The sequence below is a fragment of the Argiope bruennichi genome, chromosome X1 (genome assembly GCF_947563725.1).
Source record: "Argiope bruennichi chromosome X1, qqArgBrue1.1, whole genome shotgun sequence".
NCBI lineage: Eukaryota > Metazoa > Arthropoda > Arachnida > Araneae > Araneidae > Argiope > Argiope bruennichi.
Window position 1 is genome coordinate 97,042,308 of NC_079162.1, and position 134,775 is coordinate 97,177,082.

The 134,775-nt window shown below is 29.8% G+C and overlaps 1 protein-coding gene across 3 annotated transcripts; it reads right to left on the minus strand.

Moving 5' to 3' along the window:
• Positions 1-4,567: 4,567 nt before the first annotated feature.
• On the minus strand, positions 4,568-83,999 carry LOC129958376 (potassium channel subfamily K member 1-like). Of its 3 annotated transcripts, none has more exons than XM_056070829.1 (4): positions 83,306-83,999; positions 45,049-45,615; positions 15,419-15,639; positions 4,568-10,326 (listed from the first exon to the last, which is right to left on the minus strand). In XM_056070829.1, exons 2-4 carry the CDS (start codon positions 45,566-45,568, stop codon positions 9,574-9,576), a joined length of 1,494 nt encoding a protein of 497 aa, XP_055926804.1. In that variant the 5' UTR covers positions 45,569-45,615; positions 83,306-83,999; the 3' UTR covers positions 4,568-9,573. The 3 variants fall into 3 exon arrangements, with proteins under 3 accessions (XP_055926804.1, XP_055926806.1, XP_055926805.1); XM_056070831.1 differs by lacking the exon at positions 83,306-83,999 and adding an exon at positions 55,142-55,467; XM_056070830.1 differs by lacking the exon at positions 83,306-83,999 and adding an exon at positions 55,120-55,467.
• Between the last annotated feature and the right edge of the window lie 50,776 nt (positions 84,000-134,775).

Genomic DNA, 134,775 nt, shown 5'->3' on the forward strand with positions numbered 1-134,775 from the left:
AAATGGAGTGCCCGTTTTCGTGCAGGCCGTGAGAGTTTGGTTAAGACCAGGCCAGGCAAACGTAGTCATCACGGCCGATCTCATCGACAAGGTGGACGACCTAGTGAGAAGTGATCGGCGTGTCACATTGTGAATGTTAACGGTGAAGGTGGATGTCAGCGTTGGAACAGTGTGGACATTTGTTCACGACAGGTTGCGTTATCGGAAAGTGTGCGCGTAGTGGATTCCGAAGCAGCTGAAAGACCACCACAAGGAACTGCATATGGGGTTAGCACTTCAACATCTCTTTCGGTATCATGAAGATCCCGCTTTCCTGGAGCGGATCGTCGCAGGTGATGGGAGCTGGTGCTATCACTATGAGCCAGAGACAGAGCGGGGCAGCATGTAGTGGAAGCATACGCCGCCCCTCCCCCTAAAAAGTTCAAAGCCGTGGCGTCAACAGGCAAGGTGTTGCTCATCGTCTTTTTCGACATCCAATATCCGCTACTTGTTGAATTCCTGGAGCACAGAAGAACCATTAACTCTGATGTGTATTGTGAGACACTCCCAAGACTACGCTAGACTAGGTCCATCAAGAACAAAAGACAGGGGCTACTCACCGAGGGCGTGGTTCTGCTTCATGATAACACGCGTATCCAGGGTCACACACTTGGAAGTGGCCAAGTTCAAGTGGGAACAACTCGACCATCCGCCCTACATCTCGGACATGTCGCTCTGCGATTTTCATGTGTTTTGGTCCCCTGAAAAATCACCTGAAAGGGAAGCACTTTAACTCGGACGGTGGACTCAAGGACACTGTGAAAGACTGGGTCTCGTCATGGCCACAGGAATTCTGGGAACAAGGAATCCTTCGGCACGTTAATCAATGGGATCGTTGTGCTCTGGCCTGTGGTGTATACTTTGAATAAAGTCTTCATTTATACCCACAGTGTCGTTTCGTACCTTTTCATTTGAACGCCCCTTGTATTTCATGGTTCATCGGAAAAATAACAAATGGCTATGTGACTGACTAATGAATCTTACTGAAATATCCATGAATACAACATTTTCCAACATCCTGATATTTTAAGAAATTTACTACAGATGAATACGGTCTTGCTGCATCATTAACTTATATCTTCGTGTAGCATTGGAGCAAATAGCTCTTTTATAAGAAAAACTTCAACAGTACAACTACAAAAACTATTTGTTTTCTAATAAGATGCTATATGAATCGGAGAACGTCACTTGAACTTAGAATATTTCAAATGAAATGCAGCACGTATTCATTTTATTTTTTTAATGAAATTTCTTGACTAAATACGAAGTAATATAACCAGTAGCCTTTCATAAGGGATTAAGTGATTAACCGGATGATCAATTTTTCAAAAAGACGGGGTTTAACTTGAAAACAAAATTAACTGTTTTCTGATAATCAAAAAGTCAGATTTCAAAAACTTTGAAACAGTGTTCAATGTTCAAACAATTCATGCTACTTCTTAATTAAAAGTAGTATAAAGGTTATAAGTGTACAGGTTATAAGTTTTTTTTTTCTTTTGTGTCGCTTCATTCTTTTCCTTAATTTTTTAAGTGCCGTCAGAATTGTACGGTTGACTCATTTCAACATATCGTCAAAACTATAAACTTATTTAAGGTCTACATTTTATCATATCTGCCAATTTTCCAAGTTAGATTTAGAATTTTCAATGGCATTTTCGGGCTATATGATCCATTCCGGAACATTATTTTCAGTTCTTCCCAGCAAAAAATTCTGTAATTAAAACAGAATATACATTTTGTTCTGATTCGAAAAGTTGGCAAATTTTTTATGTCTTTAAAGGCATCTTTTAAAATTCAATTTAGATTATGACTGCCCTATGGACAATGTAAGTACATGAAGCTTTTCTGTTGGATGTCTTACATCAATTTCCAATTTCCTTTCACACCATTGTATGTCTTACTTATTATTGCTGTTACCATCGTTACTCGCGACATTTCGTTAATTCCAAACCTTACTAGTGTTGTTGCTTCGTAATTTGATAATAATAGCCAGTATACTTCGTATACGAGAAAGTAATAGCCGGTTTATTTCGATACGAAAAAAATAGATACGTTTTTTTCTACTTTATCGAGAAGTTCGGGAATTTGGGGCACTTTCCTGGTTGTCCTGTTTGTAGTTACTGTCCTTATCAGACTACCTGCTAACTAAGAACTTTAAAGAATATAATTTTTTACTGCCCGCAGCCGTTCCATATATTATAAATAAATATCTGCTAGAGTATATATATTAGATTCCATCAATTTTACTTTGGTAGAGAGAAGATTATTCAAACCAGTTAATTTTTAATCTTGCATACAATCAATGCAAAGGATTTTTATTTTTTTCATTCAATATTTGAGGGATAAAAATTGCTCGTTGCTGATATATGGTGGTTTTGAAAATGACTGAATTGAACGCCTTTGATTTTTGTTAAAGGCTAAGGAAACGTATAAGGTTTTCATCACTAATAAATTATGTCTATATCTGTATCATCTGAATTTAAAAGGCACTAAAGAGATATGATCTGGAATTGTTTAATTTTAAGATTTATTTCATGATCCGTGGGAATTTTTTTTGAATCATTAAGCTATCGGGGTTTATAAATACTTTTTATCAGTTTTAGATTAATTTGTAGTATAAAAAATGTCAATGTATGAACAAGTAGTCAAGATATGAACTACTTGTTCATACCTAGCATTCATTTTATTTACAGAATTTTTAAAGTGGGGGTGGGGAAGAAACTGCACTTTTGTAATAAGAAATGCTTTTTCAAACTAACATTTATAATAAAGCTTCATTTGTCATTGGAGAATAAATGTTCTTTTTTATTCAGCATCACAAAATACATAACCAAGAAAAATTGTACACATAGTAACACAAATATAATACAAAATTTGTACATAGTGCTAGCTGTTCTTAAAATTCTAATGAATGAATAATAGAACACAATTAACTAGAAATTTTTTTAAATACTCAGAAGTTTTGAACGCTTGTAATACTAATTTTTTTTTTTGTGTGTGTATCTGTTTTTAGATATCCATTGAAGAATGTTTATGAATGAATGTTGATTTATTCATTCGTGTTCAAAATATTTAATATTAATCTAGTTTAATATTCATTGGATATGATTTTATTTGATCAATTCTCTTGTTTTCTGTAAGTACGCTGGCAGACAAAAGAGCTTTATTGCTAAAACTTTCAAGAAAGTAAATAAATATCTTAATCAGATTTCTTATGCATAACTACTTTATATAATTCGAATTAATTACTTAAAATGTTAAAGAAAGTTAGATAGGCCCACGAAATACAAATTTTTGTATGAGAAGAAGCTTGTCTTTGAATTTATTTTGGATGAAGAAATGACAAAATTTGCTTGCAAATTAATGTTTAGAATTTTTCTTAGAAAGTTTTGTTTGCAAACTTCGATTAACTTCAGGAAATAAGGCTTTCTTAGTTAATAGCTGTGTAAGTAATGTTTAATAATTTTTTTCTGATATACTTTAAATGGTTTCAAATTTTAAAAGCATTGATTCAGCCTCAAAGTAAAGCGATTGTATCCTTGACCAAATTAAAAAAAAAAAGAAGCAGTTTTGATCAAGATTTTGTTTTCTTTTCTTTTGGCATATGAGGTACAATTTACATTATCTATTTTAACCGCGACTTCCCCCATTAAATTTTGAAGTTTAAATCACCAATATCAATTATATATTTTTTCGTATTCCTTATATATTGTCCCTTTTATTATCTTATTTCAACAAATAGTTTTTCCAGTCCCCCCTTCCCCCACACTTTTAGTACTTGCGCTTTCGTTTATGTTATTTATTATCCTTACTGTGTGATGAGAATTACTGGTTTTATCTGGTTCTCAATGGTCATTTGAGCTTCATTGATTTTAATGCATATGTGCGCATTTAAAATCTAACACGAAGATATTTAAAGTTTAGTTCGAATTTAAATCCTTTGTTTACTTACTATAGAGGATTTTGCTCTGAATGAATTGAATTATTTATTTATTCATATGTTAAAATAATAACGAAAGTTGTGGACGTCTATTGAAACTATATGCAAAAGAAAAGGGGAAAAAGAAAGAGAACGATTAAAATTTATAATTTTATAAGTCATGTCTTTGCTTAAATGTGTTTCAGAGTCAGGAACGTAAATAACTTCTGAGAATTTTGTTCAGTAAAATATCAAAAAGTTAAATGTAACATGAAAATTTGCCACAATAATGTATTAAAATAGCAAACAAATATTATTAAATGATTTTTTTTCAAAGTAAAAATCACCTAAAATATGTAATCAAAGAAATAATTTATATAAGAAAATAAATGAGAATTAAAAAAAAATTATTTTCATCAGTATATTGATAATTTGTAATTAAGCGCAACAAGTGTTATAGAAACACAAATGATTCATAATTGACAATCACCCTCACTTTTGAATATAATAAGGAGTATTTATAAGTACATAGGGAATTTTCATGTATCACATATTTAGTGCATACCTAAAAAGAAAAACCATCGAAATAAATTTAAGAGTACATCAGAATCCATTTCATTTATGGTTGAGTGTAATTTATGATTGAATATCTTTTTAATTACACAACTTATTTTTCCACATTAAAAAATGTTTTTTAAAGAGAAAATGGCGCCAGACAAGATTTTGTTGGATAGTTTATATAAAGCTCAGTATAAAGCTTTTCCACCATCATCCAGTGCAAAAATCAGGTTAATATTTATTAATTTCGATAAAGAAAGGCAAATATTAAAAATGAGAAATTTAGTATAATTCATGTTTTAAAAAATTCAGCCATGTATTCATAAAAAAAAAATATGCATTCCAAAAATTCTTTGCAAATGCATCATTATTTTTTTTTACTCCACTTTTCTTTACATCGATGTATTTAAGGAACGCATTAGTCTTAATATTTTTCAAAGAAATGATTGAATTGAAAAGAAACAATTAAGGTATTATTATACATGATTATTGAAAAAGAAGGAGCATGTTTAAAATATTTATTTCTCATGAACGGTAGTAGTTAGAAACAAATGCGATACATCACTGGAAAGTTCAAAGTTTAATTTTTTGCATTTGGATAATACCGGTAAAAGATGCGCTGCTGTTTGCTTGTTACAATGAAACAATCATTGTAAAATGGCGATGCCTCAGAAAAAGGCGCTTTGTGTACTGCATTATACAGAGTGAATCCGTTGTTACATTGCAGCTTGCATTTCGTTGTGAATTCAAGAAAGAGCTACTTAGTCATAAACAAATTTATAGTTGGTGCTATATATTCGTGGAAGACGGTTGCATATGCAAAGGGAAAAGTACAGGTTGAGGGTATTCTAAATGCTTTCAAGAGTGACAATAGGAAATTCACAAGTAGATGTTTTCAATGAAAGCTGTATAGTGTGCTTGAAACATATGTCTGCTTCTTTTCAAGATTAGAAAATTAAGTTGTTGCAACAGTGAGTTCAATAAGACGGAATAAATTATTTCACGCCACGTGTAGAAAGAATTGGATTTCAGATGCTACGTTTCTGAGTAACAATGGAAATCATGTTGAATGCAAAGAATAAAATTTTGGACTTTTTTTGTATCTGATCGTATCGTATGTGCCTCTGTCTATTGTCATTTATTAGATATAATTTTTTTAATTTGCTTCTTTTTGAGTAATTCTGTATAACTTCATCATCTAGTCTTACAAAAAAAAAGCATATAATTATTTCTTTGATATAAGAAAAAAAGTGGATAAAAATATGAATTTTTTTAATTGTTTCATCTCCAAAATATAAATTTATATTCAAATTATATTACTAAAATAGTATTATAAAATGTGTTTAATAAAATGAATATTCGAAGAGCTTAGAGAAAAAAAAAAGTACATTTTAATGACATTTCTCAAAACGATATTCTAATTAAATATCTTTAAAATATTCCAGATGTCTTAATTTTTGAAGAAATTAAATAAAAACTGATGATAAACATTGCGGTTGAATATTAAAAGACAGCAGGGTATGCATTTTATGTTTTGAGCTCTTTTTAGGTAGTTAAAAGTCAATTTTAGTTCAGAAAAACAAAATTCTTATGAAAAATCAGCGCATGCGCATAAAATTTCTAAGAATTAACATTTGACTGGAATTACAAAATCATACAGTTTTGTTCCGAATAAATTTATATAGGAAAATAAGGAAACAGCAATAGAAAAATTAAAATTGAAGACGTCTGGAATATTTTGAAATTTTTATAAATTATATATCATTTTGTATTTAAAAAAAATTATATATCACGTTTTAACGAGTTTTTTTAAAGATATCTGACGTATTTATATTTTAAACATATGCATAAAAAATTCATAACCCTTAGTGAATAATTCACAGTAGTGCATAGTAGAGTCAACGTCCCCTTAACAGCAATTTAATTCTGAATTTTAGCAGGTAATTTAAAACTTTAGAGTCTGTTTAGTAAGGATATATAAAGTTTCTAGTTCTAGAAAAAAGATTTTTTTAAAGTTTTCATTTTTTTTTGTAATTAAAGTAGTGAAATTTGAATACTTCTGTTGTAACAAAGTGATTTAGTTAGAAAGACACTTCAGAACATCCCAATAGTTTTTACATCAATTTGATTTTTTCAAGTGTAATATAATGTTAGACATCAAAAACTTCTTTAGAGTAATACATTCATCTCTGCATGGAAGTTCTTTAATCATCAGGCTTTTGGAATATGTAATAGTTTAAGCCTCCACGGTTAATAGAATATCTATCAAAATGTAATTATAAAGAGTTACTACTGACTAGAATCAGCGATAGCGGAACTGAATGATGATAGAAAGGCTATCTAGTTGCATTTGATGCAAATTTTTCCTAAAAAATCTATAGTGTGCAGGAAACAATATAACTTCACGATCCCTTTATGAAGAGCCTTTTATATGAACTGTGATTTTTTCCTAATAGTAAAATGCATAATTCATGTTTTTACTTGCTTTTATGTAAGGAAAATTACAATTTTTGAACAAGCTTAGTGTGAACTAAAACATTAATCAATAAGGTCATTCCTGCGTTGGTGATCATCTATGAATATCTTTCAGACAATTTGGCATAGCCAAAAATTTACTTATAATAAATGATTTGTAGTTGTGCAAGGGCAATTTTTAAATGTTCTTTAGTCACAGAAGTGATTGAAATGTACTTTAAGAAGAGGAAAAATATCTCGAAGCATAATAAAATGGTAATTCATTTAATCGAGTATCTAAGTTAAATAACAAGAAAGCAAAAGGATTTTTCTTCCTTATTTAAAATAATTCCTTTCTTAAGATAATGAATATTCACAGCACAACTGAGCTATCCGTGATAATTACATATTATACACTTTTTGTCAATGTAGTATATAGTTAAATATTTAATAAAATGCATTTTCTGCTAGTGTTCTGTTAGCAAAAGGAAGTTTTTCCACGAAATAATCAAATAATATTTTTCCCTAACCAAGTCGTTTAAAAAGGAGAAAGAGAAATTTCACCTGAAGCCAACTCAAATATAGATATGAGAAGATGACGAATAAGAGAATATGTTCTCTCTTCCTTGGAGGTTACAAAAATGGTGGCGATTGTGTTGGACATTTCCGATATCTCTTATGGGAGAGGTTGGAGCATGGGCAAGTGATTTCCATTTGTAACTGATTGTATCCGTGCTTTTATCCTGACTACCTGATCATTCAGTCACTCTACATGTCGAAGGTGGCTGGGAATTGATCATTCAGTCACTCTACATGTCGAAGGTGGCTGGGAATTGATCATTCAGTCACTATTTTTTTTTTTTCTTTTTTTTTTGACAATGAAAGTTAAAGTATTTCAATAAGAGTCATTTGAAAATAAAGACTCCGAGTTATGCCTTTCAGCGATGTTCGTTATAACGAGATCGAGAAATCAAAATACACATAAATAGGATGGATGAAGTGTAATTAATTCAACAGATTTATATTATTTCGTCTAAAAATTGTCATCAGGCGTCACTTGGCAGCATTATTGCAGTCAATTATATTTTAAAAACGTAACTTAATTTTATCGATATAAATGCAGTCTAACTTGCCTTAAGTTTTATATAACAACTCTTAAATTTTAAGGTTTATTAATAGCCAGTATTCTAAGCAAACAGAAGCAAATATTAGTAAACTTATTCTGTAATCCAGATATATTGATTTAATGTAAAATCTAGACTAGGCACTTTAAAATTTCTTATAAAACATTTCTGCGTTAATTAGCACTTTTTATTTTGATGTTTTACATTTTTTTAACACAGAGGTTTGCAATACTTTGACAAAATGTATTTTAACTACCTTTGATTTAAATATATTTCTGTAAAGCTAACTGACACGAAACTTTTCAAAAATAATTTTATTTCTTAAGTATAATTATTGAACTTCGATTTAAAAATGCAGTGTTGTTTAAAAATATTTACTTTAATAACATTTTTTAAGTTATAAAAAAAACACATGTTAATTGTTTTTATATTTCTAGGACATACTTTAGTTAATAAGATCGACGAAGTTTGAATACTTGCATTAACAATAGTTATTAATCGGACAGAAAGGTAGAAACATTTGGGCTATACTTTAGCATATATGTATTTTTCACAGTGTAAGTGCAAAAATTTAAATAAATTACTTGCCACGTTGTGCATTTATAAAAAGATATATAGGCACTGAATAAGACCAAAATATGGCATTTGCAGTTGTGTAAATTGTCATAAAAACAGTTGTGTCTAAAAACTAAGACCGGCATAAACAGACTTTTGATACAAAACATGCAACTTCAGCAAAAACGGCATTATAGCGGCAGAAATGTACAAAATAAAGGAATCAAATTAAAAATAAAGCTTTTCGTACAAAATTTAAACATTCCGCTGTTTTCATGGAACACATATAATGTAGCGAAAAAGACAAACATTTCAACAGTCTCATTTCATCCACATGCGGTACGTAAATATTGACAAATGTGATGGCATATCAAAGTTTGAGTTGATTAGCATCACGATTAGATTATCACAGTCATAAGGCATAATGTCTCTACTTCGTCAGAACTGTACTAGCAATAACTTTTCAGTGCCTTAACAAATAAAACTCTTCAATGCTATTTTAATTGTTTTTTGCATTACAATGAACAAACAAATCTGAAGGTAAAAGATTGCTCAAGATGCTAGTCTAAAAACATTTGTCCTGTGAACATAGACTAAATTGTTTCCTCCTCTATCTTATTTTTATTATATTTAATATCTGTCAGATTTCTTCATAGCTGCATTAAAGTAGACAGCTGTTACAATAACATGCGTTATAAATCAACTATAAATAATGTTGCAAATCTTCTGTCTTAGTTGCAGATAAGTACTTTGTGTTTTCTCTAATGCTACGGCAGATCTGACATATTTCATGTGAAGAAGCTTCTTGAGGAACGTAATATGGACGTAACGTTTCGACACCAGATTTATATCTACTATTAACATAAAATATTTTAAAACCAAAAAAAGCAACGAATTTTCGTTTCTCCCTCTGGAATCGGAGGATCAGTTAACTGTCTCAACCTTTACTCCGTTTTCTTTTGTGTGAGTGACAACAGTGTCTATTTTATCCAGATCTCTCTCCTCACTTTTTGGAGGGGAAGACTGCGCCGATTTTGAGCCTCTTCGAGATTTAACTGAACTTCCCCTTCTCCGACTATCCGGGGTATCAGATTTTTCACTTAAAATGTCCTCTTCCATCAATATATTGGCGTCAAGTCCTATTGTCGTTCCAATACGAAGTTTTGCCATTTCAAAGGTAGCAGATAATTTTTCTTGAACGACATTAATGCACATAGATGTAAGAGCTAGACCAAAAAGTAAATATATAAAGGTTGCCATCATGTACATCTGGTGCTTAGGGACATAATCTCCGAAACCTATGGTACTCATGGATATGAAGACGAAATAAAAAGATTCAAAAAAAGTCCAAGGCTCCCAGAGAGTGAATATAAAAGCTCCCATCATCATGTAAGTAAGCAGAAGAAGAATTGCTAATGAAACAGGCAAATTGAATTCGTCATCAACGTCTTCATCGGTTGGTTGGATAACCAAATCTTTCACTTCTTTTTCACCTACTTCTTTTTCTTCCGTTTTCTTCTTTTCGCCCTTCTTCGGTGACTTTTCACTCGATTTGCTTTCATTGTCCGAAAGTTTACCTCCGTCAGATTCAATGTCTTTTTCTGGAGGAGGCTCTTCAATTTTCTTTGCTCGTCCTTGATACGGATATGGCATTTTATTCCAAGCCACAGACATATACTGTAAGAAAAAAAATCATATTTATATTAATTTTGCTTACGAAATTAAGTTTATAGCATATGTATAAGACACGGGAAATTTATTTTGATATAAGAATCATTTAATTTATGTTTGAGAACAAAATTTCGTTGCTTTAATTTTTCCCATTTCTAAAATGTAACAATTTTAGATAGCCATATGTTAAATGCGTACATGGTAGAGCTTGAAAATTCTGTATTACTAAAAATATAGACAGAATAATTAGAGAAAAAAATTGCTTTAATTCTGAGCACTGGTATGGAAAATGCATCTCTCCCTATTTTTTTTTTCCAGCAAAATCTATTAAAGATAACTTTTTCCCATTGAAAATTTATATAACTTAGAATCTAAATTTTATAATTTCTAGAGAATGTATTATTTTTTTATTTGTTTCCAAGTAAAATAATTGCTGAGAAAACAAACATTAGACCCGTTAAGGAAATTGAAAATAATGATAAACTGAAAATCTAAACAGGAGGAAACCCTAAATAACCAGGATACTCTATTCTAGTTGTGCTTATAACTAAAAGGGATAAAACTATGAATAGGGTTTCATTGAAATTTTCGTTCATGAATTTTTACTAGTATTTCTGGAAATGCTTCATATAAACTAGAAAATAGTATATGCAGAATAAAGTTCAAGTTACGTTTCTTTTTTACGTTTTTCATTGTTTAAGACTTTTTTTTAAAAGTAATTTATGTTAATTTATATACGATATAGTATTTTTGTATCATAAGAAAAACATTGCTTTTCTTTCCGTATTATTAATACAGGCATATGTAAATTTACATTTCACATATGCTTATTTCTTATTTTCGAAAAATGAAGCCTTTCTAGATAGACCGTCTTCATTTTTAACATAATGATATTTTTTGAAATAAGGTTAATAATTAAAATCTTCCGAGTGATTATAGTTCTGAATCCAAAATTAGCTTCAACTTAAATTCTCTGTCAACTTTTATCAACAGTATTTCCGTTAATATGAAAAGTGGTGAGAGATGGGCGATTAAATTTTGCAGACAGTCATTCAAACTGGTCAATTATCTGGTAGGCTAAGAGTACCCATCTCTGCCGAATCTTCTTACATTCCTTATTTGCCTTACAAATTCGTGATATTTATATCGATTTGGTAAATTTTGGTATTTGATGTTTACAACTTTCCAAAAAGTAAAGTAAAATATAATTTTATTAAAAGCATGTAACATCATTTTATACCTCAATGTGGAACTCAAAGCAATCTTGTTTTTCAATATTTTTTTCCCAATGGCAATTAAATAAATTATGTATTTTGTGTTTTATTCTCTTTAATATATTCATAAATATTTATTTTTAAAAGGATTAATATAAGTGAAGTGTACCGTTTTAATAGAGTTTCAAATATTTCGATTTCGGATTGAATAGAAATGAAGGATAAATATTCATATTCCCAACAAGCTTTGAAAATCAGATCTGTGCAAAATACTATTACGTTAAGAAATGTTCGGGAATTATTTTTTACTGAAGAATGAGTACAGAGAGAAACTGTTTATTTGGTATTTCCTACGAAATAATAATCCTGTACGACTATACATCTTTATTATCGTTCATACAAAGTTGCAAATGTGGATTACAAACCTCTTTCTGCCACAATTTCCGTTGCCTTCATGACTACTCGGAACGTGAGGATCCCTAAAGGAACAAGCACCTAAAGCAAATTCATAATCCTAGGAAAGTCACATGGGGAAGAGATCAAGAGAGTGAACTTGTTATAAAAATTACAGAGTGTGATATTTTGACAAGAAATTTGCAATCTCGGTCATCAATACAACAAATCTCAGCAACGGTTTTGCCACAGGCAATTTCCAGAATTTGTTTGACAATGGAATTTGCTCAGCTGTTCCTGAACCGAAGGCATTCAAACTCTAGTTTGACTCATTATTGTTTCATCACCATTTGAAAATCGCCATTTGGGAGAAAGATTATCATAGCAATACATCACCATTTGGGAGAAAGATTATCATAGCAATACATCACCATTTGGGAGAAAGATTATCATAGCAATACATCACCATTTGGGAGAAAGATTATCATAGCAATACGCAAAATTTGAGGAGTTTGAGCACTCGAATGTTTTTCGAAATTCAACATCTTCTGCTAGCGGCGGGAAGGTTTAAATTCATGTACTCACACGCTTCAAACTTCGCAAAGACAATTCTGACAAGTCAGCCTAATGAGACATATCGTTTGTTTAGTGGAAAATGACATAATTAATTACTATTTGGAAAATATTTAAAAAGTTCCGAAACTTTTTGAATGTGGTACGGTTTATTGAAATCCTTGAGGAAGGAGCAGTATTCCTATGCGATTAAATAATCGACGACGACGTTCTTCTTATTATCAAGTTATTGTTTCTAGAATTTGTGAAAAGATTTATATATGTCAGGTAAAGGGCTTTAAAATCTTTGAAATCAGAAAAAAAGATGTGCAAACTAATCTGCTATGAGACCCTACTTTGTTAAAATGGAAGTTTATCTTACTTTCTGGTCTCGGTTAATGTAAAATCGTGTCTCAAGTTTCCATATTATTATTGATACTGCTATAATATTACACAAATTAGCGTCTCAGTTCTTTACAAAATGACTTGGGTTTATTAGCAAGCGATGAATATAAATTGGGATTATCTCTTAATTTTTTTTTACAAGAAAAAAGATATTAGTCGATATTGGAAGTTTGTGCTTATAAATAAAATTGTACAGTGACAACAGCAGCATACTTAATGTTTCAAATGCAACATACTTAAGCAAAATATACCATAAAATATATCGGCATTTTGAACGAGTTCAGCAGTTTCAGACTTCACGTAGTTTCTCAGATACAAAGTAAAATAAAATATTTTGGAATGGTAAAAAAAAAAAAAAAAAAAAAAAAAGGGTATTAAATGACAAAAATAAAAACCTGAAGGGAACACAAAAATTACCAAGCAGGATTAAAACTCCACTTTTGAAATGACAATAGAAGAATTACAAAAGAAATCTATGGAAGATTTTATGAATGCAGAAACAAATACAGAAAGACATCAAAATAGTAAAATGTCAATTTGGAGAACTTATATGAATATAATCTTTTTTGTATTATATATATCATTCCTATAATTTTTAATAAACCAGAGGTACAATTAATTTAAGTGTGGATGGCTCATACTGACCCTCAAATAGTTCCTGACGTATTACAGAACAGAAAACGATATTTTTGTGATCTAACATTTTCTGTGAGAAGTGGATTACTCTTGAAACAAGGTTGCAATGGCGTAAATTTGTTGTCTGTCCAAATCTGTCATCCGTCGATTAGATTTTGGAAACGAAAGGAACTTTAGGAACGAAGTGTTGGTCTTTAAACTGATCTGTGCGGAAAACAGTCACTGGTAATATCGTGAAGAATGGTTATTTAGTCTTTTAAAAAGCCTTCTTAATTTCCTTGCTTTGGTCTTTAAAACCTATCCGTCGCAGAATTAGATCTTCAGAACTTTTGAAAAGTGATATATTTTTTATGTTACTGAGAAACAGATACTTTTCTTTCGTTCTTAAAAAATGTATTTTAGATTATTTCAACTTTTTACCTTTATTTCTTAAACTAGGCTAAGATAATTCTTTACAGCCCTATTATATTGGAGATTCATAAGTTTTTACGACACGGTTTTGAAGCATTAAATATTTCTAAATTGAAATTCTAAAAACATTAAATTGCTTTGTATATTTCAAATAATTGACATATTCAGTATAAGAGAAAAACTGACTACATGAAACTGAATACTATTTGACAGAATTATTTCTGTGGTGTAGAAAAATATTATGAACAAAGAGCATAATGTTTAGATCTAAAATCGTTTTCTGATTTAAGTGAGGTCATTTGAAAGCTGCAACAGCGATTCCTTGCCACTAAGTCGCAAGATATACTTGTAAAGTTGTTTTACACTCGACTTTCTCACATATTTCTTGAATATAGCGCTTTTAAATCTGAACTCCATCGCATAGTGAAGATAAATGAGCATGTATTTTGGCACTGTCCTCTTCCAATTGAACGATGGGCCAAAATTTGACACATTTCAATGTGGAGTAAAAGTCCCATAATAAAATTCATATCAATAATCAATTTTAAATTATTAACATGAATTAGCATTTTTAACTTTAAAACGCAAAACACTGTCCAGTGCTGCATTGTAAAATTATCGCATTCACATATAAATAATCAGACTGACAGCTCAACAATCTGAGGGTGAAGCGAGTCCAAATTTTGATAAATGTCTACAGTATTGACGATGAAGCCGAATGACAAATTTGTTGCACGATCAGACTACCTGATGACATATTTCATCTATAATTTCGTAGAAATTTACAGTTATAGAGAAAAGATGAAATACCAAGTTTCATCTTCGTTGCTCATTACGTTTTTGAATTGTTGTGGCCAAGGTATGACTCTAAATAGATTTATTCCGACTTGATATGTTCTAAAACGTGCAGTTTCGTCGAAACCTCGAGATCGAATTCGTTGACAATTACAATATTTTTGCTTTGTACAGTTCGTAAACGAGGAATAAAAATGTTGAACTGAATGAAAGTGAATATTAATACAATATTTAATCTTAGCCTTTTAATCGCGTAATTAACTTATATTCAACTCGTTTGGCATTGAAATATTTCCTCATAACTGTTTAGCAGGTTTAGTAGTAAAGAAAATGTAGTTTTAAGAACGTTAAATTAAATATGAACATTTAAAATTTAATAATTCCGTCTTCTGCTTAGAAAATGTTGTCTTGATGTCGTTCTTTTGATCGTTATGATTATTTTTCACAATAAAATTGAATATTTTATAGAAATGGTGTTTCGTATTGTAATGCGCACACTAAATTCATGCACCGAAATCAGACTTTAAAACATTTGCCTTACAAATTTTCGTTTCAAGATAAATAATTCCAGTAAGAATTAAGATGAAGATTTCTTTTTCAATTGCAATAATAATAACAAATATTGAGTTTGTAATATTATAATTATTATATTATTTCAGTGAAAATCTAAAACACATTGTAAGCTAGCTTACTTGAATTGGAACAGCTGTTGCTCTCCTGCCTATTTTTCTTGCTTTTCGGAACTTCCCGGTGCGGCAAAACAGTTTGATATAAAAAAACACTGCCTTGATCCATCGGGTGAAAAGTTTACCTAGATCAGCCAGGACCATAAGAAGAAATGGAATACCAATGAAAGCATAGACGATTGTTATTGCCTGTCCCGCTACAGTAGCCGGAGCAATGTGTCCATAACCTAAAAGAAAATGGTTTGATCAGCTCAATTCTAGAGAAAGGGGGATATTTTTTTAAAAAATTCTTCGAAAATTTATAAACTCATATATTGTTTATTACAGAGGCTGTAGTAAAATCCTTCATAACACGCACTAAATTAACCGCCAGTATAGAAATAGTGATTCTTTAGAACATATAAACCAAAATCCGAAGACAATGAAATTAAAAAAAAAATAATGGATTAGAGGAGAGGAGGTATAATTTTGAGTCTATTTCGCCTCATTCATATTCTTTTTGATGACGGTGAAATATTTTTAAGATGTAAAGAGTGTGCCAAAATTAACGGAAGATTTGAATTTGCTACCATTCGTGCAGTTAAGTGTTGGCAACTCTATAAAAATACCATTTGACAGTTGATAACTTTGGGTTAAAAATGGAGCGTTATACGATAGAATAACGTGTTAACGCAATATCTGAATTAAATAAAAAACATCGTTTTCTTTAAATTGCTATATTTTTATTGAATCGTATAGTACACAGGATGGGGTTATGCATGGAATAACACATAGTGCAAATAGCCTCCATGGCTTTGCTGGCCCATACGCAATCTTTTGTAGAAATATTCCATGGCCATTTTGTTTAAATGTGGCTGAATTTCGTGGATGCAGCATTGAATTTCCTCTTTCAATGCATGTGCGCTTTGTGGGATTGTTGGCATACACCTTTGATTTCAAATAACCCAATAAAAAGACATCCAATGGTATTAAATCACACGATCTAGGGAATTAATTCTCAAATCTTCGAACTGTGACCGTCAGACTTTCATTATTTTTGAAATGTTGTTCAACAATGAAAACATTATTCTATCATGTAACGCTCCATTTTTACTAACTATCAGCTGTCAAATGGTTCTTTTTTTAAATAGGGTTGCCAACACTTTACTGCATGAATGGTGGCAAATTCAAATCTTGCGTTAATTTTGGGACATCCTTTATTAAAAAAGGAAATAGATGATGAGGAGAGAAATGAAAGCAGGAAAGTTGTGTGAAAGGAAGCAGACGAAGGGACGTAGCTTTTCATAAAATTTGTCGCGTGATTTCCATCTGTGTTAATAAATGATGCCATGAAGCTTTACTTTGTACTCAATGGACTTTTAAAATGTTGTTTAATTTTGCTTTCTGAAATCTAAAACTATGTGTATGAATTTTAAATAATCTGTACGATATTCGATATATATAGTTTTGGATAGATATATCGAAAAACGTATGCTACATATGACAACACAAATATGAAAAGGAAATTTCCAGAAGCACATATTCAGTTACTCAGAAAAATTCATCCGGCATCGATGAGATCCCATTGTTGTCATCTAAGAGATTTTACGATATTAGGCTTTTGGACAAAAACTATGCATGAGAGAAAAGTTTGATAAATTATTTATTAATTAATCCACAACATTTTGATTAATTATCTATAAATTATTCATTGATGATGCAGCTTTGAAAAAAATGAGATTAGACCGTAGAAGAAGGAACTATTCAATTTTGCTCACTGTTTTATTCGGTAAAAAGCAAATGCAAAGGCACATGTTGTGCATGTGAATTTTTTCTAGGATAAGTTGTTTTCGGTAAGAAGCATGCCTTGACCTAAGCGAAAGCAGGGTTGCAATTTTATGGCAATATCAAATGAATTTAGATTCGTGCATGAAATATTAATTTATTAAAGCTTGAGATATTTTTTTAAGTTTGCCACAGTTATTTTGAAATGTTTTTCTGTTTCTCTTTCCTTTTGAAAAAATTTTCTAACAAGAGGTTTGTACGAAAGTTATTACTTATCTGTTAATTTATAGTATCCCGTCGATTTGTCCATTAGATTATGGAATGATTATGTTTTTATTTCTTATCGGCAGGAATATGAAGCACACAAGGTATTACGCTTATGAAAGGTCACGCAATACTGTAATTCTATCCATTTCTAGAAAATTAATCTTTCAGATGGAGCACTTCCAGTGAATTTCTTAAAGACAAGAGATAACATGCTTCAGCATTACAATCTCATTTGATTCAAAAATGATATCAGAATTACTTCGTTGATTAAGTTTTTTCAGTTGATAACATTTACTTGCTTCATGACAGATTCGTAGAATTTCAGTTTATAGATCCAAGCTTTGTTATGATTTATGCTGTTATTGAAGTTCTACAATTGAAAAGATATACCTATCGTTCATTCAGTTATAAAAATTATAACTGCCAGTTCTTCAATTTTTTTTGAAAATTACACCAATCAAGACACTAACTTCTTCAAAAATTCTAAATGATTGCTCGGAAAAGAATGATAAAATGTCTAATTTAATTTAAATACTCAACCCTCTAGCATTTTATCTAATTCACACTCGACTGGCTAAATTGCACCTACTTTCCAATGATTTTAGGAGAATATTGTTGTCATCAAAATATCTTTTGCGTTGCTTGAATGCAATTATTTTTTGGAGATATATAACATCTTTTGTAGTAATAGGAAGTATCCCTTTAATTTTAGGATTCACCAATTCATTTAATAAAATTTGTCTTTTTCTTTTGTGATTCCTTCCTCTCACTCCGACCAAAAGAAGAAAGGACGGAAAAAGCATGATTTTTTTGCTGTTTCACTATATATATTTTTAAATTTCATTTCTGTGTTGTTTCATCATGTATCCGTATGACGAAGCTTCTCGCAGCTTCCTACATACTGAGAATTATATTTACTTAAGGTACGTAACTACGTTTTGGATGAATTTTTTGAAAAGCGTTCGAAAATAGTTATATTTTTAAATATTTGGAGAAAAAAGATTGAAAAAAACATCTATGAAATCAAAATATAATTGTTAAGTGGCAAATATTTAAAAAAAAAATTGAGAAAAAGGGCTTTTTTGGACTAAAAAGTGGTACAAAACAAAAATCTTCTAGTTTAGAGGTTAATCAAATTATTTGCTTAAACCTCTACAGAAAGCTTAAGAAATATATTATCTAGTTCGTGAACTAAAAGATAAGCTGTATTTCTATCCATTCTTTAAATATTGGGGTTTAACCGATAAATACGAAATTTACAACTTTTTTTCCCATTGTGAGGTACTAAAAACAACTATAAAATATTTCTAAATAATTAGATTACTTATTCTCTAATTCAGCAACTGCAGAACATGTTGAAAAATTATTACACCAAATTTGAACAAAAACTTTGCATTAGATTTTAATTTATGAAGCTTTTCGTAAGAAAATTTTGCCATATTCTATATTTAAGAAAATAGTATTTAAGGACGCAAAATACCATTAAAACGTATGTAAATGCGAATATAAAAATCAGTGTAACTTCCCAAAAAATAGACTTAGAAACAAAGTTCTAATGTTTTTATCAAAAAACCTGTTTAAATATTAAGAATATTTAATAAAAAAATTCATAATTTCGCAAAAAAATCGACATTTTAATGTAGATACCTACTTTAAAAAATTGCATAAATTAAGAAGAACCAGATTTAATCATATAATTGAAAAGTTTTGTAAGTTGATTTTCGAAATTTGAATTTATGAGTCACAAAAGATAGGCTAGAGGGCAGAGCATAACGCCGTAACATGGAGACAGAAGATTTTTTCCCCCTCTAAAAGACAAAACATTTTCAAAATTTGATGCAGTATTTTCTTGATCATTATCCAAGTCATAAAAACAGTTTTTCTTTAAACACAAATTGTTCATTAATGACTTGAAAAAGTTTTTTTAGAGAAACATTCAGTTTTATTTGCATTCCGAAAACAGAAAACTAGAATAACACGTGTCAATAAAGCTTGTTGACATGTGATGATTGAAAAAAAAAATTCTACCCACGTTGCAATTCAATTACAGCTGGAGACTATTTTTGATTCCACCTGATTATATCTTAACACGATTCTGAGTCTACCAAATGTTAATGTGAAGATAATTATGTCAAACTACTTAGAAGTGCTGATTAAGTCTCAATGAAAATATTTTTGGCAGTTCTACCAGTCAAGTGATAAAAATGTACATAGTAGATGACAAAGATAATTCGCTTTCTTTCATCAAGTATGTTTTTAACAATTTTTTTTTCACTCCAAAAGCATTTCGACATTTTAGAAAAACACACCGATTTAGCTTTTTAAATAAGACTTGAACATTAAAAACACTCATTGATAACATTTTTATATACGAATGAGATGCATTTAGCGTATACCTTTGTATATTAAGCCAGTTTTAGCGAAAATATCAAGGCAAAAATTAATTTTAATTTTTTTTTTGCTGTGAGATTTTTTATAAGATTTTGAAGAGTATTAATTAGGAAAGGGAAAATTAACGTTATTTCAAATACTTTTTAATATTAAGTAACGAGCAGATCGAAGTATTAACTTATTCTTCCATGGTTCTACTAATATTGTCCTATGCCATCTCCATATTGTTTTTATCTGTTGCAACAGAGAAGAAAGGTAATTAATATTTACCCGACTTCCTACTATTAACAATGCAAATAGCTATTTATAAAAAGGTATTATGCCATTTTTAATTGAATTTCTCTAACTAGATATCATTTCTTATTTAAGTTTGTCATTTTTTTATTTTATTTTTTTATGATATGGCGATTTACAGGAACAAACGAAACTAAACGTAGATCTCCCCATAATCAAAGTTTCGATGGAAGAATATCTTATTTCTTTTTTAAAATAGTTCTGAATTAATTATGTTTCGTTTTTTCAAACAATTCCGTGCTCAGATGGCAAAACGTTACCATTCACTTTTCCTTTGACAGACTTTTTCGTTTTCCAGAGTCTGTTCATTAATGTTTCGAAGGTGCAATGTCGCAATTTACACTGGTAACGCTTTAGCTCATAAAATAACTTAATTGATTTTTCTTGACATCTCGAATCTTAAAATTGTTAAAAGTTTTAAATTGATAAATTTTTATCAAATAGAATTGACTTGTAACATTTTCCCGTATGTTTACGAATTAGTTATTCTCTTTTGCTAATTAACTAAACATGGGTATGTATTCCAAGTGTTATTGTTTATAAAGGGTGGTTTAGAATTTATATGCAAACTAAGAAATGTCGGATTATACTACAAAAAATATTTTTTTATGTACAGGAATGTATAAAAAAGCATATTATAATAATTACTCAAAACTGCATCCAACAATATGTGATACATGCGGAAAACGTTTGTGAAGCTTTTGCGCATATATTTTCGGATGGTTTCGTTTAGGACTTCATTCCTCAAATATTCGTTAGGGCTGCATATTTGCAAAAAATATCTGGTATCTTTAAAACTATGCCAAACATGTGTTGCTATTATTGGTGATATACATTTCAAGAATGCTGTGGGCAAACATGTCGCGCTTCCGCTCGTTTCTACTTCTTGTGTTTGGATTTGAAGAGGTTAGTTGCATCCTTAAATTCATGTACAAAAAAATGTTTGTTGCGACATTCTTCAAAGTTTTACTTACAGATTTGAATCATTTTGGATATTAATAGTTGCCTTTCTAACTGTAAAATATCAATAAATTTCATTACTTCAACCGAAATCTCTTTGTAAATTTTATTTACAGATAATATTTTTAGAATAAAAATGTAAAGATTTATATCGATATTTTGACTGTGATGATTCATTCCTACACCAAAATTTTAAAACGAATTGCTATTCAGTCTTTTTATAGCATGTGCGGAGCATTTGTCTTAAATCTCTTTAGAAAGGAATTCCAGGATTTCCGTCACGTTGAATTGTTTGGGATATTTGCATACCGTGTGAAACCAGTTACTTGACTAGAAGCCAGGACAAACAAATCTTTCCCACTGATTAATTGGTTCTCATCGAAATTAGTAGGCGCATATGTTAGTGATAAAATTGATTTGTACTACAGATTCTCTTTGTCTCAATTGGCTTTGGAGAGACATTTTAAGATTTCTTTCACGCATATTTGGTAGAGTTATTTACATGCCATGTGAAATTAGTTATTTGATAAAAAGCCAGGATAAAATAATTCTGACTCACTAATTCATTTGTTTAGCTTCAAGATTAGCATAATATAAATGGTTTGGCTTTCCAGTGAATTTAATTCTGTCTAGTATTTCTCTGCATCATGAGTTTTATTTTAATCAGGACACAAAAAGATTTCTGCGAGCTATTTAAACAGGACAACAGCTTTTATTAACAAAATATATAATTAAAAATTGATTTTTCGAATTCATGAGAGGAAATGTATTTGTGCATTGTGTACGAATTGTTTTATGCTCAGTTTTATAGATAACAGAAATTCGTTTAAGAATTTTTTTCTGAAATTAAAAAAAAAATGTATTAGAAAATTTTAATTTGGATACATTTAAAACACTTTACAGTAGATTCTTTATTCAGTTTTCAATAATTGAGGACACTGAAATTAGTCATAGCTGATATTAATTAAAAATTGTTTTTACTTGAAATTACCAGTTTTTACAATTTTGTTTCCTAATTTTGGTTATTTGAAAGATGAAGTCCAAGATATTTAAGAACGGTTGTACTTACCGTCATTGAACTTAGTGGAGATATTATTTAAAATAACGAGGGACTCCACCAAAAACTAGCCTTTTGAGTTCGGTTCCATATTATTATATTATTAAAGGGTAAATTAATAAAGTAGTTTCCCTTTTTTTCTTTAGGTGAATGTAAAAAAAAGTAATGAAAGGTGTTTATTTTGGCGTCTTTTGAGGCTTATTATCGATATTCATCATACGTAAACCTGCTTATTGATATTTGTACAATTGAACATACGGCCATTTTCCTTCTTGAGGTAAATCCAAGATAAAATGTCATCATCACTATGGATGGCATTTTGTTTTAATTACTACTACTAAATAATATCAGTCCAACAGAGTGTTAATTGATTTTTTAATTTTTTGGTATTTTATTGGAGATAAAATGAAATAATAATCACGCCTTTCCATTTTTGGAATTAATTGTTTCCCTATAATTAACCTTTAATTTCTACACCAGAGAAGGGTAAGCTATGGCCCATGGGCCAGGTACGGCCTGCTTAGAGGTTCTATCCAGCCCACTGCAGAATTTAATATAGTATAGAAACATTTATAGCTTCTAAAGATGCTATATTTAAAGCAAGGTATAGTTTTAGAAGTCCAGTCACAGCTCCGCTCATTACATTAGTGTCAATGAATTTTAAAAATATTTTTTGAATTCTTATTTACCCATTATTATAAATTATACTGGAAGCAAACCAATTTTTTTTCCTGTTTTGGACTCCACCTTAAATAGCTCGTTTATTCCTCAAGTGGATAAGTCATATCACGATTTGGTTTGGTTTAGGCACAAAAGCCATTTTTGGTCATGCTGTGCCAAACACAAGATTTCAGGATACTCATTCTGCACTATGTCAAGAATGTCTTTTTTTTTCTTTGCTGTGCGGAAAAGTACGACTAAAGGAAACATTGAGCTGGATTCTACCCATGCGAATTACCATTATGAAATTATTAGAAGAGTAAAAATCTGGTGAATGCTTTTTTTTTCTCTCTCCAAACTAGCTCTAATCTAGACGCTATCTATTTTCATATTCAAAGGCATGAAAAATACTGAAATATACTATAACATGAATCATATGTTTTGATTTGAGTGTCATTTTAATTAAACTAATTAACATTTTATCGCCTATTACATTATATACAAATAATAAATTATCATTTTTATATTCCCATTAATTTATATCAGATACATCATTTTAACATTAATGGCGCCTGAAGCATGATATTTTTACTCCTCAGTTGTCATCAGGAGCTTAACAAGAGTAATTGGTGCCCATGGTATAATATCTTTTCGATCTTCATCTATTTTAGTTAAAAAAATGATTAGCGTACATTCATGTTTGTCACCAAGGTGCGTCTCTCGAGATTGACGATTAGTATCTATATCACCCCCCCCCCCCTCACTCCTACTTCTTCATGACACGAGTGATTAAAGTACTAAAGAATAAATGCATGTAAGAAAGAAAATGAAGGTTCTATTTGATTCATGTACGGTTTGTAGCTCCAAACGGAAATCAATAAAATTCTAGAGAGGAGAACAGAGACAAAAATTTATTATATAAATGAATTGGTTTTATTAATGAATACACATTCATGGATAAACGTATCCACTATTACTATTGTACCCTCAGGAGCGAAATTTGTGGAAGCATCGACATATAAAGTCTATCCATTATTTCAAAAATACTTTTCAAGCTATTATAAATTTAGCATGTTGCAATTTTTTAGTGTTCATAACTCGTGCGTAAGTTCTCAAAAATATACTAATTACCTGGATATTAAGATCTTTCATCTTCAAAACAAGATGACTAAATATTTTGGTTTTTAAAAAGATATTTTATGTTTTATAGTTTGAAAGATTAGAGTGAAAGGAATTCAGGAAAGGAAAAAAACATTTTTTTCAAACTTTTCATAAATGCTTATCGGCTTATGAAATGAATATATATATTTCATATTTTTTATTCTTTTCAAATAAATGAAAACAGTTGTTTATAAATTAATAAAATTATTAATTAATTTCCAGCTTTTTTTTATTAAAAGGGTTTCGTATAGCATATCAAAAGTGTGATCCATGACCAATGTATCCATTCATAAAATTGTCAAGATTTAACTTTTCTTTTCCCTCGTTAAATTTTACAAATTTAAATTAATTGACGCTTAAAAAATCCACATTTAATCAAAAAAAATATTGTTCGGCAAATTTCTCAAAATGAGTCTTGTATGATAGTTCAACGGTTGTTATATTCTTCAAATATATTTGCATAAGATGCTTGTCTCTGAAAGTATTCCCCTCACTAAAACTTACAAATTTTATATTATCTAAAATTATCCCTTCCCATAAAGTAGTTTAAAGAGCAAAAAAAAAAAAAAAAAAAAAAAAAAAAAAAAAAAAAAAACCCAGTTCCAACAACAGATTAAAATTTGGCTTTCGTCACAGCGCTTTCTCCTGCGATTCTTCGAATATATATACGCGATAAGAGGTTTGTCTAGCCTTGCTCATCTACAGTTACCATTTCCCTTCGATTCTATTCCAGCGTTTCCCCAAATCCCATTTTTTCCCCTTGGAGACGAAATTGGCACATGGACCCAAGTGGCCCCTTCTGACTGCAAGCTCAGCAGAGTGCGCAAAACGTACGCTTTACTGTTCCTTTAAATTTCTTTTGCATTTCGTAGAAATATGAAAATCATGCCAAATTCAAATATAGAAATGGGACAAACAATGTTTTGAATCGAAAAAAACAATCTTCATTTGTTATAGAAAATTAAGTTCATTTCGAGTTCGTAGTTAAAAGAAGTTTAAAAGTAAAATGGATTTTTTTTCCCTCTGACATTTGGCATCTTTCCTTTGTTACTGACTTCTTATTTCGGGATAAATTTATCTCTTGTAATTAATTGCTTTGTGAACTGACCCTGTGGAAATGTCTATAAGTCTAAATTTTACAAATCACTTATTTCTACTTGCATTGAGGAACAATTCTAATCTTGGGAAAAAGTTTCATATGCAAAAGTTGGAATATTTCCAAATTTAGCAATCAAATTGTCAGCCTAATGTCGCATAAAACTATCTGAGAAAGCTTTCCTTGATGTTATGTTGAAGAAATATTTTTAGGATTTAGGAAGTAATTCCATTGAACGTTGCTTCCATACTGTGGAAAGATGATTTTTTTTTAACAACGTGATATAAAATGTGAATATTGCGTTTAAAAATCTAACCAAAAATGAGCAAAAATGCATTCCTAAAAACCTTCCTAAAAATTTACATATGCTGATCTGGTAGATTTCACAAATATTCGATAGGAGAATACAGATTACTATCACATCTCTACTAATAATAAAAATGGATGTGTGTGTCTCTCTGCTGTGTATGTGTGTGTGTGTGTGGGGGGGGGGTTGGAGCTCTATACACCGAACAGTTTGATCTAGAGTTACTAAACTTGGCACATATTTATTTTGGAGGATGGAAATATGCAACTACGAGCGATTTTTTCAAAATTTTATTTAAAAAATTAAACGAAATTTTACGCTTTCTCGCGATAATTTTCGGAAATATTACAGCAAAAAATAATTTTTCATCTTAAAATTCAAAAAATATCTTTTCAATTGTCCCAATTTTTTGCTGCTGAATTTTTCTATTTTTAGTTCATTTAAAGACAATTTAAGCTTTTATACTTCATTGTTGAAGCTAAAAACAAATCATTTTTATTGTTGCTACTAATATTTCATTCTGGCTTTTTTCTCCATTGTTTTGATAAAAATGAACATAATTTTTGAAATTTTGTTGCATTTACACTTAAGGTTTAGTTTGAGAATCAAGCAACAGCGAAAATGTTTTGAAGTGCGCCCATTTTTAAACACTATTTCTCTTTACGCGATGTAATTGGACGAACAAAGATACAGACAGAAAATTACAGAAATGCATAGCACAATGAGCAGAATGAGCATTACTATTAACTGACTACTCCAACCCACTCGTAGTCACACGGATAAAATTGAATCACCGGATCACAGTGATAGCAACATTGGAGGGAACTGTGGTTGAATCCTAAGAGCCATTACCGGCCATGGCACAACCCTTCCCCAGGAAAGTGTGTCTGATCATGGATGGGAGGTAGCAAACCCCCAGTTCTTTCTACACCCACCAAGGAAGTGAGAACCAACCTCCATACCGGAAGCTTCTCATCCTCATTTTTGAGATGCCTCCCGTGGGAGAAACAGAATGATATAAGGATTATAAAATAGTACAACCATAAAATAGTATATTACAGTATTATATTTCTTTCAAAATTTAAAGTTTAAAAATATTTGGCTAAAGAAGTATTAAGACCAAGTTATACAAAATATTTATTTTAAATTTTTAGCAACCATGAATTTCACCGAACCAAATAGTTGCCAAAGATGTCTAATCTTACATAAATAAGACTGCAAATTTTTATGTGCCGGCGTCCTGGCATAGGGGTAGCGCGTCTTCCCCGTGATTTGGGCGTCCTGGGTTCGAGTCCCGGTTTGGGCATGGTTGTTCTTCCGTTGTTCTATCTGCGAGATGTGTGAATGTGCCCTCTTGTAAAAAGGGGTTGTGCAAGCGAATGAGTGATGCGTGAGTAGAAAAGTCGTACTCTTGGCCCTAGTTGGCGTTACTATAAAAACAAGAGACGCTCCCCCAACCGGCTTAAAACACTGTCTTTGTAACAGCGGGCTTGTCCATGGCAAGTGCCATAAGAAACAACTTTTTTTTTGTGATTTTATGTAGGTAATTTTGCATCATTAATTTATCAGTTCCTCGTCATAACTGTAAAATAAAACATAAAATACGAAGTATTTGCATTTGATTCATTGAGTGAACAGTCAAACCAGGATCTAACATTCGATATTATATCTATGGACTATATATTATACTATATATAGTCGATATAGACTATATTTCGATATTATATCTAAATGCTGACATACAAAAAATTTAGTTTATCTTGATATATTTGGGAATTAATACATTTACGAAAATAATTACATAAGATTTTCCAGACATTTTACTTTTACACAGGACAGACACATCAATATAATTATTTACAATATAATAACATCTTTATGTACTATGTCATGTACGTCAACTATACATGAAAGAAAAAAGACATCGATGACAATTCTAAGAAACATATAGAGCTGTGTTAAATCTTATTATTGAATATATATCATTTTATATGAGACAAAATAAAAATTTCGATAATTTTAGATTTTTAAATATGTCTTAAAAATAAGACTGCTGTACATTTTCAAATATTATTCGAAAAATTTATAAAAATTTCAAAATAAGAAAATCCTTACATTTGCCAGAATTTTGATTTAGAAATTAAATTACATTGAATATTTTTGATAATTTATGTTTAGAATTTAATTATGGTAATTTAAGTCGCATTTAGAATTTTATGCACAAATGAATATCTTAATTACTTTCAAATTAGTCAAGGTTTGTTTCATTCTTAACCTTTTTAAATAATTATTAAATTTCATAACATCCATTAATTAATCTATATTATGGCAATCTTTTAAATTTGACACACATTTCCTTTCGAATAATTTCTAAAATCTTATGTTTCCAGAAATAAAATCATTAATCAGAGCAGGCACATCAAGCACACGAGGATGTTTCTTTCGACAGATGATTCAGAAATTGGCTTTATTTCTCCTAGTTAGTGGTATAGTGGAAAACGGAAGTTTATTAGGTATTCCTGTCAGTAACTTATTTACAAAACTTAGAGTCATTGTAAATTCATCAGGTCTTTACAAAGCGCAACGTAATTTATCACTCTACAAACTTTCTTCCATTGTTCCAGTGCTGACTAGCAATGAATTTAACATCACTACAGCGACAACCACTTTAGTACTGTCACTGTAATAATGCTTATTATATCCTTAACACTGGTGCTTACGTATTCCAGCAGATGTATGGAATTACGTAGATGAATCTTGTTTTTACTATATTTATTTCACAATTTCTTTAGCCGTTCTAGGTCTAGCCCTTTCATTATATAAAGTTTTACTTTATATAAAGGTAATGAGTTTTTTTAAAATAATTTCTTTTTCCCATTTTACCACTTAATCATTAATTATTTCAAGTAGTGTCCGAAATTTACAAGAAACATAAGACAAAAGTACCAGCTTGAGGGACAGTGATAATCGTGCAATGTTGAGTTCTACGGGTTTTTTTTTCATTTCTATAACATTATGAGTCAAAGATTTTACTAAAAGTTGCAAGCATTTATATGCATCGAACCAAGATCTGTGGCATAAACGTAGGAATGGAAATGCTGATTTCTAAATTTAATTTATACCATTAATTGTAATGTTGTGTGTACCAATCATTAATCACATTGGCATTATGCTTTCTCTTTTAATTAATTAGAGGAAACTTAGACCTATTACTTAATTAGAGGAAACTTAGACCTATTACTTAATTAGAGGAAACTTAGACCTATTACTTAATTAGAGGAAACTTAGACCTATTACTTAATTGGAGGAAACTTAGACCTATTACTTAATTGGAGGAAACTTAGACCTATTACTTAATTGGAGGAAACTGTTTTAGAAATATACCATCTCTTTCATTCAGTCACGATTCTATAGAACACCTTAGAATTTACGGATTAGCAGCCATTTTGTATTGGATAGTAACACTTATAAACATTTTTAGATTATAAATTTAAAAATACGGTTATCTGATGCACAGATAGCGTTCGGACATTAAAGTTTAGGAAATAAAATTATTTCTCAAATAAGAGAGTTACGGCAAGAGTGTCATCCAAGGAAAATTTACGAGCAGAAGTTGATATATCGTTATTAATATCAAAATATAGAGTAATTTCCACTTGAAATATGATTAATGAATTATATCATCGCTATTAAATCAAAATGTCCAATATCAAAAATCACATGCAACAAAATATACAAAATGTTGATGCAAAAGCTGGGACCACTAACGAGATGTCATTTTCTGGTGACATACAGCAACAATTCATTTACAAGAACTTAACAGCAGATAAAATTCCTTAGTAAATTCAACTTGGGATATTTTGAGATAATAGTAGTGGTACTTAAAGAAGATAATGAGTACACGAATATGTTAGATTTTGAAGAGATCAACAATGATTACATTAACACTACAAATATATTATTTGAGGGGTTTTTTTTGCTATTGAAGATTTTGAAATAACCTTTAGCAAATATAAAAAAGACTGTTTTTCAAGAAATATGGTTAATCCATTAACAATCAGCAAAAGATAGTAAGCCTAGGTTTATTACTAAAATAATATGAAACACTTTTCTGGTAAATGTGGGATTTTTGCATTTTTTGACTGAATTATAGAACATTATTGCTTATGAATTCTGAGCATTTACCTTTACTTTTGTGAATGGAATTTTACTACTCTGAAAGAATATTCATAATTATTAATAATATCCGTTTTTCTCATCTTTTCATTTATACACTTATTTCATTCTTCGATTTAAAGAAATATTCCAACCAAGGGTTTCTATAACACGAAAATTTCTGAATATCTGAAAAAGAATTAAAGGTGATTCCTTCTAGTCCGAAGGATGATAACCTGGCTTGGTTTTAGGTTTGATTTCATCAGCCGTTATATTTTGCGTGTAACGATTTTTATACAACTCAATGTACAGAGAAAAAAATGGTAGACTAAAGTACTGTTAATGCTAATTAAAGTGAAATCGGAAATTCTGCTTTAAAGTTATCCAGAGAAAGCAATTGTTATTTTATTATAATTTAAAAAAGCTAACAAAAGGGATATTTGATCAACAATAAAATTAGTTTGGTTTTTCATTCAAATAAAAAGTAATAATGCGTTTGAAGTACTAAATTAATGAAAAACCGAACGGAAATAAAACTGGTATCACTTATTCATTTTGAATGTTCAAGTGTTATTAACACGATTTTTGTGCGATAATATAGCTTCGGGAAAAGCGATTAACTTTTTTTTGGAGTGCATTTAATGTTCTGGATATGTGAAGGTAGCAAATTTTATGGAATTAATTTATTTTATATTATTCATGATATATACTCCTACAAGATACTGAGATATCATAATACAATTAGTACTAAAACAAATTCAACAAATGCATGATGTTCTGATACATCAGATGTGCTCAAAGAGTTAAATAAAATATTGAAAATTCCTTCTTTTGTGAAGAATTTCTGATCAAGAAGTATGTACCTAATTTGGTAGTTCTATTCCAATAGCCTCTCATAATGCGTTTTGAACAATTTTTGCATTACGCGATTTGCAGAGTTATGAACCTAAAAGCATTGCCATGTTTAAATGTATGCAATGTTTCCAAGTAAACTTAATTAGTCGCATAAATTCGGATACATAAAAATTACTTTTATCTCTTTCCTACAATGGGATTCTCGAGAAATAAACTTATGGGTTAGATTGATAATGCCTCAGAAAAAAATCGCCTTTCTGAACAGAATGCTCTTCTTCCTTTGGGCGCGCATTAATTCTGGCAATGTTTTCGTTATTAGAATACGCTTGAAAAGATTGGAACTAATAATGTTTCTGAGAGTTGCAATTTATAAAGAAAAGGATCTATTTAAATGACGTCTAGGAAGACGAAAGACGACAAGGACTGATAAAGTGGGTGACATTAAGGCTGACAGTTTTTTATTGAAAGGAAAAATAAAAAGGACTGTGTTCTCAACTGTTTTGTGTTTCAGTAATGATTAATATTCTAATGACATTTGATAAAAAAGGAACATCTCTCTCACACACACACAAAAAAAAAAAAAATACCAAGAATAATGGATTCTGGACGATTTAAATGGGGCTAACAGCTTTTGACTACCAGCTTGCTGGCCTAGATTGACTTTTTAGGCTGTTAAATGATTCATATAGAATACATATATACATTTAAAAAAATTCATTTTGTTGCTTGATACGACTTAAAAAATTGAATTGAATCAGTTTCATTCAAATTAAAAAATGTATATATTACGAAATCAAGGAGGAAGTGGAAATCCTACTACAGAGTTAATAATTGAGAAAAATACATATCTGAATGTTTTGATGGATAAGTTTCTTTATATTTAATTAAATTGAATTAAAAATATTTAAAATTAAGGGGGGAATTGTACGGAACTGAAATTGATAAAACTCAAAAATTATCTTAATGATAAGATAATACAAAGGGCCTTTTTATAAGATATTTGTTTCAGAGGATATAAATATTAATTTCCGTAATTAAATCACAGTGATAATCCATCGGATCATTTTTAAGTCTACTTTTTATCTCGATTAAGCTGTCTGTTTGAAATCTGTTTCCTGATTTCTTTTATATCGTCTTTCCTCTGGTTGAACATATCTTTTTGTAACACGCTGAACCTTCTGCAGAAAATTTCTAGTCATATTTTGCACCTCCATTAGTTATTTAAGCGAAGCGTTGAATTCCTTGTAATCGTGAAAACGTTCAACAAAGCAATCTGAAATTCGTACGTTGGTTTGTTTACATTTGTCTACTGCTATTCGACAAAAACAGCGAGTTCTGTGTTACGTACATTAGCATTTTATATATACTGATGTAAAAATTACGACATTTTAATTTACAAAATGTTATTTGGAATCTGTTTCGTTAAAACATTGTTAAATTAAAGAAACTATTTCTCTTGGAAAAGAGAATTAAAAAAAATTGTCTCTTGAGCCAATCAAATAAAGCTTTGTTTAAAATATAAAGATGAACTTCTAAATAAACTGCAATGACAGAGAATTTTCTTGTCACCGTTATCTGATAAGTTAAAATTTTCTCTTATAAAAACAAATTTATATTTGATGAGAATTTACTTTAATACCATTTTAATCGATTTTCAATCTAAACAAACAGGATTTTTTGAATTTATGTTATATGCAATAAAATGAATAGCAATAATAAGAGTAAAACTGATGGATTTATGAATTTATTTTAACCCAATCAATAGGCATCTTAAGGAATCGCCATCCATTGATTGGCTGATATTCCACGAAGCAACCACTGAAATAGTCAAAAATAATGATATTCAAAATTCACAAAATATTCATGTCAAGAATATTTTACTAACTATGACAAATAGAGCCGAGATTCTGTATAAAAATTTAAATTTCGTGACTTTCTTAGCAGTCTGTTTCTGACTCAAACAAAATATAATTATTTACGATATTTAGAGTATTTTCTTGACTAAAAGTAAATTTGTATTTGGGAAAATTTAAAAATTAGCTATTGGGTCACCATTAGAGCGAATACTATATACTTAACTGAGGTTCTGTTTCTTGAGTGATACACGATACATTTCAAGTCATAACGATGTATTTATGATGTAAAGTTTCAAATATTCGGAAGTTTCTTTTCCATTTATTAGTTTTTTTAATGTTCGTTTATTAGTTTAATAATTTAATAAATATTTCTCTCCGTCTTATATATAAATTGACAAAAATTGAAATGTCTAAGAAGAAAACACATTGAAAAACCGCTTGCAAAAGGGATGTTCAAGAATTCAAATAAAATTTAACAATCATGGATATTTCAGAAATTCGACACATAATGAAGCTTTTCTTTGAACACACATTTATTTCATTTTTAAATAGAGAAATCTTAAGTGTTACGTGAACATAAAGCATATTGCGCTGAGTAATATGGATTACAAGAAAATCATCACATATTCTTGTCTTCTTGGAAAGAATCTCTTCACATTATAACGCGATTTTTTCCAGTTTCTTTTAAAACAATTGAAAATATTTATTTTTATCTCCACAAAATTAATTGCTTTTACTGTCTAATCAAAGAATGCATTCTGTTTTTCGAATTCTTTTATATTTCAATTGGTGTGCAAACAAAGATAATATTAGGTGTTAAAATGTAGCCACTTAATTTTTGAAATTTAAATTGCCGTCAATGTCTTCATAACAATTTTCAGATTCCAAAATTCTTTAATTTGATTCATTAATAAGATTTGAATGAAAAAAATTTCGTTTCTGGATTAGCGTAATTGCTATTTTTAAAAGTTAATTCTTGCTTTCAAATTCATTCACGGCCCATAAAGTGTAACTGATCATTTGAAGAAAGATATACAGTCATATCTTTTAACCGATTTTTGTTTTTGCGATCATTTACAACGCGTGATTGCTATTACGATTAAAGATAAAGATGCTACAATTTCTCATATAATCTATTAATAAAATAAATTCCCTCTTGAAGATTTTAAGAGAAAACAGAATATTTGATGCAGAATTTCAAATTCAAATATGTAATAAGGAATAAAATCAAATTTTTAGTGCATTTTATGCAAAACTCTGCCGTTATATTGTTGGAAATTAGAACTTCGCTATTACAAAATAAACTAATTCGAATGCAATTATAATGATTTTTTGGCGTAATATCAAATTTAAAAAGATGTTTCTGGTTGTCTATAAGATATTAATTTAATTGTATTAAAATTAAATAATTGTGAGCAAAAAATATATTTATATAGCTGATACAAACATCATAAATGCTCTCTACATAGTTTTGTTAAAGTGATATGGTCTGTTTCCTGCAATAATATGATTGGACAGTTATTGACTCTTTGATCTTACTTTTTCAATCGATTTTTTTTTAAATTTATCCGTGGGAGAATTGGAAAAAAAATGTTGATAATGTTCCGTCGTAATTAGTAAAGTGATGCTATTTCATACTGAAAGTCAAAAGCAGACATATTTTCAATTTAGTAAGCATTTTAGAATAATATTTTATTCTTTTGAGAAGTGGGTATCCTTAACTTTCATGGTATTAGACAAGCTTTAGAAATTTTTAAAGAACGGATACGTTCTTGTATTTGTTGTATTTATTTGAAAAAAAAAAAAAGATAAATGCGCTTTTAAGATTGTTAACTCTGGGTCAAATGTCAAGTAATATTTCATGATGTATGTATTACGGTAACGGTAAAAGATAAATCTTTGATCACTATAAATACCAAAATTTTGTAAGCTACTGAAGTAAAATGGTTGAACATCCTTAGCCAAGAGTTCTGCAGTTCTTACTAATTAAATGCAGCCAAAATTACATTTTTTCACTCCATTTACCATAACTGAATGGTATATTTTAGGAAGAAGTTAATTTTGGGGATGAGAGGTTGCTGAATAATTAAGCTGATTCTCGCTTTTCTGAAGGGTATAGTAATAAGAGTACGGATTTGTTGAATGCATTGGCGATGACAGAACAGACTTCCTTTGAAAGGAACTGGTGCATGCGCCAGGAATTGCCTCTTTTTCTTTTTTCTTTTTTTTTGCTAACTATAGTATTAGTGTATTATCTCGCAATTTTGTGATTCAGGACACGTATGCCTAGGAAAGGCAGAAGGCGGAGAAAGTTATCATCTGTGGTTACTTATTTATTAAATCCTTCCTCCCCCTGAAAACCCGGTATAACTCAATATGAGGAAAACTGGTTATGTACATGAAAAACGTTTCATACACATAGAAAGTTTTTTTCCAAAGGCAATTTATGAATTTAAATTTTAATGTGTACTGATGCGCTTATTTAATTAACTCAGAGCTTTGAATTGCATGCAGTCAAATCAAGCCATATGATCATTTTCTAAAGTAGGTAATAGTGTATTTCTTATTAAGTATTTCTGCATCTTTTACAACACAATTAAACATCTAAAATACATATCAATCAGTATGAAATAAACTACTTTTTCGTGCCTTTTTTTGTGGGAGAGACGAAGAAATCGCCTTTTAAATTTTGTTCTTTACTTGTAATCTTATTTCATCTATAAAGAAGTACTGCATTATAAATAGGCAATCAGTTCATTTGGGTTGATTTTTTTCTAAGCTTTTTAAGCGAAAGGCAGTTATTGTTGCCCCCACCATATGTCCATTATGGGGATAGATACTAAAATACGGAGCATCATTCAAACTCTGTAACTATGAGGATAACGTTCAGAAGATAGAGCTATTTATAAATTAGACAGGATTTTAGAGACAGGTTCAGTCATCAATAGGCGCACGAAACTGCTAAAAATAGATCTGGCAAACATTTTGAATTCCTAGCAATTCTTTGTCTGCTTCAATTGCTTTGATGTTCTTGTTTACCTTTCGTTTTTCCGCTGTTTAGATTCCTTTACAATTTTTTTCAGGACTTTCAGATAAAATAAAAAACATTTATATTGGCGAAATAAGGTAGATTGAATAGTGCCATTAATTATAACATTACGAAAAAGTAATCTTCAAAGTAAACTGTGAATTCGTTTTAGGTGTAACAGCCAAAGAAAACTTAAGTCATTTTTTACGTCCTGAGGAGATTCGTACCAGTAGAAAGATATGCATTACTTATTATAATGAATAAATTTATAAACTGCTTTAAAATTCCACTGTATTTCTTAAATAAACATCAATGAAAAATAACCTAAATTCTGAAAGAAAAAAAGAATTCTTTGCGAGTATAAAAGTTTCTCGATTGAACAGACGTGTATCTAATTCTCTAAAAACTTTATTTTTAGAGCTAGATACAAGTTATTTTTATGTGTCTTTGAATTTCAGTGTAAGCTTTGCAACGCATAGCAGAAATATTTTCTAATATTTTTTTTATGCAGTTTGTGCTGTCATCTTTTGGCTATAATTGTTTGATGGTGTAGATAGAACTTGATAAATTAGTTGAAAATCACCTAAAGAAAATTTGAGCGTTGGTATTTTTATTTTGTAATTAGATATGATGCAGAGTAAATTTAAACAATACTTCTGATTTAAAAACAATCTTAAATGTATAATGAAAAGGATAAAAGATTGATATCATTCGCCACTTTACAAGACAAATCTGAGCCATTTTATGTATAGAAAAGTTCTTTTTTAGCAGAAAAAAGGGATGGAGACGACAGGGAGAATCAACAAAAATTTAGTTATCTTCTGTTTATGGAGCGCCTATCATCACCAAACTGAAATATTGACATTACGAAGTTTTGGCGGCAACATTCATCATCAAGATTCGATGGTCTGTCTCTTGACCTCTGACAGTTTCTATCTGGGAATCCAGTACTGGAAAAGCACCATTAATTATTCATATTCAATGGCTGTCCTGAGCGACTATTGAGATTTAAGGTCGCATTTATTTTACATTGGAGAATGATTCCATATTATATTTCAAATGATGAAAAATTAAAATGTACAGAATGGGATCTAAAATTTAAACTTGTAAAACTGGAAATACTTAAGTGTCGTGAGTGGGGTGAAGAAATTATATGGACAAAGAATAAGGAATGGTTTGGAATGTCTATGCATAAAAGTAGGTCCAACCTATCAAGACGGATTTCACATGATTCGTGTTGCGCAAAAGATTTATCCGAGAAGCCGCAATACATTATTTTCCCAAGATAATGCAAAATCACAAATAAGCTATAATATTGACCCAGTATTTAGAACATAGATTATTCAGAGTGTTTAATATAATACAATATGATAAGAAAATGTTATAAAATCAAAGGTTGAAAGACATAAAATAGGAGAAAAGGTTTTCAAAGGGAATTCCACATAATGAAATCACTTGGTGTGATGCACAACAAACATGAAATTAACTAATACAATCAAAACACAAAACTAATAAATAAATATCGCAGAAAAACATAAGACCAACCGACAGTTGTCGAAAGAGGGAGAATTATTGGAAAATATGGCTTGATTTCTATTCAAAACTTTTTTTCGTCTGCAAAAAAATCCCTCATCATCATCTTTGTAGAAAGAATTGCTTTGAGATCCCAAGGGTACATACACATGTAAAGAAGAAAATATTAGATGAATATTAAAAGCAAACAAGGAGAATCATAATAGTGTGTACTTGGAAAATTTCAATGAGATACTTCTTTAAAGATGATTTTCTGAATAATATTTACTTCGAATATTAAAGTCAGAAGGAAGCAACAGTAAATTTATATAATTCCGTAATTCATATATGATCCCTATCTGAGACCGAAATTCTTAGTTTAAGAAGTTCTGGATTAAGATAAAGTGTTTGTCATGCCACCAAGCACTTTTTGTATTAAATGAAATGCTAACATAATGGCAGAATAAACATTGATTTTTGTAAATTCTGAAAATTTATATAATTTCTTGCTGGTCTCACCATAGGTTTAAAATCTATTTTTATGCAATAAAGTATTCAAAAAGGCTTACTGTTAAACTGCTGTAATTAAAAAGATACTTCATAGTTGACTTCTGATTTAGGCTGTATTTGCACATTAAAATATAATAAACGCCACTCGTGAGGTAACTCATACGGGGCACATTTGTTTAACTGGACTTATTTATAAATAGGTCTCAATTTTAACAGTGATCTTGAAACAGTTTACTTAGTAAGCATATTAAATCGGAGTAGTCGCAAATTATATCCAAGATGTCATGAAACGCTTAGACAAGGACATAAAAAAAACCCCAACATTCGCGAAAAGGTAGAAAGTGATTCTACCGCCTGCTTAAAGGTGCATCTCAAAATAATCAATCATCCTTTGAACATATCCTAGAATCTAATAAGAGTTTCAGGGGCTTCCAGTTTCTGGAAAACATTTACCAATTCTGAATTACCGATTCGCTAGATGTTTCAATCGGCACAAACATTCTACGCCAATACAACACGATATCCTTTCGTACCAAAAGAAAGACGAGCTTTTATTACGGCATTTCGGTCAGTCATATTCGATATGAAATACTATGGTGGGGTAAACTCTGAAAGGTTTAGGTTTACGAAACTGGCACATAGCGTTATATATATTTCACAGTGAGTACATGTGTTCCAGGGTCAGAGTACATAAGGCTCTTTGTTCCTTTAAAGGTGTTGATATCTTGCTTAGATTAGGCAATCGTGTTTCTGAATTGGCCTAAAAATTTTTTATGTCATTCTGATCACTGTTTTGCTTACTGTGGTCTATATTTTAGAATACAGAGAGTATGGCATTTTTATAAAATTACATCGACTTTTGCATTTTCTTTTATTTCTTTGAATTTAGATGTTTTTGAGTATTCAGTAAGATTTGAAAAATTCTTTTGTTCTATTTTTCATTTTGTGATGGATGATTTGCTTGATTGTGGGTTTGCTTGCGATTTTGTATCAACATTGTAAAAAGAATGCAATCAGTATGTACTAACATTGTTTTAGACTTGCATTTTGCTGTGTGTGCCAACACTCTTTGCTATAGAAAACGAATTACCAGGGTATTCACGTATTTTTCTAAGTACTATCATCCTGAGCTGTTCACTAATTATAGAATCGCTCCAAAGAAAATATCCCATCACTGACCACTCTTTTTCGTTGTTGAATCCTACTAACCAAAATAAGTGAACACGTATTTAAAATTCGTTTCAGCCGTAATTTATTAGTGACATTCTTACTTTTCATTTCATTACCATATTCAAATTTTAGAAAATTATAAAGGATGTATGAATTCTAGCATTTGTTATATTTATTTGCAAAAAGTGAAAAATGCTCTTTCAGGAAAGATAACAGCGGATCAAATGTCTCTTGACATTGCAATAAGGTATGCGTTACAATAGCGATAATGCTCAAATCTGTAAAGACCATATGCAAGATCAATTTTCTATTGGGATCTTGTAAGCTTTTAAAATAATATACCCAAAGATCCTTAGCCGAGTTTTGTCAATTCTTGCAAATCATATGCAACTAAAATATTAAATTTCTTTTAAAGTATTTACCACAACTGTGTGCTACATAAGCGGCTAAACTATCAATGGCTTTTGCGCTTTTTGATGTGCAGCGAATCTGATTTCCCCTCTAGGGCACATTTAGAAGCATTAGAGCTAATTGTTTACCGTTTCTGAAGGCAAAATATAAATGATTATGATAAAGTTTAAAAACAAGCCAGAATCACATAGAATATATGACCAGAAACGTCACTTGAATGAGCTAGACGGTACACGAAGCGGAGAAATGTATCTTAAACTTGTTTAGTACATTCGGCATGTCGAGTCTCACAATAATTGTTCGAGGGTTTTATTATTTGCATTAATAGCAAGCACTCTTCATTGCGCTTGGTTTGAGAAGCGTATCAAAAGTGGTGTTTGGTTTACAATTCTTCCACGTTGGCTTCTATTGCTGTCACCTACTACATACACAAGATTCATGTCCACAATCGCAATGTTAGTAAAATTTTGTAGTTCTAAAATCAGATGGAGTTTTATATCACTAGCGTTAAAATCTAACTACAGCACAGACGAACTGTGTCCTTCAGCTCATCCATTTGGCATTTCCGGCTATACTTTTATCTGTAGTAAAGACTCATTTTTGTATTACTTCCCCCTCTAAGAGTTTGAATTTTTGTTTAATCTGTATAATTTTCAAAATATGAACTTTACTACACTTAAAATGACCACAAGTAACTTTGGATGTTCCCAGACAGCTAACAGAAATCATGCCTTAATGTTTCACTGCAATTAATAAGACGATTTCAGTAATTAAATAAAGGATCATAGCATTTTAAGTAGCTATATTAGGCTTATTTTTTGCACATTCAAAACTACAGGTGAATACGCAGGCTGTATCTATTAGTTTAAATCAATATTAGATTATTTTCCAATTTCACTTTAATTTGAGAACATTTAACCAAGGCTTTATTTAATGACCTTTATTCTACATACAAGATGAGCATGCACGATCTTCAGTTTCATTACTTTAATCTGTAACGAAATTCAGACTAAAATGTTCAACGTTTCCCCGTTTCTGAATTGATTTTTTGGGAACCGAGTAAGCAGAATAAAGGAAATAAGAAATAAAATTAAAAAAAAAAACAGCAAAAGAGAAAATTAAAATTAAGCTTTTTAATTAAATATGTCTTGAAAAATTGTTTTGTACTTTTTCTTTACTATACCAGCAAAAAAAAAAAAGTTTTGCAAGCTATTTAGATGAATATCGAAAATTAAAAGCTTGAAACGGTAAAGAAGATGAAATTTATTAAATATACTTAATACAAACTAAACTCACTAATATACAAACAAATTTACATGATTGGCAGAATTCCCTCCAAAACTGGTTCGTTCGTTGTATTTCCATATAATCTAAATCAGAATTTTATAGCATTCTAGAAACAACTCAAAATGCTTAGTTTGCAGTTCTTGGAAAAAAAATGCAGGAAAATCATTTTTTAATGCTAAAGGAAACTGATTATTTCCTAAGAGCTTTAAAGCGATTTTAACGAATATAAGCAAAAGATTAAATGTTTATTAAGATAATTGAGGTGTTTTACACTGAAAAATTAATTTTTACAACTTTTGCATCAGAAAATAGGAATTTAACCAATTTAGAAAATATATAATATGTATATGTTTGAAAACCCGGTAATTAACTAATTAACTTTTGAAGATAAACATCAGTCTTTATGATGAAAATATATGTTCTGCATTTTTCTCAAAACAGGTTTTCTATTTAAAAAAAATTAGGTATCCATATATAAAATTTATTTCATTGCATAGTTGTGAAATTTTATACTATTATATTTATAAGCATTATGTACTTGTGAACCCGATTTTTTATTTCTAGGCAGTCATATTTTTGCTATTTATATTGAAATATATAATTTATTTTTCATATTTTCAAGTTCCATGATATTGAAGACTTTATTTTCCTTTTTTTTTTAAGCATTTTAAAATGAAAATAAGCTGTCTGTATTTGTTGAGCCTTTATTCACAAATCCATGCTAAATTTGGAATGATTTTCTTCATTCTAAAATTGGCATTTTTATTTTTTCTGAGCTTACCGATTTGCGACCATGCAATTTAAATTAAGGCATCACACATTTTCGCTATTTGCAAATTCTTTAAGATAATTTTATGCTCTTTTAAATAAAGTAAACATAAAATTTTTCCTCTAAAATATATAGTACATTTTACATCAAATATAACTTAAACGGAAAAAATGCCTTTTATTTGTAAATGAAATTTCGCGAGTATTTATCGATAATTCGAGAACGTCTCACTTTCCTTAAATATCATTGATTAATTCAGCAATACAAATTGAATAAAATACATCACTTTCTCCATAACATAAAAATTTGTTTTTCAAGAAATTTCTGTATTTTTCTTAATAAAATTTCATGCTGCAATTAAAGATAACTATCATATATAACATTTTTGAGTCTATTTATGCTTAATATAACCCGATAATGTTGAACATTTCGTAACGTTTGTTTACAAATGATCAATGTAAAATATATAAATTCTGACTTCTTTTGCAGGATCATGCATCATAATAGTGAAGCTTATTTGTTTAAGGTAAAAAGGATGTCTCATAAATGTTAAAAATGATAAAAATTAATTATTTTTTTTAATTGAAAATTTTATTTTTTTCCCTTTATAAATTTGAAATAGGTTTTTCATATAATATTTTTGATTGTGATTCTTTAAAGAAATTTGAAAAACTTATTGGAACTTCAGTTATCTTGCATTTAAATAAAAAAATTTCCAAGAATTCATGCACCCGTGTTCAGTGTTAATTGTTTAATTTATCGACTTTTCTTAACATTTCAAGTATGTTAATTGTATTGAACATCGTTTTGAAAAGGGATGAAATATTAATATTACTGAAAGAAAATTCTTATAATATTGAAGATAGAAGCAATATTTCAGGGAAGATAAATTTTCATGATAATGAGCATAACAAACTTACATCTCATTTAAAATAGTGGCGTATTTCAGGAAAGAAAATTTTCTAATTAGACTGAACATTGGGAGAGACGCAATATTTCAAAGAAAAAATAACTTTTCATGATATAAAGAATAACAATGGATCTACGTCTGTTTTTCAACATACTGATATATCTATTCATACAAGTAGGCGTCACCGAAAGAAACACAAATAACTCTGTGCTCTTGATATAAATTTAACCTTTTCCACTTACTATTTTCAGCCAAAATAGTGATGTATGTCGCCAACATAGACAAAATAACCTTCCCATTGACTTTATTTAACTCCATTTTAGCGATGAATCGGAACACAATTGCAGCAAAGAATTATTTTAAGGGGTCTCAAGGAGAAATTCACCATTTTTCGTTTTTGTTTTCTTAAAAAGTACTTTTAATTGATGTTTCAGCTAAAATGGTTGTCAAAGTTGCTTAGGCCTAGAAATAGTTGCTTCATTAATCACATATAACTGCTTTGAAATAAAAATTCTCAATAAAAGCATTGACCTTCATACGACAGCAGCGAAATGTGTAAGTTCAAAGTGCAATACGCTAACTGTTTATTTTCATTTCTTCCATTGCTTAAATGCTTCTGTTAAGCCAGTTACGAAGATGATTGCCACTTGTTACGATATCAGTTATAAATAAACAATAGAAATATATTTTTAATAATAAAACCTGCAATATGATTAGTATTTATTGGCAAAAATATAGTCGTTCTTTTAATAATTACAAGCAATGATATTTTTGAATGCCGACAAAGAAAGTTAATATAAAATTTATATTAATTTAAATTTGAAAGTAACAATAAAAGCTGCTAAAACAAGTAAAGGTATAAACGTTTTTCATTTCTGCGGGAAATATTGGGTTTGGGAGACGTTTCTTTATGTATTTATATTTTATTATTAGTCTTAATCGTCCTTCACTGTTGTTTTTGCCCAGAACAAATTTCAATTGGACCCAACCCAAAGTTCGTACTTAAAATAATAATTAAATTAAACGTGACGGATATGAAGTTTCAATGACGTCAGATTTCATTTCCTCAAGAGCTTCGTAAGAATTAGTCAAGATTTCATTATGTAAATGAACTTTCACGCAGAAAGTATTCAGAGCTTACTTAAATCGATTACAGACAGTCATACTCACCCAGGAACAGTTTTTTAAATCTTAATTTAACTTACCATAATATGGTTAAAAATTCACGTTCTGTATGAATAGGCATTTTTAGATATCTTGCAATACGGAGAACTAATCTACGTAGGAGCTTAATGCAAATACATTTGGCATGCTACACGATTTGCTATAAAGTTTGTTCTTACAAAGTACAACATTTTAAGCAAGTTATAGGGAGACTTTTTTATATATTAAAGTGTAAGCCATTGATCATGGGTAAAGTATCGCCTTTCTAACTTTGCTCCTCATTTTTGACATTTACAAATAATTAGTTAATTATTTGTTAAAAAGTTGTGATGATTGACCATGATTTAAAAGCTTTGATTCATTCTGCATACCCTTGAATACTTTTTATTATAAATGTAGCAAAAAAATAAAGAACTTTTTGTTGCTTTATATATATGAGTAAGGATTAATGTCAATAGGTATAAAAAGGTAGTGTAGCCTCTTTAATACTTTTTAGCTATCAGTACATCATTTTTCCTTTGTCACTAATCACTATAACGTTAAAAAGTCTTACAGCATAAGAGGTATTCGGCAATTCTTCGCCGCCATTTTTCTCGCATAATTGAATTAAGGACGAGCTCTTAAGTTTAGAGAATTCGGGATCCTTCCACTTTTGTTAGAGTAGTTAGTGACTAATTTACGGATTAACTAGTGAAATTCACGTTATGAAACAAATAGAAATTGAGGGTATTCTGTGATTGTTCTTTTATATACACTGTAGATGCGAAGAAAAAAAATGAAGAAATCGTTTCATTCTATTTTTGAAATGCATTAAAAAGACTAAAATAATAAAGAATATTTTCGTATGTCACATGGCAGTGGAGGAAAAAAACTTTTAAAGATATAAAATATGTTCACAATGGTTTAATTAGATTTAAAAAATGCTTAGACATACTGGGTTTAAATGAATGATCGCTGTCGCAACAATTATACAAGAATTGAGGATGGAGTCCCAAGAGTCATAATCATCCACGAACAAACTTCTCCTGTAGGAAGTACGCAAAGTAATCAGAATGGAGGTAATCCTGTCCTTAACTAGTATATCCAAAAAAAAAAAAATGAAGCCGCTTACTTTTCCGGTAATTTCTCATCCACGTACTAATTGTGCCCCAATCAGGGCAGGGGAAGCATTCAAATGTAACAGAATTTGTTCGGAAAATCAAAATGTGAGAATTTTTTTGTAAGTTTCTTAAGAAAGGTAGGGAAACCAAGGAAAACTATTGCAATAGAGTGCCATTTCAGTTTGTCTATTATAATTTAATCTAAAATAATTCAGAATAGCAATTAATTAAAATTGCATTTTATCATTGTATGTACTGTGATAAAAATGCAAAAAGAAAAAATATGTATCTATAGTTATTTGAAAAGGGCTATTGTAATAAAATTGCTATTATAAAGAACAGTTCACTTATTTAGAAGCTAGAATTCTTTTTAAAATTTATATTTAAGAATTTATTAATATTGCCAGACATTATAAGCATAGTACTAAAATGATTATAAAAATTCAGTTAAAAAATTGAATAGTAAATAGTTCTTAAAAACGCCAAGTGCCATATTTAGCAGTAATAATAATAATAATTATTATTATTGCTTTTTAATCTTATGAACAATTATATTTGTTTTCTCAAATTGACGAGCCGGTGGAAAAGGAATGAAAATTGAATTTCATTTCATTAATTCATTATTAAATTCTGAAAATGTTAAAATTGTGCATTGAGAATATATATAAAAATAAAATTTCAGAGCTCTGGTATATAAGGAAGCGACTGAAAATTCAATCACAAAATTCCATCTTTACAAACATGAAACGATTCAAATTAAAGAAGAGAGTCTGAACATACCTGCACCATTATTTTATGTGTCTGAAGTAAGTAGTTTTTCGCATCTTGAAGTGCGATTCAATTATACGTTGTTTTGGAACGGTACTTTGAATGACATACAAAAGCAACAGCTTTTACTGTATTTTGCCCTTTCGGATAGCATATATATAGAATCGAAAGGTTGAACACTTACCTATGGTAGTAAATATTGTCCCAGCATAAAACAGTGAGCCCCAGAAAGTCCACACTAGCTTTTCTGAATCATCTGGAGCTTTACTGAGCTCATGTTCTTGCAACTGAAGTTCATATGTATAAAGCCTCTCATAAGCCTTTTCTAACCAAGCTGCATCACTGAGATTACGATACTGCAATAAGTTTTGAGCAATAAGCTCTCTCATACGAATTATACTTTGCTTTTCACGTATTTCTAAAGGTGCTTCCACCCACTGGAAAAGCAAGGCACCAATTGCTGCGTATATCATTAAAAAGATTAGTAGAAGCACATGAGTAAACCACCTTTCCGAAAACGCTTTGATTTTTTCAACAACGCGCACACCAAATGTTCTTGTTCGATCTTGAAGGTTAATAATGTGCATAGGATTGATGACAATGTATTGAGGTTTCGCCCCCGCAGCAGACCAATCCATTGGGCCTGCAGCATAAGATGGGGGCCTCAACAGAGCTGGAATCTCTTCTCTGATAGGTGAAGACATCTTGTGCGGTTTTAGCTTAGTGAGAATCCATGATTAAAATAGAAACCCTGGAAAGAAAAGTCACCATTACTCATTTGTATACCTATGTACATACATATATACATTTTTCTTAAGTATATGAATGATTTGGTTGAATAAATATCCTTTGCATATTAGGTTTATGAATACTGACATAACAAACCACATTATCCATAAGGATTCGAAAACGTTATAAGTTTTTCAAGATTTGATAGGGATGTAAAATTTAATTTATTAAGTACTAAATGGGTTACTAAATGAGTAAACCCAGAGGTGCTTGGGATGAATTTTTCATATTTCTTACTAATGAAAAACTTACGGTTTGATTAATTGTCGCAACAATTTCCTTATAATCCTGTTTATACTAAGAAATACTATACAGAAGTAAGAATCTACTGAATATTTGACGGAATTCTAAGGCGTCCGTAAGCAAACACATTTTAAACAACTTATCTATAATATAAAATCTAATTTTATATATAAAATCAAGGTGTACACATTTATTTTTATTACATGAACTTTAGCAGAATTCTTTTAAATCCAATGAAAAATGTTACGAAAAATATTTTAATCCTTTCTAGGGCCGTGGGAAGTATGCTTCCCACCAAATTTATCAACCTTTGTATGAAATTATGTAGGTTGGCATAAGTCCTGACAAATTCTTTTAGTAAGACAAAAACTTAGATGCTTCAGTTCTTTATCTCAGACAAACTGATGTGTCTTGATTTGTTACTTAATTATTAATTAACCAAATTAATTAATTAATCAAATTAAATTTATCTAATAAGCTAGATGAATCCCTTTTCTTATTCTAATTTCAAGCCTAAAAATATTTTAACATAATATGACTAGAAAAAAATGGCCCTTTAAGGGGTTAAATGATAAAACAGAAATATTAAAAAATAAAGGTTGAGTAGTTCTAAGTCTCACCATTGCTTCGTAACGGTGTATCTACACATTTTCGTACTTCAGAATCGTCTGTATATATTCAATTATTTATTAAATTTATATAAATTAATAAAAAATTGAAGAAGAATTGCACTGAAATGAAATTGGTATCATTAAGAAGGTAAATTTTAAACATTAAAATGGTATGAAAATTTCTGAGGGAAAATTTATTCTGAAATTATAGTGCGAGAATAGTAACATTTCAATTAATTTCTAATTAACTGAATATTTAACTAAGTTTTAAAATCTCATAACTTGACAATATCCTTTTTCTTGCTTTAAATAATAAGTTTGTAAAGTTTAGCTCAATTCAGCCCAGTAGTTGAAGAGGAGGTGTGGAACGTACATACATAGGGTTAGAGAAGGTAATTCGGAACAGTACAGTGACTACCGGGGTGAAGTCTTAACTAGTTGGAAAATATGTGACTTCTTTAAAGCATTTTTGAGAACACGATAAACACTCGCCCGCATTTTTGAATGAAATTTTCTAACTTTCGTTTACCTTAGTTACCATATTCGAAAAAATGAAGCCAAAGATTTTCTAAATTTCGTTCTTCATTCCTTACATATATTATTTGCTAGGTAAGTTGCTATGTATTTTTTTGATCTGTAAAATATAAAATTATTAGTAAGATCTAATTTTTCTTTTTAAATTTCCTTCTGAGAAACAGGATAGGGTTCTGAATTACCCCTGATGATTTTCTTCGTGGTGTCATCAGGATCAATGTAATATAAACCTATATTTTTCATGCATTTTAAATAATTTGTTATATTATAGGAAATGATATTAAATCTAGAGGCACGGTAGTGGAATCTGAAGATGACGATTTTAACTTTTTTCAACAAAAATAGAAAGTTGTAGAAATCGAGAAATTAATATTTCGTATCATCTGTGGTTGATTTTTCTACAAATATCTATATCGATTATATTGAAGGTATCAGAAGGAAAGATTATTATTGCTTCGTCTCAGGGATGGATGGAGTTGATAGCGATCAGCTGAATATGACAAGTTTGAAGAATTCAAATTCTATTAAATCAAGATTTATTTGGGTGGGTAATGATATTTTAAGATTATTGAGAATTAAAGTTATACTACTAGATCTTATTGCTGAGTAGTTTTTTTCAGGCAGTGTAAAGGTCAGAGAAAAATTAGTTGAACTGGAGGCTGAACGTTCTACTTGAAATGAGAGCTTTATTTTTTACTGTTAAATTGAACTATAGTCCTTATTAATTTGAAAGTAAGTTTCTGAATCTTATATATTTACTTCTCATGTCTTATAATATTCAACTATTTGCGTGTTTATCAAGATTCATTTTCTGACAAAATTGAGGATAGAATGAGTAGGAATTACTCTGAGGTATTAAATAGTTATGATTCTACTCTACTAAGATATTACATAATTATGGCAGTTTGTATGCATATTCTCTGAAATAAAATATATATTTTATTAAAAAACAACTCAAAAGGTAGTGCTTTGGAGTAGTTGTATGCGGATGGTTGGATGAGGCAATAAGCAATAGTTTCTTATCCAGTCAAATGAAGTCCAGTCAAAATCAGCATGTTACTGCGATCAGAAGGCAAAATGTGTATTCCCAACTACCCCGAATTTTCTAGGGTGATTGGGAACTTACTGGAGTAATTATGAACATTGCCTTTTTAAAGACTGGTTCATTAAATTAATTAAAAAAACCATTATTTAATGAGCCCTCAGAATATGATCATACATTTGCTTATTTTTCTTCTCATAAGAACAATTTAAATTGAAGAAACTGACAACTTCTGTAAAATTCGTTTCCTGTTACCCTAAATGACCCTACATAACTACAATAATTTTTATTTATATTAAGATGAAAAGTACAAAGAACAATCTTCACTTTACACATCTAAAGATTCTAGTAAAAAGGAAATAATTGCTTGTAGATGAAATGTTACTTACAATGAACATAAATTAAAATTCTTTTGTCTCATATAGCCGTAAATAAAAGTATCCTACATAAAAACTGAAGAGTTATTTTCACTAATGAATAGTAACCATTGTATCCAAGAAGAGTTTTGGTTATTTCAATTTAGTTAGATTAACTCCCAATTTGAAGCAACACCAGAGAGCCATTTTTTGGATGAATCTCATTTTGAACCAGAGTCAGATAACCAGAAGGATATCTGAGCCTGATATGCCCCTCCTTTCAAACTTCCTTTTCATACCAATGGAAAGACATTAGACCCTTGAAGTCAGATTTAATGTGTACATTTATAGCGGATCTTTGGTAGAATCGTATTTCGAACCTAGAAACCTCTCGTTCCAAAGTCAAGATCTTAACATCACGCCATTACTACCACTTATAAGGGTTATTGTGGGTCTTAGTTTCACTTCAAAAACAGGTCGAACATCACAGATTTAGTACCACTGCTTTATGCTGATGTTGGGGATATTTCAAGTATTATTGAAGTCCTATAAGACATTTCCATATCATTTTCAACTCATTTTATTGAAGACTAATTTAAAGAGTGTTATTCGCTGAATATAATGCGAAAATATTTTAAACAATTGCTGCTTTTGTTTCCTCAGGCATGATTACACATTAAAAATAATTTAATGAATTAAATATTATTTTCATTATTATTTACTTTGAATACATTACATTAATTTACTTACATTAATATGAAAATTTGCACCAAATATATATATTTTTTTCAATAATGATTAGAGATATTTAACAAGCTCGCTGAAACGACTTATGTCTGTGAATCAGATCATCTGTCTAATTAGATGACCTCTTCTTTGCTATCTGAACTGGTAAGTAGGGTAATGGGCATCTAATTAGACAGTAAATATGAACTAATTAGATAGTATTTGTAAATTACAGGAGAGTCACCCGACAGCCAACGAGTTAAAATATATTATGAAGACGGTCTAATACGCGTTAATACGACAAATGAGAAATATCTTGCTGCTAGTTCTGGCTAGATTGTTCGTCTTTCCTCTGGAGGTAGGTTCTACCATGTCTTCACAGTACATCTCAAATGAGTGAGTTTGTCGTTCAATTGTCACCAATTATTCCCCATGGTGAGGCTTGATAGTGTTCCCATTTATGCATACATATTAAAAAGCTTTAGTTACGTTAAGAAGGCACCCATAATATTTTTTAAAAATATCGTCCAATTTCATAGAAAATGACATATATACACCAAGTATCAATTAATAAATTGTTAAAAGTTATTTTTTGAAACGCATTTTTATAAGTTACTAAACATTAGAAGTACTTTAATTATTGTCTGCTCTTTAGTCTAGCATCATATATTCTCGATTTCACTATTAGGCGATTCCAATAGTATATAATCAAAATTTAATTTAATTAACAATTAAATTATATTAAAACTCTTCAAATCACTGCAAATATTACAGTGGTGCATTTTCAGCGAGAACTCGCAGATGTAAAAAATTTCACAACTTTAGCTCCTTAGGAAGGGAGTCGAAAAGAAACGAAGTGAAAAACTATTTAAGAAGCTTCATTTTGCCAAACATGAAACTAGGTAATAAGATTTAGATAAAGTTAATTAAAAGTATATAAAAAATAAATTATATAGCAAGGAGATTGATTTCTGCTTGTGAGAAAGAAAATCCTTGACTGTTTTATTTCGTGATAATTCCAAATAAAATATCTCATCGTGTAGTTTAGCAATTTTGTTGATGGGCGAGCAAGCTAAGAGAGGAAAATTTCAAGTTCGATCGGAAACATTATTAGTTCAATAGTTTAAGTATAAAAGATTACTTGAAAATAATTTTCAGCTATAAAATCGAATGTCGTAATAAGCAGTTGCACTCCAAAACAAGTAATAATAAGGAAGTCCATAATGTTTGAAAACCCACCTGCGTGATAATATTATATTATTTTAATCTAATTTTGTCATGAATCCTTATCAAACGGCCATAAAAGGCGTTTCCAGCTCCTGGGAAAAATATCACATGTTTCTTTGTTCTACTATAAATAAGGAACTTTGTATTTTTCCACAATAAACCCAAATTTGACCAAAAACCAACGAGTCGACAGGAAGTGTGAACTCAACAACTAAGATTAACTGAGATCTTTTGTTGTCATCTTATCATTTAAATTATTTTGTGGAAACAGCTCATCATCAAAGAGAAATTTTTCTCTTCCGATTGATATTCTTAATTCCATCAATTAAAAATATCAACATGGAGTCACCAAACTACACCAAATCGAAATCATATCTTCGGTGTGAAATGATAGCCATTGCTTTACGGATTTATGGAATCCATACGCTGAGAAATAATTCAAAAATGTATGGCATCCTCTCCACTCTACATTTGGCTTTCATTCATTTGGTACGGATTTGTCTAACTATCATGTATATGAACTTGTATCAAGATAAGGCCTTGTCCCGAAAGTCTTTGTTAGGATATGCTTTTGCTGTTTTAGGCCCTTTAGCCATCCATTACAGTGTAAAATGGAAGAAGTGTTTTTTACAAAAAGTATTTTCTCGTTATAAAAGTTTGAGGAATTTTCAAAATAACAATGCAAGAAATAAAATAAAGAGCAATTAATTTCATTATGATAAGCATCGTGCTGATATTTTTGGCTTCAGCTGTAACCATATCTAATAATCAAAAATCTGTACGCTACTTCGGTTTTTTCGTTCATATTGATAATCCATATGTTGATATTCCACTTCGCATTTTTATCATTTATCTACTTTTCTTCTATCATTATTTATTTCCTTGCTTTATAGCAGTAGTAATCGGCGTTATTTATTACGAATTCAGCGAATACCTTTCGAAATTTTACGAAAGTTTAAAAGCTCAAAACCCGCTAAATGACGGATTTCAAATTTTGCCACAGATGACCACACATTCAAAGCTTTTTACAGTAGCAAATGACCTGCAAGAGGCTATGGCAATAATTTCCTGCTTTATTTTGTGCACACAGATATCTAAATTGTTATGGACACTTTCTATGTACTTTCTAATGAGCAAGGATTATATATTCTTTCAAACAAGAAATGATACTCTGATATAGCTATGGTTGCCATCAACGTTATGATATTAATTCTGGTGCCCTTTTTGATCATCGGAATAATTATGAGTGCCTGGAGAATATGCGAGAAGTATCAAAACGTACATACAGGTCTGCCTTTGCAGAAGCGAATAAGTACAATCCAGTTACTCATCACTTTTTCATTGTGAAGCTGGAGAAACCATTTCCTCATTTCATGGTTGCTGATTGCTTTGAATTTACACCGAAATTGATTTTTGGAATCTGGGTATCGCTTTTCACTTATATTGTACTAATATTAAGTACAACAAGATAAATATTATGTGTTTATTCTCAAGTAACACTGGAAGATATTGTTGTAATTTTTCACCTTCTCACGGCTATGGAAAAATTGTATTGCACTAAAATTTGTTTACAAATAAATAAAATGCCGATACTTTGTATGATGACATATACAAAGTTTTGAATAAACTCTTCAGAATTGATATGAATTAATAATAGAAATCACCGCTCAAGCACAAAGTGACCAGTACGGTTGAATGCACTATCACAAGACTTTAGAAATACATATTTCAAAGCACAGTATGCGATTTAAAATGAATGTGTTAGTCAATTTAAGATGAATATGCTACTCATTACTATGTGCAAAGTTTAAAAAAAAAAAAACTCTTCAAAACTGATATGTATTAGCAATAGAAACCACCATACAAGCATAAAGTGACAAGTACTATTGTATGAACCATCGCATTTTTAGAAGTGCTCATATATTTCAAAGTACATTATGCGATTTAAGATGAATGTGCAACTCATTACTATATGCAAAGCTTTTTTAAAACTTTACAATGCCAGAATAAAGGTATTGTTTAATCTCTCACTTAACGTTGTCGTTGTAGGAAATAGTTTATTGTCCTGCTAGAATAAGTTAAAATTACCAGTGTCGATTTTTCAGGTTCAAATAAACCGAATCTTAAAGATTCTATGTATACCTCTTGGATATTTATGTTCGATGACAGAAGGTTAGGTGAAACTGACATTTGACTTTCTGTGCAGTACTGTATACTTTTAAAGACATTTAATATTTGTATATTTTCCTTTTTTAGCTTTTCATGATTTTGCTCTGTATTGGTGTCCTTTATGATATATTAACGTGTTTAGTAAGCATAATTTACTCATATTTTTTGAGTTAAGATAATCAATTTCAGGATATGACACTATGGGATAATGATTTCTGTTTAGGTAAAAAGATACATTCTCATTTCCTCAAACAGTTGAGAAAGTCGACTGGCATTGCAAAAATCATTGATTTTTGACGTTGACTAAATTTTTTTGTCAAGTTTCACTCCTATCATCATAATAAGATGCAGGAAATTACTCCAAATATACATTAAAGAAGAATGGTGAATCCATCGGGAAAATCAATCAATCAATCTAACACAGCGATATTCAACATTTTAATGTTTGGATTTAAGATTTTTACCGATTAATCTCACCACACTTCTAAAGATTTTTTTTTATTTCGTCTAATTTCAAATAGATTCTGGATTAATTTATAGCAAAATACTACTTGTGTTTTATACTTTTGTAATAAATTCCATTTTAGCAGTCCTTTTTGAAATAAGCTTATTGTAACTAATTTTTACTATCTTAGTCAGTAATCTTTCTTCGATAAGCTTTATTAGTCTCATCCAATGATTAAATTTGAGACTGTTTACTTATTGCATTCCAAATTAATAGCATTAAATATCTTTGAAGGTCTCCTAAAATAAATCATTAAACATTTTTTTTTTACTGATCTCTTGTGTTATTTATAGATAAAAAAATATGCGGAATCAAATTTTTTAGATAAAATTAAGTTATTTCTAGGACATTACCAGTTTAGGAGCATTGAGCGCTCCAGTGAACATCAAACTGAATAATTTAATGGTATGGCATTTTGTGACTATAAAATTGAAAGTATAATTTGGAACGCAAATGATAAAAAATTGTTTGTTCTGTTTGTTTTCGAAGAGATTGTCGAAGCTTATATAAAAAATGTGACTGATTCAGTAATTCAATAACAAATTTCAGTAGTTGAAAGCACAGTTACAAGTATTATTTATTCGTAAAGGAATTATATTTTTACTAACAGAATGTATTTCACTTAATTTAGTGCCAATAATTACTTTTTGGGAAATTTTCTGTGGTTTCCTTCTTGAAACCTTTTCATGATTTCGTTATCCTTTAGATAATTACTTTTCTAAATAACGATAGAACTAGTCCTGAACGCTTTCCAATAGTAAATTGTCACACTTGAGAAGTTCAACCTCACAATATTTAGTGTGTTGTGTTACTTGAAAATCAAAATCAATCTATTCAAATATTGATAATCAATTACATCTTTGATGAATACTGAAAATAAGCCTTAAAAAAGATAACATAAATTTTAATGATTCTTTTTTTTTTTTTTTTTTTTTTTTACTTTGATATCCGAAAAAAGAGGAAATTGCTTCTTCGCTTTCATTTTGAGTAGTTCGAGCTAGGCTCCTCCGACCAAATGCTCCTTTCAATGAATATCTACTTTAGCTTCCCCTACATAATTTTCAACTTTCCAACGAATTTTGCCTTAAATTTTTTTGTAAATATATATATTATTCAGTATATTGATCTTTTCTAATTTTTAAATAATAATAATAAGAGTAATAAATATTCACGCTACTTTTCTCAATATTGTGATGAATTTCATGTTTTTATAATATACTTTTGAAAGGAATCGATTATAATAGAATGTAATGATAATAATTTCAGAGAATCCAAGAAACAATCACCTTTACATATTTTTATTTCATTGTTTACCATTGATTTGTTCTTTAGTTTCGATACATTAAGCGCTTGAGAATTCTCATAACAGTTGCACTCATTCACATTTAAACGGAAAGTCAAGATCGTTTGATTCTGATGCAGCATTGGAGTTTTTGCCAAGATTTGATTCATTAAGTGAAAGTAAATAAACGTATCTATTGTACTATGCCATTGTGGCTGAATCTTGTTTTTTGATTCCATTAAAGAATTGTAAGTTTTCAAAAATATCAATTAATAAGTTATAAATATTAATGTCAAAACTGACATAAAAAACTATTTTTTATAAAAAATTAATCATTATTTTTTAAAATTAAATGATTTTTAAATTAAATTAAATGAAATTTATAATTAAAATTTTCATAAATTTCAATCAACTCTGAAAACAATAAAATATATGGAATGCATTTTCAATTGTTTTGATTTTATGATTCTAAAGTTTGCTAAATTTTAAAAATTCATAAACTGAATTAAGGAACAAAGTGTGTTACTAACTAGTGTTATATATTTTCAAAAATTGTGCCACATATTTTCCAAGAGGTATGAGCATCCTAGATTGACAGTTGTTGATATAGATTAAAGAATCACTTATTTATTATTTTTTGTAGTTATTGTTTAATTTATCAATACTAAAGTATGATAATATAGATGTTTTCAGACTGCAAATGTATGAAAAATTACTATGTAGAATGCTTCTTTGAAATAAAGATATAAATGTCAGAAATATAGTACTTACTTTGTTTGATATCAATACTTACGACTATCTTCCTTCATACCAAGCCATAAAACAATCACAATTTTTTTTATAAAGGTATTCATTCGCACTACTTATTTACTACACACAAAATGTCACTTTTTTCTGTCACACTAAAATTCTTCACATTTTACAACACAGAAACAGAAGGTCCCATGTCAAAAAGAAAGGCAACTTAATTATTGCAATATTACAATTGACGAGTTCAAGAGAACGCGAAACGTAAGTATATCATTCCTTTCTTCAAAATATGGAAGAAAACACACTCAATTTTCATATACAAAAATATGAGCCTAAATGTTCCTCTGTTATGGTTGTCTGCATGATGTTTCTTCAGGAGTTTTTTTTCTGTGTGTGCCTGATTCTAACTATTTTGAATACGACGATTGGCTCCAGTTAGTCTTTATTAATTTAGAACAACTGCTGTCAGCTGGCGTCACTAAGACTTTACTTCAGAAGTACCTGGGGATACATTTTGGAAATAAGCCATGGCTTAAACACTGCTAAATATAAGGTGGATACACTAGCAGTTGACACTGGCAACTTTAAATTTGAAAAATGAGGTTTGATTTAACTGAAAGATTTCCAAGGCGTATCATTCAATTAGCTCAAATGATAGTTATTCGTGGAACAAAATTTCACCCAAAACCTTTGTGGAAACTATAGAGTTTTCTAAAATCCTATGCGCAGTTAAACTAAATCTATACATTTGGATATAAGAAATTCGATTGCTCGACGCTGATATTGATGGCTCTCACAAGAAACTGATTCAGGTATAAACTAAACACTCCCAGATTCGGAAGAGCTCAAGGAAATATTTCAAAAAAATTATTGCCTCTCCCTCAATATATAAAAAAAAATGAAAAAGAATTCGACAATATTCCTTTTTCTGATATATTAGCACATTTTGTTTAAATATTAAGTCTTTTTGATAGGTCATGAAATAAGAAATCCACTTGTTGACAGAAAAATAATTTCTAGGTTAAACAATGAGTTGTAAAACATTTCAAGAACTTAATGTTCTTTCTTTAATAAATTAAAAAAAAACAGGAATAAAAAGTTAACAAAATTTAGTATATCAGACATAATTGGACATTTTAGTTAATATTCTTTACGAATTTAGTATTCAAATTAGTTATTATTCTTACAAATTTAGTATTCTTTACAAATTCAGAAACGAGAACTATTAGAAAGAAAGCAACTAGTTGGTCAAATGTGCGAAACAATACTAAAAACCTAATATATTGTAAATATCTTAGTTTAAGGTATTAATTAATTTATTTAAAACTTTTGAATTCATTTACCTGATCATTAGACATTAGTTACCGATTTTTAAAATTTTTGAAATGATCAACATCAGCTGTGTTTAACAGAATCTAAATTATTTGCTAGCAGTTCATTTAGACATTTTTCTGTAGACTGGAAAAAACTGCTCATTATGAAAGAATTAATGTACATTCTCTACAGGGAAAGTGGTACTATTGTTTGAAATCTCAAATAAAAATATCGTTGTTACGCAAAAGGGGGCGAAATTTTTAAATTCGTACCGACAAAACTTTACTTATTCTCGCTTTAATTTATTTTATCCCAAGTTGCAAAAGTGTAAGTTCTGTAGAAATATCTTTCTTTTGTTTTCCTTTATCAGAGTTTATTATTTATTGGAAAGGTGCCGTATTTGGATGACCTAATTTTTTTGATAAACAATTATATGGAAGTAATTTGAGTAAAAAAAAAGTAGAAATTCTTAAAATTCATTCAAAAATTTAATTTATTTTTTAGAAAATACACTCTAAAATAGAAAACGATATCTAAATAAAGTTGGGTCTTCCATGCAATACAATAATATTAAGTTTTATCCTTGAGGATGTAATATATATTTTGCTATTTATTTTAAAACATCATAGGAGCTATTAGTCTTTTGATAAAGTATTTAATTGGTCATATTCCAAATGTCTCAATTTAGACGATGGTTTAAACACGGATTTATATATTAATGATGAAATATGCATTTAGAATCATTTAGATTTATATGAGATGATATACCCTGCGTTGCTTGGGATTAAAATCCTTTCATGCATAACATTTTTAATGTATAATCTATTTTTGCATAAAATATTATGATATTCAAAACCCTTTTCACGACAAATGTATTGAAATAAAAGAGAAATTCAAAGAAAATGGTGGTAGATTAATTCAAAGTCCTAACTTTTCCCAGGAAAAATTTACCTATAAATTTTCTTATTTAAAAATAGTCTGAATTAAATTTTTAAAAAATTAATAACTGAACGAACAGTTGCTCAAAAAGGAAATAAGTATCGTTGAAAAGGTAATTTTTTTTTAAGGTGATGTAAATTTTTTCTGAATTATTTCTTCTGAAGTTTCTGAGGAAAGAAGATAAAATATTGGTTAATTTCTCATAACCTAAAACCGCTACTGTCATAGGTCATCAGCTCCGTTTATTCACTAGAGTTTTACTTTTCTTGCCTCCATTTTAATAATTGACTTACGCCTGTTTTTCGGTATTTTTCAATTACTAATTTATAACCAATGAAAACCTGGTAAAAAGATGTTTTGAAATATAACAAAAATTTTAGAAACAACAACGTTTGAGTAGTTCAAGGTTTTGTTTATTTCAATGTATTTAAATTTTTTAAATGGTAATAACAATTAAGGGAAACATTGGGCAGAAATGAAAATGTTATCATTGTAATTGCAAAAATTTTGAATTTTAAGATGGTGTAAAAATATTTCTCTTATTTCATACGTAAAATCACTGTAAAAAAAAGAAATTTTGTTTAATTTCTATTTAATTGAATACTTCATTAATTTTTGAAATTTCAAAAGTTTACAATACTCTTTCTCTTATCGAAAATAATAAGTGTGTAAAATTTGATTTAATTCGGATAATTTATTTAGGAGATGTGGAACATACATACATACATACATAGCCACAGTGGCTTATATTTAGATTACTATTGTTCTAATGCAATTTTAATTGTGTCTAAGTTATTAAGAATTTAATTTAGGATTATGCCTACCATATACACTTTTTTTTCAGAGTTGTAAAGGAAATGAAAAGTTAAAATTTTCTAATTAATGAAGTGAAAAATAAACATTTCATATTTATCTTCAAACTCGTAATCAAATTGATGTTTTCAGTTGATAGAATTCAAATAAGCAGCACCTCTCGAAGAATCGTAATAAAGAATAAAAGATATACTTTACGAAATTCTTCTTCGACACGAAAAGATTCTTCTTTTAGTGAAAATTAAAATAACGACTTTTTCATGCACTTAAAAAGATTGATATCGAGTTAAAAACATTATTTGTTTTCTTGGCTGATGCTATGTCAGGCCGTTGGCAGTTTGGATTTTGTTTACGGAAAATCAGACGTCGAATCTCTTACGTCTTCTCTTTCATGACGTCGAGACCCAGTTTTTACTGTATATATGGAGCTGATGAATGTTAAACCTGGTCATCCAGGTGAGGCGGTGTGAAAACTTGAAATTTGTGTTTGTTGCTTGCTCCTGTCTCATTTTAACCTTCATAGCAAAAAGATGCTCATTTGCATCACTTCATTTTTTTTCAAATTTATTTTTGAATTATCAAATAATTAGTACAGTAAATAACTGGCTCATTACACTTTTGATCTAAAATAGTTTAGTTCTTTAATAAAGAAATTTAAAGGGAGCAATTGTAATTTTTCAATCAATTTAGTTAAAAATTTAAGTTGCAATATAAAATTGATTTGACAGTTATTTTTCATATATTATTTCAGATTCAATTTCATAGATTTATTTCAGTTATTTACATAGATTTATTCTACTATATTTAAAAATAAAATATATCATGTAAGATAGGATTAAAATTATAAATATATGTTACATTGAGTATGGAGGTTTCGAATTATCTTCAAAAATTAAAGACACCCGATAGATTCTAATACACTTGGTATTTTAATTCTAAGTAAGGATCGCGGTGATCTGATGATTAGGTATCGGCTTTCGGACTGGAGTTTCACTTTTCAAAACCCGATTTCATCGAGGAATTGTCGGCTAAATGGATTTGGTGCATGATAAATCTATGGGGGTCAAATGTACTAAATCTGGTGTGCCGTGGAAGATTGGGGAGTACCTTAACAGCTTATGTGTCTTCCTCTTCATCTGACTATTGTTTAAAATAACGAAATCCGATTCAAATATCCTCGGTGTTAGTTCAAAATAGGATTTAAATATAATTAATCTGAGCTAAACCTATTTTTTAATTAAATTACAGTCTGACGAATTTTATTTCAAAACATAAATGATATAAATGTTAATGTTGTAAGTTATTTTAAGGATAAAAATTCGATATCCAAATTTAGAACTTATTTTGATATCTTTAGCTTTCTTTATATTGAATCTTTAGCTTTAGGTATAATTCCACAAAAGAGGGAGATATTTGATGCATTGTAATGCACTCGATCTTACAATTTTTCTTTTAGAATACAATTTCATACATATTGTTTAAAAACATAGGCTATATACATGAAATAGCTGTATGTTATTTTAAGGATGGAAATTCAAAACTACCTTTTCAGAGCTCTTACACAATATCCTTCTTTGATTTCATATTTCATCATCATTTCCCACAAAATGCTCTTGAAGCTTTCATCATTGTTCTATTGTTTTCCATGCGTTAAAAATAAATGAGATTATCTAAACAAAAATTGAGATAAAAAGACGAATTTCAAGTTCCTGAATTGATTTACAGAACATCTGTAAGCGTTAGCTATACTTAAACTCTGACTCCTTCAAGAAACATTTTTAGCTCGAACGAACCCAGAATAATTGGTACTAAAAATATAGACGTAGAGTACCATCTGTTAAAATTATCGGCATGCGTCAAAACCAGTGATTTTGTCAGAAATGAACTCAGACTAGAGAATCTTCGTTTTCCGAAATACTCCCTAAAATATAACCTCCTTGTAGCAAACTCACGAAAATGACTATCTATTCAATTATTTCGGTTTGCTTTAATTATGAAATTGAATATTTCAAGAATTAAACAAACAATGAAATTTTCACAGTGATCAGTTTGTCTTGCAATCTTATGAAAATAGAAAATAAGCATATCGTACAATTAATTTTGTACCTTTAAAAATAACCACATACATGATAAATATGCATCCTCAAAATTTAAATAAGAATATCATCTAATCTCCTATTAAATATTCAATAACAATTCAACCGGAAAGAGTTTTTCATTTATTCAAAATTAAAATAAATGGAAAATATATGCTTCGCATTTAATATTTAATGAAGTTATGATGCTTCTAAAGTCGAGTTTCCGAATGTATTGTTTTCTTATCTTAAAAAAAAATATGAACTAAGAATAAAGACTTTTTTTTTTCACAAATACTTTCCAAAATACAATATCTTTGTATTATACTCACTATTATTACCGATTAAATTATTTCAGTTTTATTTCAACTGCCAAAGTGAAAATTTCACAACAATGAACAAAATGAAACAATAAAAGTTACAAAGTTATCAGTTTTAGACTTGCAATACATATGAAAATAGAAAATAATCATATTTTGCTGAAACTATACTTCTGAAAATCATTACATATGTGCTGTATATTTATCCTCATAAAATAGATAGAATATCACATGATTTTCTAGAAAATATTCAATACATATTAAAAAGGAAAGCTTTACTATTTATTTTAAACCAAAATAAATGGAAAATATATGATTTACATTTAATTTTTAATGAAATCGTGTTATTTTCAAAGTTGGGTTTTTGAAAATATTGCTCCCTTATCTTAAACAGCAATGCAATATGGGTAAGAAACCTTTATTTTTAAAAGTTTTCCCAAAATTCAATCTCTTTGTAATAAATTCATTAAAATTACAATCGATTAAATTATTTTCAGTTTTACTTTAATTATGAAATTGAGTACTTCTAAACTTTGAAAGAAATGAAGCTTCTAAAATATACAGTTTCAATTTTGCAATACTAACCACTAGAAAATCGTCACATTATACTAAAAGTATCATACTTCTGAAAATCATCACGTGTGCAATACTTAATTATCTTCATAAATTAGATATGAATGTCATGTCAACGCCTTGGAAACACTGCTGATACTGATTAAAACGTAAAGCTTTATTAGCTATTCTAAACCAAAATAAATGGAGAGTGTATGTTTTCCGTTACATTTTTAATGAAATCATGGCGCTTTCAAACGCAAATTAACGAAGATATAGTTCTCTAATCTTCCTTTGCGTGACGCCCAGAATTAATGGAGAGAGAACATAAATGACTTTCATATGAGAATAAAAAAATTATATTGGTCATAATGTTTTAACGAAATAATTGTTTTAACTCCCAACGATAAACTAATGAGCTATTTCATTATTAAGGACAATTAAACCTCTCATAACAAAGAAATAAATTCAGACGCACTGAAATATCATATGCTTTTTGTGCTGAAAACATTTTTATAGTAAAATATTCTGCACTTGCATTTTATTCATCATTTTCTACCGCTGCATGAAATGTTTGTATTTCGATTAAATTATTTTCGATTTTGCAATCGATTAAATTATTTTCAGTTTTACTTTAATTATGAAATTGAGTACTTCTAAACTTTGAAAGAAATGAAGCTTCTAAAATATACAGTTTCAATTTTGCAATACTAACCACTAGAAAATCGTCACATTATACTAAAAGTATCATACTTCTGAAAATCATCACGTGTGCAATACTTAATTATCTTCATAAATTAGATATGAATGTCATGTCAACGCCTTGGAAACACTGCTGATACTGATTAAAACGTAAAGCTTTATTAGCTATTCTAAACCAAAATAAATGGAGAGTGTATGTTTTCCGTTACATTTTTAATGAAATCATGGCGCTTTCAAACGCAAATTAACGAAGATATAGTTCTCTAATCTTCCTTTGCGTGACGCCCAGAATTAATGGAGAGAGAACATAAATGACTTTCATATGAGAATAAAAAAATTATATTGGTCATAATGTTTTAACGAAATAATTGTTTTAACTCCCAACGATAAACTAATGAGCTATTTCATTATTAAGGACAATTAAACCTCTCATAACAAAGAAATAAATTCAGACGCACTGAAATATCATATGCTTTTTGTGCTGAAAACATTTTTATAGTAAAATATTCTGCACTTGCATTTTATTCATCATTTTCTACAGCTACATGAAATGTTTGTATTTCGTTTCTAAATTATTCACGGAAATAATTATAATGAAACCTCAGATACGCAGGACTTCCAAACATTTTGTGCCTGCAATTAGTAGAAATGTTTTATCCTTGATTTATTCGAATAGTTATAAAAGACGGCGAGTTTTGTACTTAGAATGACGAAAAGGCAAATATGCATTTTAGATTCCCCCCCCCTTTGATTGTTCAATTGAATTTTGGTGTCAAAACCATTTTCTAACTTGTATTTTTGCGCTATTGTGCGTACATGTACACGACAGACGATCGACAAGTGGATTGATTGGGTCTAAAATTTGAAACATGACTACAATTCTGTTAATAAAACCATATGTCCAATTTCACTCATTTACCTGGAGTCTTTCTTCCTTCAACATATGTCATATTCAAACGGATGCACAAGCATACAGGTGATTGGTGGATTTGATAGACATCTTTAACATAGGTATAAGAACCGCATGCCAAATTTCACACGTTTAGTTCGTTCCATTTTTGAGTTATCGTATTCACAGGCAGATAGATACATTTACAAAAATGTTTTTACTAGAGGGAGATCTGTTGAGATCTGAGGGAGGGGGATACATTAGAATTTCGACATCGTATTTTTTGATGATTATAATTCTTTGTATAATTTGTACACGAGAGAGTAAAAAAAATAATGTACAATATTTTAGTCATGAAGAAATAAATTGTCTTTCGGAATATAGACAGTTATTTATCAATACGAAACGTTTAACTGATGGCGATTTGTGGAAACTTGGATACTTAATCATCAGCATAAGCACCAAAAAAATGCTGGTTGGTGAAGGATAAAATTCTAAAAGTTAATCTATTTATGTATCAGTAATTCTTGAAAAATAGTTAATAAATTACTTTTGGACTGTTAATTGTTTATCGTTTTGTCATAAAGCAATTCGCCAAATTATTGCCTGGACAATGTCCCAACGTGGATGATAATATATTTAAATTTAGAAATTTTCATCGTAAATAACAGTGTTTAGCTAATTTAGAGAACAAACCTGAATAACATTCAATCACTTATTAAAAGAATATGAAAAATTTTATAGAGAATTTATCACCTTTCGTGATGAAGAAATTAAATAAACCGATGAAAGGATTTTATTCGATTGAAATGGCGCATCATAATTCTTCTGAATATTGCCAAAACAGGATGTGGACAAATAAATTGTTTTCTATTTGATCGGGATAGAAAGGAACCGGCAAAAAAATTATTCCACGGTTGAAAGATTTTGAAATCTGATCTGCCAGTAAAAATTTTATAACAAATATTATTTAACAGATAAGAAACGAATCATTATTCTTATGAAGAACTGAGTTCTATGTATTGGAGAAGTGTTGAGCCATTCTAAGTCAAACACTTTAGTTTCTTCAGTGAAGAATGAATGCTATGAGAGTCGGGAAATCTATGCGTTTCAGGCTGTTAAAATAGCATAAGTGCAAGGCATTTGTCTTCACTTTGAAAGATCCAAGCTTCTACTCCCATAGAAGTGGGTTTTTTTATTGCAATCCTCCACTTTTAGTGTGACTCTTAAAAGCATCTTGGCTTTTAAAACCTTAATATTTTATTTTATTTTATGTCTTAAAGCTTTAATATTTTATTTTATTTAAGGTGGGTTTTTTCAAATGGATTAGCGTTAGTTTAATTATAAACGTATGTTTAAATAATTTGTTATTAGATTACCCACAAGGGAGTCGGAAAAACGGAAAAGCATTTAGTGTTTTAAATGTTGTATCTAGATATATATGTAATGATATTTTAAAATCTAATTTAAAACTTAATTAATTTCCTAATTTTTATCTTAATTTAACCCAAATTAACTTCATTCTAAAATGTTCTCTTATTTCCTGCTCCAGTTCCCCTTTTTATTTAATTACTTTCAACACGCGCTCTATAAAAATGCTTACTTTTGCATTTTCTCAATCTCCGAGGGGATAAAAATCTTTAATACTTTCAACATTCTTTTAAAGATACCTAAATTTTCCTATCCTAAATCGACACGTGTCAAAGAAATCCCTATAAAAATCTCATTGTAAAAATCATTGAGGGTAAAATTTTGTTCTCTTTTGTTCTTGTGTCGCTATGTAGACTGACGTATTTCTTACCACTTATTCTTGTACATAAATTATGCCTTCTGGAATGGAATGAATCAAAGTTAAAAATTCAAAAGTATCTTCTCTTCGGCCATGCAACTTCTAAAGTATGTTTACATATATACGTTCACTTCTAAAGTTTCATTAAATAAGGAGCATAATTCTGTGAAAATATTTTTATTTCGGTAGAGGTTGATAATAGTAATAAAAGAAAATAATATATTTCTAAATTTAGAAGAATTTATCACAAATTTAAATGGAGACATTCACTTTAGAAATGCGCATTCAGTTCAAACAGTCGATGTTTACAACAATTGACTTTATAGATAAGGGAAAGAAAAACGATTCATAGATTCCGATTCCAAGATTTTTGCTTTAAGTCATAGGTGCTATCAGTTGATAAAAAATTAAAGTATTTTTGATGCGACTATGAAAAGAAAGATTTCTGCAAACAACACTGGGAAGTTAAAAGTTCTAGTCTCTTTGCAGGCCTGAAAGCGACCAAAATTTGAAAATTTATCTTTAAAAATCAAGTTTAAGACTCTTGGTTTTCTTTTTTATCATTACCGTGATAATATTACACAGTTTATAGATATACACAGTTTATAATATTACGCAGTTTTTTTGATGAATTGCATTTTTTAGTTGAAAACAAGCTACGAAAATTTCATATTTTTCCTTCAATGCAATGTGTTTCACTCACAAGAAGAAGAAGAAGAAGAAAAGAAAAAAAAGAGGAAAATTGTAGTTAGTGCACTGATTGCTCATTTGTTTATTTAGTAGTATTCCTGACTATTTTTATTATTTGTTTATTTTGACTGCGGAGAAAATGATGAATCTGGATCATTTCCTGGAGCAACAAAACGGGTTGTTGGCGACAATTCAATCTGTTCTAGGAATCTAAAAAAATTCAACACAAATTTCCAAGTTTTCGTGTCATCTGAATAAGGTTTTAATCATCTAATATAAAGAAAAGCAAGATGGGGGGAAGTAAGTCTCTAATATTTCAGTTTCATAATCGTTTCTAAAAAAGTTTTCGTCATTTTATAGAGCATTATTATACTTTAAAAATCATAGGAAACTTCATGAGATTAGGGAAAAGATTATTCCTTCGTAACTGTTCTTATATTTCTAAATTTGTTCGCCCCTTTTCGCTAAGAAATTGTTTATAATTAGTTTAAAAAAATACATATCTTAAAAATTTAAAATTTGAATAGATGTTGGCGCTAGAGGGTGACTTCCTCGATAATTTACGGGTTAACTTGCTACCTTTAAAAAAATTTCCAAAGTGCTTAAAAGAAAAGCGAAAATTCTAGTACATTAAAATAAAATACTCTTATGAAAAGTAAAATATTACTGTTAATGAAATAAAAAAGTACTATTAAAAATTTAGGTTGTTACACAAGGATATTCTAAACGACGAGTTCTATTAAATAATGCATAATATGAACTAAAAGAACAAATTTGAAAGCGAAATTACAACAGCTAAACATTAATTGTTGATTTTTATTATCGGATAAGAAAACTACAAAGAGAATATCAAGAAATCAAAATCAGTAAATTGTGAAAAAGGTGACGATAGTGAAATAGTTCAGAAATTTTCTTTTGAATTTAATTACATCTTATGATGTTTAGTTCGCTGTTCAAAATATCTTTCTTTCTTTTCGTTTTTTTCTTCTTTTTTTGTACATATAGTTTGCATGATTACATTTTCAATACATAAAAACTGCCTGAATACTTCGAAGCCTGGCAATTTGGTGACTTTTTCTTGTGGCACAGATGGTCAGAAAAGAAGGCTAACTATTACAGCTATGATTTTTTGTACATTGTAGGCCATGCACTCATTCCAGCAGACCATTTTCGACTTAATATAACTTTTGCTGATGATTTTCTTGTACCACTTTACAATTTTCAGGTTAGTCAAAAAGAAATGAAACCCCAATGTGACACGACCGTATCGACATTCTATCTGAAATTTACTAAAGAGTAAGTATACTATGTGTAAAAGAAAAGAATGAAACTGAATAAATGAAAGAATGCTTACTTTTTATTTTGTTTTAGTTCATTTATTTATTTATTAAGCTATTTTTGTTACGATAAAATCCTTTTTCTTGTAATGGGAGTTTACTGAACTTAGCATTTTGCTTTTGGAAAATTTTGAATGTTTTTAAATTCATATAAAATGTAGTTCACTCTTATGCATTCAAGTTAGACGTCAATTATAAGTAAAATGAAAAAAAAGAGAATATTTTTATTTAAATTTATGTGTAAAATGTTTCAAAGAAAACTATTAATTTATTATTAAGTAACGTAGCAGATAACAACAAGTCGAAAATGCTTGTTTAAATGAAATAAAAGATTATAATAAATACATTTGGTTTATCTTAAAATCTCCAATTCTATTTTTTTCATCGTATGTTACATGAGGATGAATATTTAATCTAATTAAACACAAATATTAGCATATTTGTCATAGTTTTTCAATTGCAGAGTGAAATTAATTTTTTTATATAGTGAGTAAAAACTAATCACATGAAAAGTAATCTGTAGCAAATGTTTTTTTTAATATTTTATGGTCAATAAAAATGTCAATGCAAAATTTCTATTTCCATTTGAGAAATTTCCTTTCCAAAGGATTTTTATCAAGATATTTCAAGGGAATAAGAATTAATTTTTCTTTCAGTTTCCATACGTTTTTGAATAATTAAAACACGTTTATCATTCTCTTAAAGAAATGAATGAAACCATCAATAAAAGTAGTGTTTGAGGATGCTAATACAATTAAAAACTAAGTAGTATAGTAAGAGATACTGATTGATTATATTAGATTTAAGTATGAATGAATGAAGTAAAAGTAATCAATAGTAAGAGATACTGATTGATTATATTAGATTTAAGTACAATTTTGAAACGACAAAAGAGCCATTTGGAAAGGAGGATATTGTAATTTTAGGCCGTAACTACATTTAAGGGACGATATTATAGCCAGAGCATTCTTTTATAAACATCTAAATCAGGATGCTGGGGGTAAGTCTGGCCCACTCTAAACTTAAACCCCAGCTCCCGATACTTATTGGAAATGGATCTCAAATTCACAGCTTTCTGATTTCAAAACCGAAACTAGTTCATCATGTTCTTATATCCAATAATAATAGAGATGCTGTTTAAATTAAAGCTTAGCCTCTATTACGTAGATAAAGGATTTTTATTTATTCTTTATCAAAAACTATAACACCTTAATCGACGATTAAAACTATTTTTACAATACTCAAAAAATCAAAAATTGAACCTCACCCGAAAAGTAAATTTAAATAATTTTTTTTCAAAAAATTATCGATCCTTTATCTGTAATATTTTTCATTGAAAAAAAGACATAATGCTATGAAATTCGATATCGTTTTATTATAACTAATAATATGGATACTAACACTACAGAATTTTGTTTGAAAACATATTCAAGTTATAAAATACAAACTATAAGTAAAAATAAGATAATTTACACAAAAACAAAAAACGCACCCAAGTGCATATTTGATGATATTTTATAGAATTTCTTTTTTCTGAAATTACTTAATTCAACTGTTTTTATGTTAGAAGTTTGTATGTATGTTACAGAAAAGGAATCTTATGACTTATAAGGAAGGAATACTTATTAGCCATAAGATTTTAATATAATACAAAATCTTGAAAACACCGAAAGTATGAGTGTTGAGATATTATGAGACAATATAATTATTCTTTTCTTATTGTTCTACCGAAATTAAAAGAGCATTCTAGTATAAATGCGATTGTATTTTTTAGTCTCTTTGAAGCTGAGTAGTATCATTAATTAAAGACTACTTTTTTTATCGAAGCTGGAATTATTTGCTATCAGAAGCATATAAATTCTATGCTTTTGTATGTGATATTTATTTTACCAAACAAATTCATCGGAAAAGCATATACTACAATAATATAAAAACATTTTCAATTGGAAAACATATGATACAATAATACAAAATTGTATCCGAAGTCACTCAAAAAATATTTTTATAATTTAAAAAAATGGAATTCTTTAGAATTCAAAAATGCGATAAATAAAGAAATGCTCATGCAATGAATAGGCAACGTAGTTCTACTAATACTATTAATACTGTCTTAATACTATTAATTGAAGAAATTATTAATTTGGAAAAATGTTATTATTATAAGTAATTAATGATTGCTTAGTGAAATATTTGGAATGTGTCATCAGGACAAAAATGAAGTCAAAATATCAGGCTCTACATTCGCAAAAAGAAGAAGAAGAAGAAGAAAACGGTAAAGTATGAGTTAAAGAAATAAATAAGGATAAAACAAAGATGACAAAACGATAAAGCATTTATTATTATCCCCCAGTCTTGTCCATTAGTTCCTTTTAATCTGATTAGCTAACAATCTTTCTTCACTAATATAATACATAATAATCCATTTAAAATAAGAGTAATGATTTAGGAAAATGTTTATTTGTGGATTCTGACAATCCTTAGTTCTTTTGAATTCTATTTTTTTATTGTTGAAAAGTAATTTAATTGTCTAGAAAAGAATGGCATTCAGTTTGGATAAAATCATCCTTACAACTAATGATTTTACAAATGTATATAGAAAATTACTTTTTGATGAATATAAAGTTAACACTTGCTTTTTTCCAACAATGATACAAAATTGGAAATAAGGATTCTTTTTTGAAGATATGAATATTCTCATTATGTATCGATTCATCGTAAATTCCTTTAAAACTTAAATAAAAGCGTACTTAATAATTAAATTGCTATAAATTTTAATTTCTGGCAAATTATTGCTATAATGAAGATGTTTATCCACTTTTATAGTTTATTAGTAAAGTTGCTTTAATATTTTGAAACATGATTATCATTAAATTAACACTTTCATTCTTATTTTAGAAATTTTTTTCAATTCTAGTATTAAAACATATTTAAGTAATAAATAACTCATTACTTGTTTATATCATGGGAAGTTTTACTCAATCCTCCACTTGATGAATTTCAATTTGTTAAAAAATAAAAAGTGTCCACATGGGAAATATATGTTCTTTCGAATAATAAAATAACTTAAAGCGCTCCGTTATTGAAATCTACTCCAATAATAGAAAGAGATTAGAGAAGTTATACAATTTAAGTCCCATTGGGGACATTAATACCATAATTTAGAAATGGACATTTAATTCCATGACAAGACCATCATTAACAGGCCATATTTCGACAGGTCGATGATTTGTAAAACCCCGGGAAATTTCTTTGGTACTTTTGAATCAAATTAAATTATTAAGCGTACTACTTTTTTTTTATCTTTAATGTAATAAAGTTATTTTATGAAATATATCTTTTCAGGAAGCAAACAATAATGTTTTACAAGTCATCTATTAAAATAGTGTGCAAAATATAGTCTTGTAATAATGTATAAATGTTACACAAGAAGTACTTTACAGTTCTGTAAACTGTCCCAAGTTTCTCAGAGGAGTCTGAAGTTTTGTGAGTGGTAGTCATTTTTCCCATTGCACTCTTCGAAAGTAAGAAATTGCTCAGAACTTAACGAAAGTCTATGACTTCCATAAGAACTCAATTCTAAATATTCATCTAAAAGTTTTGAACAAAAAATTGGAACAAGATAGGGCCGCGTAGTGTAATAGGAAGATTACGAATACTTTGAAATATGATCTTTTCCCCATTTTCTAAATGCCAGTGACCAAAAATAATTTCGAAATCTTTCAGATTAAACTGATTACTTCAATTTAATTTGGACGAATAAGGTTTAATTTTGAAGTTACTCGGGCATTATTTTGAGAAGTTACTTAGGATTTTGAGTCGTATTTAGATAATTAGGATGACACCTGAATCAATACTCGATCTCTGAACTTCCACACCATTCCAACAAAATGATGTTGTATGGCCCTTGATTCCAGGTTTAATGTAGATCAAGTCCATATACACGATGGATCTTTCATGGATTCAATTATAATTTGGAATCATTCTATTCGTAAAATGAGATCATTTATTTATCCACAGCGGTCCCTATTGCTCCTCAATTCATCAAATGTGTGTAATAAAAAAATAATTTTCGTTTGTTTTTATTTAATGTTTAATTTGTACATTTTGTATTCTTTTGTAACTTAAGGACAGAAAGAAATTTCCAGCCAAAAGTGTGAGAAAGAAAGGGTGATTTTTTCGACGGAAAAGTAATTGAATAAATTTAAAACTTGTAAGAATTCTCATCAGTAAAACAGATAAAAATTTAGAATTGAACTTCTTAAATTTCATGTCCCAGCTTATAATATAGGACAGTGGGGTTTCAGAAATTCTGAAAACAGGTGCTTTTGTCAAATTTTTTAGTATTAGTGACCAAAATTAATCTTGAAATATTTTTAATTAAGACATTTCATTAAAATTTATCAGAAAATTGTAATAAAAAATTCTTTCGCTTGACTTTATTAAAAACTTCGTTTACATGTATTGCATTGAATTTTTTGTGATAGGTTAAAAAAAATTTTTTTTTTAATGTCAAAAATAGAAGGCGTGGCTTTTTTTTTTTTTTTTTTTTTTGGCAGATAGGAATGGGGAAAATACTAAAATTTAAAAATACTTCATTCAGAGCAATACAGATAAAAATTAAAGTCTGGGTTTATATACTGCATTTTTCGTTTCTACCTTTTATTTTTTATTTGATTACACTTTGTTTCCAAGTTAGTTCCAAAAAATATATATAAATTAATATATACGATTTAGTATATTTTTCATATTTTGTGCAGTGTATAATCATATGTACATAAATGCACACGATATGAAATGAGCTATTGCCACAATATGAAATAAAAAAAATTTTAAAGTAACAAATACTATTCAATTTATGTTTCGTTTTCTATTCCACAAGAATGCATATAAGGTAATCGTTTATACTTGTCCCTACTCTTTTACTTGAATATAAGATGAAGACAAAGAGCATATTTATTTCAATTTCTTCGTTTTAATGCTAAGTTATAGTTATTTTGGGAAGACATTTAAAATGGTACCTAATTTTCTAAACTTTCCCACCACACTAATGGGAGAAAGAGAGAGAACTAAAGTTCATTTGCAAGACATCCATTTGCCTAATCCTTAAACGGGAAAATTAAATAATTCTTAAATATGCCTGAGCGACAATATAGTTTAGTAAATGAAAAAAAATATATTAAGTATTTCATTGGAACTCTTTTCATAGAATAGTGATCAATAGTTTCTTTTCTGAAAGTAAATCTACTATTTTAATAACCTAGATTCTATTTCTAGTGTCTGTTGATATTTCACAAATTTACATCATTTCACTTATTCCGTATAAACAGAAAAAAATTAGCGTCATTAGAAGTAGTTTTGTTCTTTTACTTGGCTATAAGTTTTTCATCATTTATATAAATGAAAAACTCTGGCTGTCTTAAATTCATTGCTGCCATTTTAATACACAGGTTTCAGAAAAGGCTGTACAACTTTCTCGGTTCATTTACAAGAAAAATTCATCTTATGATTGTATATTTTCGTCTTGTAAGCATTTATTTCAAGATACATTATGATCACTTAATTCATTAAGCTGGTAGAACATTTGTTTTAAGTTCTTATGAATGACTGAATACTATTTTTATACAAATGTTTTTAACAAATTTTTCTCTAATGTAAATGCAAGTGAAATGAATCATTGATTTTGTTTGCTTGATGGTTTTAAATCTTTTTAATGATTATTTAGATGCATTTTTCTCTATTTCCACAATCTTCATTGAAAGAGTTTTACTTATTATCATTGACGGTAGAACACATATTTGTAATATTTTTGGATTAACGAAAAAGCCTTCCCCACTATTCTACCTTCACACTTGAGATTTGTATATTATTTTTAGTTGTAGACGGTTGAGAAAAGTGGGAAACAGCTGCGTCACGGAGGCTCATTGGTCTTTTATGTCATCATTTCTTGATACATTTTCACTGCAGAACTTTTTATATTCCTTGAATATTCTTCCTATTGTCGGCTGCTGAATCCTCATTAGTTATTTACGACTCCGGACGGTTCTCGTTCTTTTGTATTTGAGACTCAAGTTTCATTATTCTTTCCTATCTTTCACAGCCACTAAATTTAGTTAAACTTCACATATATTGCAGTAAAATTAAGTATTTTAAATAAGTTATATTGAAATACTTTATTTTTACTTATATGTACACTTTGTTCTCGTATTATATGACAAATCAAGCATACTTTAAACTTATTAATTCCTTGCAGCACAAGATGTATTACAATATTATAATACATTCATGATGTTGAAAGACATTAAGAATGTTAAATGATGTTAATCTCTTACAGTTATTTTTATTTAATTTCGCATCTCTTCCAATGAGGTTTGAAAAATCAATGTTATGTTAATGTTCATGTTAAAATATTTCTTCTTTATTACTTTCATGTACTTTTAGCCCTCGAATTAATCAATAGATTAGATGTCCTCTAGGGATATCAATATAATATGTAATCATTATATAATATGTAATCAAATACCATTATTCTATCTTTAACAAATCTTATTCAATAAGAATCAACGTTTGTACGATACAATTAATAAAATGCACGCGAGCTCGTTCCTTGATTCATGGTGGCAAATGTAGCGTCCTGGCAACGTCGCTTGTACAAGACAATTTTCTTTTAAAACTGCAGTGTAGTGACCCCAAAACTAATTTCATGTCGTCGTGCACTGTGTCTGCATATACCCCCTCCCCTTGCCACCTTTTTCTGTTTTATTGATTTTGCCAAGGTCACCTTCATGGTATTTGCATTGAAGAAGTCTAACTCATGTCGAAAAAGATATCTATATTTCTTTTTTGCAAAATTCTATTTTTAAATTTAATGTTTATAGCTGTTAAGATGTTGAAAATAAATTCAGAAATATTTGACACAGAAGTAGTAATTTAAAGCTAAAATAGAATAGATAATCTGTAGAGGAATCTTGTATAATAATTCCTCTAACTGCCATAATTTTTATAAGCCCATTAAATATAATATTAATTCTACCTTTCGCATACAGTGACGTGCTTCACATAGCAGAATTTTCGATATTAAAACTTTTGATTACGACAAAGTAGCAACTAATTTAAAAGACTAAAATCATCGCTGATCAATGTCAAATATCCTTGATAATCTTAAAAAAAAAGGAAATAATAATCAGTGCCCAAAATAGGTTGTGTCATCTGATTAGGAGGCTAAATAATTTGCAAATCAAAAGGATAATACTGCCAAAATTTTGTTTGAAAAAAATGGTATCCCATTTTTAAGAAATCATAGAAATGAAAAGAAGTTTGCTCATTTACTGTGCTCAAACCGATAAAATAAAATATGACAAACTGGAAGGAATTACATGATTCATGTAGTAAAAATAGATGTATTTAGTAAGACACAAGGTGATGCTGACCCACTTCTAGCTCAGATACATACAATAATCCAAAGTGAAATTCATCTAAAACGCTTGCAGCTATTGTGATGATAAATAAGCAGCCAAATATCTTTTAATAAATAGAAAAATCAGACTGCTTTCTTGGAAAGTCGCGACGTCTCAACAGAAGAGAAAGAAAGATAAAAAAGAGACGCATTGGCAATTTGCCTAGCAAAGGAAATGTGTCGTAAACACAAAGGAGATCAAAAGACTGATATTGGTATGTGCCCGGGTTGTTGGCTTGCGGGAAAACAGATGCAGATAGCGTTGAAGGACCGACAACACAACAGGTCATGAAATTTTATTGAACCAATGGTGTTTTGATTATACCACGTGGACTACCAAAGAGAAGTCAGGTCTCAAATCAGAATTCCCTTTAGCCGAGTTCTGCTGAGAGTGGAAAGTTTTTCAGGAAACTCTCAGGACAACTCTGACACATCTGAGTTTTCTGTTTAATAGACTATAACTAAGAACATCTCACTTTCAGTGAAAACAACCGATTTTTACATTATTAATGAAATCATGCTAGTTGCGGTTAATTATTTTTATATACGCTTATTTTGCGCCCTGTTTGTTGTTTGTTTTAATTTTTCAGATAATGAAAATTTAAACTATCAAAATGGATAATGGAAAATTTCAGCTAAATCTAAAGAAATAAAATTCTTGAGTTGTTGAAAGTTAATTGAAAAACAGTGCTCATTGCTGTAGTTACGTGTTCTTTAAATGCATTAAAATCATTTACAAATTTTAGAAGTTTCTGATTTTAATATGCTCTATATTCTAGAGTTTTTTCAAAGTTATTATGCTAGATACCATCTCGTGAGCAGTCTATAAATGCTGCCTAAACAGGCTTTCATATTTTAAAATCATTCATCTATACATGAGGTCTGAAAAAACATCATTGGAAACTTAAAATAAATTACATGATACAAAAACTTCGATACTAAATTTTTTTAAGTAACCAAAAAATAATTTCAACTTGTCTGCAATCTACACTCGAGATTTACACAACAATACTCATTAGTTCAAAAACAAATGCCTATGTGTTCATATAGAAATTAAGTTATAATTAAAAAAATCAACGGAGTTTTGCAGTTTCAGATAAAATTGCAGAATTGTTTTAATACACTTTCCTCCTATCCATTATCATAAATTCACCGCTCGGGATAACATTGCGATATACCTCGGATATATTTTGAAGCCCCCTGAAATTTGAAGCACGAGACGAACGCCTCTAACAGGTGCGAAAATTCACTATTGACAGCGACTCTTTATAATCTGATTATATATCCAAATTTCAATACTTAATGTTTACATTACTTTTTTACTTCCAAATATAAACAGTTGCATCTCCGATGCAGCTTTTTGAAAACCCAATTGTTCATTTCGAGTTTCGGATAATTTTAACCCCCCCCCACACACACACACTTAAAAATGATATACAGTTTTTTTTATATTGATTTTTCAACTTTTATTATCGCTGATTATTAATTAAAGATAATAATTAATTGAGATTTATCTGATAATTAATTAGAGCCGAAGATACTTTTGAATTTTCTCTTCACGAAATTCATTTTCTTTTTACGAAATTCGTGAATTTTCTTTTTATGAAACTTATTTGGTTGGAATTAAGTGAAAAATATATACGATATGGGAACATTGGAGGCGCTTGGCGATATTAATTTCTAAACCAAACCAACTTACTATTTTAGCAAAATATCCTAAGGTAGTAAACTATTTTGAATTTTATGGAGATATTCAAAAGATAGTACTTAAACCAACCCCTCCTTTCTTGAAATATCCCACTGTACTCTTCAGAATTATTCAGAGAATTCTTCAGAAAGTTAGCACCATAGATAAAATTGAGATAACTTAGCGGTCGCCATAACTCTGCAAAATATTACCAAGAAGGTCTCTGTTTTTGTAAAAGAAATCGTAGTCATTTGCTCATTCTTAATTTTAGGAGAGAAGAACAAAATAAACGCCTGTAATCTTATAGAGAGACAATTTAAAATTTATAAAAAAAGTACAAAGCTCTGGATTACATCACGATTTACGACCCACTTTGTACAATCTACAAATTAAGTTTCGATTTCATTTTATCACATACCGTTCATTTTTATTCTAATATCATTTTACGGCGTTTTCTTTAATTTAATTGCTGATATTTAAGTGTTGCACATAATTAAATGATTGCTCATGAATATCTAATTCAAAACTTTTCAAAAATAATTACGTCAAGCTCAAAACGCCCTTTAAAACTGCACATCGGAATTCTGAGGCAATATGTCATTTCTCTAGGGATATGCAACAAACTGCCGGTGAAATAATTCTACAGGGACCTTCAGAAATCCACCTTTAATTACAGTTTCTCATTATTCTTGTAATAAATGAACTCATGGCTCAATGAGATAATAGTAGGCGTTTTCTGAAAATTATTCAGTGAATATCAGAATGATTTATGAATAGCATGAAGGCACTCACAATCACCCATTATACCATATCTAGGGTGCTACAAGTCAGTTTTCTAAACACCCAATAGAGAAAATAATTGCCCACTTATCTCAAAATTTTTAGGGAAATATACTGAAACAACAGGGAGGAAATTCGTAAAGTAAAATATTTAATGGGTCGCGTTTTTATTTTATTTTTTATATGGAATCGATGCAAAATGGAGCGCGTGACAGTAGAAGATAATGGTAATTTTACAGATAATCTGAAATCTTACAATATTCTGTAATGTTATTTCAAATTAAGGCAACCTAAATTATAACAAATGGTGGCTAATTGTTCCTAAAATTATATTTTCCTCACTATCAGATCAAATGTTATAATACTAACATTTTTTCAATAATAATATATGTTATGAAGGTCGTAACATTTTGGTGCAAATAACACCTACTATGTCTGAATATAAATGTTAATGTAAATCCATGAAAATTGAAAATAATGGTAATTTTACAGATAATCTGAAACTTTAGAATAGTCTATTATATTATTTCAGATTAAGGCAACACAAATTGTAACAAGCGGTGGCTAATTATTCATAAAATTATATTTTTATCATCATCAGATAAATTGTTATAATACTAACATTTTGTTCCATAATGATACATGATATGAGGATCGTAATGTGCTGTTGTTGCAAAAAATATATTTTCTATATAACAGTAAATGAAGCAAATAAAAAAAATGTCTGAATATAATTTTAATATAAATAAAAACTAATGCGTACATGCTTCTCTTCTCTGCATAAGTGATTAGGCCAAATTCATTCAAAATAAGATAAGGAATATTGCCAACTTTTTAAAGAGTAGAAATTAATTAAATATTAAATTAATTAGAAATCAACCACTATTTTGCCATTTTCCACAATAACTACAGAACAAATTATTCCACGAGAAATGTAATTTGTTAAAATATTTTTTATTGTTGAAAAACAAAAATGCAAATTACTGCCACAACACAAAAGCCGACATTTGAAGATTTATAACAAGAACAACAATTGATTTAGTTTAGTTCTTCATTAATATAAAAATATAAAAATAACCATCGAATTAAATTGACTCAAAGCGTTCATTAAATCATTTTTAGATACTAATATTTGTTAATAGAGTTTGAATGCTCATATAATAAATACTAATAACTTAAAAAGACGATTAGCTATTGGCGGTTATAAAAATAGTTTGGTTCATTAAATATTCTCATTTTATTTAATAAAGGTTTCAGACGATAAAACGATTTTGTTTATTATAATATTTAATATAAAAGTAGAAGATTTTAGATTTAAAATATTAAGCATGAAAGCATTTAAAACCCAAAAAACTCAAGTATATCAGCCAGTCATATATAAAAATATCGGAAATAGGCTTCAAAGGAATGTAAAAAATACATTATTGGACTGCATTATTTAGTAACTAATAATAAGCTGATTTGATAAATTCTTTAAAAAAAGCAGGCTGAAATGGGATTATTAAATTTAATTAATTAGTGAAAATCTTCTGCAGAAAAAAAGATAGAACTATGGTAACTGGTTAGATACTTAAATGTCATATTATACAATTGCGATTTAACATTGACAAATATTAATTCTCCTTGATTTATTTTTTACCTTAAGAGCAAATACGCATACGCAAGCTATACGCATTAATTTGAAATTTAAATCTAAATACATAGGTACGAAACAAAAACTTTTTCAACACCGAGAAACAGAAGTAGATCCTCTGAGAAAGCAATCGGCACATGCAGAGAGGGGAAAAAGGAGGGATGTGGGTTGACATACGGCGAAGTGACAGTTCGGCGGGCTAGCTCAAAGCGTCTATTTTTGCCTTAGTCAATTTTCATTCACTTTCTGTACGAATTCTGGGTCACTCGAAACATTTGAAAATTATTTTTGCATATTGAGTTTTCAGTACTCATGTAGTAGAAGCGAATTTATTGATTCAAAATCACAAGATACTTTATAGAAAACGGGAATATTTTTCCTAAGCAAATTTGCTGCAAAAGATTTAAAACAGTTAACTTATCTTTGTTGATTTCAGAATTATCAATAAAAACTTATCTGATGAATTACTTACTTTTCAAGAATGATGAATCATTTATTTTATGAAAATAAAGCAAAAAATGGTACAAATGACAAGCAAATGGGTTCTTATTGATAATGCATGATATTTTTCATTTGGTATGTTTACTTAGAATTTTTAAAATTTATTTTTCACTAAGTAGAGTTTAGTCTGTGTACAGTTATCTTTTCTAGTTTCTAATATTGTTATGTTGAAATTTATAAGCCTTAGTACAATGGATCATCCTCAAATGATATAGAGGAGAAAACAATGGAAGTTAGATATTTCAGAAATATTAAGGTAATCAGAATTAATTCAACTTATTAAGGTAACTCTCAGAGGAAAACCAGGAAATTTGAAAGGAAAACGGTTATGCGATTTCCCTGATTTTTGCATTTATTCAAGAAATTTTACAGATAATGCCCGTAGATTTGAGAACAGTTGTTTAATAGTAATAAAATAAAGTTTTGTTAAAAATAGTTTCTCCAAATATTTTAATGATATTTTTAAAGATATCGTATATGTAAAGAATGAAATAAATTCCATTGTATACGTTATGTTATCGAATGAATCCTTTAAATTCGAATATTGAATCCTTTTTTATGAAGAATGTCTCTTCATATATAATTCATTTCTAGTTGAGTGCAATAAGTCACATACGGAAAAACACTTTTCAAAATTTTGTAAAAGTATTTTATACTATTTATCGTCTATATTATGTCAAAAATCAAAAATCACCCAGAATAAAATATATGAAATTTTGATGTAACAGCTCTGACTACTATCGAAATAGCATTTTGGAACAACATACAATAATCACATATCATATATTATTATTTATCGGCAGATGTAGTCAGCCTATAATAGTGTTTTTAATCAATAAAACGTCCTGGTAAATTCGGCATATGATATTTTGATATAATAGTGGCATTACATCGTGTGGTGAATTTTACAATTTGATAATCAGCAAAATAGTCGCATTAGTGAATTAAATAACAGAATAGTCGCATTAGTAGATTAGTACAACTACAACATAGCAGCAGTTGTAGATGATATCTAGGCACAAAAATGAATGTATTATTTCGCATTTTTTAAATTATGAAGGGAAAAAAAGGTTTATTTGAGTCTTTCTCGAAACAGTTTATTTGTAATTATTTAGCTTTAATATTCACTTCGCAATTTATATGTGCATAAATAAGTAGCGTTGAAGAATTTGGAAGTAAGAATTTAAATAATAAATTATTATGCTTATTTTTTGCTGAATCTGTAACATGAGGGTAAATTTATTTATTGTTTAGAAGCCTTTTTTAAACCGGCATAAGTTTAATGGTAAAAGGGAATTCTAATTCATTAATAAAAGACTATATAAGAAATCGAAAACATTATGTTTACATTTTTGCATGTTTATCCACTATCTGAAGCCAAACAACATTCATATTTTAAAATCAAAACAAGAGTCCTACTTCCCGAAAATTTAAATAAAATATTCTTTTTTCTAATGCTGGAAAAATAAGTGGCCAATAAAATAGCAAAAAAAAATCACAATAAAATGATAATAGGTTTTAAAAATGAATAAAAAGGAACAAAAACTGATTAAAAATAATATTTAAACTGGCAATAATTGATGGTGAAAAATAATATGCAAATAGCAAAATTTATAACGCTAATTAAATTTAAAAATTGTTTTTTGTTTGATAATGTTTAATAGCACAAAAGTCAAATTTGATTATGTGTCATCAAACCTGTGAACTAAAAGAAATGTTAGTAGGAAAACATAGAATGCATTTAACGTTTATATTCAAATAATATAATAAAAGTACTTTAAGGCTTTTATATTAGAAATAAACACATTTAAATTTATTAAAAATAAAAAAATAATTAAAAAAACACCTTGATTTTTTCTGTATAATTCTTATAATTATCATTAAATCTAAAATGAATTTTGAAATACGTTTATATATATTTACATGAGTAATAATAACTTTTTTTAATTCTAATATTTCAGAGATCCTTGTGTAGTCCTTTGAAAAGTAATTTTTCGAACTTAGTTACCATTCTTAATAAGGTTTAAAATGAAACCCTGATCTACCAAACCTCAAATTTTTATATTGATATTGTTGATGATAAAGTAGTAATCAAATCGCGCATTGCAGAAATGCATTCTTCCCTAAAAGAATTGAAAATTTATTAGACAGTTATATCCTTATACAGGCTTTAATATAATTTTTTATACTTTACTATTACAGGCTTAATTATATAATTCTTTTTTATACAATCTCTTATAAATGCTTTATTATATATTTCTTTATTATATATTTCTTTATTATATATTTCTTTATTATGCAATCTCTTATAAATGCTTTATTATATATTTCCTTATTATGCAATCTCTTATAAATGCTTTATTATATATTTCTGAGTTTATTTAAGTGCATAAAATTTATATTCTTCAGTTATTTACTAAGTAGCGTTACTAAGACATTCGTCATGTAAAATATATTTGCTAAACCCTTCATCATAACTTTTATTTATTGCTACTCTAAAAGTCAAAACAAAATATAGTATTTCTGGTTAGGAGTGTTAAATTTTATTTAAATCTTCTTAAGTGGATTTTTCAAGGAAAAAAGAAGATTTTCATCGTTTAAAACCTATTTGTCAAACTCTCTAAAATAACATTTATTTATTTATTTAAGTAACTCAGTTTGTTACACTAATCTAAGCAAAACATAGAATTTTGTGGTTAAAACTGTTGAATTTTATTTATTTTGTCTTATCTTTTCAAATGAAAAATGAATTCATCATTTAAAATATATTTGTCAAACCTTTCATCGTAATTTTTATTTACTTATTTTTATAAGCTACTTGTCACTAAAAATCTTCTAATACAAAACAACTTTCATGCATTAAAGTGTCGGTAACAATACTAGTTTTTTATGAATGCACCACATTGAGTCAAAATTACATTATTCATTTTGTCCTTATAAAACAGGGATTTTTAAAGTGGTTCAGTATATCCCATACACTTTTTCATCCAAATTCTCAAATCACATAAATAGCTGCTTATTATTGATTATTCTTACTCAATTATTGATTTTTGAGCAGTTTTCCTATTCCATAAGCCCTGAAATGATGCTTGGAATTTATTTTTCATCCTCAACTCGTAATCGTTTTATTCATATATTTTATTTCAAGAACCATGTTTTATAACAGTGCTCATTTGAAGTGCTTAAAAACACTCGCTTTTATAACTACACAATTTCAACTCGCTTAAAAACACGTTGCTTAAAAACACTCGCCTTTATAACTATACAATTTTTGAAGGAAAAAAAAGATGCGAATCAAATCATTGATATTGAATATCTCGGTCAAAGAAAAAAATTTTTTTTTTCATTTCCAAAATAAACATTTCTACTAAAGAAAGCATAAAGCAGTGGAATGTAATATTAATCTTTCTTAATCCATCATTTGTCTATATTAAGAGCCAATAATCCTAGTTTTTTTTGGAAATTACAAATATTGTTTTAAAAAAGCATATACAAAAAGGCTGGAATAGCAATCTAAAACACGATATAATTTTTCAGAACTATCAATGCATCTTACATACAAACAGAGAGCGCATGAATGATTAAGAATATTTTTTAAAACAAACAAGTAAATATGACAATTGAATGCATAGAAAAAATATACGATTCATAGTAATTAATTTAAAAAGTAAGTGAATTAAAAGTATATAATAAGTAAGTAATATATAATAATATATATAAGTAAGTAAGTAATAAGTAAAAGTATATATAAGTAAGTAATTTAAAAGAATATCGGATTTTATTTACTTAACAAATGTTAATTACTATCATTTATATTTATTCTGTAATTATTCAAAGGATTTAACATGGCTTTAGAATCATTTTTACACAAAATACCATAGAAAAGCAATGAATGAGTTTATAAATAACAGAAGAAACAAAAGCAATGGTATAATTTATAGACTGCAATATACAGAAATGCAAGCATTTTCTTTAAAAAAAAAAAAGAGTATTTGTTCTTAAAAATAAAAAATAAAATTTTAAAATAAGCATATGTGCTTACATGCTCATAACTAAGCGGGAAATCCTCATTTGTATTATATTTTGTTATTCTTGATTAAAACCAAATTATTGCATCAGCTGATATGATTTGTTTTCATAATTTTTGAATTCAGTTCGGTCTGATAACAAATTAATCGTAGTACTCAACAATGACAATGATTCGTGGCTCTTATAAGCATATATGTAAACAAAACTTCAACAGAAATAATACACTCAATTTTTTTACAAACCAAAGAAAACGACGTGAAAAAAAGCACTCTTCTCTTGAAAATGTCTTTAAAAAATGTTCATCATAACTGGTGTCAATTTATATAAAATACTATATGATTTGCAAAAACTTGTTTACAAGTTTTGTTGTCAACAACACAGACAATTTTAAAGATTTTTTCCATTCACAAATGTAAACAAATATTTTCTTTTTAAAAAATATAATTTTTTAAGTAATCAAATTCATTCAAATATAAAAAAGGAGAATTTTTCTTCTCCATGGAATGCATATACGCAGCATTCATCGTAAATGTCAATAAAATATTGCGTAATTCAGCATTTTTTGGATTATTCAATATAATAAAGATATCTATCTCTCTTATTTAAAATTTTGTTACAAATATTTGTATGAAAAAATCACTCTAGTATGAATAGTTCATAAAAAAAGGGTGTTATAAAAAATGAATAAAGCAATTCGGACTTACTTAAAATGCGAAAGGGGCGAAAGGACTCGGGAGCGGCATGTGGAGTCCTAACTCATCAGCTGGTAGCGCAGCACTACAGAAAACCACGTGTTTTTAAGCGGAAGGATGTGAGTTGAACACTGAAGGATCTACAAGTTTTCAACATTGTTCAGAGAACAACAACAGTCTGTTGATGCTGAAAGATAGTTTTGGGAGTGAACTTTACTGTCCGTAGTTAGAGTACTAACTAACATTTTTGAATCGGATCCAACGGAGTATTGATCAGACTGCAGTCATTTCTCGTAGGTAGCTTTCAACGTCGGTGGAAATGAGAAAAGCGTTAAATTTCCTGGAAAGTACTATAATAGGGGCATGAGTAGCATTCATCCATTGCATCTGGTTAACAAAATAATCTTCCTCTTTTCTAGCTCTAGAAAACGACTCGTGTTGGCAGCTTGCCCCTACCTCTGAATGATATATCTTTTTTCCCGACGGGGTTATTTCTACTTTCTGAGCGGTTGATGACATTTTCTGCAGACAATTTTAGCCTAGGACGATTTCGGGTTACTTGTGACTGAGTGCAATTCTCACGGGAACAACAACACTTCGAGAAAGTGTCGAATCAAAGCAAAGAGATAGGGCTACAAACTCCCAAACAAATTGAGTAAGTGTATTATTCTTCGTCTTTAAAAAAGGGCTGCTTTTCAACGAGTTATTAAGTCTGTCAGCATCGCGTAAACCACTGACTGTCAGAACTCATCTCCAAGTGATGTCATTCAGCTCAATTAAGTCTTTAAGGTCTTTTCATTTTTTGGTACAAAACTGTGAAAAGATCACGAATTTTTAACTACTAGCACAAATGAGTTTATTTTTTTAAATGAAAATTTTTAATGTTGATATACAAAAATATTTCCTTAATTTAATTAAATTATTCTATAAATTTTATGAGCACCCAATAAGCTGAATATAAGACAATTCAGTCGAGGTTTTTTTATGTTGTCTTTATTTGTTTATATTTTTAGTTTTACAGTCAGATATGATGCAGTTTAAGAGTTTTAATAAGTTACACTCTTTACATCATTTAATAAATTTCGTTACAGTTCAGAATAACCATTCGTTTTTAATCAGAGAACATTTTTATCGCTTTTATGCCCTTACAGATCATACTAACATAAAAAAATGGTAATAAAATTATTGAAATAATACATGATTCTCATGCAGTGGGAAATGCTGGTCTGTACTCTTCTTACGTACCTGCAGGTAACGGTTGGAAGTTTCCTCTTCAGTTGTTTTATCCAATCCGATTGAAGCAATGGATGAATGTATTGGTAGGAAGTTCGCGTAGGCAATGGTTTATCTAACCACGTACAACTGTCAAATAGTACTAGAGAAGAAGGGGAGGGGAGGGAAGTCACAAATGGCTGCGCAGTATCTCAAATAACGCATGATATCAGAGGAAGACAAGAAATTTATTTTTTATGTTGCAAAACTTTAAATTAAAGAAATGGATTCATCCTTCTTACAAGAAAAATATCAGTATTTGGAACCATCTTGCACATCATACTAGTTTTCAAGTAAGGGCTTCTCAATACACACTTTCATTTAACTTGATTTGTTTTATATTTTTAAAGATATGACTCTGCAATTGATTTTCCACTTAATAAATTGAATTGAAATCTTGTACATTTGTGCATTCTCGGTAACAATATTCTTTTTAAATATTCTTAGAACTTATTGACCAAGTTAATCGATCAATTTAATTAAATGTTTATTCCACGCACATGGTGTCACTTGGTACTGAATTTCAGAAAAAAAAAATCATTTCAAAGGTCCATAAAATTTATAGAAGGGAATTATAAATAAAATTTAAAAATAGAAAATAATTAAAATTAAGCATTTCTACTTTTAGTATAATAATAAAATTTTCGTTTCAAAAATTGTTTTTACTAAATTGATGTATTTTACGAAAAGTTTTCTTTGATCTTTAGATAGAAATAACGGTACCATTAGCTTTATTCTTATAGAAATCGCATACCATAAAGTAAAAAGTTTTTATTCATGTAGTTAATATACACATATTTTTATAATTCAATGCAAATTATCACTAGTCAATTGTCCTTTTGAACATTCTAAAATAGAATTTTTCTTTTTACATTTATTGTTAAAAAGGAGCTTTTAACAAATAATTTTAGGAAAAATATAGCATTTTATCACATTTTCTTGTTAAATTCTAATTCCAATATTTCAGCAAAATTAGATTTTAATTTCAAAATTCGTTACAATTTCAAGTTCAGAAAACATTTAACTGGTATTACAAAAACTTTTAAACTTTACATTTATTTTATATTTAACAGGGCTTCTTAATTTTATTGTGTTAGAAGTGAAATCATCCACTCATCCATGAATACCTAATATTACTTTAGTTCAGATAACCTTGGCTGGGACTACTTGTGGCTCGTATAATATATAGTTTTACGTGTCATTTTTTTTTCAATAATAACTGTAGAAAGTTAAAAAAATTATACGTAATTAATAAAATAAAGAAGTTATAGATGACAGTCTTGAATAGAAGCATTTGAAGTATGAGGATGGGAAGTCAGCAGCCTACAATTGGATTACCTATTCTCGAGAGGCATATTAATAGACAGGCACAGATAACAATCCTTATATTCTATGATTGATCATAATACCATGAAACTGGCCTACTACAGAACGCGTATAATAATGGACTCTATTTTGATCTTGGCACAAAGCCCAATTAAATATTACAAAGTGGCTTGTCATTAGAATTTACCTCTGAGATTTAGAACCAAAAAGGATTTTTAAAAGTTTCATAAACTGATTTCGATTAGTTTTTAAGTGGTTGTGGTCACTAAGTCGTTGTCCTTTTAAGTTGTTGCATTCGAATGCCCAAGAATATACAGACTGATAGATGGTTAATCCCTTATCGGATTTAATGCAAAATTTGATGTAGATCTATTATTTTGATGATAAAGCCATATTCTAAATTCTATCGCCAAACTTCCCATTAAACGAATTTCCCAGAAAGTTTGATCTACAGTTTTGTGAAAAGGCTGAATATCAAATTTTATCTTTATAGCCACTTATATTTTGGAGCTATCGTGTTCATATAGACAGATATAATACCAAAAAGGTGGTTTTCGGATTCTAGAAAGTCTGAAATGTTTCGACGTCGAATTTTTTGTGGATTATAATATTTTCTCTTTGTATACTTCATACACAAGAAAATAAAAATCAAAGATTGGGAAAATTGCCCCAAACCAAACAATTGTTAAATTCTGTATAAGCTAACTCGCTTTTAAAAAGAGTAAGACCTCTTACTTTTCCCATTGCGAAACGAGTTATTAAAAAATCTTTAGATTAATAAATATACTCATAAATTCCCCCAACTCTAGACAAGGATTAGAAGAAATCCGAACAGAAACTGGATCCTCTGATGGCACAAGGACAATATCTGGTGATCCGTTACTGCAATAATCGATTCCAAAATTTGTATTAATCCAAAACAATTTGCAAAAAAGAAAAAAAAAAGCCGTCATGGAGAATCAATTAGCTCAATGTGTGTGAATCAATTAACTCAATGAATGTGCTTTTAGTTCTATAAATGAACAAAATCTTTCAATTAACCAGAGATTGATGATGACATTCATGGATTTGACTTACAAAATGAAAATTTGCTAACAGATATAATGAGCTTTCTCTTTGCAAAATATAATCATAGAAAATAAATAAATATATTTACAATATTCTTTTAAATACTGACATGTATGCTATTATTATTTTAAAATTCTACGAATAGCTGTAATTTCCTTATATCTGAATTTAATAGATTTCATTTCTATTTAGTAATTCATACTATGTATCATATTCTGATATGTTATGGCTTCACTATTTTCCCATAAATGGTCTACATCTTTATTAAAATATTTATTCTACCTTTTCTTAATAGTGCTTTTTGTGATACAGAGATCTGATTTGAATTGGAACATATATTTTTTTGAATTCAGCTTTCATAAATTTATTACTCTTCCGTTTTTTGTAAAACTGTTATTGTAGTTGTTAAAGATGTTTTTTATTTTAATGAGTAATCATATTTTAGAGAAAACTAAATAAGTTTCAAAGTGAACTACGGCTTGATGAAATGAAAGCTGATTGGTTAAGAGAAGAATTGTGTCTTCCCGTTGGTGTGGTGTAGAAGTTTTGGGTTGGGTGCTAGCTCAATTGTTGTCCTCTTCAACCGTTAGAGGCTCAAAATTACTTCCCAAAATAGAAAATTCTTTGTTTTTAAATTGCAATAAAGTTACATAAAATCTGATGATTTTCGTGATTACTGCCATTTAGAAAGTCTTTTACTGTTTAAACATGTAGATAAAACATACTTTGCTGCAATCGAATTTACTGAAAAGAAGTTTTCAGCTAAGCACAACACAAGTGTGGTGTAATTCCTACTAAAAACTTTGTAGTAAACCATTTAAATATCAAAAGTAGAAATAATGAAGAAATCATTGGACACAATTTCATGGATGCTTCTCATGTGATGCGAAAAATTGTATACTTAAGCTGTTAAATAAAAGAAAAGAAAAAAAAATTAACTTAAAATTTTTTATTTCATTAGCAAACTATTTAATAATTTATTTTGCTTAGTATTGTTTATCTACAACATAATATGAGGTTTCCCTTTGCATATATTTCATTCTCCTGGAATTAATCTTAATTTCCTTAATTCGCGCAACCATAGATACATTTATTCCTCACAACAAAGGTTAAAACAGAAATCAAATAACAAAAATCGGGGGCATATTTTCAAATGTAATAATAAAATTTTAAAAAAATGTATTTTATGAAACATTATTAAAATAAGCCGTAGTCTTCTAAAATTAGTTTAGTTCAATAAAATTAGCATTCATTTTCGAAGGTATACGACAGCCATTTTGCGACAGGCCTCATATTTTTAAACAGTGATTAGACGCGAATTACACTTGATTCAGCACTCTACTCTCAAGCTTCCATTCTGCATCAACATGACGATACTTGATCCTCCTTGGCATACATAAAGTGCACCAATTTCATGTACAGAGTGGATCTATGGTGATATTTTAAACCCAAAGCCGAGACCTTACAATAAAGTCACTGTTCCAATTTCTAAAATATTCATAAAGGAAATTCCTTCTTTATTAACTATTATTACTCACTTCTGGTTTCCATATAATGTAGCTGGTGGTGAAGAAATTATTTTTTTCGCAAAGACAGCTTCATATAATTTATCACTTAATTTAATTAAATATATTTTTTAGAAAAAGTTTCATATTATTATTGGCACTTATTTTTAAGCCGTCATTTCTGTGCCCAGATGGCAATTGTTTTAAATCCAATTTCTCAAAAAAAAAAAAAAAAATGCATTCAGGAGTTTTTAATAAATCTTTCAGATATCGTCAAGATATTGTAGTTAACATTATTAACGTGTTTGTTTTCTTAAAGCAACTTAAAATGATTGATATCTTGCTATGAAGCAAAATTTTAAAGCAGTAAGATATTGTCTTATAAATGTGACTTATAAGATTTTGCCATCTTTGAAAAAGTCAGGATTCTTTATGTTATAAAATTAATGCCGTTGTATTAAAATTCCCTTTTTCGATTTGATATATTAGGTATAATGTTTTGAATTTACAAAAGAATTATGCGATTCTATTTTCGTTATTTTCAATCTGTCAGAAACCGGAAACGTCATCAGAACTAATACCACTCACTCCAAACTTTTACATCCCAGTAATACGACATCATTTGATTACCCAACATCGAAAGCAACACTAAAATCAACACTACAGACTCCCAAACTTTTGGACCCCAGCTATATGAAGCTTATTTTTAGCGCCATGCTTCGAATTAACAAGAGGATTTTTAGGAACTATATTTATAACTTTAAATCTATCAGAAATTCAAAACGACATCATATCCAATATCACTCACTCTAGATTTTCGCATCCCCCCTAAATGAAAATATTTGACTTGAAAGCTGATTCAATCCATGAAGAAGGCATATCTACGGAAAAGCAGGACTAGAAGTCAGAAACGTCCATTCATGACACCAAATCGTTGCCATTGCTATCACAGCCTTATGCTTGTTTTCATTAAAGAAATGTCCGAATCAGATGTCACATGTTTCTTTAAAATCGGAAGTGTTCTTCAAACGATTTTCTCATTTACTTCCATATTAAAAACTGGCAGGTAAACAGTTCTCCATTTGACAGAATTATTCAAAAATTTGATATGGCTTCGGTGGCCTGGTAGTAAGGTCTCGGCTTCGGAACCGCAGGGTTTCGGGTTCGAGACCCGATTCCACCGAAGAACCGCCATGTAAGCGGGTCTGGTGAACGTTAAACGCCCTGGCCAAACGTTTTCCCGCTGGTGTGGAGAGGAAGGTGCCAGCTCTGGTGTCGTCGTCATCAGATCGCGGTTCAAAATTACGAGGTACGTCGCAAAATAGCCCTAGTGTTGCTTTTAAACTGGACGTTAATATAACTAATCTAATCAAAATCAAAAATTTGATCCAAATTTACAACGTATGCCAAATTTCATTTATCGCGATATTTACATTTTCCAGTTATAATGGTTACAATTAATGAAAGAATATGTAGACAATTTCTCCATAGATGAATTTGGACCAAAATTTGATAACGATCGAAACTTTGATGTACGACTACATGAAAATTTTAAGATTGTGGTTTCAAATGATCAAGTTCATATACGCATGAATAGACAAACAGAATTGTCAATTCTTAGATATATTTGGTACAAAATCACATATAATCTTGTAATCTTGGTGGAAAGACTGCATGTCCATTTTCAGCCATGTAGGGAATTGTTTCCTTTCTTTTATATCTTACCGCTATTGAGCTCACGCACTGCATCAGAATTTTCCTTTTGACGGCTTTAGTTTAAAAAATTAATTTTATGTACAATTTTATTACAAAGACGAATGGCAGAGGTAATAATTCTACACACTTTTCAGTTATTGTGCTAACGTACGCGTAGATAGATAAACATACATAATTTCAAATATATATATATATATATATATATATATATATATATATATATTTGATGATTACAATACTTTTTGTGTATAAGAAATTAAAATGGAGAAAGAATATTCTAATTGAAAAAAAGAAAAATGATCCAAAACTGTAATTCTATTATTAATTTTTCTATGGATTTCAAAAAAGCATTGAAGAATAAATCTTAATGCAGTTTAATATATCGAGTCAGATTGTGATTTGAGTATGACACTTGTATTATTCGATTTGTTTCTATTTTTATTAAATTAAATAGGTATATTTCGATCTTTTCATTCTGACTGTAAATTTCCCCTGACAAACTAATACAATGGGATACAAAAGTAATAACAAGCAAGGTAAATATCACAAAGTAACTCCAGTCTATATATTAATCGATCATAGCGTTTTATAATTTTTAAAACCCTTTTGACCAACTAATAGTGATTGTTACCTTTATATTTAAAACTCTCTGTGAGAGCATTATGAAAAAAATCAAATCTGTGAAGGTTAATAATAAATCAATTTCGTCAATCCATTTTATTTTGATAAATCTGTCATCGTCAAACTCGAATAATAACTATCATCCATCATTCCCCTCTGCTTTCTTTAAAAATGTATTCACAGCTAAAATTATCAACATGACACATCGTTCTTCGACTTTTATCAACTAAATCCTTTATACTGTGCGTACTTAGAGTAAATTTGTAGAATAAATATTTATGTATATGCCATTTATGAAACACAGCCAAAAATAAATATTGCACATCAAATCTAGAGGAGAAATCTTAGCTTAAATTTCTGAATGATAAGATTTGTATTTTCCTTAAGTATACTTGGTTGTTACGATGAAGACTTGTTTTTCAACTTTGTTTTCTGATTTATTGCAAGATAACTTAAGTTATTTAGTTATGCATAATATTTTCCTGTTCCATGCGTTTAACATACAAGGTATTTTTTTTTACTTAATTTATTAATCAAAGAAATTTTGCTAAACATTCTAATTAGATTTTTTAAAATTTTACACATATTATAATAAAAGGTATATTTATTAGGAGAATTCATAAATATTGAATTGAACAATGAGAAATTGGTACAAAACATAACTTGTGTCAATTGTTACTGTTCAATATTTTAGTTTATTAAATAATTTTATTTATAAAAATTCGTTAACCCTTCATATCCTGAGTACTAATTTGCAAATAATTTATTAAATTTTATTTTTGTATAACAGATAAGATTTGAAGCAGGAAAGAAAAATATTAATTAATTAAAATAATGCAATCATAAATTGTAAAAGGTTATTCCTATTTTTAGCTACTATCTTCTGTCAGAACGACACTTCTAGTATTCAGCAAAAAAAAAAAAAAAGTGTCATATTACAATGACATGTAATTAAATTGGTACTTTTAAATACTGCCGGGGTATAAAGGGTTAATAATTTATGTTTGAAATAATATTATTGAATAAATTAGTTTTAATTAAATTATTTTCATATAAGCAAAACCAAATAAATATTTTCAATATAGCTGCTTAATGTATTGAGTTAATAAAAATGTTCAATTAATTGACGTTGAATATTTCTCATAATGGATGAGAATACACTTTTTTCCTATTTATATTTTTGCATATTAAGACTAAATGCTGACTTCTTTTAAAGTTAGTGGGCAGTTAAATCTTTTTTTTTAAGTCTGGGAAGAAAGTAGTTCCAAACAATCTACCCTGTGGATGTTGAAACTTAAAAAAAGAACTTCAGCCCAAACTCTCCTCATAACGAAATTATTGCTCAAAAATATCTCCCAATGACTCTCAAGCTTCTTAGATTATTCGAACTCGGAATCTTCCCAAAAGTGATCGATAATTCTGATAGTGCAATAAAAAGTCATTAGATGTCAAATTGGATGAAGGTGAGTTTCTTCAATCGAAATAATACCATTTTTCTAATCAATATTTCAAGCGAAAAATAGATTGTTTCGGGTTTTTTTTAACCTTTTATCTCTTCTGTTGCTTATATATTCAGAATGTTTCAAGAAGCTGATTTAGTAATGGAAGTTCTTTGATTTCTCTTAACTCAATATAGATTTCAGGATTTAGAACGCCCTAGAATAAATATGATAATGTTAGTATTGATATTTAAAAAAGAATTCAGATGTCACTCTTAACTTGAAACAGACAGTATTGAAGACTTAGTTTTGATCTTTCTAGTATTGAATTTAAACTTTCAGATAAGAATTTACTGAAGACAGTTTTGAAATATTGGACGTAAAGCAGCGAGCTGTCTTCCTTAAACTTTAAATTGTACAAAAAAAAGGGGGGTTAAATCAAGGACAAGACTTTTTATAGCTTCAAAACAGGGAATGCACCTACTTTGGAATATAACCAATAATTATAATAAAAAAAAACAATTAATTGTTGTGAAGAAACTCCTTAAACTCACTAAAAGAAACTGATTGAACTAAAAACAGAGGAAGTCATATCTACTGTTTATTCTCGGATTCTGAAATCCTCCGCATTTTTGCGCATGCGTCAGGAGGATTTATTTCATCAAAAAAGGGGTGAAAAGAAAGATGAAAGAAAAAATATTTATATTTAGTATTAGAGAGGAACTCACACTATTGGTAGAATTAGAAATCGTAATAACCACTCATCTTTCTAATCACCACCCCTTTAAGAAGTGTAAGCGTCGAGTAGTGGTAGTCTCGAGATCTTGAAATGAACTGTAATTCTGAAAGGTGTGGTTAAAATGATTCATTATGTATACATATCAGGTATAATTTAGTTTAATAAGATTACAATCCGTTCTTAAGTTAAACAACAACTATTATGAAAAGGATTTCGTATTTCTTAATTGTGACCAAAGGACAAAGAAACACCGGAGCCGATTCACGTCTCCAAACTTTAACACTGCACCAATAGCAGGTCGTTTCATACCAGTGAATGGCCCTTAGTGCACCAACCCACGTTCATGGTAGATATTTTGTGCAGAAAGAATTCGAAGCCGAGTTCCTCCGGTAACGCGTTCAGATCACCATGGATTCGCTTAAACGGGTAGAATCAAATTAGTCTTTTGTACAAGATGTTAAATTTTTTTGAAAAAGTAAGCATTAAATACCCTGTTTGGTTCGAAAATTAAATGGCATATGAAGTTATGTAAAAGGCTCTGAATGTACGATGTCTGTGATATGAATCGGCCACTGGGCCACTGTTCAATTCACATCTCAAATATATATAAAAATTCCAAGATTCTGTACCTCATTTCAATAGCTTTTTTTTGAAGATTTTATGAAAACAAAGTAGTCATCCTATAATTACATAACAATGCAAATGAATCAAAAAGCAGAATGGCTCCGGCAACGGCGAATAATTATAACAGTCATTAAAAGTAATATAAGACGTGCAACATACGTTAAAAACAAAAGTAAATATACGAGATTATATAAATGTCTTACAAGTGTTAGATGTAAGTCTTTAGGCAAGCATCCAGGTTGTGATTCACACTACCTACTACTTTTAATCTCTAGCGTAATAGTCTCCAGATCCGAAACAATACTACACTTTTATTCATTCATGCTGTTTTGTAAATGAACATTGTCACAAAAGAAAACAATTGAACTGAGGTACAGAACGGTTTCAATTCTGAAAGACCTCATGTCATACATAAAAATTAAAATGGGACCACATAAATTACAAAATTGGGCCGCTTGACTCTCTTGATTTATTAAAATGTGTCGCCCAAATTTTTAGAAATTTAATGCTAGAGGCCTAAAAACATTAAAATGCTATCATACATAAATAGAATTATTTTAAACAAATACTTTGAATATGACAGATCAGGGGATATCTACATATATGATACATGTATCACCAATAGTATATTGCATTATTTTTGATTAGGCAATTTTTGAAAGCATTAGGATACCGTGCTAAATAATACTGAAATTCAAGAAAGTGATAAGTTTTTCCGTCATTTCATGTCACAGATATTTCATGAATTAATTAATAAAAGATCATTTGTGCAGTTTGGTTGAAAAGATATGAAAGTGAGTGTATTTCTAATAAAGTTTTAAATGCTTTACAATAAATCATATCTTTGCAAAATTGTATTTTCACTCTTAGTATTTATTAAAAATTAGTACAAGATATGGTTGCAGTTTAAACTTGATTTACACTCGAAATAAATTTTAATTCTGGATAATAAGAAATCGCCAGAAATAACATTTTAAGCAAATCGGTTCAAAATTACCGGAGATATACAAGAAAAAAAAGGCTGTTTTCAATATATGTAAAAGTAGCAAATAGATCACTCTAATAATACTTTTATTTAATCAAATTTTCCTTTCAATCGTTAATATGGTAAATTTGATAAAATAATTGGGTTTTTTGGGGGTTTTTTATGATTACCGTTATTACCAAAATTAAATAAAAATTTTAAATCCATCCTTTTATTTGTGCATTTAATTGCAGATAAAGAACAGTATTTCCGATGTATATTGTTGAAAACAATAGTATTAATTATGCATTTTAGTTAAAACAATAGTATTAATTAGTAGTTTTTCAATTAGTATTAATAAAACTAGCATAAATTTAAAGTTTTTGGAGCAATCAGTTGCTTATTTTTTAAAAAGTCAGATGTTTATTTTCTGAAACATTCCTTTAGAACTGAAACATTAATAACATTATGCTATTGATTTGCATATTGCAATTTCCATCGAAGAATACTTTAAATCATTTTTGGAATATTTTTGCAATTTATCTCAATTTACCAATGTAGACACCGATCAAATTTTGAGCTAAATCCAACAAAGGGTTGACCGTCTGTTGATTTGTATTTTCAGAAGAAACATGTAAATGCGAGTAGTGAAAATCGCAATGACTTGAATATATCAAATTTTGTATGGAAATTTGTCACTACAATTGTAGTTATGTGTAAAATATTCGTTTCAATCGGTTCTGGAAAAATATATCTAAAACACAAATTCGATTATCGGATATTATTAATCAGTTAACTGTTTCGACCTCTTCGGAAAATGCGCATCTAAATTGTGTCGCAAAAATTTAGCGATAACGAATATACTCGCCAAACACAGAGTATGTGTAATACGAAATTATGTTGTGATGAAATTACTTTTATTTTTTTTTATTTCCATAATCACATTTATTTAATTACTTAAACATATATTTTTTGCACATGAACCATAAAAAAGACCATATCTTGAAAACATGTAAAAAGGATACAAAAGGATCATCAGCCCGGTTTTTATTACCAGGCGCACCATTTATTGAATAGTCTAAAACAATTTATGGTTGCCTAATTGCTTCTGGGGTGACTAATACAACACAGTGATATATTTAAGAAAAACAATTCATATTATATGCGGGTTTTTTATAATAATTTCTAATAATCTTTTATATGTTTCTTTAATTTTGACTTGGCTTCAAAATATTTTAAACGTCTTGAAATTTACGAATATATTTGAGTTTTTACTAAAACTGTAATTCAAATTGCAAATTGTCACTACTTATTACTCCTAACGAATAAACTCGTTATGACTCATGACGAGTATACTCGTCAAAAACAGTTAACTGGTTAACTTCATGGCAGGGAATAATCGCCAAAAATCTCGTCAAGGATCACACGATATATTCAGAAATAGTGCTGAATTCTCGCCAAATGTTAATATTTAGTAACTGTTGTATGCTAGTGTCATGCAAGACGTTCTGCCGTACCTAAGGTTCACAATTTTTTCCGGGGGCTGAGAGAAAATACCTTTATTAGAGAGAATGTGACAAAGTTTTGATGATGCTACTCCCGCTGATTTTTGTATAACGTTATATATGTTACCTCTAAAGTGCAGAAATCAATTAACCTGCAGATTAGCAAGTTAATCTGCACATTAACTAGAATAATCCGTTAAAGTGGGGAAAATTGTTGCATTTCTCAAATTACCTCGATAATCTGCGAATTTCCTAGATAATCTGGGCATTACCTACTAGACACTACTAAACAGAACATTACTTACTAAACAGAATTAGCTATGCTAAGCACTGGCACCCTACTCAAATTATGACAAATAAAAGCAACTGGCGACGACCATACATTGGCGAAACCAAACTAAAAATAGAGGAGGAGACGGAAGGAGTAGGGAAAGGAAAAGAAAGAAACAAACTTTTGAACTTTAACGATATGAAAACGCTAATGCGCACATTACCTAGTTAAAATGCGAAAAACTCTTGATTCCGCACTTTAAAGGAGCAAATCATTTAATCTGCAGATTAGCTAGGTAATCTGCGTATTAATGGATTTCGAGCTTTAACGATAACATATACAGTACATGCGGGTGAAATGTTATTTACATGTGCAACGCACTTACGGTCGGTCCTTGTCTGATTATTGCAGTTATAAATCAATCGAGCATGATCAGTATGTAAGAGAATAACGAACTAGAAATGTGTACCATTAATATCTTTTTGGAATCTTTGACTAACAGACTTGGTTAGTTACACGAGATTAAAAAGGATTAAAACAACAAATAGGATTGAAATAGGATGAATAGGATTAAATTGGAATAGAAACAACAAAATAAACATCACATGTGAATACATTTCATATATTACATATGGATATTTACAATTTAAAAACAAATAATTAAATTAATATAAATATTCCCAAATTTTATAATTTTTTTTAATTAAAAATAATTTTTAGCAATGATTTTTGTTGTTGTTCCAAGCTTCAAACCGTTTCCATTGATTTAAGGAATGTTTAACTGCATTTTCAATCCATTTTAATCCATAAATTGTGGTATGGAGATATTGTTTTCTTTTCGGTAACGTTATTGATGGTTACTGTACCTTCGGATAAAGTATTATGTATAAATAGAGTACAATCGAATGAATTAAATTATTCTTCTCTAGGAGTAACTGAAAAGGGTTGACCTTGAAATAAATATTTATAATTTTTTGAATTTAGAACTGGCACATGTATTCCGAGATAGGAGAAGGAAATAAGAATAGAAGTTATTTTAAATATTTCTGAAAATATGCTAGGTTTAAAGAAAAGAAAAATTGATTAAAATATTGAATTTTTCAGAAATAATTTTTGTAATCATAAATCAAAATCCACATTCTTATACAAGTTTGCAAGCTGAAATCAAAGTGATGATCTTAGTGCTAATAAGCATGCATTTTACCAACTACGCCACTTGGTTGTCATATGAAGTGGTTAATTCTGTTTTTTAAAGAAAATTTTCATTTTGTCAATATGATAATAAACAATTTTGCCACTTTCAATTTCTTACAGATGCAAAGATTTGTTTAAAATTCTCAAAGACATCTTCTAGTATTTTTACCTAGCCAAGATTGGAAATTTGATTTTTACAGATAACTTACAAAGATATCCAATTTTATCGCTTAAAGATTCAAAAAATATAGTGTTACAGAAATATGGTGTTAATGATGTTTCCGTGTACAGTTAGTTTTATAGTAAGGAAGAGAGATTTATAGAAATTTTTGACGGATACTGAATTGATGCCCGGTCATTGCCCCTAACCTTGGCGACAGAATTGAAAGTTCTCGAAAATATAATATCTATAGTGACACCTATTTAGGATTTGAAATCCATGGATCTTTCTAAAAAAAACCATGTCTTCTCAGAAAACATATATCAACGAAAGAACTATAGCAAATAAATAAAGTGAATTCTCTTTTTGGTGTGTTAATCGCAGAATAACTCTAGAGTTGTTTACGCTGAGCTCTTTTCTACTTAGTGGATTGCTGCCTGATTGTGTTGTTGATTTCCGCAAGTGCTGTCTTCGATTGTGTTTCATGTTTTCTTAAGGAATAAAGCTTCGTTATCCATTAGTGAGATTGCTGGACTTTTTACAGATTGCATTCCGTAGAAATATTGATGAATTAAATAAAAGAGAGTTGAAATAATACTCTAAACCAAACTAAATGGAATTCAAAAACATCGGATTTTTCCGACAAATCACAAAACTATCGCAAAAAAAAAAAAATTAAGTTTACTTTTAATAATCTCATAAAAGGTTCCCTTAAGTCTTTATTTCCATCCAGCCGATTGATTTTGTTTTAGAGTATAATTATTTTATTAACATTTTTAAACTTACGAACTTTATTAACATTTTTACTACCTAAAAATAAACAGTGATAGAAAAGTAATTTTAATTGTAAAAAGTAGTAGATTTTTTTGGGTTTATTTATCTCAAAATAATGTAAAATGTCAAAATAATGATTTTAAATAATACATTTATTTTAAAATGTGCTGGTGTGGTGCGGAAGTTTGGAGAGGGGGCGTCGTCTTCATCCTCTGACCGCGGTTCAAAATTTCGAGGTCCGTCCCAAAATAGCCTTAGTGTTGCTTTTAAACGGGCCGTTAATATAACTAAACTTGTCTGATTTTACTACTTAAAACTATGTAATAGAGATTAAAATCTATATAGCTGGTTTCGGAAGTTGGGAATAGGAAACGGCAATGCATTATCTAAGGAACCCCAACAGGGCTTAATCCGACAGTGATTACAACAAGCTTTTGAGAAAGTTCTCTTCTCTGAGCATTAATTAAAACTGAGACTAAAAACAGATCTTGGTATCTATCTTTATCTTTGTGTAAACATGATGGACTATATAATATGCCTAATCTCTTCATATGAAAAATTTCATCAGCTTTCTCAACTGTTATCTAAAAGACACTAATCCCTTTTAGTTTGACTAGACCAATTTAAGCAACTATTTGAGATCCAATATGATAAACTTTCGGACAATAAGAAAAAAAAATCGACATAAACTTATCTTTAAATTATTTTAATAAACACCATTATTGTAAATTGTAGACAAAAAAAAAACTTAATAGTGCAAGGAATCTGGTTTTTACTAAAATATTTTATTGATAATACCGAAATGTAGACATCTGATCAATCACTGCATCTTTTTTCTAAAAAATGATTCCAGAACCTTCATTTACGTTGCTACAAAATAAGTTAAAATTCGAAGCAAATAAAGGTTATGACCCAACATTTACAGCAAAACGTATTTTACTAACATTTAAGAGAATTTCAATTAAGAAAAAGGTCCAATTTAGACAACGGCCCAAATGCGGTAACTCTTGCCCACGTAACTGCTGATAGTATAATACTGAAATTTTATTTAAGTTTCAAACCTATTTAACAAAAATATCTTGATCTTTAAATATAGTTACATGCCCGTAAGTTTTATTGAACACTCGAATTTTATTCTCGAATTTTCTTTTATGTCACGTCAGTTCGAAACTAAGCACGGTGGTCACCGGCAGATCTGCAATGGGATCGGAAGCTGTTGACGCTGCTTCTTGGGTAACGGCGCAGAGTATGCAAATCAGCAACAAGAAGTCAACTTGAAGCAATACATGAATATTACAAATAAAATATTATTAAAGAAAATTATTGTTCTCAAAGTACTCTTTACTCTTCTCTGTTCTTCTAAAAGTAATCACATCAAAAAGTAATTTCGTTTCTGGCAGCAGCGAAAACGAAATGAACTGAAAGAGAAAATTTCAGTGAACTTATGTGAAGAAATATTTCCTCAAATACACTACTGCTTCCCTAATTGAAATATCAGAAAGTGAATTTCAGGATCAACAAAGAAAAGGAAATGCTTTTTTTGGTCTGCTTCCGCTGCATTCAGGTATTCACTTGTGAAGAAAGTCATCCTTGCATACCAAGCGACGATAATGTTCTGAGGATTGACTACGAACTAGACAATTTCAATAACGATTTCGCCACGTCTACCAAAAAAGGGAGTATACCAGCAAGTAGTGGGAATTTGAATATCTCATCAGTTAACAGATCTACAAGAATAAATGACAAATATTTAAGCGGCGTAGCTCCGAACAAATCATTATCTGAGAAGAATTCACTTTTTCACCTGAAGGCATTTGTAAATACAGGCAGGACTACTTTTAAAAAATCCCGAAGGAACGACAAAGATATTGGAAAACTAAATCCAAATGTTTCTTTATCAAAAGAAAGATCGCTTTGGAACATTCATCAGGATGGCGTTACAAATGGAAATCTGCCTTCAGCGAGTTATGATTTCGCCACGTCTAGCAAAAAAGCGAGCATACAACCAAGTAGTGGGAATTTGAATCTCTCATCAGTTAACAGATCTACTAGAATAAATGACAAATATTTAAGCGGTGTAGCTCCGAACAGATTATTATCGGAGAATAATTCACTTTTTCACAAGGAGGAATTTGTAAATACAGGTAGGACTTCTTTAAAAGAATGCCGAGAGAACGACAAAGATATTGGAAAACTTAATCCGAATGTTTCTTTATCGAATGAAAGATCACTTTGGAACATTCATCAGGATTATGTTACAAAGGGAAATCTGCCTTCAGCGAGTCAAATTGTAAACACCTATAACTTCCATGATCTAAATAACAGCACAAATCGAATTTTAACCGCCAACCATCTTCAACTCAATGTTTTGAACTCAAACATGCTTATAAATAGACAGAACGAAAGCAATCATTATCCCTATTACCCGTACTAGGAAAGAAGGCAGACCTTTGACAGCAACTACTTTCCAAACCATCAAATGCTATTCCAGAATGGTCAATTCATTCTTCTTAATATGCATCCTGCGATAACGACATAAAAAAAATTCCTATTGATATTCCTATGGAGAATATACCAAAAAAGGGTTTGCAACATCCCATGTTAGAAAATATTTAAGATGAAAGAGATGATTTTTAAGAAGCAAAGAATTGCTACATTCACATGTAAAAATGCTGATGGAAAAAGTAAATTTTGCTCTTTCATCTTGATTTCTACAACACAGGAACTGTAAACATTTTCCTTGCTTTCGAAAAAAATTTCGAAGAAGTATATTTAAATCATATTTATTTTACTTTTATCATTTATTCGGCTTTTAATATGTATATTTTTTAACATTGATTCTGACTGAAAATAATAAAATTTTGTTAATACTTATTAAAAGGTCATAATTTATACGTGCACTTTTAAGTTGGATTATCATTAAATCCGCGGTTTTCTTGTTTTGCATATATTTTTAAATCATTATAGTCTTGTATTGGAATATTGAATTTTCCAAAGTGAAATTTGAAATTCGATTTTCTGTTACTTCTAAGTAGATTATTTAACACTGGGTGCCCTTTTTCTACTAAAGTAAACAGATAACTGAGAAGGAGCCATTTATTAAATAGGTCTAAAGCATGAACGTGAAGCATAGTAGCTAACGTGTTACTTGCAAGACATCTTTTAATTTATCAAATCAATATGTTAGAGATTTAATGCTGAAAAATCAGTATTTATTGCATTTATCCTGTCTGAATTTTTAAAAAAACTAAAATGTCCCATTTTCGAAACGCTCAAAAAGAAATTTTAAAATTCAGAATAAAATGTTATTTCTAAACATTCGTCGAATGAATGATTGCACTATTTGAGAATGTCACTTTCATTCGTATGTATGTTTTGATTAGTGCTCCCTTCTTTGCTCTAGATTCATCCTTTTTGCATTGAAATGTCTTTACTAACTTTTAGTTTGAACACAAGTATTATTTTAACTTTGTTGATTTTTTGTTGATAATGGGAAGTGGCGTCTTTTTCTACAATATTAAGCTGTTTTGAGATTCGGCAGACGAAAGAGTAAAACTATATTCGTAGTGCTTGTTATAACTTTCATATTATTCTTTATGCTGGTTCTTAAGTTGAAAATGTTTGCTGGTGTGTGTGTGCGCGCGCGCAACTGTTAGTAATTTCGAGAAGTTGTTTCTTGTTTCGCTTTGGAAATTCACTGTCATGTCATATTTTTGATACTGAATTTATCCTCTTCGCATATCATAATGTCACTATTATTCTTGTCAAATAATATATATTGATATTTTTATGGAAACTGCAAATATTTTGAAAATCGGCAATCATTTGGATATATGTACCTCGGATGTTAATCGAAATAATGTTTCTAATGCCATCTAATTAGCTTAAGAAAATTCGTAGCTGTAAGGGACTAACCTTTGAAACATGAGGTTGTGTATCCACTGAAGAAACTCTCAGCACCTGTTCGAATTACTCAATATTACTCAACGCCAAAAGCTTGCTTTATTCTTTATGAATTGCTTTATTTGGGCAGCATATTACACTTCCTCTAAAGCAGTCTTATACTGAATGTATTAATAGACTAAGAACCCTGTAAGAACTACAGTATGAATCATTTTTACTTTCTCGTATACAAGGTATATATAAAGTATTGTAATCGTCAAAACATTCGAATTCGAGATTTTGACGGATCTCCACGTTTCAAAACACATACACACTCCTCGATTCCGAAAAACATATTTTTGGCATTATGACTGCCGGTCTCTCAACACAATGTTTCAAAACCACTTTAAGCTAGGCTGCTAAAATTTGGTATATAGAATTAAGACCAAATTTGTAGATTTATATTAATTTTGAACGAAATCCGTTCAAAGGAAGTTTGGCTAGCTGTTCAAGTACAAGTGAATTCAATAACTACAAAACGCAAAGAGCTAGGTAGATAAAATTTAGTAAGATTTAGCATTTAAAATATTTATTTAAAATTTTTGAACCAAATCTGTTAAACAGTTGACCGTCTGACGGTCTGTTCTTTTGCATGCAATGGGAATCGTATAAATGCAACGAATAAATCAATGATATTCGATATGTTATCTTACGACTACAATTGCAGTTTTGAGTCAAATTTTGGTCTCAATCGGCCCGCAGCCAAACATCCAAAATACATATTCGCCTGATAGATTCAGTAAAAATGCAAGCTTCACAGCTAAGATCTATATTTTGCAGCTATCATCATGCAAGAAATTCGTGATCTTAGCCGATATCTATAATTTTGTGCAGAGGAAGTGGAATAAGATCTTTATTGGAGAGTATGCGAGAAAGTTTAGGATAGACCACTCCCGCCAGGTTTTTTTATCAGTCGCAAGCGGTAGAGGGAAGATTATTAGGAGGTGGAAGAAAATATTTAGCTCATTGTCATGCAATATTGCACTGCTGGCAATGCAATTCCTGAGTAAACAAACCACCAAACATTTTTTTAAAAAAATGTTTGACTCTTAATAAAAATGTCTTCTAATAGGGCTTTCAAATTGAAATCATGCAATTCAAATCTACATTTAACTCTGAAAATTTGTATTTAATTTATTGAAACCAAATAAAATGAAATCGTACTTTTTTTTTTAAGTTGTAAAATATATTTTTAAGTAAATATTCACTATCAACATTGCTTACACAAATGTTCACAGGAATATTTCAAATAAGACTGCAAAAATAATACAATTCATAAAAATACAATAAGAAATTGGTGCAAAATATGCTTATTCCATTTCATCTATAAATATCCACTATCATGTTTCTCCTATTAATTTCCTGTATGGTAAATATCATGTTTTTCTTTATAGATTCAGGATTATAAAGTCTAAGAATGGTTTTCACGTAGTTTCGAAGTGATGTGTTAACCCTTTACTTCGAGGCAAGAAATTAAATGTATAATTATTTATTAGATATATTAATTGAACAGGTTTTATTTCTCTACATTTAAGAAATATCATTGTGTTAGGGAAATTTTCCAGGAAATTTATGTCTTACTACGACCGTCTAGGTATTTCTTGAACTATTTAAAGAAAGTAAAATCAAAATGATATACCTTTCAGAATGGCATCAGAGATATGTCATTGGAGTACATTAAGTTAATATTGCTGAATTAACAAACTAAACCTTTATCCATAATTGGAAGCGGTTGCTAAACTTTTTCTTTTTTTCATATAATTTTTAGTAAGCTTATTACAGGGGGGGGAGGGAATTAAGTCGATCGCGATCGACGGGTGGACCACCAGGAAATTTTGGGTGATCCCCTTTATTAAGACCTATGAAGCGCATACTAAAAGAAACAAATTTATGGAATACCGATGGCTATTAATATATGTTTGTATCTTGCTATTATTATTATGTTTGTAGTTATGTGGGTAAGTAAATATTCTTCATTTTTTATTAAGTTATAATAAATATTGTAGACTTTTTTAGTTCACCACACCTACGCCATTGGATGGATCGGAACACCTCGAAAAAAATTAGAAGTAGCCCGTACCCTGGGAAAGTCTGCCTACCCTGGCCTATTGTCATATCCCCCCCCCCTCCCCTCACAATCACTTCTCTTCACAGAGATGTTTCTTTTCATAACGTTAAAGGATTAGGCTAGCTTAAGAAAACATCATTTGTAGGATTCATTTTCAATTTTACATTTTAGGAAAAATTTGCACTGACAAGTGATGTATATTTGTCTGGTTCGGTTCTGCTCATCTTCATTCTCTGAAAAGCCGGACATCGTAGAAAAAAATACCTGCGAATAGGTAGAATATGCAGTACAATTTGACATTCAAAATGACTCAAGAGGTCACAAACCCCCTAAAGTTTTCATTGTAAGAAATAAGTCTGCAAAATGTTTTTATTCATAATTCAGAAAAAATCTAAAAATTATACATAAAATTTATTAATCTCAAAAATATATTTGATAATAAATGTGATAAAATTTTATTGTTAATTGTTCAAGAAATGCTTTATGTCAGATTTTCTCATTTGAAGATTATAACTCATTATACAGCTAAATTAAATAACAGGAAAAATGTTGTTTTATTTGTATTTGTCAAAAATTCAAAACTTTAAGCTGTTATTTAAAATGCACATATTTATAAGACATATGTAGATGACACTAGTTTTCAAAAGGTTGCTGTTTTCTGACTCAATTTCATTTACAGAATGTCGAACTTTCTGAGCTATCGAATGTCGAATAAACCTTTCCCTGCTTTAAAGAATTGTTATATATTTATTATAAGTTGAATTCTTGAACTTAACCTGAAAATACAGGTTATTAATGAAGGAATGCTCATACTTACTCAATTTTTATATGGTAGTATTTCCAGTGATATTAAGATTATTATTTTTAAAACATTCCAGTAAGTAAAAAATATTTTAAATTCAAATAATTTCAAGTAAATAATGTTCTTAAAACCAATATACTTATAATGAGTAAAATTCAGACATTTAGTTCACAAACTCATTGAATTCTATCAATGTATAATTATTATATATGAGTAAGTTTCTATGTTTAATCCTTTAAAAAATCTTTATCACCCCAATTATTTATGAGTAACGTTAATATAAACAACATTTCGTTATTCCCAATAGTTATATCAATCAAATGAAATTCCTTTACATGTTAGGTTGTTGAAATTGATTTGATGTAAATCCTATTCAGCAGTTCATTATGTATTGTTTAGCAATGGCTAAAAGTGTTACTTCAGTATTAATACAGGCAGCTACAAATTTTATCAAGCCATGTTTCAGCCATGTATTGTAAGCAATTTTAGGAGTTAAAAATAATTGTTTAGTATTGGGTATGACATTAAATTCAATCTAAATATGTAAAAAAGGAAAGGGGGAAAACCCATTGATATATTTTCATATTTTGATTTGGTGAAAATGAATGATGAGAATCTATTGTTGAATGATATTCTACCTTGAAACATTTGATTTCATTTGGAAGTTCAATAAACTGACTAATATTTATATTGTTCTTGTTATGCTTTAAATTCTGTTTCGTCTTCAAGTAAACGACCACTAATAACATTTTTTTTTTCTTCAGATTTTGGATCATTTAAAATTTTTAGAAACTTTTCAATTAACTACTTTCTCTTTGCACTAATATTTTAATACTTGCTCATTTTTTTCAGAATTTACTTCTTCTTGATTAAGTTGATTCTGAAGTGTTATAATCATTTCAGATTTTATTACATTTCACTTATGATTTTCATTTGAAGTTTTATCAACTGAAATTATTATTTCTTGTCAATCTTCGATCGTTATCTGCTACTGTCTTAGTATATACTTTAAGTTTTTATTCTTTATTTGTACTTTATATATACTTTTTTACAGTATATGCTTTTTTATATTAAAACATCTATAAAAAATTTGTATATATAAAGCTGGTTGAAAATTTTTAGTGTTTTAAATCATTTAAGTATTATTAACATCTTTGAAGTTGTCTGTGATTTTGCACATTCTCAATTTCATGTTGGAATAGCAACAAATTTGCATTTTACTTAAAATGTCTTTTTTTTAGGGATAACTTAGGAGGCTTTTGCTTATAAAATTTGTAGCATTTTTTTACGCTTATGATCTCTTATTTGATTTAGCGACAATGATTTGTTCAATTAATTATAATTATTAACAGCACGTTAGATGAAAATTGTTTCTTTTAGCTGTTACTTCAAGTTTGTCGACGAATCTTCTTTTTATTAATAATTCTCTTCGTCTGCAATTAAAATCAAAATCTCAAGAGAATTTCCTATGCAGACATTATGCACATTTTATAACATAAAAATAATTCATTCATATTGTGGACAGTCTCATGAAATAACAATCTATACAAAAATGTAGCATGTAAGAAAAATTGTATTTATATGATACATTTAATCATGAATCAGCATAACGTATATATTTGTAAATATCATAATTTTATAATTGAATAAAATTAAAAACAATAATTGAATAAAGTTAAACTTTGACAATAAAATAAAATCTTTTACAGGTTAAAGTGAAGATTAGTGTGCCCCCCGAGTTTGGTGCCAATATGGCAACCAACGGAATGCTCTTCTAGCAACTAGGGAAAAAAAAACAATACTTAGTAAAAAATCATAATTATATTGCGGAAAGTGGTAACCGTAACTGCTCCGCAGAAGTGTTTGTTTACTTTGTCCGCCATCTTTATTAGTGACTTGGCATTCTTGGCGCAGCAAGGGGCACACAAAACTTTACCCTTTTACAAATCATAAGAGAAATATCATTCGCAAAAACTATCCCTCATATAAAGGCTAAAATTTATATTTGTTAATAATCTAATATGGAACTGAGAAAGAGAGAAATGAAAGACAAAGTTATAATCCAAATAACGTTCAAATGATTTTATGCATAAGTAATTTTCAGCCCGTTAAATTAAAATAAGCCATTTGGGATCTGTTATTATGATGCTTCATGTGTGTGTGAATTTTCTGCCCATTAAATTAAAATAAGCCATTTGGGATCTGTTATTATGATGCTTCATGTGTGTGTGTGAATTTTCTGCCCATTAAATTAAAATAAGCCATTTGGGATCTGTTATTATGATGCTTCATGTGTGTGTGAATTTTCTGCGAAGAGCAGGTGTAAACAAACAAATAAAATAACATAGTAAGACAGAAAATTTTATTACGATAATTTAAGTAACCTAACATGAATTTCTAATAGTAATGGAATAAAAATATTTCAACAATGAATATCTCTATAAGTAAATTAAAAATTTCTAAATATTTTTAATTTCCTTACAGAGATATTCTTTGATTCCTTACAGAAATGTTTCTATGCACAAAGTTGGTACATGTTTCACCAGTGAATCTATTGCGAAACCTTATATGCAGAAATGCATTAATTCGAAATCATTCAGATGGGACAAAAGAAATATTGTGCCACGTAGAAAAGCAGATTTTCTGATGAACCTTTTAACAGAGATTAGTGTGTTTATGTTACCTCGTGGAAATGTAATCTCATCAAATGTATGAAGAAATTACCATAGAAAATAATATATTATGTTGAAAGTTTTACAATGAAGGTATTTGAGATGAATGAACCAGAAATTACGTATATCGATATATATATGGATCCCTTAGAATGTAATATTATTCATTACTATTTTCTGGAGAAAACATCTAAAATATTTCTATCGCATCTATTTTTTATTTCCCAAATTATATTTTTTCTACAAATTTAATCGAAATATCTCGTTTTGAAGATGTATTAAGATTATTCTGTTACGAGCTTCGTCATTTTGAACGGACCACGGTGGCCTGGTGGTAAGGTCTCGACTTCGGAACCAGAGGGTGTCAGGTTTGAGACTCATTCCACCGGCGAACACTCGTGTAAGCGGGTTTGGTGCACGTTAAATCCTTTGGGGCCAAACGTCCTGTTACTGGTGTATTGTGGAAAAATGGAGAGGGGTTGCCACCTCAGGTGTTGTCCTCGTCATCTAACCATAGTTCAAAATTACGAGGTCCGTCCTAAAATAGCCCTAACTTTATTTTTAAAACGGGACGTTAATATGACGAGTTTAGTTTAGTTATATTAAACTAAACTCGTCATTTTGAACTATCGTCGCATACGACACTTCTCTTTTGTTATATCCACAAGCTGTAACAGCGGTTTAGTTTTAGTTTAGTTTAGTTATATGAACGTCCCATTGTAAAGCAACACTAGGGTTATTTTGGGACGGACCTCATAATTTTGAACCGCGGTCAGATTATGAGGACGACACCTGAGCTGGCACCCCCCCCCCCCTCTCCACGCCACACCACACCAGCGGAAGGACGTTTGGCATGACGAATTTAACGAGCAACAGACCCCCTTACATGACGGTTCTTCGGTTGAATCGGGTCTCGAACCTGAAACCCTACGGCTCACAAGCCGAGACCTTACCACCAGGCCCCCGCGGCCTCCTGTAATAGCGGAACGAAATTTAAAGGTGAGTTATAGGAGCCTCAAATTCATATACAAGACGGATATTTCATGGAATCAAATTTCGTCCCTGAGAAATGAACCTCAGTATGATTCAAATGATTGATTAATTATTTTTAAATGATTCTTGGATTTTAAATTAACTTTATCCAAAAAATAAAATTCTGTAAGCAGAAAATTTCATACTAAACGCTACGTACTCATCACAATGCCCATTCTGCTACATTTCGAACCATACATTTTGCACAGCGATTCGAAATTAATTCATATTGTCCACAAGTTCACTTAAAGTTTCATAAATGCTCAAATGCAAATGGCATATCGAGTATTATTTCATGAATATAAAGTCTATTTGCAAATTTTCGTTGAACATATAGCTTCAATTTTATAATTAAAACAAAATTTCGTATAATTATAAAGAAAACATGTTGCCTCTGGCAACATGTAACGGAACTATCACCAAGGCGCAAGCTTTGTTTATGCAAAAGAAAACAAACCACACTACTCAGACAGTCTTTCTCTGTGATTTAGACACTTAGTAATTCAGAGTGAATAGGGTACTAAGTGAAAATCAAGATAATGATTTTACTTCGTTGCTTGCGTTGTTTTAAACAAACTTTACCAAGTGAAAAATTACAACGTTGCTTGCGCTGTGGTGAAAATGAATTTTTTGCTGAAAATTTCCTGCCTTCATCATTTGAATCAGTTAATTTCAACCATGAACCCATCAACTCATTCGAAGAAGTGAGCAACCAAATGATAGACAACAGCCATGATCCACATATTCAAAAAGAATTTGAAGTAATTGATATTACTCACTCACCCGATTCAAGTGAATGTGATAGTGAAGAGTTGCATAATAAATACCAGGAGGACAATGATTCAAAAATTTCAAATATTTGTCATGAGCCAGAAAAACAACTACCAGCTTCCAAAAAAAATTCTCTCGTAAATAAAAAGCTATTAAAAGATGCATCCGATTATTCATTGCAGGGCAAAAAGGAGCTATCTGAACCTTCCATCAAGGCTCGACTCATAAATCTGGACTATGAATACACCAAACCAATTGCAAGTAAAAAGACAAGTCACTTACAACGGCCCTAGTCTATGTCTCCAAAATGAATGGGCAAGGTAGGGATAATTTTCTCCTATGGAGACATCGAAATATGAACTGAAAGAATAATTAATGGATGTCACTACAGCGAAGATGTTAACACAATTCATGATTCAAATATTAGCTTGCAACTAGAAACACCTATACAAAATACTCACTGAGTGAATCTTAAAAGGACATCTTTATTAATAAAAAGCTTAGAGACGGTCAATATATAAGCAGTAATTCTCAAGACCAGTCTTTCAAAATAAGAAATTTTTCCATTAAAAAAATACTTTCCAAGAGATATTGGGGAGACGCCTTTTAAATTTGACCATTGTCCTACCATCTTGGCACAGACATGTTAGTTTTATCGATATCTTGAGGTTCATATTCGGAAAGGACTTAATGTGTTTGATATTCCTTTCAATACCATATTAAAAGACGCAATTTTGAGAACTGCTTCCCGACGTTTTTAAGTGTTTCGAAAATTGCATCTTTTTTCTGTGTTGAAATAAATTTTTGAACTTTTTAAACATATTTGTAAACTTTTGTAGCAAACGTATTCATAGCAATTTGTTAACTTTTTAAACGTGTTTTTACCAAAAATGATTTTGGATATTATTTCATGTATAGACTTGGAATAAATATATGTGCAAATAAATTTCAGTTTCATATTTATAAAACTATACTTATACATAAAATATTAATTTATTGTTTTATAAGTGGATTATTTATTTGTAAGGGACTTTGAAAACGGAATTTTACAGTACCTGCAAATAATCACTTCAATTTTTACTAGCAATTTTCAGCGATATGATTTTCTGAGAATAAAATAAACTTTAAAGAGGAGTCTGTGACGAAGGTTATTTGTTTTTGTTAGTCAAAAAAATGAACAAAAATTTATAATAATAAATCGAATCGTTGCAAAAACCAGCAGCTTTGCAAAGACATCTTAATCCTTTACGCTCGGATGGTGACTCTCATTCACTATTTAAGACGGCGAATCATTTTGACGTTTTATTTATTTATTTAATTTTGATTGTTAAAAATACCTGCAGAATAGTAAGACGATGCAAATTAATAAAACGAGAGGATTCAACTTAAAACAATAGTATATATTTATTTTTTCAGGGCAATAAACAAGTCTTTGTATTAGGTGAATAATTGTGTATCGATTTACTTTTCCGAGTGCAAAAGGAAAAGACTTTTGAGAAAAAAGAAGTTGAATTTCGTTGTTTCGATTTTTAACGATCTGACATTTCTTTCCACTGTAAATTGTTTTCGAAAGTAATCGAAAGCCCAATGAACACGGTTGTTTTCACAAATATTTCGTACTTACCCGTAAGTCTATCGTTCTATATATCTCACCTTGCTCACTTTATAAAGGTTTATAATTAATTAAATCAAGTTAAGGGCTAAATAAACAAGATAATTTTAAAAGTGATAAATATGATTTTAAATAGCTACAATATCGGTTTAGCTATGATATATATTATTACTGTCTATCATAGTTTCAGTAATATGTATATGAAAAAGGGTAGAAAACTGAAAAGGTGTTCGAAATGTCCAAATTTCTTCCTTTTTTAGTCTTATGTTAATTTTTTGTTATCGATGTTAATTTTTTAAGGTTTTATTAAAAGCAGATTTTTACTTTGTTATATTTCTATTCTCAAAAGGCTTCAATTACAAACATTTTTTAAATGCATATATACAGTAAGCTCTTGTCGAACATGGGGGTTTACTTCATTAATGCAATCCTCGAAAAGTAAAATCACATTTAGCAAAGTTAACATTCCATGAAAATTCTGAGCTAAATATAGTTCAAATTAACTAAGAAAAGCATGCGCAATTTAAACAAAATTTTATATTGTTGTAATTAAAAGAGGGAAATGAAACAAATGCTAATTGAAAGGATTTTTGCTATAGCTTAATAAAGAAATATACGATGCAATTATTTTTAAGGAATATGGATTTCTTTTGTTTGTTTGAGACAATGATTGACGCAGCTTTTAAAGAATTTCGCTGTAAGGAATGCAAAGTTTTTTTTAAAAATAAAATTTTCTCCATTTTGGACAATATTCTGTATGGAGTCAGACAATTCCTGTGACGGATTTCTTGTGAATGAAAGGCATTTATCTTCTTAGTCACTATTGCTGCTTTTACAGCAGGCTAATAATTTAAATAGAGATGATTCAGTTTTTCATTTTTTTATTTATCGTTGAATCTCTTACTTCCCCTTCTTCGATGTCTGTAAATCCTTAGTCGCCAATTAAAGAATTTGTTGCAAAGAGGAGCATGGTCTAATTTTTCATATTTTTGGAAAACTGTAAAAGATATATGAAATTAAGATTGAAAGATAAGTTGTGTGAAAAAATTCTTTTTGGTAAATCTCCGTACTTGTACTTACACAACAGGAAAGTATTTTTTCTCAAAATTATACTCTCTAGATGATATGGCATGTGTGGTTTCTTGTGACTACCTCATCCTTGCCACGAAAAGTATATTCTGTTTTTAAGAGAACGATTTCACAAAAAAAAAAAAAAAAAAAAAAAAAATGGCTTTCATAATATTTTATTTAAATAAAATTTCAATCGAAATGCAAAACATACAAATAAAAAAAAGGCATTCTTCAATTGTCACATTTTCCTCTAGTAACAATACTTATTGAAAGTTACCTTCATTTTACGACCTCTTTAAAATTAAGTAACTCCAGGAGTTACTTCTAACTTGTGACAAGGAGACTTTACAGTAAGCTCCATTCCTTGAGTAACACAAAAAATAAAGATTGGAGCTACATCTTTCTTGCACAAACGAAAGGGGTTTTTTCTCCACATGACAGTACTTGTAACTCGAAACTCTCCTAGAAGGGAACTCCCTCCTTCTTGTAGCAAATCATTGAATTGCAATTTCTATTGTTTTTTAGGAAGGAGGGAGCTTCGTTTCCAATCGATAGGAAACCCTTACAAGCTATGACTGCTTACCATGCATAAATGGAATTCTAGTATTGAACAAATTAAATGGTAATAATTAAGGTAATGCACACGCGTAAAATCAGGTATTGCAAATTCGCGTTTGATAACAATTTATGATATACTAAAAAATTATATATACTTTTTATTTTAATTATTTTTTAGTTTTTAATCTTGAAATATGTTGTTTCTCAAACTCGCCAGCAGATAACACTACTAGTGCAGAATTTTTTTTTTCTTAATTGATGATTAACTGATGCTTAAGCTCTGAAATTATTAAACAAATGTATTGTCATCCTGAATACGCAGGTGTATAAATTTTAAAACTTTAGTACTTCGAGAAATAAGTGAAAATCGATTAATTTTTTATAAAATAAGCTTTGAATTCATTATTTTAAACCGATCAGTGACAGCCTCTTTTTCAAAGCGACCACTGCTTAGTTAGACATATGATCCAAAATAATTTAAAATAATGATATTGAAAGCTTCATAACTTGTTCAGTTTTAGATGCGGAACAGTGAAACTTTATTTTACAAGTTTTATTGCATCAAGAATATTTTACTTAATCTATCGAAGTCAGAGGACTGTAAAAAATTTAAATTTCGTAATTTTTTCAGCAGCTCATTCATTGAATGAAACAATACAATGCTTTTTATGTCATTTAAAGCATTTTTCCAACTGAAACTATATAATTATCTCTAATAGTTTAAAAATAAGCGACTGTGCCACTGTTACAGTGGACATTCTGTATATTTGCCTCTTTTAAGAATTGCATGTTATTTATAATTAATAGCTTTTTTTCCTACTTAATATATTTTCTATAATTAAGTTTTTCATATTTTTTTAATGCTTTCTTGTTCCTTTTTTTCTCCCTTTTTGCTGATTCGCGCATTCCATTAGTAATAAGGCACGCCCAACATACTAAAAATAATTCATGACTTAGTGCATTAAAATTTATACAATCGACAAAACAAACGTAAAACAAAACAAATTGGTATCAATGAATAATTAAAAATATTCGTGCAATGAACATTTGCAAAATAAATGAATAAAATATTTTGATCCATTACAATCTATTAAAAAATTTTGTAATAATTTATAAATTAATTTCAAATGTTGTATCGTATTTTTCACCTTCCTTATTATCTCCAAAAATAGCCCTAGTGTTGCTTTAAAATGGGATATTAATATAACTAATCTAATATAACCCTTATTATCTCTATTTCCTTTAGGTGAAAGTGATTTAAATTTAGATGAGATCTACTCCATGCAAGAAAGGAAACATTTTTTATCCTGTTACCCTTATCTTGTTTATTTTTTGAAACAATATGGAAAAGAGGACATTGAGATGCTTTTGTGAGCTTTTATAAAAGTGTTTACTGCAGAAAGGAAAAAAAAAAAATCTTATTTGGTAAATGAATTTAAGTAAACGTAACTAAAGCGTCAAGTAAGATACATGCCCTACCTGTCTTGTCCTAATTACTTAATTATTGTGATACTTTGTTTCTCTATGCATTTTCATCGGACGATACCTATCCGATTGCAGCCACTGAAGGCCGCGGTGGCCTGGTGATAAAGTCTCGGCTTCTGAACAGGAGGGTTTCAGGTTCGAGACCCAATTCCACTGAAGAACCATAGTGTAAACGGGTATGGTGCACGTTAAATCAAACGGGACCAAACGTCCTCCCACTGGTGTGGTGTAGACATTTTTGTTTTCAAACCTCACTACTCAAAAATATGTTTCAACTTTTCACAAATTTAGCTTACCACAATTTCGCACATGATGGGCATTTTAAGCATGAAAAAAAAAAAAAAAAAAAAAAAAAATTCCAAGCCACAATCCACTGATCATGAAAGGCGATTCTTAAGGGGCCATCCGCGAAACAATAAAGCATTAACCAAAGCTGATGGATATCAATTAAATAAATATACATACACATGTTTAACTAGAATTTGAACCCTAATTAAATTTTTTTTTCATTGAAAGCTTCATTCACCTCTATGCTGCTAAACAAAAACATTTTGGTGTCTTTAACAAAACAAAAAACCTTCGGATAGCATTTTCAGATATTGTGTATACTGAATGAATGAATGATTAATCCCGTGTTTCTTCATTTCCCTGCGTCTTTTTGAGAGTAGGCTGATTAATTTTTTTAGTTAATCATCGAAAAATTGAATATTCACTTTTAAGTTATCTTTCATACCTGCTGAAATTATCCAAAACCTTTCAATGAGTTGGCTTAAGCAGATTTCACACGAGGCCAACTACTGCGAGCAATAGAAGGTCACGCCTACTTCAGGAAGATCATGCGATCGGAATGGGACAGTGGCAAATAATTCACCGGATAAGACAACCATCTGTCATTATCCCGTTGGGGTCATGTGATGTTCCTAAGGTAGGCGTGGCATTCCATTGTAATAGTTGGCCTCGTATGAACGCTGCTTTATACTTCTTCTGGATTTGAATTCGATTGTCAAATACCCAGGCTTTCTGAGAGGCTATCAGGTAAGAAGAGAACTATGGATTAATTAACTCCTAGCTCTTTACAACCAGGTGAAAAACACCATGAATCGAATTAATTTGGGGTTCTTGGAATGAATTAGGAGATTTCTTACAGGATTTTCATTCTGTGTTTGAACTAGTTTTTCTTCTCTGCTTGTTAATTCCTTTTGGAGAATTGTAATATTGTTGCATGTTTTTGATCCCTGGTGTCTTCAAGATCGCAGAAATTGAGCTAACTGACATTCAATAATTACAAGGTACGTTATATAGCTTGCATTAAAGTAGTGATAATTTTTTGTTGACGAATTCTTTTTTTATTTTCTGAAGATAAATTTCTTTAAATTTCAATTAATAGTAAAATACTTTCTGTCGAATAATTTTACTTTCCCTATCTAGTTGCAATACTTTGAGATTTTTTTAGGAAACCAAATGAATTTTACTATAATTTGTATTCTGATTATTGGTAAATGAAATCATAGCTTTATAAATGCCTTCCATTTAATAAAAAACTGAAAGAATCATGTTTAAATAAGAATTTTGAAATACCAGTTCTTTTTATGGAAGCTCCTATAGCTACTGAAAAATTTATAGGTTGTCAAATAAAATTTTATGCATATAAAATATAAGAGAGATAATCTTATTTTTTGTAAAATTTGCATTGATAGGTTTAATAGAATTATCACAATACTGAGGAAATGATTGCTCTGTTGTTCAGCAATCGATTTTTTTAATGAAGTAAAATTCAATTTAAATGAATCAAAATAAATTTAAGTTGCAAGTGATTTATTTAAACGCTTTTTGCATGAAAGAAATGTAAAATGGAGTATTTCATTTTAATCCCTTGACTTTCGGATATACTTTCCCTAATTATGTGCCAAAATCTGTTTGGAGCATTTATTGTATTTTAAATGCAAAGGACGCTTGAGATACTTAGGCTTGTCGAAGTGATTTTCTTATAACTTTAACATAAATTAAAATATTCATTTTTGTAATTCAATGCACAAGTCCGACACGTTACTGTAAACGGGTGGAATCAGTCTAAACCTTATACTGAATGATAGTTTCCGTAATTTAACTTAACCCCTTACTGTTTTTTTCCTGTCGTCTAATTTAATGACATTTTCCATTTCAAGAATGTGCTATCTTACTCATTCAGTTAAGAATCCATCGAATACTAGAACTGTTTATGGATTATATGTAATTTTTGTATTGAATTACAGCATCTTCGAATGATTTAACTTCAGCTTATAAGTGTGAGAAACGGCAATTCGATGTCCTTTTGACGCATGCGTACGAAGATTAAAGAGCTAAAAACTAACACAGGAAGTTAAAATATTTTTAACTAAATTCTGTATAAATGTGCCAATATAAAGAATTTTTAAATGACTCCCATTGAAACAGTTATTTCTTGATAAATTATTATCTTTGAAGCTTAAAACTAAGAATTGCATCTCTTAAAATACTGAAGCTTATATTTCTCGGTTAGCTTGAGGTGAAAATATTATTCTCGAATGTTTATAGTTTACAAACTGGATATAAGAAGGGGGAAAAGTCGAAAGAATATAAAAGAAGCTTAAACACCTAATAAATTAACATACTTAAGCTTTAAACTTTCTGTAATTTTGCAAAGAGAATCCGACGCCGAAAACGGGTTTTATTTATTGGAGATATACAACAAGTGCTATAATGATAGAAGATTGTAAAGTAACACCCGTTGTAAAGTAACACTAGGGCTATTTTGCGACGGATCTCGTAATTTTGAACCGCGATCAGATGACGATGACGACACCTGAGCTGGCACCCCCCACTCCACACCACACCACACCAGCTGAAGGACGTTTGGCCCTGACGTATTTAACGTGCAACAGACCTCCTTACACGACGGTTCTTCGGTGAAATCGGATCTCGAACCTGAAACCCTACGGCTCACAAGCCGAGACCTTACCACCAGGCCATCGCGGCCCTGATTGTTTTGATAAAGATATATATAACTTAATTTCCCCCTAAATCTTGTGTGATAATGGAATAAACGGCTAATTAGGAATTATTTTAAAATCGTGCCTGGTCCTCAGAATATTTATTTCTCAATTTTTAGCGAAAATTGCACATAAGTAATGATATGGTGATCATATATCGGTAAATTTGGTCTGTTATCTTTCCGCTGTCACTATAGAAATTATTGTACAAATATAAACGATAACAATTTATAAACTTCGGATATTGTTATTTTTTAAATATTGCATTTTAAAATATACTACAGAGTCTATCGAATTCTAAAATAAACGATAAATATGTCAATCAAAACAAATATACTAATAACATTCAGGGGCGTACCTACATAAAATACCTAATACTACCATAAAATACTACATAACACCAGGGCAAGTACCAAAATACCGTCACTCCTTTTTTTTTTTTTAACTACAATCCTTCTAATCTTCTGAACATACTGCGTGTAATTGTAGCAAAATAATTCCATGTCAACCATAGGTGCAATTAAAGTTCATTTGACACTTTTTGTATACTATGTTATGTACAGTTATAAATAATATATTAAGATCAAGATATATTTTTTAAATAATAACAAATACAACTTTTTAATGTTAAATAAATCTTAATAAAAAAAAATGCAACGCTAAGCATTTTTTAAAAAAAACTATCCAAATATTTTTCTTGTTTGCTCCATTTTTTTATTAGAACAGTTTCAGAAAGAAAAAAAAATGACTTTACAGGCATTTTCCTTGCTGTGCTTGCTAGCTCTTCTAAGTTTTACAACGGTGTGGAAATATTTTCCACCTGCAAATATTTTTCTAATGTGAACGACACACAAGTTCTTAGTGATTTAAGACTGGATTTCTAGGAAGCCTGGTGAATACTTTAACACAATTGGATTCAAACTATGATTCTGACCCTATTATCATAAGATAGTGTTCGATATTTTGAACCTCAGAAATAATCGTGGACTTAACGTAACAATATTTTGGGGTATTTTGTGCTTGTAAAGATTGAACTGGTGACTTAGAGATTGAACTACCATGCATTAAAAAAATGTAAATAATATGGTCCGCTGTGACCTGGTGGTAAGGTTTCGGCTTCGGAACCAGAGTTTCAGTTCGAGACCTTATTCCACCAAAGAACCATTGTGTAGGCTGTGCATTCTAAATCCGTCAGGTTTAAACGTCTTTTCGCTGGTGTGGTGTGGAAGTTTGGAGGTGAGCTCCAGCTCAGGTGTCGTTCTCGTCATCTGACCGTGGTTCAAAATTACGAGGGAAGTCCCAAAATAGCCCTAGTGTTGCTTTAAAACGGGACATAAATATAACTAAACTAACTTAAACTTGTAAACAATATAAGAGGAACTTCAGGTAGCAAATTTTCTGGATGAACACCCTTGCACGCTTTTGAGCTTACGCCAATACTAATAAAAACTATTGAAATAGGGAGGTTTTAATGAGGGAAAAAAACTAGTCACGATTATATCATCTCAAGATTTTAGTTAAGAAAGATATTTTTCTAATGACATATATTCTTCTGTAATAATGGCATCCATTAGAGCCATCCAATTTAAATATCTTTCTCACAGAAAAAATAACACCCATTTGTGTGTCGCAGAAAATTATATGTTTGAATCTACGAATTTTGAATACTGCATTGTATGCTATTTAGCTAAGTGGCGGTTGTCGCAACGTCAGCAAAAAATATTATAAACACATTTGTCACCAAAAACACATTATATGCTTTATTCTGTCAATTTCTAAGAACTGCACTTAAGGCTATTTAGTTAATATGCATCAAATGCTTTATTTTCAGATATTTTAAATTGGATTTTCACAACTGCAGGTGATGGAGCTTTTGCACGAAAAAGAAGATTTAAGTCATTGAAAATCTGTTCTTGTCGATAGCATGTCAAATTACAATTTTCTTTTTAAAAACATAGTTTTAACTGATTTGATACCTCAAAGTAAACACAAACAACTTATTTCTTACTTCTGTTATAAGGGGAAAAAACATAATAAAATAGGCTTAATGCAAATTATACTTTGGAAATAAAAATAATGACTGGATTTTATATTTAGCTTGTCTTATTCCAGTCAGATATAAAATGTATAATAGTAATAATGAATGTGATTTTTTAAATATTTTTGCCCTCTGGATTAATTAATAGTTAAACTTCATTTGAAAATTTTCCTTTGTTCCTCTCTTCCCCTTTTATTGACTTTTTCTAATTTTTGATTTAATTTCATTTTTTTTTCGTTATTCTAAAGAAGGTATTTGTGAGATTGTTTGTCAAAATAAGGAAGGTCTCATCGTAAATAAGAAGGGTTGCTCAGGTTGATCCTACAGACCCATTTCGGACCTTTCGGCCATTCGCTTAGGTTAGGTTGATATGGGTCAAACAATGAATGCTTATTATGAAGAAAAATATTTACCATGGAACTTCAGGTCGTATTCCACTACGTGTATCAAAAAAGAGTAACTGTGAAATACATTCAACAAAAATAGCTCTCTCTCTCTCTCTCTCTCTCTCTCTCTCTCTCTCTCTCTCTCTCTCTCTCTCTCTCTCTCTCTCTCTCTCTCTCTCTCTCTCTCTCTCTCTCTCTCTCTCTCTCTGTGCGTGTGTGCGCGCGCGCGCGCCAGCCTTCCTGAATGTCAAAGAGGTAGCATATCTTTCCACAAAGACGGACATCATCGTCCGTCAGAAATTTACCAAGTGCTCATTTCTAGTGAATGTATAGGGCTGCGGTAGCCTGAGTAAGGTCTCGGCTTCGGAACCGAAGGGTTTCAGGTTGGAGACCCGCTTCCACCGAAGTACCGTTTTTAAGAAAACTTTACGAAGAACCGTCGTGTAAGTGGGTCTGGTGCATGTTAAATCCGTCGGGCCAAACATCCTCCGGCTGGTGGTATAGTGAGGAAGTTTGGAGAGAGAGGGAGGGGGTGCCATCTCATGTGTCGTCCTCGTCATCTGACCGCGGTTCAAAATTACAAGGTACATCCCAAAATAGCTCTAGTGTTGCTTTAAAACGGGACGCTAATATAACTTACCTAAACTAATGAGGAAAGTATCGTTAGTAGCTTAAACTGATTGACATCATGTTTCAGCAGAAAAAGCAGTCAAAGCAAATGTTTTCCTTAAAAGTACCACACATTCATTCATTCAGCTTAATTAATACAATTATATCGTCTGATGCGGCTTCATAAAATCTGAAGCGTACTCAGTATTCAATAACAAGCAGAAAGCATCGCAAATGTCTCGGTAGGAAATGTGGGTCCTACCCACACCTGAAAGTACAAAGATATTTGATGCAGTTAATGATCGTCATTCGAATGAATCTATCCATAGACATGTAGCTGAAACCGAAACTCCAGCATATGCAGAATCCTGCGGAAGACATTACACATGTTTCCAAATAAGATTCAATGTCTTTAGCTCGACCAGTTCAAACTGAATGACAACAAGGGACTTCGCAACAAGATGCTCGATGACATATCTGGTTCCAAGACGAGGAACGTTTCATTTGGATGATGACGTTAACAAACACAACAGGAAATTTCGGATGATCAAAAATCCATAATGTTCTCATAAACGACCACTCCTTTTCCTAAAACTTACCATTTGAGTTGCAATCTCTTGCAAAGTTATCATTAGGGCTCTTTTTCTTAAGAGAAACGGTGACGATTAACTAGCATATTGTGCGATTTGTCGCCACTCAACAGGTGTTGAACGATCAACCAAACACGGCGTGGTTCCTTTCAGATGCTTCTCCCCCACACTGTACGCAAGACAATTCTAAATTTCTGGATGAATACTTTAATGGTAGAGTTATTTCTTTGAATTATTCAACACTTGAGGGAAAAGATATGGAATGGCCACACTATTCACCCCTTACGGCTATTTTCATGAGGCACATTGGAGGACATAGTATACTCCAACAATTCTTTAGCCCTTTCAGGACTGCGATCACATATACGTGATAGCACGATTCTCCTTTCATGACCAAAATTATCATACATAAGACGAGTCTTTCCGACTCCAGCGGACTTTTTCCCTCTGAAAGAAACCCTTTCGTAATCGTGATGACGGTCCTATACGCACATATATTCTCGAAGCATGCGGGCTTGAAAGAGTGCGTATTTGTCCTTTCTTCGGTCTTGAACGGGTTAAAACTCGACTAGTTGGTGAAGACCATTTGTCGAGCTTTTGCGTCGGTTTTTCTGATAATCTCATTCTTCATTTGCTTCATGTGTTGCGTGATAGATGTATATTTTGAATCGTTTTTGATGTGATTGAAACTAAGGCTTGCATTACTTATTAAGTATAAACTACTTATGGTAATGTGGTCTTCAGCGCTGTCTGTCATCAGCAATTTGTTACTAAAATTTTGAGGTTTCTGTATTAGATTTTTATGGCCTTTTGAATAAACATACCATTGGTTTAATGCCTCTATCTATCACAGTTTCAGAGTTATATATTTTCAAAATTGGAGGTCCTTCGTAAAACACCTTGTAATTTAGTTATCGAAAAATGTCGTTCCTGCTTCATGGGAATATAACATTCGTAATCGCAAAATCGACTTTTTTTCTTTGCTGATTCAAAAATGCATTAATTTTGTGTAGATGAACCGACAGTGTATATTACCATTTTAAATATTCGTTGATTTTCTAGAATCGGCATGTATCAAGTAACATAGCAATTGCGATTAGGCAGTAAGTGATCTTACAAAAGAACAAATGAATGTAAAAATAACTTCAGGAAATTTGTAATCTTAACAAAGAAACAAATACCGCTTGAAAAAAAATCAGCTGCTGATGTTTTATTTATATCATACCTAATCTTCAGTAAAAAATTTCGGGTGTTTTTGGTCTTTAGACTATACTGACTTTTCGAATAGTATAAGCATCATTTAATGCAACAAAATAAGAAATATCTGACGAATTTCCGGTTACTAAACTTCAGTACGAAAATAAAAAATAACCAGATTGCACAGATACAAGTTGTGCGCACAGTGAAAGTAGAAGAAAGCTATATGGTTAAGTTAATGATGTCTTGAACGCTAGTCTTGGAAGGGCTATATTTAGTGTTTTTAATGTCAGAAAACAAAAATGCCATTTATACTATCGTCATCAGATTTTTAAAACAATTTCCAGTTAATTTTTAATTCCTAATAATTTTTCAAAGAACATTATTTGCAGTGTATCTTGGTCAAATGGAATATTTTTAATTAAAATTCGTCGGTATTTCGAATTTTTACTACGGATTCTTAAATTACCAATGAAAATAATGATATTGTCTATAATTTGAATATATTTTGGTTAATCCGATATATAAACTAAAAATTGTATTTATACCTTAATTGTTTTATTATTTAATTATCTCATCCTTTACGATTTGAGTGATGGTAAAAGAATAAATTTGTAATTCCTTAATTCATTCAAAAGTTCGCAGAAACTTTATAATACTCTAAAATTTCTGAAATAAAATTTTTTGAGTAACAAAGTGCTTAGTCAAATTACGAGTGAACCCCAATTTTGTAGAATTAATTGCTATGAAGCAAAATCTTTAAAGGATTTTTGAAACGATTATTTTTGATTAATTTTCTTTGAAATGTAAAAAATGTCTAATTTGAAACTTAATTTAAAATTAAGCAGAACAAATAATATGAATAAAATAAATATGATTTCAGATTCAAATAATGAAGCGTTTCTCACACATTCCTGTACATTTTACAGTAATTTTGTACAAACGGAACCTTTCTTTAAGTAACAATTCCTGTTTATTATATCTGTATATCCTGTTAATTATAATAAATATGGCCCTTCCATGACTAGCGTACAAAACATTAGTAATGCCTCTAACTTAACCATATAACTTTCTTCTACTTTCATTGTGCGCACAACTTATATCTGTGCAATCTGGTTATTTGTTATTTTCCAATTAAAGTTTAATAACCGAAAATTCGTCCAGATATTTCGTATTGCAATTCATTTGTGTATAGTAAAAGTTAATGTTGATGGGCCATTTATTCTTTCGGACATATGATTGATAACTTCCGAAAAAGACTAGAAAAATCGTTGCGAAAATTGATGAAAATTTTTATTTTGGAATTCTGTTTTTTCTGATTTCCAGTTATCTTGTTTCTAATATAATTTGATTTTCATTTGCATTATGAATGTACTAACAAGATAAAAAGAAACTTATTACGTATATATTTAAAAATTAAATTTTCATTAAATCACATTATAAGTAAAACGTGAAGTTAAAACTTTCGGCCTAATAAAATCCAGCGGTGGTTTTTTTTTTCGCTGCAATACAGGAAACACAAAAAAAATTGCGCAAAATGGAGCTCCTTTGGATCCGCTTTCATATTATGAAGGATATTTAAAATTACTAAGCTGCTCATAATAACCTAGTATTCAAATTTATAATCGCGAAACATATCAATAAAAAAATGTCACTTGAAAATATATCTGTACCAATCATTTTTTTTATTTAATTTCTTTATTGCTATATTCTTTTTTTTTCTCACTAAATCTTTAGTTTTTCTGGTCATAGAGTAATTTCCTTTCTCGAGTAGAGTAATGATTTTTTTTAAAAATCGTTCTCAATAATTACGATGCATTTTAACAATCATAGAAAATTACATGTTAATCCATAAAATCAATTTTTAACAATTGTATTGGAGAATGTATTGTAAAGTTTTCTTACTGTGTAAAATATGCATAATGATATCTCTTAAAAATTATATTGCTTCCGTGCATTAAATCCATTTAGATAAAACCTCAAAATAGTCTTGTAATAATTAGGATACATATTATGACTTGAACAAATTTATTCTAATTCTTCAGTAATTGAATCTTACTAAAAATTATTTCATCAAAGAAAAAATTATTTCACCAAAGATAAAAATCATTTCACCAAAGAAAAATAATGTCATCTCTTAAATGAACCAGTAAAATCGAAGTAACATCTCATTCAGAATTTTTTTCAGAAGAATAATACTTTTAGATATTGAATTAAAAATACTTAAATTTTGTAGATAGATTTCAAAAACAGTATTTAAATCCCGAAATACTCCATCTTCAACTATTAAATTGTTTTCAAAATTCTAATATTATCTTTATCTTCAGAATCTTGTGAAAGATAATTTAGTGCAAGTTTGAAAGTTGAAGTGGGTTTTCAACCAAATTCAAACAAATATAAATAATGAACGTTTGGATTGATTAATATTGCTCTCTTAATAAAAAAAAAAGTTTTAGTGATAAACTTGATATTCTGGTTGATGTAAACAAAAGTCTCAACTTAATATCCCAAAAAGTTGAACTATAGACCAAAATTTGTTTTAAAAAAAACCTCTACGATCTATTATTGTTCATAAAAATGAATTTATCTTGATCGAAAGTTTTGTAATCGTTTCCATACATCAATTCTGTTTTATTTTTAAATTACTAATTTTTATGAATTTTAATTTTTTTTTCTTTAGCCTTTTTTTCTTATTACTTTCTAAGTTCTTTAATCGTGTATTTCTCAGTAGTAAATCTTGAATGCTATATAAACATCCATTTCACAATTACAAATATATTCAATAGAAAATGATGTCATGTTATAGGAAGACCATGTTTCCAAATTAGGCATCATGAAAGTATTTGTCTTCTAAGTCGAATATATTCTTCTGTAGAGTTGGCATCTTTTATTGTCTACCCAGCGGCGGTTTAGACATTTTGCGACACTAGGCAGAGCCGATTATGAGATAATAATATTAAGTATTAATATCATTCTAATATTTTATCATTTATAGAATTAGTACTTTTTTTACAAGCCTATTCATTTGGCAACTAGGAAAAAAAAACTTTTTTATCAGCCTTCTTGCGACCCTAGGCAGCTGCCTAGTTGGAAATCCGACACTGCGTTTCACTTTCAAACGTAAGAAGCAAACTAAAGGCTTAGTGGGCTAAAATAAGAGTATGACTATGGAGCATGAAAGGGGGAAAAATCTATGGGTTGTGTTCTTATCAAGCATTATATAAAACTGTTAGATAATCTGGACTTTAGCAATGAATTTCATTGAGGGAAATTGCGAGAGGTTTTTCCGATTTTCCTCCAAGAAAATGTTGACAAATTTTAGCTCAAATTGTTCCAGGATGGCAAACCAGCGATATATATTAAAATCAATTCAGTCTTTAATCACAGGTACTCCAAGATCGCTTTGACCAACAGAAGATGCCACACCTTCCTTTGACTCATATCAACTTGGCTACGTTTGCTAGACCAAGTAGGATTAGAACAGCCTCTCCTAAAACTTAATCAATGAGCACTTAGAAACAATTTAAGGAGTTAAGCGCAAGACTTCTGAAACAATGGTCACGATCTTAAGTGCGGTCGTGCAGAAAAATATTTGTTGTTGTTGTTTCTAATGGTACTTACCATGGACAAGCTCGCTGACGAAGTCAGTGATTTTAAGCCGAGGGTGCGTCTTTTGTTTTAGTAGGGCCAACTAGGGCCAAGAGTACGTTTTAGTTACTCACGCATCACATTCGCTTGCACAGCCCCTTTGCTCCGAAATATTTTACTGTGCATTAGTACCGTTTTCCTTCTGTATTACTAATTATCTGTAATGTTTACGTCTCATATAACCACGCGAGTCTTCATTGTTAAATGTAAACATCTCCTCCTCCCATCTTTCCTCTCACCCCACTTTTGTCGAATTAAACCCATCCTAACGCATGCGCAAAAGCGCGGAGGGTTTTACAATTCGTTGTCAAACAGTATTTTATCACTTCTCTTGATTGTACGATGCAGCTTTGTATCCACAGTCTAATTAATTTCGCCCGTTAGGGAGACATAAAAACAAAAACGTATACTATTTTGCTATGCTGGCGATCCCTGAACATATAGTGAAGACAATTTAAAAAATTTCTAGTAAATACTGAAAAAACGGTATTTAAACTTGTGAATACCAGTATTACAAAATTGTACAAATGGCTCAAAATACCGGTATTCGGTATCCCGGTATTGCAATCCTTAGTCATAGACAAGCCCGCTGACGAAGTCAGCGATTTTAAGCTGAGAGAGTGTCTCTAGTTTTTCAATGGGCGCATCTAGGGCAAAGGGCACGTTTTAGCTACTCATGCGTCACATTCGCTTGCGCAATCCCTTTATACAGAGGGGCACATTCACACATCTCACAGATAGAATAGATAAAGAACAACCATCCCGAACCGGGACTCGAACCCAGGATGCCCAGATCACGGAGAAGCCCTATGCCAGGACGCCGGCAGAAAAATATTTAAAAACTTTTATTAAAATGTTCTAAATAATTATTTTCAATCGAATTCGCTTTACAGCTATTAATAATTACCATCTGAATTTCTAATTTATTTCCCAATAATAGAGTGGCAGTAAATGTTTTTGATTGGAAATGGGATTCCGAATGATTTTTCCTTACAGAAAAGAGTGGGGGGGGGGGGCACGAATGAAAAGGCTTTAGCATAATGCAATATCCTCCAGAAAGAGGCCACAAGAAAAATAGTTCCAGTGATATATTCATTTCCTATTAATCAAAAATTGTGAGGGGGAAAAAAGCCCTACACGCTATTCTATTTTTACTCCAAATTCTTTTTTCAATCTTAATCTTAAAAGCTTTAGTTCTTTTCTTCACCAAAATGCATCCATTCGAAAGAGAAAATAAAAATGAAAGTTTATGTTTATGATGATTCATTTTTTTAGCACTTCAAAGCTTGTTACGTGCAGAATTTAAAAATATTTTCAGGTGTCAAACGAAAATAGATCGGCAGCAACTTCTATTTTTATTTCTTCTTTCGGAAGCATTTATTATGTAAAAGAAATAGATTAAGATCCCAATATAAAATTCCACAGAATAGTATCTAGTTATGAATAGTATCTAGTTTCCTCATCATCTATTAAGCAGAAATGTGAGATAAACTCGATAAAAAGATTGTCTTTGTGATGCACCACAATATCATGGTTGTTTTATATGTATTATTAAGATATATTTCTAATCATTAAAAATAGATGGCGCCATGTGAGTATATTGCTTATGACTCTCAAATTGAGAGCAGTTCAGTAACGTACCCTTATGTTTCAAAAGGGTACGTAAAACATATAAATGAAAAGTTCCAACATAATGTTCTCAGATATTTTGAATATAAAAATAATAAATTTCTTTATAAAATATTACTTTGCTATTAAGTACCTTAACTCCAACCAGGAAGAAAACAACTGCTGCACCTCTGAGTCTCAATCTTATGATTTCTTTGGACTTCACTTTTCAAATCCTATTATAACTCTCTCTTCTATGCAAAATGGGATTTCATCCCATTTTTCATAGAAAGAGAAGCGACATCAGCTTTGTTATACATGAAAGTGATGTATTGTATTCCGAAAAAATGGTTATGAAATCTGAAAAAGAAGCTGTAGCCATAAGAACAAGTAGTCACACACATCGAGATAGAATAAAAGCTTTTATTGTAGACATAAAACAAGCTAGCAACACATAGGCATATCAAGCATGAACTTCTGACGTTAAAAATAACATAAAATATACATCGCAGAGCAGGCTATTACAGTTAAAGGTATTTTTTTATTTTAGGATTCGAAAACCCTCCAAGCTTTTGCGAATGCTTCAGGGCGTGTTTATTTAGTCAAAAAAAAAAAAAAAGGGAGGGGGTATGAGAATAAAGGTGAAAAGAGGAGATGTTTGCATTTAGCAATAGGACGAATTCAGGTTATTCACGAAATTAGGAAGGGTAATAACTGCTCACCTTTCTGCGTACCCCCCTTAGGGAAGTACAATCGACGAAAAGTGCTAGTCTCAGAATCCTGAAACGAATAGTATCAAACAAGGATTTAAATACCATACATTGTCATAGCACTAATAAGCTAGAATTTCATTTGAACTCCGATTACTAGAAATATTGAAAAAAAAAAAAAAAACGTAAGATTGTACACATAAATAGAAGGATTGTATGAGAAAGAAGTATTATTTGAAATTGGTTAGCGTCATAGGAACAAAATAACATATCTAATGGGGTAACCTAAAATAATTTAAAATTAATGAAAAGTTCTTTTACATAATAAATGTACCACGATCCTTTGATTTCTACAACCTCTCGCCCTCCATTTTTCATTTTATCTAAACAGTATACATATGGATTAGTTAATGCTGAAAATCCCCCATATGATTAATGGCATTAGCATAACCATTTGCAAAACTCATCTGTACAAGATAAATCTGCAAAAAATAATGAGTAGAGTCTGTTCATTCTAGTACTAATGAAACATCATTATTAACAAGTATTTTTTATTAAAATGCTTTTAACTTAAGACAAGATATTAGTTAAATCATATGACACATTCACAATGATTTAATGTATTTAAAATAAAGTATTTACTTTTGGTTTCTATAGTTAGGGTGAATTGCTAAAATAATTATCGGAAATTATTTTCTATTGCGCCCCCACCCCACCTCTATAAATAACTCACCAGAGGATTTTCAGCTTTATCGAATATAATAAACTATAAAAAATGTAATAAAAGAGGAGGCTTGTTCATTCTGTTTAATATCTGTAAGCAGTTTCAAAGGGAAGAGAGAAAGGTATGGGTTCTTCTACCATGATTCCAAAATACGAATTCAGTTGATTAATATAAAACAATTTCACATTCAATGGCTTCTAAAGTGGTTGAGCGATAATTTTAGTGGACATGAATACATGATGGTTTCTCATGAGTTACCGTCATCATCATTTCTCTTTACACCAAGATGGCGCATTTCTTTCCTCTATAACATATGGCAGCATTTTCCCTTTCTCTTTTCATCCCATACCCACGTCAGTGCAATTCTTGTATTATCATTTGGCGGCATTTTATGGCTAATTCATTTCTAGCGTCATTTTTTTAAATTCTAGTAAATTTTATTAATTTTTAAAATAGGTTTCGCAGATATTTCACTAAACAATTTAATACTGTAAATTTTATTATCCAATATACAGGGTTAGCAAGAAATAAGTTACCTATTTCAGAGCGCTCTAAAATGCGTTCTAATGATCCAAATGCGATAAAATTTGAACTACAGATTATTGAGATGATGCGCTTAACGTTTATTAAATAATAAAAAAAATGTACAAAAATTCACCGTTAGGTGGCGTTGTAATACACATAAAACCATTTAATATGGTTTATAATTGTTAAATAAAGTAAAATTAAAATTGCTCAGTATGTCCTCCTTCATTTTCAACAATATGCTCTAATCGGAGAACCATATTTTCTATAGATGACCAGAGTGAGTCTGCCGGAATATTAAGAATATGACGCCGAATGTTGTCCTTCAGATCTGGTAGAAATGATGGCCTTTGAAGGTAGATATTGTCCTTCAAATAACCCTACAACCAAAAATCGCAAGGGGTGATGTCCAACAAGCGAGGTGGCCAAGCTATTGGGAAATGGCGGCTGATAACTCGTGCTTCTGTGAAATGCTGCATTAACAATCGCTTTACAGGACGATCAATATGAGGTGGTGCATTATCCTGCATGAAAATGATGTCTTCAAGGCATCCATGCTATAGAAGAGTTGCAATTACAAAATCCCTCAGCATATCATGGTACTGTTGTTCCGTGACGGAACAGGTTTGGATTCCATTTGAAGTTCTCTTCAAAGAAATACGGTCCAATAATAAAGGTAGCTGTAAAACCACACCATACTGTCACTTTTTCAGGATGCAAGGGTTGTTCCTAGATAACGTGAGGGTTTTCCTCTGCCCAAATTCGACAGTTGTGGGTGTTAACTTGTCCATTGAGGCAAAAGTGCACCTTATCACTCCACAGAATATTCCATGGCCTGAAACTGAAGTGCAAAAGTTTTACGGACCTCTATGTCCCCGTCCTGCAACAGGAGAACAGACTTGATTTTGTATGGATAAAAATGCGAAATCTGCCGTACGATTTTTCGCGCAAATGAATACGGCATATCCAGAACATGGGAAACAACTGGCAAACTCACACTATTATGCGGTGACCGACTGCTGGCTTCAACGGGCGCGGTCGCAATATTTTCGACGCTGGAAAACGGGACTTTCTTTTCGTCCTCTACCTGGAAGAATGCCAAGTTGCCCAGTTTTATCAAATTTCGGCATCATCTTGCGTAGACAGGGTGCATAATGAAAAAATGCTGCAAAAATTAAGTACTTTTAAGCACTTTTTAAGCCCCTTAGCCCCAAAAATTAAGCACCTTTGTATAAGTATGCACACATAAACTGCGTGTTTTCTAAGCGTAGTAGTTTTTCCTTATTTTATAATAATGCATTAATGCATAATTTTTATTGAAAAAAAATCTTAAGAATTAATTTTAAATATTTTTTTTAATTTTAATATTTATTTCTGTATTTGCACATCTTCTATTGTAAAATTACGCCTTTTTGAATTTGACAAAAACATAGAAATGATTATAAAAATGAGAAAAAAAACTATTAATACCAAAAAAAAATTGTCAACATTTAAAAGATTAAGATCTTTTCAACTTTTCTTAAAATTAAATAAAATATCAGATAGATACAATATTTCTGAAAATGTCGATAGTGGTGTAGGAGTACAGCATGACCAAATATTTTGTATTTGTTTTCAACCTGACCCAAGATTTTTATATAAGCAACAACAATTAAGATCCAACATGGCTGGGATGGAAAGAGTAAATTTCTCCCTGCGCTCATTTATTCTATGAAGTAACTTCAATTGCAATCTTATAAAGCTAAAAACTAAAGCATTCAGATGGCTATCATCATACAACTGGCAAAACTGCCAGGAAATTGATGATAGAACAAAATCATGTTCTAAATAAGTGTTTTAAATCATTTTTAATAGAAAATAATAGCAGCGTTTACAAATGATCAGACTATAAAGAAATTGTCTTATCGCCTCTTACTTTTTAAAAGGTTAGTAAAATTCTTTTTTGAACGTTTAACGTTCCTAAAATTTGATGAAAATCTGCTTTTTAATCTATAAACAAAAATTCTTACCTAAAAAAAATTGCAGAAGAAACGATATATATAATTTCTGCAGAAATGAAAATGCTTTGCCAAGTCCTAGTTTTCATAAATAACGAAAACAAGTTTTAAAAAAATCATCTCTGTAGTTAGACATTAAACAGAAATAAATCTGCCAGAGCGTCTCCCCAAAATTTTCTCGCATATTGCAGAGAAATGCCTTTGTGACATTGGCGTACATTACGGAATATTATCACTAGGCGTGAATTAAATATTTTTACTGTTTCTATCTATAGTGTGATTGCTAGCAAGTGTTTTGGGATTAATCTCTGGCATGCGGTTGAAAGTATCCGAAAAGCAAATTTGGGTTTTAGACGCACTCTTCCCAATTGATTAAAACAAAAATTTGACTCAAAACTACACTTATCGTCACAAAATTACATACCAAATTTGCTATATTTTTGAGTTGTCGCGTTTACGTATTTCTGAAAGTACAGGCGGACATGTGGCGAACTCCTAGTTGGATTTGGCTCAAAATTTGATAGATGTTTATACAATAGATGCTAAATCTCTGTACTAAATTTTAAGTATTTAGCTCTCTTCGTTTTGTAGTTATCATGCTGACTTATATTCGAACAGTCAGGCAGACAAACAGATTTGCTCTAAACGGATGTTGCTGAAAATTTGATCGAAATCTACAAGTTTGGTGTGAGGACCGCGTATAAAATTTCATCAATCTAGCTCAAAGTGTTTCTTTGTTATCTTTGTCACAGACAGATGCTTCCTGAAAATGAGTTTTCGAATTCAAGGAGGTATGAGACGTGGCGATACATTAAAATCTCGAATTCGAATTTTTTTTTATCATTGCAATATTTTCGCTAACATGGGAAACAACTGGCAAACTCACGCTATTATGCGGCGGCTGACTGCTGGCTTCAACGAGAGCAGTCGCAATATTTTCGACGATGGAAAACGGGACTTTCTTTTCGTCCTCTACTTGGAAGAATGCCAAGTTGCCCAGTTTTATCAAATTTCGGTAAAGAATTAAAAAGTAAAAATGCCAATTGAAGCATTTTTTTTTAAGAAAGTCTTTCTTGAAGCCAGCCCAAGACAATATATCGCACTGTCCAAAACTAATTTCTCAAAATAAAAAAAATAATTAAAATTTACATTTAACCAAAAAAAATTTTACTATTCAAAAGCTATTTTTTTTAACCTTTAAAACGGTGTTAAAATAATTTTATGCCATAATATGCTTTGATGTTATGAAAACATGTTAGAATTCTATTTTTTAATTAAACTTCGAATTAAAAGTTAGAGAAATCCGTTCTTAGTGTGCCTCTAATGCCCAAAAAATAACTTCCCAAACTTCATGCTCCTAACTTCAATGGCTTAATGCTGGGCGTTGCTCAGGACAAGAATTTATATATAAAGAGATTTTATTAGGAAAAAAATTCCTATAAAAGTTATAAAAAGAAAAAAAAATCGTTACAAAATGATAAAACCTAAATCCTGAAAAAAAATTCTAAAAAAACTTTTTTTTTAAATTCCTTTACAAATATTTAAGTACCAGATACATCGGTTCCTTCCCCCCCCCTAATAAAAAAAAAGAAAAAAAAAAAGGCAAGATTAGTCCAACAAATAAAAATGTTCAAATGGATGGGGACATTCCAAAAATACCACGAAAAATATCACGATCATTGAAACTTAGAGGCGTCAAGTTAAAATTTCATTATACTAGATTTTAAGCGATTGATTAACGTACACCAATTAATAACAATTCAATATAGTACAGTTGAATACCTGTAGTAGGTCGTTCAAGCGAAGTGTAGCATAGTACACATTTCGCACCGGCCCTTCCAGATAACTATTCCAGTATTTTAATAAATGGGAATGCACATAAGGGAGGGGATGAAAAAAACGAAAAAAGAAGGGGGTGCAAAAAAATATGTGCTGGAACCCTTGGAATAATTCTTAGAATTCCCCCCCCCCCACTTTTTTTTCTTTATATATATATATATATATATATATATATATATATATATATACATCCGGTAAACAAGCCTTTTTGACCATGATTTCGAATTGTTATTTTTAACTTATGGGGAAGCAAAACAAAACACTTTCTTCACTTCACGAGAAAATTAAGTACTTTTTAAGAAACTTTTCTGAAAAGTGAGCACTTTTAAGGTGCTTAAAAATGATTTTCAAATTTAAACACTTTTTACTAAATTTTTTAAAATTAATAAATGTAAAGCGCATCATCTGAATAATATGTATTTCAAATTTTATCTTATTGGGACCAATAGAATGCATTCTAGAGCCCTCTGAAGTGGGTAACTTATTTCTTGCTAACCCTGTATTTTAATAATGTCCCAGATGCAAATATTTTAGAAAGTATTTAATTTCTACTCTTGTGATTTAGTAAGTTTCAAAGTTTTTCTACTGTTAACCGCCTGCTAATACTTGTAATTCTTCTTAAGGAGAGCGCGCTTCAGCCAGAAGCTATCTCCTGTAGTGGCGGAAATTTGATGTAATGTAGCACTGGCGTTGATGAATGCCAGGGACTTTCTTTATATGGTCCTTGGTTGTGGCCTGCTAATACTTTTGCATTAAACACATTTAATTTGTTTATTGATTATATCTGAAGCTTTCCAGAACCTATTCATTGTTTTGAATGAATGATGGGCCTTTCTAATTCTAGTTTTTTACCTCTTCATTTGTGTTTCACATTTTATTTATTGTAACTCCAAAGTATAAAAACAGTCAGTCTCCTTGATTTTATTTTGATTTATTAAAAGTGAATCATTGCTATTTTTCTCAAGAATATAATATTTTATTTCTAAATGATAACATAATGAAAATTTGACTAAAAATGTTCTTTTTTAGAAAGCAAGAAAGATAAGGTTGAGAATTCTTTCTTCCTCCGTAATTTCAAAAAATATCAGCATTCAAGTATCATGATGATTTAGTGATGCATAAGTAAAAGGTGGGATAGTACAAAACCCCATAATAAAAATTAAGTGTGTTGATATATTTCATTGCGTATTCATACAATATAAACCTCAAACTATTCCACTGGGATTAATAAATAATAATTCAGTGAGAAAAATTGATTTTAAAGTATTTTATAAATGAAATTGTTACTTATTTAATCCAGAGAATTTTCCATGACGCTGTTACTAAAAACATGCATATAAATGAATTTTAAATATCAGAAAACAGGTTTTTCCTAATCGGTTGTTCCCCAACAAATTATAATCAATTTCCAA

What these genes read in the sequence shown, in the direction of transcription:
- LOC129958376 (XM_056070829.1), bottom strand. Translation starts at nt 45,568, where the DNA reads ATGTCTTCACCTATCAGAGAAGAGATTCCAGCTCTGTTGAGGCCCCCA. An exon ending in GACAATATTTACTACCATAG is followed by an intron (nt 15,640 to 45,048) that starts GTAAGTGTTCAA and finishes ATTTTCTTTTAG; the next exon opens with GTTATGGACACATTGCTCCG. An exon ending in CAACAGCTGTTCCAATTCAA is followed by an intron (nt 10,327 to 15,418) that starts GTAAGCTAGCTT and finishes TTTTTCTTACAG; the next exon opens with TATATGTCTGTGGCTTGGAA.